The 109,527-nt window shown below is 36.3% G+C and overlaps 1 protein-coding gene and 1 long non-coding RNA gene across 13 annotated transcripts; one reads left to right on the top strand and one right to left on the bottom strand.

Annotated features, from left to right (window-relative positions):
- The first annotated feature begins 479 nt into the window (after positions 1-479).
- Positions 480-108,450, top strand: zbtb7c (zinc finger and BTB domain containing 7C). 12 transcript variants are annotated; one of them, XM_088628956.1, is made up of 5 exons: positions 480-613; positions 10,414-10,503; positions 47,409-47,464; positions 101,172-102,431; positions 103,747-108,450. In XM_088628956.1, exons 4-5 carry the CDS (start codon positions 101,185-101,187, stop codon positions 104,351-104,353), a joined length of 1,854 nt encoding a protein of 617 aa, XP_088485082.1. In that variant the 5' UTR covers positions 480-613; positions 10,414-10,503; positions 47,409-47,464; positions 101,172-101,184; the 3' UTR covers positions 104,354-108,450. The 12 variants fall into 12 exon arrangements, with proteins under 12 accessions (XP_088485082.1, XP_088485079.1, XP_088485087.1 ...); XM_088628961.1 differs by lacking the exon at positions 10,414-10,503 and having other exon boundaries at positions 495-613; XM_088628958.1 differs by lacking the exons at positions 480-613; positions 10,414-10,503 and adding an exon at positions 37,678-37,792.
- Positions 102,868-103,835, bottom strand: LOC148672938 (uncharacterized). The gene is made up of 2 exons (XR_015935897.1): positions 103,708-103,835; positions 102,868-103,652 (listed from the first exon to the last, which is right to left on the bottom strand). It is a non-coding gene; the product is annotated as an uncharacterized LOC148672938 (long non-coding RNA).
- Positions 108,451-109,527: the final 1,077 nt, after the last annotated feature.

Here is a 109,527-nt window from a genome sequence, read left to right as displayed (position 1 = left end):
TAGTACATCGCCTGTGCACGAACACCTGATTGAGAAGTCTCAACTGTAACTTCTGTTTTTTTTTGTCAGGTGTTCGTCTTAAATTAAATATTTTAATAATAAGAGTGTTTTCTGAACATACCGGACAGGAGATATGACCGAAAACATAATTGTCTTTTTAGTAGCAACAAAGTCTTCAATTCTTACACCCTCTTTAAAAAAAACACTTTTCTTACCTTTTGAAGTGACACACAGTAAAGGATACTTTATTGCTACCTGTTTGGGCTTTTTGGAATGCAAGAACTGTTAAAATTCACAAAGTCTTTTGAATCCTCCAATGCTGATATTGCAAATGACGGCGGAGGAGTGAGTAGTCCAGCTTTCAACATGTAATGAGAATTTTCCACGCACTGAATGTTGAGCGTGGGTGATGTCCTCCTCTAGCAACTATGTACTGGCTATTATAAATACATATTAAAATAATGTTTAGGCAAGGAGGGAGGGTGAACACATCCGGCGCCTCTCGTTGGTCTTCACTGTTTTAGCATAACAGAAAGCTTTAGCAACTAAGCATCAATTAGATGGTGCCTGGACTGGATTGCGTGATGGGCAGCGTTAGCGACAGAACAGCCAGGTACGGTACCGCGGAATTCTCTTTCCTCTATCCGACATGTGCGCGAACTGTCGGCGGACTTCAGTAGAGTTTTGTTTCCAGACTGGCAGTAGCAGATAGCAGTATTTGCTCTAAGTGGTAGCAATAATTAAAAAGACAAGCACCACTGTCTTGTGATCAAGAAAACAGCAGGGAATGTGTGAGAGCTGATCGACTGAACTGGGTTTGTTAAAAAGTTTCTTGAGTAATAATCTTTAAACTACAGTCACTAGTAGTACCTGACGGCATAACGATTAATTGATGTATACAAGAAAGCTAGACGTTCGAAGTGTTCGTTACTGTCAGTTTTAAAGAACATCTGCTATTAGAACATAGTATTTAATTAATGCATTTAGTAATTCTGAATAGCATTTTTTTATTTGATGTGAAATGGTTTGAGATTCTCTGGAGGTGTGTGGGAGTGTGCTAAGGGCCACGCAGAGGTGGCTCCAGCTAGCTCGCCCGGTTGTACGGACCGCTTCTACGTTGCGAGACATTGAGGCTGAGAGAAATGGCTTTAAGATGACCAAACAGAGGGTTAGGAACTTTTTACAGATTTTTTATGTCGTGTTCAAAATGACACCTGCTTTTGTATTTATTGTATGAAAAAGTGAAACAATCACGAATTATCTGAACTCGACTGTACAAAATAAAAATGGCCAATTGCTACAGAAAATAGGATTGTAAGATTTAAAGAAATGAGAACGTTTCCAAGATTATTGTCATCATCATGATCTATGGCTGTCAGTTATCTGAGATTCATTGTTTTTGTTGTAAATATAAAGACAATGAAGATATATATATATAAGAAATGTACAATAGCCTGATACATCCTCTGTTTTTCTGAGACTTCTGGAACAGTTGTGTGTGTCGTTAATTATATCTGTTATTATATTATATCTGTTCATTTAATTTTGCTTAGCACCTTAAATCTTTCTATTCTGAAAAGTTCAGGAAGGCTCAAGCTACACAAGGCATTTCCAAATAAGATCCAATTGTGATCTTAAATTACAGGTGCTCTAATTCTTATCCAAATAATTATTCATTTAATTAATACCGATGAGTGGTACAACAAAAAAAAAAGGAAAGCTTATGACTGCATATAGTCCTATGGCCTTTAACAAGAAAAATACCAAATATTGTGCACTTGTCAAAGCACCATTATGGCGCAGCTTTTTAAATAGAATTCTCGTGTAAAAGCAGTAATTATTATCATGAAAAGCTGAGGTAGTAGAAGAAATAATAACAAGAAAAGTTGTGTTATGGAAACAACATTTCTAAACGTAATAATTAAGGCAGCATACTGTATGTTTTTCTGGGGGGCGGCATAGTGGCACAGCGCTTTGTGTTGCTGTCTTGCAGTGTAAGTGCTCAGGGTTAAAACCTGACCCTGGGTTGCTATCTGTGTGGAGTTTGTATGTTGTCCCCGTATTTGCATGGGTTACCTCCCACCATCCAAAAACATGCCGGTAGGTTAATTGGGTCTGGGGACAATTTGGCCCTAGTGTGTGACCTGCGATGGACTGGTATTCCAACCAGGGCATATCCTGTCTTGCACCCTGTATTAGATAAAGCACTTAGAAAATGGATGGATGTACAGATCCTTTTCTGTAAACATAATTTTATTTCAGACGAGGACAGAAACACGCAGTGTTTCTAAGTGCAGCTAAATAATTGTCCTGTGAGAGGAATACAAATTTAGTATCATCAGTATGAGCAGCACAGAAGCGTGGTGTTTAGCAACGTTTTCTCACAGCATTTGGCTCTGATTATTTGTATGAGTTTTTACCAGGTGATCCAGTTTCCTCCCACATTCCAAGCACATGCCGGCAAGGTTAACTGGTGTCTCTGAATTGTCTGTGTGTGATGGCCAGAGGTCCTGTCTTACACCATTTGCTACCCTTACCGGGTCTACTGTACGTGGCTTTCTGATAATACAAGTAGATGGATATTACCAGTATTATTACTGAACAAGTTTTTTTTGTAAGAAATTATATATTTCTTGAGTGAGAGGTTTATTGACCAGAATACACATATACACACCCAGTTAATGGGATCTTAGATTATGTGTACAGCATATTTATAAAGGAAAGGCTTTGACTGTATCTGCAAAAAATATTGAAAATGGAGGAAATGAATGGTCTTCTATAAAAGCAGTCCATTCATCACATTTGGAGGATAGAAAAGGCAAGTTTTCATTTTAATAGGAAGTGGCATCCCAGCTCCCACTACTGAATGAATGGAAACAAGGAAGGAGAGTGTGGTCAGTCGACTGACATGAGTATGTGTGGGCTATTCTTTGACTGAACCCCGTGAAGTTGTTTCAGTTAACTGTTTGTTTCACTCCAATGTGCTGTTTAATTGCCACAAAGGACCAGCTGTCCCACAGAGCAAGATAAAAAATTCATCTGCAGCTGTGTATAATATGTTTCCAAAATAAACAGTTCAGTGAAGTTTGCCTATTTTCTATTTAGATACAAACACAGAACAAATACACATACACACATCACCTTTGTACGTACAAAGTCACAAGCACACACTTTTTATTGTTATAAATGATGGTTCTTCTGGGATAGTCAACCCTGATGCCAACAGTTCAAAATGGGAGCTATGCAAGAGAGACAGGCTTTGACCCCCATTGAAGTAAAAAGAGCAGTGTCAATAATGAGACTAAATTTAAATTTAAATGTTCTGACATCAGCTTGTCTAACAAGAAGATTTTTAAATGTTAAAAAATAAAACACCACATCAGTTAGGAAATGTCAGGCATGGTCAAGTTGTTTCCTTGCTCTTTGTCTTTGTGTGGCCCTAATAAAAAAGAACAGGCTTCAACCTTAAAGATACAAACATCTATTTAACTAGCTGACAAATCACACATCATTATTTTTTCTAAATATTTAGAATACGTTTGAAAGCATAGGCTAAACTTTTTATAATGTCTAGACTTATCTGGGTCTGTGGGTAGCTTTTTTATAACAGGGTACTTTTTAATTCTCGGTAAATGAAATGGGATACAAAAACAGTGAGGCGAAAAACTTGCATATTATGCATATTGCAGTCTCTCATCTTCTGGAAGCTATTTATCTGGTAGCAGTGCACATTTAAATATTAGGCATAAAAAACTGGAAGTGTTGTCTGAAAGTGTGTTTAATTTCACAGCACTGAGTGAAGCACGTAACCTTGGGTGAAGTATGTCAAAATGGAAAATAAGTATTTTGACGAAAAGGCACTATCGTGAGAAGCTCTCGATCTCTTGTGGGTTTTGTTTGCAAACATGAGAATTTCTCAAGCGTGTCAGCAAACGTTTTCTTTGTCATATAGTAACTTGTTTCTACACTCGTCTGGAAGTGGGTTGAAAGTGCTAAGAATGTTCGTAATCCCAGGATATTATGAAAGCCATAGGCTTTTAGCAAGAAAAACCTGTCTCATACAAGAATCTTTCTACTGCTTGAGACATAACTGGAGAGAAATCACCCTCTATCTTACACAATATACAGCTCTTAGACAGGATACCTCGTCTCTGAGGAGTGTGAGACAAAGAAGTCTCATGCCGTCCTTCATATTTGAAGAATATTACTTACATTATTTGCAAGGAGTTGTTTACCTTTTTGTGAACATTAAATGAATTAATAAAAATGTTAATGTACTATAGCTTTCCCTAGCAAAGAAACAAAAAAAAAAAGTTTGCAAATAGTTTAACCATATGCTCTTTGGTTTGAGTTCTAGTTCTGTAAACTGTGGGACTCCATCTGCTGGTTGTTTTATGTACTGCCAGAAGTCCCATGGGATCTCATTGAAACAATTCAGCTGTGTTTCAGCACCAGTTGTGAAGGTGGGCGAGTTGGAAGGAGGATGTGGGAGTGGTGTGAAGAGGACAGATGAACTGAAGGAGGAAGTCTTTGGTTTGTTCATAGAGGATATTGGACAGGATGGGGAAAGTGTCAGGTGTGAGAAAGGGAAAGGGTGGGGGTGGGGGGGTGGGGGTCTGTCCATGCTGATGTCAATTTAAATGATGGAAACACTGATTCATTTAATTACCGTTTATTGTCTTGTGTTTTTTTTCTCCTTCAACATGTACTTCCCATTTCCCATGTAGAATAAATATAGTAACTTTAAAAGTGCTTTATATCTGCTCTATCTTTTTTGACACACATAATCTAATTTTACCACAGAACTGGAGATTTGTATGTATACGCTTGTGTTGGAAGGAGAGGAATGACTGTTCCCCACTATGTGCACATTTACATAGTTTTGAGTGTGTTGTTCTTCCGGATAGCAAATCTTTATTAGGTATTTGGCTCACGGGATGTCTGGACATTTCATTACGGCTTTCATCTTTGGTCCTCGGCCTCAGAATTTAATATTTACAGAATGGTTTTCAAAGCTTTGTTCACCAGAGCTGCCAAATCTCAGTACATGATTGTAATACTTTAAATATAAGATACATTTGGAAGGGTGTGCTTTTTTTAGAACTAGTTTTATTCTGGGGCACAGGAGAAAAAAACATTAGCTTTGAAAAAGCTTCTAACAAGTTGTTTTTAGTAGTTAGAGCAGTGAACAGTAAAGCAGGTTTTTAAATTCACTAAACCTTAAAAACGTAGACTTTATTACAAATATGCTCCATAAATTCATAAACACATGGTGTTGTGTGTTTCAGAACCAACTCTCAGGACACACTGCACTGTCATGAGTTTTGTGGTACCACATTTAACAAAAATAACTTTTAAGACATTTTTACCTGGGTTCCCTCATTTGGAATCTGACTGTCAACAAGGGTGTAATGTATAAAATAAAACATGTCAGTTTCATGATGGAAACATCAAGTATAAATGACCTCCTGTGAGTGGGCAATGCCATCTGGAATCACTTCACTAAAACAGAGACATTACCTCAGTATCTCCTAGTTTGTTATGTATGTTAAGATGTTATTTATTCATTTAAAAGGGAAAGTCTGAAAAGTAATCAAATGCTTACCATCTTGACAGATCATCTCCAGAGAAGTAATAATGATGGAATTCAAATTTTCTGTGTTTTACCTATTTTATAGTTTTTCTGTTTTTTTTAGTGTTCCCCATTCATATGCACAACATATGAATACCAAAGAAAAGGATTATTTTAACAAAACAAGCCTGCTGCCATGCCTATAGTGAGATATTTAAAAAAGCATGTTAAAATCGAAGTAGAAGTCCATACACCATTATCCTTGGTTGTTACTTGTTAAAGTAAACAATACTACCATCTTATCAGTGCATAAGATCCTACAATATGAACAGACAATGTAACAAGATATGGAGTAAAAATAAAGAAAAACACATTGTTTACTTTACAGTTTTTACTTTACATTTTGTGTTATTTTCTCATTTAAGAGGGAACTGCAATGCTATTTTTACATTTCTGTATTGAAAAGAATAAGCATTGATGAGTACATTTCAAACCACAATAAAAGTAAAATGTATACAGTAACTTGTAAAACCTCCAATTTACATCACAAAATAGACTACATTTCCAGGTATGTGCAGTGCCATATTGTACAATTCAGATTGAGGTAAGAAAAAGTCCTTTGATGTGAAGAGGCCCTATTTGTCTTGGTCCACGACTTACAGCTCCCTCTACCACATGTTAATAAAGTTTATTGTATAACCCTGGAGGACGGGGCAGCTCTCAGCCGTGGACTCCCGGAGGTTTCCTGACAGTTAAATGAGGTTTTCCCCCCCGCTGTGCTGTGTAGCTTATTCTTTGTGTGGTATGTTCTCGGTTGACATCCAACCCCTAGAGGGTGCTTCACTTCTTTCCTGTTCCTAGTTCTGTGTGATTATTAATGTACTTCTGGTGTGTCTGGTTTCCGTTTCCTATTTAGTCCCTGTGTCTCCAGTGTTCCTGGCTCAGCATTAGTGTACGGATGTTGCGAGGCCCGCCTAGCACCAGGTCACCCTACGTCCATGTCCTGAGGTCATAGGCCTCATCCCCAACATCACCTGACCCCTGAGCCCAGAGCAAACCTCTGTGTTTGTCCCTTTTTTGCCGCTACGCATAGGGTCTCTCTGTTCTTCTGTTCATTCCACAGCTGGCGTTTCCGGCATCCATGACACTATTACATTGTGAACAAGCAGGCTTTTAATCTAATAGAAATATTGCTCTCGACAGTTTTGCCAACAAGTACTACTTGTGAACTCTGCACAACTCACGTTGGAAAATTTCTATGGTGAAATGTCTGCTGTTCACCCTGTACCTATTCACTTGTACATCACGTTACATTAGTCATTACAGGGACTAGTTAGCAAGAAGGACCACTTCACGTCTCAATTCGTGGGAACTCTGACTCTTGCCCAGAGAGTCACCAGAGGTTTGCAACAACATGGTGACTTACTGTACTTTCCCAATGTTCATGATTTTTTGCTTAATTCAAATTCTGTACAATTTTTCTGTATCATCAATTAATTTATTTTGTTATCGAGATTTAGTAACCGGTCTGAGAAATTGGGACTGCAGTTCCTCTTTAGCATAACAATCCAATGAGACAGTTAGCTGTCAGGTGGATACCTAGAAAAAATGACCTGGGTTCTCCAGCCAGTGACAATTTCTCCAGTGACTGGCTGTTCAGTATATACTGTGCCTTGTAGTATGGTAGTTGGGTTGGAACTCTTTGTCTTGATGACCAAGACCAGAGTACTGCAGTGAGAGCTATTACAAAAAGTAAAATGCCTCTCATCTTGATGTTACAAGATTGTATGAAACTTTTGACCTTTCTAAAGCACAGTAAGCTTTAGAAAATACAGTTTTTTAGAGTGCAGAGTTTGGGCACGATGACGTCATCGCCCTCCCTGCACGTAGCAGGGACCGCAGCCGCCTGGGCTGAGGGAGGTCTCCTTTAGCTCATTCGGCTGGTTCCTTGTTGCGTTACGCCGGAGACCCGGGTTCATGCCCAGGTGCTGCGGGAAGAACTGGCGAGGTGGAGCGGCGAGGGCATGAGCCTGCGCGGAACTGCGACGGTCACACAGTCCAGGTTTGAGTGTAATTATAACATTTACTTAATATGTTGAAATATATATTTTTTTTTTACAAACTCCCAAATGTAGAAATTAAGGTAGGTGAATAAATGTGCAATAAAAAATGTTAGGGTGGACTTGAGGCTTTTCACTATGACTGTCTCTTCATCAAGAATGAACTGCTTCCTTCCATTTCTCCTGACTTTGATCAAAACAGTTTCAGAAAAAGAAGCATAAACAAATCAGAATATGAATTATCAAAGCCTGTGTGATGCATTTGCTTTGAAGTTTGAACACTGTGTCTTGTTCTGTCCCTTCCCGGTGTAGATGGTGCATTTCCTTTTGTTATGTTTTCTGTTGCTTTCTTCTGCTGTATTGGTTTTAGCCATTATGACCTGCCATTCCAAGAAAAGGAGCTGGTGAAGATACCTGCTTCACCTGAATGCTAGTAACACATATACACTATTATGTTGCATTATGTTATGATATATTATGACAGTTATTATGAATATGTTAAAGTGAGGAACAGATAAAGGTTGATCCCTTTTTTTCTAGGGTCCCATGGTCGAAACATTCCTTTTCTTCTTACCTTTCCATGTAGAATTAATTTCTACTTATTCCTACACATATATTATGAATTAATAAGTCAGAATGGAAAAAAAAATGTAGCTTATGGATGACTGCTTTATGTGCCCCAGAAGTAAGAGGTCTGTCATTGTTATTTGTCATCAGTGGGACTGCTTAATCAGCCTTCTTCTTTCCATCCCAACCCATCCACTGAGCACTGAGGCGCACTCCCATAGCCTAGCTCTTTGAAGTCTGTTCGTAATGTGGAGTTTCATAAGTTTTGATTATCTGTGAAAGAGAGCTTTAGAGGAACCACAGCTATCATGGTCATTTTGATAAATGTTATGGAAATACCCTTATAAAGAGTGAAAGAGTTTGAAATAATACATTTGCCGTGTTCCAAAATGGTAATTAAAAGGTTTTGTGGGTCAGTTGTTTCCCCTACGATCTTCACGAGAGGGAGGATGATTCATGATTGGTCAGTGGCTCTCAGAATTAGTCGGCTCAGATCTTTTTTCGTGAGGAACTAAACCATGAGTAGGAGGGAAAATGGACATGGTGCTTGAGTTCAAAACTGCTAATTTTACTCGTCTTTCACTAAACTTGAAACTCCTTTGCAATCCATTGCCACATGCTCTGGTTTCCACTTTGTTTATGTCAAAGACAGATAGAAGATAATAATGAAAACATTTTCCTTGAATAAGTAATCAAAAAAGTCCCACATTTTCCTCTGGGCAAACTGTTAATGATGTTGCAATTAAAGTAACTTAACACGACGTGCAGTTTTCTCATAAAGAGGACCATAAGGTCTGGTTAAAATTCTCTTGTGTTCTCTCTCTTCTTCTTTTTTGGTTGAAGTCATCATTCTAAATAGTAGATGAACTTGTTGGCGAAAAAGGACATTCAATCCCTTCAAAACACAGGTTTAGCTAAAAGCATTCCTTGGCAAATTTGAACAGAGAGCTGCAGTTTTAAGGTACAGTACATGTGAGGAAGAAAGAAAAACAAGACTGCTTACTGCATATATAGGTCCAAGATCTATTTTTTTACAGTTAATCAAAATCTAACAATTGCTTAACAAATGCTGCAAATATTTCCTCCACAAGAGAAAATCAATGTAGTGACCTCTGAAAAGCAAACTTGCTGCCTTTTAATTATGATAGTCCTGTTAGATCTCTGCAGCCACATCAGGTCAGACGATACAGAAAAGACATCCTACCAAAATAAGGGAGGATGGCTTCAGCCCATTAACAGCATTGAAGCACAGCATCAAAGGCCAGAGGTCTGAGAGCATTTCCTGCATATTTTGGCACTGATGGGATATATTTAGAATTGTGTGTGTGTCTCCAAAACAACATAAAACAAGTCTTTCTGGATATGCTCTGTGCATTTCAGGCCAAAGAACTTCCCACAGGGATCCAAGACGTATGGTTGCTGGCTAATGTTTAATTAAACCTTCACTTTCATATCTTAGTGGGTACAGTATAATATCCCCTTTCGTTGCCCTCTTTTTGGTTGAGGCTTGGTTAAAGTATTCACTGTAATCATCATTATATACAGGATATAATATAATATATATGGTAAATTAATTGGTTTTCACTCCTGAAGGCACATTTCTAAACATATATTTCATTATGTCCTGAAGGATTTGTCTGAGAGCTGCGCTAATCAAATACTTTAGAAGGTACGGTATATTCAGGGACTCTGACCATTCTTGTTTACAGTAATTCTGTATGTAGGCATTATTTCTGTTATTTTTGTATTTAAAACTTTACAGAAACTCATACATTTTGCTCAGATCATTATTTCTTTTAATCATGCTTTAGAGTGATATGAAGTCCACAGTGCAATATAGTGCTTGCTACCACCTGAACAATTTAAAGAGTGTTCTAACTTGTGGGTGAAGATCTGTGTTCTGTGTTGCAGTCTGGGCCAAAGTTAGGATATTTTGTGAATTGAAAACTTTGCATTTTGCAAATGCATATCTTTCACATCCTCAGGTTTTTTAAGGTTGCGCGACAGATGCTTTGAGACTGATAACAGTAGCTTCATTTGACAGATTTGACATTCACTTAAAGCTATATGCATCGTCAACATTAAAGTAAATTTATACATACAGTAACTAAAAAAAACTCTTGTTTTTGTAAGCCCTGGAGTTAATGAAGGATGTAGCGGGTTGCATAGAAAACACTTTGTTTATAAATGACTATAATTCTTGTTTCACCCCAGACATATGATAACGATGTAAGATGAATTTATCACGACTGCAGAGGGAACACCAACCATTTTTCTGCCAGGAATCAACTATAAATATTAATGGTAAGCCAAGAACAAAACATTTCTTTAATACAAGGCTATACAATTCCTATCCTGGATGGCTGGAATCTACCAGGTTTACAGCTGCGAAAGAACTAGGAAAGTGTATTAAACTGGATCAGTTAAAACCAATAAATAGAACAATTTCTTAATTTCTCAATTGGAATGGAAGCCTGCAGACAATGTGGCCTTCCAGGAATAGAGTTGTAAACTCCTTATTTAATGTCCTACTTAAAAAAACATATTTTTTATTTTAGTTGAATTAAATAACAAAGTCTTTTATTTTTTTCAATAGGAAATGGAATTAAGCTCACAGTTCCGGTAAAGCTAAAAAGCTAAAAGCAGAGTGTCAAACATTTTATGTGATATTTTATTTTCTGAGGTCTATAGAATGTATGGAAAGTCTAAAATGCCTGTGTACCATTATAGATTTTTATTGTCCTGTGTAAAAAATGTACAGCAAACAGAACAGGTTCTGTATTGCTTCTGTATTGATCATCCATTGGAAATACAGTAAGTAACAGGTTTCTTGGTTTCTCAACTCTGGTCAGTTTTACATGTGGCTTCATAAAGAAGTGTTTCATGTGATTTTATAAAGATCTCCACCCAACTACATTGTCTGAGGTATCAGTGGGAAAGTACTGAGTAGGTGGGGAATTAACTGCTAAAATAAGTCAGTTTTTTCTTGCGGTAGCCACATGTTACTGTCAGCTACTGTCTGGGAACCTAATGCAAGTGAAATTAGTATAAACCAATCATGATAAACATGAACTGAGGAGCATACCATGTTTGTTTTGTCAATGATCAACATATCAACTTCTTTCCTTTTTTTGCGTTAATAGAGATTTTTTGCACATAGTTTGACACACAAGTTTTATAACATTTCAGTTAGCTTGTTCAATACAACGCAAGCCATATGTATACCTAATTAAATATACACCTATAATAATAAACTAATGTAGTACGTAGTCTGTTCTTTAAAACAGGGGTTTTCAAACATTCATTTCAAACATTTCATCACAGTTTGTAAAATGGTGATACAGTATAACCAGGAAAGATGTTCATTCTAAGATATCTTTTGTAGTTGTAAAGCAAGAGGGGTCGATTATATTTGCATATATTAATCCAAACATTGTACAAAATACAGAAGTATTTAAAATCGAAGAAGTAAAGTGAAACTTGTAAACTGTGTACATTATATACATATTACTTCCATTCACCCTCCTCCAAGGTATTGTTAGACAACATATGCCTTTATACATAGTAAACTGAGGCGTGGTATATTAAAGTGGAAACTGCCTGGAAACTCTGGTAGAACTGTAAACATAAATGCAGTTAAAGAACATGGCATCAATTTTAAAAACATGATCAATAATCATAATAATAGTAAAATATTTATGTGATGTACAGTATGTTTTAATATTTTTCTAAAATATGTTTACACAATGACACTTGTGTACTAATAATACTAATAGTCTTTTTCAATAATATGATTATTAATTATCATATACTAATTATAAAATAATATCACATTGATTTATTCAAATTTGGAAAAGTGTAAGCGTGGCCATACTACATAAATCAAATGAAATCATTTTAACTTATGCATATATAGCACCAAACTAACACACTAGCCACTTATCCTGAAAGAGGCCATTCAGGATGCAGAGGATGCAAGGTGGAACTAAGAAGCATAACTGGTCTGACCCTGGATGGGAAGCTAGTGCATCATAGTCCAAAATAGATGGACAATTAAGAATAGCCAATCAAACCTAGCCAGTATGTCTTTGGGAAGAAATTGGAGTTCCTGGTGAAAACCCACACAAACATATACAGAACGTTCAAACTCCACACAAACAAAATCTTGGTTTGAGAATAGAACTCAGGATCCCAGACCAGCAGTACTGCTGTGCCACTCTGCCACTAACTCTTTTTAATTAATTATGGAAAAACAAAGAAAAACCCACCAGCAGGCGGTATGTGTCTGGGAAATGAATTCTAAGAATAAAATGCCTTTGCGACTTGCAAGGAAAGATATTAAAATTGTGGGCAAATTAAATTAATTAATAGAAAACAGAATACCCGACATAGAAATGAGTTGGAGCACTAACAAAAGTACATAACACTATAATAAGAATGAATAGATTAAAAGGCACTAGGTTAGACACAGAGCAAAAAGAAGGGGTTACTGTTGGAACAGGGAAATACTATACGGGATCCAATACAAAATTAGCAATGGTCAAGAAGAAGAAAGCTCAGAAAGCGGTGGATCCCGTTAAAGAAAAAGTGTACAATTTATTCTGCTCTTTTGTTTCAACAGGGTGTAATCAAACTAAAAAGTTCTGAATTCAAATGAAGGGTGCTAATACTTTTCCACTTTGACAGTAATCACAACCGTGTTCCCAGACCGTTGGTACATTTCTCTTCAATGCTTACTAAAATCAAATTTTTAAGTGTTTAAATATGCTCTTATTTGGCTGTTTTTTTCATCACCCATGTGTTATGTGTGCACTGTTGAGGACATGTCTGCCAAAATAGAACTAGCTGCCCACCTTGTTGAAGTTGATACAACTGACAAGAAGTTGCCAACAACCAACAACTAAACACACTAGATGAGGCCTCAATCTTTGATACACATGAATAGAATGCTTCAGAATAACCAGTGAAACTAGATGCCATAAGTGAGACAAAACCAGACCACCTAATGAAAACCAACACAAACAGCATGCTTAAGAAGGAATGAAACTGGTCTTAATACACATCAATATCCTGGAAGTTTTACAATAAAGATACAAAATTTGTTTTGGCTTTATACAACTTTATCCAATAAAATTAGCTAAATTACCTTTTTGATACGAAAACTGCCTGATCAAATGTTCTGTGCAGTTAGGAATCTCCACTTGTCAATTGCCACAGCTCAGTGCTATGACTCTTATTTTTGTACAAGAAAGAAAAGACAACATAAAGTTCACTGTCTGGTCATCTTTTTCACTACATACAGTACAGTATGCCCAGAGCTTGAATAGCTGAGGTAAGGTATCACAGACACCAGGTGTGGCACAGGAGCAGATGTTTCTGGCTCTGGCTGACTATACATCTGTGCAGCCTCCACAGTTGCTCAGCTAGGAATCCTGACAGCTACTGTAGCTCAAGATTTAGATCAGTAATATGTATGAGAATAAACCCAACATGTGCTGTGATATGACCTGTTGTAAAACATGATACTTTAGCCACCTTACATCTTCCCAGTTGCAAAAGCTCACATTAAAACAAAGACTAGGCTGCCCATGTCTGAAGTTATAAACTAACATCTCTAGTCTTACAGTATATGAATGTTGAGAAAGAGACATAAAATGTCTACAAGAAGGAAACACTTCCTAGACTAAAAATATGTTATCTGAGGGAGAAACAAGGGCCATTTTCTGCAAAGGACTCTGTAAACTTTGGTCTCCTTCCCAATGTTTGAATCCCATAAACACATTCCTGCATTACGAAACTAGAAAGGTTTGTTTAATTTTTCCTGCCATTAAGTACTGCTGAAAGACAAGGCTTAAAGACTTAAACACACTTGGAAGGTGAACAGGGATATATTTCTTTAAGATCACTTTATTGGCCATATACAATTTCTTGTATTAGGAATTTGTCTTTTTGCATACCCCAACTTGCTCTCCATGAGACACACAGACGGGGAGAGAAGCTTGGGGTCAGAGTGCAGGGTCAGCCATTTATACAGTGCCCCTGGAGCAATTTGGGTTAAGGGCCTTGCTTAGGGGTTTAACGGAGTAGGATTCCTCTGCCGGCCACAGGATACTTACCAGCAACCTTCCAAATACAGGCGCAGATCCTTAGCCACAGAGCCACCACACCGGCCCAAAAAAGGGTTCTTAACCTGGGGTTCACAGCCCCCTTGGGGGTTGCAACGTAGTCCCAGGGGGGTCGCACAATAGGCAACAGAGACAGAATTATACAACCAGTGTGATCCCTTATGTACCTTTAGTTCTGAATTTTTACAAAATCCATTTTAATTGAATGGACATGTAGATTCTGACTCATAATGAATATTAAAGAAGAAACTGCTAAAAGGGAAACCAACAAAGAAGTGAATTTGAATTTTAACGTTACAAAGTCACATGAAAGAGTTATGGGTTTGTGAGAAAAGTATGCTGGCCACATGATTGGCCAAGGACTTGCACGTTTTTGCTTACAACAGCTTTATTTTAGCATAGTTAGAATGAAGGGTCATGTTAATTCTTTGAAATGTCTGTAAACACGAGTGAACATTGCTTTGTAACTGTGCTCCTGCTGCCTTTTGTGAAGAGTTTTGGATGGAGTGTGAGAGGCTGTCGATGGCATTGAGCACTGGCTGTTTTCTATGATATACCATCGAGCCATAGGCCAGTGAACGTATAATTAGCATGTGCATACACACACTCTCTTAGTTGCCTAGCTTTTACATTTATATATGAGCATGAAAAGAAATCCTTCCTTTTTTTCCACTTATCCTTAGTTGAGCTTGACCCCGGCTGATTTCTACTTGCAACCTGCAATTGTATTCAGAGCCAGAAATAGGAGTCGGAATGCTAGGGTGGGCTGCATGTGTGTCACACAACAAAGCTTTACAGATGGGTGTTGCCTGGTTTTTAACATCCTCCCCCATAACCGCCTATGGTGTTTGCATGGAAACGTAGCGATTGTGCACAGTCCAGCTCCCCACCCACTACTTCAGACCAGATTGTGCCTCCTTTAAAAAGCCAGTCTGATTTAGAGGTTTGTAGCCCTCAGCCCAGTGTAGAATAACTGCACGGTTCACAGAGCAGAGTTTCCCAGACAGGCAAGGGCAAATGTGTTAAAGCCCCATCTTTCAATTACTGGTGATTAAAGGCATGATCTTGCTAGACTTCATCCCCTAGGACGCTACGCCCCTAAGAGCACGTTAGAGGCCACAGTAATCATGTCATGTGTAAAAATAGTCCAAGCTAGTAGGAAAACAAACAAACAAACAAACAAAAAATTGAACTTTGTTTTTTTTCAGTTACATAGTTTGATTTATTTAAGGTGGAGAAATCCCAAGTGCTTGTAATAATTTTTATTTGATCACATTCATTTGTACTGTATACTGTATGTTTCATTAATGACTGAGACTACAATTTTAAACATCGATGGAAATAATTCTTTTTAGATTTTCCCCCACAGGTAGACTTTTTATTTCACAGCAAATGATCCAGCTTCTTTTAATCATTGTGGACAATGATTTTAAAAGTTCATTAAAAAAAAATGAATCCATTACAAGAGCAAGTGTGATTTTCAGATGTGTTATTTAATCAATAAGAAGTCATCAGAAATACCTTTTAGGAGGTAATATCTACATTTACACTATTTTGATCACTATAACTAATGATTTTTAAAATTATTTTCACCAAATGTCTTGTTAATTTAACACAAATACCTGTATTGGAATACTTCTTAAAACTAACATTCCCCATTACTGCTGTTAGGATAGCACATTTACCCGTTATGAACATAAAAGCTGAAAGTGAGCTAGTGTACTTTGCTATTAAACGTGGTATAATGTGTACTGTATTTATGTCTTCATCCATTGATGTAGATTTGTTTGTTTGTTTATAATCATTGTCTTGCTGCATGACCCCGTATTGGCTCAGCTTCAGCTGATGAGTGGATCAGAATGGACATTTACCTCCAGAACCTGCTGTTAAAACATCAAATTCATGATTCCATCAATGATAACAAACCGTCTGGTTCTTGAGGCAGCAAAATTGTAGTGATTGTGAAGGGATTCTAAGGCAAGATTAGTAAGCTTCTGAGGTTGAAAGTAAACGGTAAGTTTTAACACAAAGGTAAAAAAGCACAAACACTAAGTGGAAGCAAAGTAAAAACCCAGGCTAGGGTCAAAACTGTAATTAAAGGTCAAAGTTTAGAGCAAGAGAGGGACAAAGCAAAAGTAAAAAAAGCAAGCAAGGGTCAGAACCGGCGTTAGTAACAACACACAAAGCTGCATGCATGCAAGCCAGCTTCAAGCCTGAGCAGTGAGATAATAGGAAAGCTGGTTTAAATACTGAAGTAGTCTTAATGATAATCGGATGCAGGTGTGGGTGATAATTACTGAAGCAATGTGGTACAGAAAAGTCACAGGGAAACTTGTGAGGCAAGTGAAGTGTTGTAGTTCAGAGAGCAGAGCACTGGTGCCAGAAACTCCATGATTAGGGTTTTGAGGCCCACTGCCTCACAGAGAGCAAAAAATTATAATTATAAACTGCAAAATATTATCGTGCCTCACAAAAATAGCCCCAAACCATGATACACCTACAGTACTACCACTCTTTACGGTTGGGATTAAGTTCTTCTGCTGGAAGGCTGTGTTTGATTTTCTCCACACAAAATGCTTCTCATTGTGGCCAGAAAGTTAAAAATTTGATTCTAGACAGAATTCTTCTTATGGATCATTTAGTTGTTTTTTGGTAAACTTGAGACGGGTCGCAAAGTTCTTTTTTGAGCATAAAAGTAACTTCCTGGCTGTCCTCCCATAAAAAAAAAAAACATTCCCCTTCAGCTTTTCCTGATGGTTGACAGATGAACATTGACATTAGGTGCCGCAAGAGAGACCTGCAGATCGTTAAATATTACTCTGAGGTTCTTTGTGACTTTCTGGATGATTTTTTCATCCAGGATGATTTCTTTCAGGATGGGAAGATCTTAGATGGGCAAGTGGCCCATGGTAGAGTCACTGTGGTCTTGAATATTTTCATTTTATAGATTATTTTCATGACTGTTGATGGATGGAGCACCAAGTGTTTAGAATTGATTTGTCAACCCTCTCCAGACTAATGAGCATTACATACTCTTTCTCTGAGGTGCTCTGAAATGTACTTTGGACATAACATGTTTTCACTAACATGTATGATGAAGACCAATCTCGCAAAGTCTCTGATGTTTATATCAGTTCCGAATAGTCCAGACCTTCTTTACTTCTTATCCACATAGTCACCTGATTCTAATTATCTCCTTAATCATGCTAATTGTACTAAGGGTTCATGTTACAACCCCAAGTGTCTAGGGGTAAAGGGGTGTAACATTTAGGGTAATTCTTTTGGAAGCAGGGGGGTTTTGGTGAGGGACTAGGAAGCGTGATAACAAGGGTAAGGAACTAGAGTGGTGCCAAAGGAAAGAAAATAAACAAAATGGAGCTGGCTAGGACAGTGAGGGAAAGCTAATCTGACTACAAAAGAAAACCCGAAACACACGGTCTTCGGCGTCTTCAACACCCTAGCTAACCTGCACTGACTACCCAAAACCATACAAGACAAATGGCACTCACCCGTACTAAACTAGTGTACTAATACAAAATCAACTAAGTGTGTAAGTGTACCCAACAACCTAAACTAACCTTATATACAAAAGTTCACACAAAAACACAAGTGAACCAGGAACACAAATAAGAGAAAACAAGAGTAATCAACAGGAGCAGGGTACAAAAGAACACAAAAGTTGAACATGTACTGTAACACTGGGGCAAGGTAATGGCAAAACAAGGATGAACACACAAACAAACGAAAGTACAAAGAAACTAACAGAAAACCAACAAAACAACAAAGCCGAAGCTATATGAAAATACACGCACACAAAGCAAAACAAACCAACAAACGAACGAAGCCGAAGCAATAACCAGAAACGAAGCGAAACGAAGCGAAACGAAAACCAAACGGGACCAAAGTCAAACAAAAGGCCTCTCCTTGCTGAAAACCTCCATGTTATATGCTGAATAAGATGTGTTCTGATTGGCTGAGAGCTAATTAATGATGACATCATACTGAAACAGTGGAGTGATGGTGGGCCAATGGGGAAGGGAGAACAATCAAGGGTCAGCAGTGTGGAACACAGAAAAAACACACACAGAACACACACTGGGACGTAATAGTTCACTTATTACTGTATTTCACATACACCGTACCATTGCATCTTAGAAAACATTGAGTTGAAAAATGCAAACTCTTTTGGCTAGGAGAATACCCGTTTTAATTAAACAAGAGTTTTATGGTAGGAATTCCTATAATTATATTGGGGGTTCACAAACTCAGCACTGCAGTATGGATGGTTCAGTGGGTGTCATTTAGTTAGATAAAGGCTGGTGAAATAGTTAACAAGCCTATGGAGTGGATCAACATAATTATTTAAAAAATGGCTTAAAAATAAGACTTTATTGTACCTTTGTAACACCTTCCATGACAGTGTTATTTATAGACTTCATAGAAATTTACAGACTTTGGGGCACCATGTAGCATTGATCACATAATGTAGATGAACAGGGACTCTTAATTTCAAGAAAGTGGATCAATGAAATTTCTTAGTATTTTTCCTGGCCAAAAACCTGCATTGACTGCAAGTTAGGTTAAACACAACATTACTGTTAGGAATAAGCAGATACATTCTGACTTATTAATGGATAGAAAATCCTACTGAATTTTTAAGGCTTCATCAAATATGACTGACCTTTTGCAAATAAATTATGGATACGAAAAAGAAAAGTTACCAAAAAGGCCATCTGAGTCCATCTTGCTCATTTGAAAGTTGGCAGTTCATGTAATGCAGCTGCATAAAACAACGTGGCTGGACAGTTTGTTCCAGGACCCATGATTCGTTGTGTGAGGAATTGGCTCTTATTTGCAGTTCCTGACTGTGCTTCCCTGTAACGCCTCCTTGTGCCTTCATGTCCTTGTTTCCTTGTTGAGCATGAAATTGTTCATTGGGTCCAGTATTATCAGTACTATTCAGGATTTTGAATACATGTACAGTATCAAGTTACCTCATAATTTCCTCTGTAACAAGATTTAGTTCCTTTAACCTGAATATGTGAGTATGGCATTGTTCTTATACTACAGATCTCCTTTGAAAGTTTTCCTGGCCAGCAGTGTTTGTTTTTTGTAATGCAGTGACTACTATTGTACACAATATTCTAAATGAGGTTTTACAGGTGTATTGACCTTAACATTACTTCCTTTGATTTAAATTCTAGACTCTTCATAATCCTGCTATTTGTGTGAGACCTTTTATCACTTCCCTGCATTACCTAGAGGACAATCACAAGTCAAAAAACTCTTAAACCCCTGTCATTGTTTGCGTTTTGATTTCTGGCACTACTGATCTGATATTTGTAATGTCGCTCTACTTAAGTACAGTATATATTACTTTGCACTTACAGTATCTGCAATGAATTTCATGTGTCTATCTGGTCCTGAATAATTTGTCTAAGTCTCTTGGCATTTTCTTTCCTGCTTTTACAGTGTTTATAATCATCTTTACACATTCTAAATGCCACATAACTAATTGACTAATTATATGCAAATGTGCTTAGTCTGTTAATCATCTATTAAGAATTTATAAATGATGTCTTACGACTAAGATTTAATATTGACCTGTTCCAGCAGCAAGTTAATCACAAATGAAAAGCTGAATATTATTCAATTTACATTACCTTACATTTACATCAGACAGGCTTAAATCTTTTTTGCTTCTGACAGTTTTGGGGGGACTCTGAATATGCTCATTACTAGCTCTCATTTTGGAGCAGAATTGTAATTGTACAGTTCTTTTTTTCTTTATTTAAATGAAATAAAAAAATAGTGGCACAATCTACACTATACAGGATGCTGATGTCATTGCATTATCTTAAATGTGTGTGAAACATTCAAAAACATAAATGGCATTAAGCATCTTTTTGATTGCATTTGACAGGCTAGAGTGTAATTTTCGCAGCCATTGAAGGCATAAGATTTTGATAAATATTTAATTTAAGATGAAATCCAATTACATTTATAAAGATGTGAAAAACTGTCAATGTCCAGACATCAATATCCAACACACCCTTGTATAACATCCACATATATTTAATGTGTAAGTTGAAATTTTCAATTTTAAAAACAAATAAATATTAAACAAACAAGGCTTCCTTTAATATTTAAAAAGTGAATATTTGAGTGTGTTTTTTATAATGGACAAATGTAAATATGGATGATTATAGCTTACAGCAGACAGCATCCACATTTGCCAACCGCAGAGGCTAGCTTGAATTATGGAGGTCAGACGAATGTACTGGTAATAGTTATGCGCACTTTCACTAAGAGCAGGAGTTACTTTGCCTTGGAAGGAAACACGCATGGCAAACAACGTACCCCTGCTGGCCTGAAATAGCTGCTGTAAAAAAAAAAATCAAGAAATAATTGAAGGACAGTTAAACCAAACTACTTAGTAGCCTACATAAAATATGTGATTCATCTTTCTTTAATTAAAGCCAATATGACCAGAAAAGCTGCTTGTTTTCTCCTTTCATTGACGTCTGTGTTTCATTATTCTGTATGGAAACAGTTTGCCAATATAAATTGAATAACATTAAGCTTTCAAACCTTTCAAACCTGCCTCAACATCAGGCATTGGTTTGTGGTCATCAGTGTATCACTGTCCAAGATGCATTGCTTCACCTTTGTTTGTTTTCATAGAGGCTTGTGTTCTAGGTCACCTTTTCAAGCCCTTTTTTGCAGTTGTGCATTAATACCTGCATGGGTTGCACATATAAAAAGAAAATTGAACTAATGTGGATTGCCTGCAAAAAGATTGTTAACTGATTGTGGCAACCACAATATTCTGTTAAGCTCTATGTTAGGAGCTGGATTTGGGAGCTACAGTATCTGATGTTTTCACAGTGGACAGTTTATATTTATCAAGTGGTTGCAGACTTTTTTTCTCTAGCCATAAGATTGACCAGTGGTATAACACCTTCCAAAAACCTGCAGGTATTAAAGTATAGGCAAATCATTGAATATAACATAGAAAGAAAATTATTCTTCTATTCCAAAGTTATACATTTCGCTGTAATAATACCTAGTTAAAAAGAGTTTTCTAGCATTGTTTGCTAGAAATGTTTTAGGTCTTATTTAATAAATGTCTGTAAATCTGAAACTTATTGAACCTTGGAAAATACTTCCCCATAACCTACCAGTAGAGGCACTATTCTACAATGATAACTATTGAATATTTTTAGTGTAACAATATTAATTGCCTAGCTGATTCTGCAGAAGTTTAAATTCTGTGGAAGTTTATAGTTAAGTGTCTTCAGTCTAGCTGAACCATGTGAAATCCCTAGAAACCTTCACTGGCTTTACCAATGTTTGTAGATTTTCAAGAATAAAAAATGAAAATCAGAGAACATTTGCAAAGCTCTCACCTGAGTGCCAAATATTGCTCTGCTCTGCTATTGTTGACTCCGTGAACACAATTTACCAATTTTCTAAAACAGTGACTAACTGAACGTGAAGGAGACTTAGCAGTTGCAGGCCGTTCTTAAAATGAACACAGAATCTTGTGTTCATTTTATTGCTCCACTCCATGCTTATGTCTTATCATGCTAGGTTTTCTACCTTTAAACTTTGATAAGATGGTCTTTTATAACATTAGGGGCAAGGCTTTTTTATCAGAAGCAAAAACCTTTGAAAATCAGCTTGCTATTTCAATTCTTCAAACTGACAGCCCTATGATTAAGAGCATGGCCTCTTTCTGTTAGGTGACACTATGGGAATCTAGCGCTATGGAAGACATAAGTGTCAAGCGGGAGGGGGCACATCCCCTCTATTTATGAAGGGATGACTTATCCTGCAGGTGCCTGCATTTTTTATCATCTGGCATGTCCTCAGAGGGCACTCAGGGATGACAGATTCCAGCTAGGTGTTAGACGTTGCCCACCGTATTTAATTATCACATGCTCCACAGTGTCTTCTGTCATTACTGTGGCTGAACACGTCCTCTGAATGTAGATGTGTTTGTCTAGCATTTGAGGAAATTAAAAGCAGAGTCTGCAATCTCACTCTGTGTATATCTAAACTGTATACATATTCAAGACTGCTCAGAGTGAAACATGGCCCTGTAACCTGCAAAGCCAGTTCCATTCTAGGCTATGCAATGAGTGCAGTGTTGTTCAGGCTCGCAGTGGGTGACATGTCATTGACTGTGTCTCACTAGGGGTTAAAGGATAAGTACACAAGGAGAAAAATAACTAAAATAACCAAAAAAGTACAGGTGCTTAAATCTATGGGAACATTGGGCTGTTGCAACCCTGGCAAAACCTGGAGCTGGTTGGTGCAATGGGTATAATATTGTTAAGCCAGTACTCTTCCAATCCACGCCACTGCAACTATAGCTTCCTTGGAATTATTATTGCACTTTTACTTTAGAAACATTAAACATGTATTTTTTTTTTGCAAATATCAATTGCACTATTTTATCATTTAATTGTGGCATTCTGTTACCCAACATGTTACCCAAAAGCCTCTGTTTTGGGTAATGTCATGAATGGGTTAAAACAAAATACTTGCAGGCCACAAGCAGATTCATGATCAATGGAAAACTGAATTGTCGGTATGTACAAAACTTTACCATGTAGCAAAAAAATTAAAACAAAAAAATGTAAGTTCCTTTGAGCATTGTGTAATCTCATGAATTGATTTTAAGATTTGTGTTGAAATGTTCCCTAGTGCTCCTCCTTAAAAAATCAGGATCAACACGAACTATGATGTTAATAGAGTTAAGTGTCTTCGCAGTTCTGTTTAAATAGTATGATTTATTAACAAGGTAGATCTCGAACTCCATACGCATATGCTTAGCTCGTCTCAGCCTGTTGGGATGTTCAGAGATGAGGAAATGGAAATTTATTTGGAAGCTCCTTTAAAAGGGTTTGTTAACCTCAATTGGTGTGTCACGTATCCCCTTTCTGTTATCATCAACTCCTGTGAGAGTAGCAGCTGGGAAGAAACTATCATGTTTCACTGCAGATAACTTTGATTTACTTTTCTCTCAATGTCTTATCTAGGAAGATGTATGGCCCATGTACTTCCCGATGAAAATATCACATAAATGGCCTTTTATTCCAAAAATGACATCTGAATGGAAATTTCCCAGTTTTTGCATTGGTTTCTTTTTGTTTTTAGATAGGCTGTACTGTTGGTGACTGGAATGTGACCCACTTATTGAATTATCCAAAGAAATTGCATACTGGTACATAAAAATATTTATTCTTTTTGGCATCAAAGATGTCATGATAAGGTTTAGAAAAAAACTCAGAAATATTATTTACTTCTGTCAGCTCAGGGTTTCAGACATATAGCTTTAGACAGTGTATAAACATGGCGACATCAAATAGAAAAATAATGCCTTAAAAGGGTTCTTTAATAACTTATTATCATTGACACTTCTCTGCTTGTAGTTTCAAGGAAATGTAAATGACGTAATGTTGGGTTTTTAGATAGTAGCCTGCAGTGTATTTTGCGTACAAGCAAAAGGAAATCGGCTGCAGAAGTGCTTGTTAAGTACCACAAATTACAACTTTTTCCTGCTTGAAAACCACTGCAGAACATAAGAGGTTAAAAAGTGAATACCCTTTAAAAGCAAAAATGCTGGTTATGTTTTTTTCACAACAGAAACTTTTCATGTTTATAATATGGCAAGAAAGAAAGTAGTTGGTTGATTTGAAAACACAATTAAAAGGGAGCATGTCGAATAAGACAATGATGGTTAGACAACTGAAACCAGAAGTGACTTAGTCAGTTATGGTGCTTTTTTGGAGAGTGGAGCTGTAAAGTGGGCTGAGGGTTCTTAGCCTGTTACACAAAAATGAGTGTACAAAACGTACTTGTCAGGTATGGTACTATCGGACATGTTTTATGAAATTCCTTATGTGGACAGGCAAATCTATTTATGCTTATATTCCGTCACTTTTTTTCACTTTCATTTACATCATTGTAAAGGTTGATAGATATAATGGGGGACATGGGATATAAAGCACAGGAGGACAGAGCAGGTCAGAAGGAGTGTTCATATGGACAGAAATTGGAGGAAGTAGTGTGAAAAGGTGATATCTGTAACCGAATGGAGAGGTTCTAAAAAAAACTATCATTGAGAGAAGGGAAGTGATGTGATCCAACTTTAAGGATAACCCTGGTCTCTGATGCTCCCCACTCAAATCTCATCAAGTATAAAGAGCCTTCACCCTCTGTGGCGGTAAAATTACAAGAAATGAAACAGATACTTTGCTTTCATCCTAATGCACTGGGGACATTTTGATTGCTTTTAACCTACTATGTGTCCTCATGCTCTTGGACACTCCTCTGGTCTAATGTTTACCCTTAGGGTAATCATGAAGTCCTTGAACATCTTCATTCTTTTTCGATACCGTGTTCACAAATAAATGGCATCTAGCACCTTATTCCTGAAGAATGGGATACAAACGCACAGTTTGCTTTGTCACTACAATACTAGCTGCTATTGATTGTCATGGTGGCCTTCTGTATTTCTTCATAAAGTCAATGAATTGAAAGGCCACTCAACAAATACAAAGTCTTTCTCTATGTTGTGCCTTAATGCCACCCATGTCATGAAGTACCTATTTCCAGACATAAGTGAAGACTAATCATGTAATACTTCATAACATTAAAATAAAAAAGGACAAATGAAACAAAACGTTTTTGTCATGCTGATGCTATTCTATCCTATAAAAGGACCTGAAAACTACATCACTGATGTGTTTTGCACAAGAACAATTAAAATTAATTATACTTGATCGCAAATGTAGACTTGATCTTAGTATCTTCATGTGTAAAATGAGTTGTCAATCTTGATCGCTGTTTTTCAGTGAACCTTAAGATATTGCTTAAAGGATCCAGGGGAGTGTGAAATGTCACAGAGACTTTGGGTACTTATTCCTGCTTACTAGAGAATGCTGTGGATCCAGGTTTCTTTACCTGTAAATGGACACAGTAGGTTCATCTAATGTGCCCTTTAAGAGCCTGTAGAATGTAATGCTTGTAAATTCAGAGTCCAGTATTTCTATAAGTAAACCAAGGGGAAATGTTATGAAAGTGACAGCAATTTTGTTTCATATGAAGACAAATAGTGAGCACACCTAAAACATGCTAAAACATTTTGAAATAATAATTCTTTACTTTTATGAACTGAGAGTTTCACATTTATTGAATTCAACAAGGTGGCTAATTATATGAAGTCTAAACATGAATACCCCTTCTAATGCTGCTACTGATAACAGTAATGAAGATACAGTAATTATGCTTTTCTGCCAATTATTTTTAAAAACTAAGCAGTACTGACAAAGCTGTGTTAAGATGGTTATTGTAAGTATCAAGAAAAATAAAATAAAATCCAAAGAAGGATTGAATGTTAGAAAAATTGTCACGATTGACAGAAACCAAATTGTTAATGATCTTTTTTAACAAAATAGGTTAATTCAAATCCATGCAGCTGTTCTCCTGTTTGAAGTGCAAATTACTCCAGTCTGCAGTTTTTTCTTCCAACAGTACACATGGTGCAAATAATTGCTTCAAATCCAGCGTGCATCTAATGGGGTTTAACAGAGGAAATACAGCGAAATAAAATAAAAATCCTTCTTTTAGCACAATTAGTGTGGTCCCCCCTCTGGAAAGTAATTGCATGAAAAAAATCGTACTAATCGTTTGAACTAATTGTTTTAAATGCGGTGCACTTTCTGCATTCATGTGACATGGTCTCATCCAGCGCTAAATCACTGAATTAACTAAAGTGTCCAATTAGACATCAGAGTTCTGAGCAAAGACAGAAATGCACTGACACTTCTTTGTGCTCACAAGGCCAGTCAGATAAAGGATTATGACTATAGGTGTACAGTATGTGACTCACCTCAGTTCTACTATGGAGTAATCAGATGACTATTTTCCACATGTGGAATAATTCTAATTACTGTTATTTTGATGTCCAGTATCTGAAACTTCCACACTCTGCATGTTTTCAGTTCTGCCCTTGCCAAAATTTTACATTAAGCTGTAACAACAAATTAAGGTAAGATGTTCTAATTTCTTCTTTTACTGTGGAAGCTTTTGCCCTAGGAAGGTAGACAGTTTGATTGACTAGACAATTAGGAATCCCATTAGTACACCCATTCCTCCATAAATCTTTGTTAGCACAGAGAACATGGAATCTAATTGTAAAATTCCAATTTGCATAGATGAAAGTAGGGTGGGGTTTTTATTGTGTGATGGGTTCCCCATGATCTTGCACCCTTGCCTGTAACATTATGATCATCATTGAAATCCTTTGTGTATTATGCCAAAAGATGACTTCTGTGTAATAGTGGTAGACATTGTACATTATTTGATTCTTTTCTTATTGTTTTTCTTTCTTTATGCCAAAACTAAGTTCTATGGCTGCTACATCTGTCTTTTGCTGAATGTTTAGCTGTGTTATCATAAACAATTACTATTAATCTTGAAAGAGCCGTAATTTGTAGATTTATGATTTCATAGCTTTATGTGTAGAGACAAACAAAAGTCAATGAAGCTAATGAGATTTGTTTTGTAAATGTGTTAATTAGTTACTACAATATGTCATATTGGCTTCTCATGTATTGTTAACCTTAAGTTGTTGTGATCAGGGTGTAGCAGATTGTAATGAATGTGAATTAAATAGTGCTAAATGACAATTCTTACCCAAACCAAGTTATATTTCTGCAATCAAAGTCGTTAGAATTGTAGAAAACACCAGAAGAGTAAATTATAAATACTTTTATATAAATTAATTGTAATCCTTGATTGCATCTAATGTGTCAAAGACCTTTTCACAGTAGAATATTTCCTTTGGATTAAAGACTTTCTGTGAGTTTCTAAATAAATTGTCACTGGGCATGACTTAGATTTTAATTTTGCCATTACTGACACTTATTTGCACCTGTCCAGAGAACATTACTAACTGGCTGGGAGAGGGTTGTGGGATGTTTTTGATTTTCATAAGATTTAGTACCAACTGGAGAGTGGTACAGTATGTCTCTCACTGATGTCATTTGCATGCTCACAGATGCCTGGCACCTCCTAGGAGCTGTTGCTGCACCAAAAGCCAAGAAAAATCTACAACAGTGCTTCAAAAACCTTTCCAGCTTGCAGCATACATGTCCCTTACGTTTCACTGCCTGCACACATAAAAACATGAAAGGTTAGAAGCAAGAGGAAGCCATTTAGCCCGTCAAACATGTTTGGTAGTTAGAAGCTAATTGATCCAAGTATTTCATCCAGCTGTTTCGTGAAAGAAGCCAGGATATTGGGTTCAACACCAATGATGGGCAGCTTGTTCCATACTCCCACATCCCAAATGATTTTACATTAATTAATACTAACATTGCAAGGATAACATATTTTGAACTGAACCAGAGACAACAGTTCTAATTAGAAATATTTTACTCTATTTGACATGAATTTCAATGTGAAAGGCAAGCCTGATTAAATTATCATAACTGCTCAATATTTGATTCGAAGCTTCAACAAACTACACAAAGCTCCCAATCAACAACTCCCTTTATTTGATGTCACACAACTGCTATACGCTGTGTTCAAATTTCATTTTTCAATTTTCATTTTCAACAAGGAAGTCCATGTGGTTTGGGGATTCACTCATTTGTGTAGTAGTTACTGTACATTAATCCTAGTTCAAGCTGGATACCCCTGGAATGATCATATCAGTTAAGGAGAAGTGTCTGCAAAAAAATGAAAAGAAATGAACCAGTTCAAATAATTATGATGGTTTTATTTTTTTTCAAATAAATTATGAATCAACACCAAAATGTATCAAACTATAAGTGCATCCATCATGCTATCATGCATTCGGTGATGTGCAGAGGTAAATGTTACATTTGTATGTTGCATAAAAATTAAATCTGAAGTGAAATTCTTTTAAATGAGTGATAAGTAAAAGTCATAAAGGGTGTGGGATGTAGAAGGATAAATATGCACAGTTCCAAGGCCATATGTGAGGGCGATACTAAGGAGGGATGACTGTACCAAAAGACTAGAATGACTCTGTGCACGTTTAACATGGTCATGGCTGTTCCACAATGAAGGTGATGTAATAAATAACTGGAACATGTTTCAAAGCCCACCAGTCCCCACAACATTTAAATGACTCAGTAATAAATTAACTTCCTATAATAACTTTATTGCTCTTTACAATCAGCTTTTTAAAAACTTTTATGACAGTCTAAGCACCAATTAATTGCTTCAAGCATTCATTACCCTTGTTTTATCAACCATCAGGCACAATTCCCCTTTATTTTGGTAACAGTGGAACGAAGATTGCCTTTTGTAATTTTAAATCATTTTCCCATCTAAAATACATTGAACATGGAAGACTTCTTCTGCTGCAGTTTGAACTTTATAAACAAGCATTATGTTGAGACAGAACATACTGCGAGTACTAAAGAGTTACTTAATCCACTAGCTGGACATATTACTTTTCTCAAACATTTAAATGATTTTTGGAAGCACTCTTTATCATAATGGCAGAAAATGCTTTTGTCATTGCATCTTTATTTTTGTGAAAATATGATGACATTTTTATATATACTGTATATATTTTAAAATAACATCAGGAAGAAAGATTTGCAAGGAATAGGAATTAATTTTGTTGCTGTCTTGGTTTTAAAGGCACACAACTGAAGGTGTCTGTAGTATAATATTTTGTTTGGACTAAGAGTAGTAGATAATTCTAGGTCATTTTATCATGTTCACTCTGTCCAACTGCACAAGGGTATTTCTGGTTTCAGTCCTTGAAAAGCAAGAACTGATAGCAGAAATGCAGCAACTTTTTCAGATGACCTCTATAGATAAGGCTGCACAAAAGACACGATTTGTATCATCACTACAAAGTACTGTATGCTTGGAAGAGAAGATTCTGTGCTAATTCCGATGTCAGCAGTGGCCGGACTAGCCTTGTTTTGCAGACAATGTCTGGTCACATTCTCAGAATATAATGCATTTAACAAGAGCGATTGGAGAACACACCATTATAGAAAGTGCTGTCTTGATTGATATCTAGACACACTTTTTGTATCTGTAGTAAAGTAAATTCTACAGATTTATAAAGTTTTCACTGCAGGGATATGTGCTAGTCCCTGTTGTTGACTGATTTTTGTAATAACATAATCAAGTAAATCCATTGAACCATCATTTCAAAGTAATCTGTATGCATATAAAAATTTTAGGTGTAGAACTGTCAGTTTTTTTATAGTGCTGAAACATTGTTTAGCAACACAAAGACATTTTTTTAATCTTGAATGCCCTTTCAGTAAACCTTCCATTTGTATTGATAAGCATTGCAGGCAGACAATACAAAATACAAAACAAATGTCTTTTAAAGGAAAACACTTTGGTCATAAACAAGACATTCAGGAATATAAACAACAGTGATGAACCATTATCATTGGTAAATATTCCATTTATACAAAAACAATGCTCAATGTAAGCAAAAGAAGTTCCCTGAATAACAATATGCCTTTATGAAATCTGTAACAAATGAATATATAATGTCCTCTCATACTGTATATAGCCCTGCCCTTGAGGTTATTCAAACATGGACTAAGATTTCTAACTAGTTCTAACAACCAGTTTGATTCCTAAAAATAATTGTACAAATTAATTTATTTCTGTCAGGCAAAGGATGATGTTATTAGTACAGCTATGCTTTTCTGCTTTTTCAACAAATATTTATGTATGTATGAATTTCTAGATTACTTTAATAGCTTTCTTACATGAGTCTATATTGCACTGATTACATTGATTAAAATAAATTAAAGACTCAAACAATGACACACCTCCAAATATGTACTAGAATCCTCAGCCATCTGTCTTTCTTTAATCCACAGTGTTAGCACAGTGTTATTAAATTGCAGGACCAAGGTAAGGAAGATTGACAGTGAAAATTCTTTAAAAATACAAGGAGGGTAAGCCAACATATGCTCTAACTGCATAACTTCTAAAATAGTGTTGTCTGATGTCACTTGACGCAGCAAATAAAATGAACAATGTCATGTGTCATATTCATGATGTCTGTTATAAAGAGGTTTGCAGATTTTCATAACATGAAAACACAACAGTCCATTCTGTGCTTATGCCAAAGCTTTAACAAACATGCTAAGAGTAGCACAGTTGTTAATACAGCACTGTAGTTTTCTACATAATCAAACTCCTTCTTCTATCCTGCATATTCTATATTCTTCTATCCTGGGGTAGAGGGGTGGAGTGGTGGCTCTGTGGCTAAGGATCTGTGCCTGTAGCTGGAAGGTTGCTGGTTCAAATCCTACAGCCGGCAGAGGAGTCTGTGTTGGGCCCCTGAGCAAGGCTCTTAACCCCAACTGCTCCAGGGGTGCCATACAATGGCAGACCTTGTGCTCTGACCCCAGGCTCTCTCCCTGTCTGTGTGTCTCATGGAGAGCAAGCTGGGGTATATGAAAACACAATTACTAATGCAAGAAATTGTAAAGGGTTAATAAAGTGATGTTATTATTATAATATATGTACAAAGATGTCAGTTAAGATACTCAACTAGGTCCTGTTGGTACCAGTGGTATGGAATAAAACATGACACTTAGACTTACACAGAGAAGTAAGCGTCTTCTGTAATTATGGAAGTAAATTATTTTTAAAAGCCTCACCCACCACCAAGTTTTAAATTTGACATCACATCATTTCTTGTGGAAGCTGTAGGCAGGGGAGTGAGGTAGGGGTTACTAATTTAATGCTGTTTGTGTGTGTGGAAATGCTTTATAATAACATGCACTCCAGCCAAGCAATGAACAAACAATTTAACAATAACAGAAAAAAGTAAGGTCTCCTTAACATTTCGTGGGCACATGTAGCCATTTCTCAAATTGTTGGTAGATTAAAGATTTTCACTCTAATTTAGGCAGTAAACCCCGATTCCATGTTGTCTTTTGCCCTTTTATGTTCACAACCACCGTATTTCTTAACCCAGTATTGTTTTCATGCACATTCTCATATTAAGCACAGATTAATCACCTGTTAACTGCTTGTTTTGTTTCATGCTAAGTTTTAATCTTTAATCTAACACACTGCTGGAAATATGAAAAATAATGACAGCTCACAGTATGATAGCTGGTGATCTGTGGTGCTTGGCATACAGTTCAAGCAACGTGTGTGTCTTTCTTTGAACTTAACTAACTAGAACATGCCTATCATGTAGGTTATGGTTAAAGCTAAATGTATTTGCTGTTAACACATTTTTCCCATAGTCATCATGATAATTAATCTAAATGGTTATTATCAAGGTGATACAAAAACATTCAAAGAGGAAATTTTTGTACACAAAATGTGTTTTGCCTCTTCAGAGAGGTAGTCAGAAATCAGAAATCAGCCACAAGTGTATGTCCAGAAGGTTGTGGGTTGAAGTCAAAGTCTTCTCAGTCTGTTTTGTGAATACGCTAAAAAACAAATCTTGTTACCAAGAAGGGCTAAGGAATTTTTTGAGCAGACTGGTCTTATGCCACCCACATGAGCATTGCCGATAGATTAGTTAATGCAGCATAAGAAGTGTTACTTATTCCCTTGCATTTACCGTATAGATACTCTAGCAATCGAGAATATGTGACATATTATGTCATCATATGGTGTATACTATAACTCAATGTGACAGAAATCACCACAATTGATTATAACACAGTTCTGCTCATGCTAAAGCACTGTAGGTAACTTATACCTAAAAGACCAAGCCTTTTTCTCATAGAGATAGTTTACAGTATTCCATTTTTGATTTCCCCTTAACTCCTCCTATATAGATCCGTTTTATTCATTCAGATTCCTTTCATAGTAATATAATTCCACAGAGTCCAGGATTTGTGATCAGGCTAAGAACTCAGATTTGCTTTTTAACTTACACTACAGTATTGGCACAGGTCTCTAGAATAGCATTTTTGTCTTAAATTAAGTTCTCTTCCACCTTTGCTTTTGCCCTATCATTTCCCCCCCTTTTGCTTTCACCTGGGTAAATTGTAGATTTCCAAAAGAACACAGTAAGGAGGATTTTTCTCAAGCTCAGGTTCACTCTAAGGATTTCAATTAAAGGTTTGCCATGATTTTTACTGTGACTTCAGGACTTTCTGTTTATGGTTATGTGGATTATCCTGTAGTTGATTCGAATGCACCTTCAAATGTAGTCTTGTTTTTCATACACTGGAGCACAGAGTCCTTTTGACTTGAAGTCTCAAGCTTCTTTGTTTGTACACATTTTTGTTGGTCTGCATCATATTTCAATAATCACACCCTGAGTTTGTGATTGTGGGGGTTTCCCCAATATCAATATCAATTGTTAACAGCATCTCTATATTGTTGTATAATACGTCCATGTGGCCATTTCAAATATTTTCAAGATTTTATAAGTAATTTTCTATTAGAGCTTTCTGTAATAAATTGACAAAATATTATAAAATATAACATTGTTGGAACCATTCACCCAATTCATTTTGGTATGGCTTCCCATGGTTCGGATATAGCAATATAGTGTATCAGTATATCTTTTTATGCTTTACTCTGTTTTTTACAGAGCCCAGGGCTATGTACATATCTAAAGAATACATTTAAATATCTGATTTTTAATTTACAGAGCTATTTGGCAAGGTACCATCTTAAACCTCTCTGAAATGCTCACTCTTGGTGTTCCAGTTCATACCGGCTTTCAAAAGACTGGTCTCTTGCTATAACACCCACTGGCAGATGGGGCCACAAATTTCAGCTGTTGTGTCCCATCTCTCAGGGACACTGTTCCTCTGTCTATTGGGTAGATAGAAACACCAATTTTGATTGTTAACTAAATTAATATTTTATTTATACTTCTCTGGGAGGTGGTTGAAAATGTATTTCTCAAATGAATGGCATATAAAAATGCCAATCATTGAAATATCTAATTTATGAATATTTATTTTAGTATATACAGTATAACACTGCACTGTGGACAACTGTTTAAATATTGTGTTTAAGAGTTACTAAAGTACTTGGCTTTAAAAAGACAGCAGTATGACAATTTATGTGACCATGGCAAGTATCACTGTTCTACTATTTACCAAGCTTAATCCTTCTGTTTACTTAAGAGGTTTCCCTGCTCCTGTCTCATATCTCTTCCCATAAAGCTGTATTAATTAAAAGGGTGGTGCATTATAATGAAAGTCATGCTTGTCTTCCTCATCAGATACGTTGCATTTAAATATTTGTAAAAGGGGCAGAGAAAGTCAGCATGGATTATTTTCATGTCAATAATAAAAACTGACCACCAATTTGAAGAGAACTGCATTACTGTATAGCTAAAACTCTGAAATCCATAGCAAAACATTCCCACTCTACTCCAAAAATTACAGTGCCCAATGAAAGTATTGGGACAGCAAAGTTCAAAGTCATTTTTTCTTTACAGTCAAGCAATTTGTATTTCTTATTATACATGATTGGTATAAAAGATACACTCAAAGTAATAAATATTTTTTGTTTTCTGGTAATTCCATGCATTGATTTGTTCATATCAGAATAAGTGACCATATGTTTTGGGACACTTTCACCTTAAATCCAGGGTATGAACATCAGCATTTGGTTGTACATGATAACTGCATGAAATCTGTGACTCAAGAACAGCTCAAGAATTCCCCAAAAAGATTACCAAAAAACCAAACTCTTTGTTCAAACATTTGAGATGTTTTCCCAAGCCTTTGTTGTAGCAACTTTGGGTTCTTGCCTAATTTTGGGATGCTCTGACTACAGGTTTTTTTTTCATTAACATGAAAAATGTACGCTCAATTGGACTTCAATCTGTCCATTTTAAAACTTTCCACTGTTTTTCTGATGAGTTCCTGGATTTGTTGGCTGTTTGTTTTGGGCCATGGTTGTGCTACATAGTGAAGCACTGCCGATACAGTATGTATGATATAATATTTTTTTTTTGCATAAGCAGACAAAATATCTCTGTAAATTTCAAAATTCATTCTTCTGCTGCATCATGATTTGCATCACGAGTGTTAGCTCTTGAGGTGCAAGCCCAGGCCATGACATTACCTCCACCATGTTTCTCGGGTAGGATGGTGTTCTTTGGAGCATCTGCAGCTCCTTTCTTTTGACATTTATGGACCTTGCCATTACTTTAGAGAATTTTTATCTTGGTCTCATCTATCCATTTTGCTCTAAAGCTCTGCTGGCTCAATTTTCTGCTTTCTACTGAGCAAATTCTAAGCTGGTTTTTCTGTTCTTAGTGCTGATGAGAGGTTTCCACTTTGCGGTGTAGCTTTTGTAACTCTGCTCTCTCAGTCCTCTACGAGCTGTGGATTTTGATACCTTCATTTCTGAGGCTGTTGGCAATTTCACTGACAGTTGTTTTAGGGTTTCCTTGACAGCAGTGATAATATATCTGTCATCGGCTGCAGATGTTTTTCTTTGTCCACCCTGTCTTGGCTTATTGGTAATTATACCTGTGGTTTCTTCTTCTGTATATTCCAAATTGTTAATTTGGGTATGTCCAATTTCTGTGCTATGGTTTTTCATTTTTCCCCGAGCATTTAACAGTTGAATAGTTTAAAAATGAATAGAAACCTACAGGACTGGAATTTGTCACATATGATGTAGCAAGAAATGTGTACATCGATGGAATATATATGCTGCAAAATAAGCAGAATGTGTAGAGAAGGGATACTACTAAGTAGTAGATGTTAGTGGTCACCTGTAGTGTATACATTATTTTATTTGTGAATTATATTTTCTGCTTGAAACACCATCTTAGTATTATAGAGGCCCTGTTATTATGTAGAATCTTCAATGAATCTATTGAATAGTGAGTGAAATCTGATTACTATAACTGCTCCCAGGCAATGGAGGAAATGACTGTCAGCTGTCAAAGTGTTTCAGAATTGTTGACAGATGGCAGAAAGTATATATTAACCCGTTAATATAAAAATAACCAGATGAAAAATGAAAATAAAATAAGATGAAAATAGCACAATAGCTCTCAAACAGAATCCCAAATGGAAGCTTTTATTTGAATTGCTCTGTTCATTATGTACTGTTTAACTACTCTGTTATTTCTCTTGCCTATTGTTATGTTTTGTTATTTTTTATGAGTATAAATAAGGCTTGCCACTAATCATTAATGTGCGGTGTGAAGATAAAGCTTTTGATACAAAACATTAATCATAGAACAGAAAACACCAACAATTCCATTTTTATGTGAGGTATCTCAAAGGTTTCTGACACGTGCTCTTGACACAGGAGAAAGAAAATGGTCTTTACTTGTATGTTTAGGTTTTCCCTGGCATTTAGCTTCATCCATCATTTTAATAGGGCCATCATGGATGTTGCACTCATTAGCACTTCTCAGATCTCCTAGCCAGGTGATAGTTTTACCATGCTCTTTAAGACCTTGATGTAGTCTTTCACCTACATAGTGCCCTTGACACAGTATAGACAAGTAACATCTTGGCCAAAGATACTGTGGCTGCACCGTCTGACATAGAAAAACTCTCACAATTAAGTATTTTTGTCCTAATGAGAATGAGAATTACAGTATGTAGTAAATGTTGGTGAAAAGGCAATCCAGAAAAGCAATGAGTTTGTAATGGATGCAGCCTAAAGATTGTATTCATCTGCTAAAGATTTCTATTTTTTTTTATTACTATCTTTTGTGGTGACAATTGTTTTCTGGACAGACTTGTTTTGGCCAGCTTTGAAATAAAGTGTTTCTTTTGGACCCCACCTCTGTTAAGCCTGTGTTTAAAAGTAAAGCTGTTATGTTATGACATAAAGAAGAGTGCTAGAAATGTACCCTGTGGTGTTTCTCTTTGACACTCCTTGTGGGGGCAGTTAATTTTATGTCTGACATCTTATGAGACACAAATCTTTTGAAAGTCATACCTGTGCTTCTGGTTTTAAGGTATGGATTGCCTACCAACACAACATCTACACTTGACTTTTAAAAAACATTTAAGATGATAAATTCCTTTTTATTGTATTGCTGTAAACAATGACAGAGGCGAGGTGATCAGGTTATTTTAAACCCATCTCCCTCCCCTATCCCCATTACTCATTTAAGACATACAAATGGAGGTCAAAGGTTTAGGAAGTATGGCTTTACAGTTATTACGCTGCACCATGACAACGGAAAACATAAATAAAAACATGTCTCTTATCATCAAGAGACATTTAATCCTCTAACCTTGCCCATACTCAATTCTACTTCCCCATACCATCATTCCCACTACCTATGTGGACCTAAAAAGTCTTATTTCTTGCATTGTTCTGTGTATTGAATAACATATGGAAAAAAAGAAGAACACATGGCAGCACAATCAAAAGTCAATTTGTTCAGATATTCAATAGCTAATCAAGGAAAGATGCTTTTTTAAGTGGTCATGGAATTATTTAACTTATTTAACAGAGTTTTAAAGCACGGTTCAGGAGGAGGTTAAACGTTAACATCACCAACAACTGATCACCTTCTAGGTAGAAGTGTAATGGATCAAGAACTCGCTCGCCCCTCACACATTGCTTCTTATCTCTGCATGTAATCATCACGCCTTTAACAGCTTGCTGGCTCATCACTTGTATGGAGAGGGGGGCATGGGCTCTGACTTGTCCTAATTGTTGTTCTCTCAACCAGGTGAGACCAACCAGTTAAACAATCTAACTCAAAACATCCTCTACTCCAACATTAGAGTTTGGCTGACCTACAAAAGTGAAAAAACATCGAAGGTCTCATGAAGTACTTGCTTTTCCACCACAAAATTGGAGTAGATCATGGTTACACCAGGTATACCTCTCCCTAACTGGTTAGAAATCAGCCCTAGGAACTTGAACTTGGGCTTGAGCCCCCAGACCTACTGTACAGTACTGTACCACACTCATTTCAAATTTGAAATAATGTAAGAGGAATTGGAATCCAGGTCCCTTGAGGATTTGCTTTAAAATCCTTTCCTAAAATCTTTTCCTTCTATCTGTCATGGTGACAATCAAAGGCAAAAGAAAATGTCTTTGTGAAGACTGCAAACAACTGTGTAGGAAATTCAATGTCAGGTGTTGTCGCCTGTAGAAATTACAGCTTGTGATGGTAAGCAGATTGGAATGTCCTAAAAAGACTCTACCATGTTGCACAATGTTACTGCCTCAGGGGTGAAAAAAGCCAGACCTACTGTATTGACCGTTTAGGATGAATTGCACTCTCACAAAATAGTGTCGTGGCTTGTAGCTTTAAGGATTTAAGAAGTAGTAAATATAAAGCTTTAGGTAGCTCCGCCTTAGTGCTTTGTTAAATGGATTTTTGCATCTTAACCACCAACTTTTGAGGTAGTGGCCACAGTCAATGCACACTGTCATTTGCCTACGTGTCATTAAGTTCTCTAAACATCAGGAGGACAAGAAGGCAGACATATCATCTCTGTTCTCAGGTGAGACCTGCCTTATCTCTCTCGTTACTGTTGGTTGTAACTGCATTACCACCAAAGACAATAGCAGAAGGGACATTTTGTATCATGCTACTGTAACAGATACTACTGTATGCTCATAAAACTTTACTGATTCTCATTTTTAGGTCACCTTTTGGAGGATAAATAGATATCATGAACATTTCACTTTGAGAAGGTGTAGCTAAAACAGCCCAAATACTGTATATGTGTATATGTCTTAAGAAATGCAGCTCTTTGTGATGTTGAGAAAGCACATTTGAATTTTCTTTTCTAAGGAGCAATTGCTGCTCCATCAAATCTGAGCATTTCTTTCCAGGTTCTTACATAGTACATTTAACAATCTGCTGAAATGTGTACAACACAGAAGTTGGAGTTATTTTAAAACATAATAGTTTATGACCAGAAGTTTTCTGCAATTGTAAATAAATTGGGTTGTCATTAAAAAGAAACAAACATTTGTTTCTGTTAATAATTCTCTCCACCCAGTGGGATGAGGCATTCTAAAATATTTAAAACAGATGTATTATACAAGATGTAACATTGTAACAGTGTTACTATTGCTAGACAATTACTTTTGTCTACTTTTGTCAGAACCCAGTACACCTTAATTGATCAGCTTTAGAATGTGCATAGGTTGCATGATGTAAACCATCATGTAAATTAACCTCAAGTTAATTATCATGCTAGAAAAAGGACCAGCATGGAAAGGACTATACCTGAAAATGAAGAGCCAGTACACACTACAGCACAACCACATTGGAATTCAGCACAGCATACTTTTAAATGTAATTATTTAACCAGATATATTAACTGAGAGCAAAATCACATTTATATTGACAACCTAGAGTGTGACCCCTCATAGAGCAGGGTTTTGACTAGAGCAGCGCTTGATTGAAGTTCCTGGCTCAAGAATACAACAATAGTGTATAATGCAAGACTTGAACTTACAACTGTTCATCTGGAGTCTGCTACTCCTCGCTACTGATGTATATAGACATACTATGTGCATTTCATCAATTTCCCTACAAGATTAATAAAGTATTATCTATCTATCATTAAAGAGAGAAAACATAAACTTGTTTTCTTAGCAAGGCCTTCACTTCTCAAATGACAAGAGTTCTCCTAAATTTAATCGACTAATACTTTGTTTTGTAAATCACAGTAACAATACTATGCAAGGCAGTATTTCTACCTGGGGATGAACACTTAATTAGCCACATAAATAACTGGTTATTCCAAAGTGGAAGAGGAGAAAATAATATGATTTAATAAATATGAACCGTTTAAATGTGTTTGTATTTGCACATGAAGGATGGATTTTTAAAAACATTTTTTTTAAATTCCCTGGATCCCAGTGATGCATTGAAAAAAAAAGACTGGGACAAAAAAAGTTTTCTTCAAGACGTTTTCCTTGCATGTTTTGTTTTACAAAGGTCACATTCAAGGATATTTTTTTTCTTGCCTATATGGTTGGTAATAAACTTTGATCTTCTTAGCTAATAGCTACACCAACCTTCTGATTCACAATACCAGCCATGTACCCTCATTATTCTGATACATCTACAATATATGCAAACATATAGATGAAAACTTTGTGTAGGCTGATGAACTGATGAACTGCAGTTGCATTGTGACAGCAAAATGAAATCAGATTTAGCTTAATGTAATGTAGTTTAATGTAATGTAATATTTAATGTAATGTAATGGCACTACCTCCTTACAAAGGTTAAGTAACTCTCTCTTATCATCAGTACGCATCAGTCCTGCCATACATCGACCAAGAGGAGTAGGTCTGTGGGGTCTGTGGTGTCTGGCAGTGTGCTTTTTGAAGATGCTGGTTTCACTTTGTAAGATAAAAGGATTCAGAATTTCAGACAGGCAAGGAAACAGAATACAAACTGGTCCAGAGCATTCTAAGGTCAGAAATGTTTTCACTTATTTCTTGTAAAGGACATACTGAGAAGACTGAACAGAAAATAGTAGGTGGAGGTAATGGAGGGGGGAGTAGTCATTTCTTTAGGGTAATATTTATTTAGAGATTAACATTTAGAGTGAAATCTTATGACAAAACAATCATATTACAGAATTTAAACAATTGTCCTTATGGTATTCAAATGATTTGAAGGTTGATCCAAGCTTTGGGGATATATCTAAAATAATCTAACTCTTGATATATAGAGACTTCCTCTCTGCAGATTCACGAGAATCACAGGAAATGAATTGTACTTAGTGTTAGTAAGTAGGCCTTGATAGTTGAAGATGATGTGTAAGCTGAGAGGTGGGCAGCTTCCTGTAATGCCACACATATTAAAGTTGAAAAATGGAAAGGTTTGGTCAGGAAGCTCTGTTTCACTAAAACATTTTTTTTAAAATTTCCACTCCAATATAGGCCAAATTTCTCTAGGTCAGATAGGTGAGATACTGATTTTGGGCTGAGCTTTAGCTGACCCCGTTCTGTCTGCCATTGCTGCTGCAAAACAGTTTTAATCTGAAATTGCCATTAATGGAAATTTATCATACCAGAGTGGATATGTACAGTAGCATGAGAAACACTTGGATGCATCTTAAAGACAACGTGTTTGCAATGTTCATTTATCTCAGGGAGTGACTTCATATCTCCAACGTTTCAAACATTAGTGTCCAGTGGATTGCTGAGCATGTTATGGGATAAGAGATATTTTTAGTCCAGTCAAATCTCCAGTTTGTGGGAACAAGCTGAATAGTCATTCCTCATATTCAGTGTAAAATAATAAAGCTCAAATGGATCTTTAGCTACAGACCTCCACAACATTCACATTTTAAAAACACACCAAAACATAAGTTAAACAACACCAGCCCAAATTTTTTGCAGATCCAATTTTTGAAATACCAGAAATCATACGGTGTAAACTATGCTTACGCAAATTATTTCATGGACGGAATAAGAAACATTTGGTTTCTTTTCCAGAAGACAGGTGTGTTCCCTCTTGCTCAGCATGTCTTTTTGGATCTTTTACAGTGACTTTCAGCAGATGTGAAACAAATGATGTTCTGTAGCAGAAAGGCAGAAGCTAGTAACAACTAGTAATATTTCAATATGTTGTTGAATGAAATTTACTATTCTATAGTTAGACATTAAGGCAGACTAACTACAACCTAGGGAACAATGGAAAAAAACCTTACTTGAGTAATTATGAATCTATGTAAACTGGTCCTTTAGAGGTTAAACTACTTTCAATATATATTTTGTGATTATAACAAAGAGTCTGTGTCATTTAACATGTTGGCAGTGAATTCATGCTCCATGATGATAGACGTTGTTGTTAAAAATATTTCATTCACATGTCTCCATAATTATTTCTTACATTTATTATTACATTTTTTGTAGGCAGGTTTGTGAAGTTAGATTTTTTTAATTGGCAAATGTCGCTGATATGTGTGGGCAACACCCTTAACTCAATAGTCTAGAACAGGCAGCTATTTGTAAACTTGTGGCCTGCAAAGGAGCAAGCTGAGGTTGATTCCATACTGAAAAGTAGAAAAGAATAAACTTTCTTTTTACATTTTAGCATTTAATTAACTTTTCCTTGTACAGTTGATGCAATGTTTGTTGATTAATTTGGGTTTTGATTATGCATTGTACACATCAATGAATTGTCCGTGCAGTGTGAAAGTACTTTTTAAAGAAAATGGCTAAATCACATAGTTTTTGTCGGACAAATGTGGAGCCTGAATTCTATTTATTCCCTGAAGCCAAGTTTACTACTACAATTCAAAATCACCATACATTATTATTAATTATTTTGGCCGACACTTTTTTTCGCAAAGTAGCTTACATTTGTATTTATTTATACAACTGGGCATTTTACTAGAGCAAACCAGAATTGAACCTGCATCCTTCCAACGGTAAGTACAGAGCCCTAAGTTGCAAGACTCCATAGTGCTACCATATAGGAGGTGTGGATGCATGCAAAACCGTTTTATATACTGTACTGTATATCCTGAAGCACATTTGCATGCTCTCAAATTTCATGTGTTTTTGTGAAGTTCACTGTGGCCATTTGGAAGAGGGGTGATAAAAACACCGTATGTCCTACAGAGATGTTTTGATATTGTTTGGCAAAGCAAGACAGTGAGCCTGACTTTCACAGTTACCATACCTTCCCTGACAGAAGAGGGCTTGTGCCCCAAAATCACCTTTCTCGGTGTTGCAGTTTTCTGTGGCTGACTGTGACCTTTGGTACGCGTAAGGTGAGAACAGGCTTTTGGAGCCTCTGAGTGAAAGAGGAGAAGGAAAGTGTGAAGCACTAGGAGCTGCGAGGTTGCCTCAGTGAGAGCAGCTGTGAGGAGGACAGAGTGGGCGGAAGTGGTGCAGTTCGTGGGTAGGTTTCAGAATCCTGCAGCAGATTCCCATCTCTCTTAGTACTGTAAGTCTTCTATCTTTCTGGTTAACCCTCTATGCCACGTCCTTTTATAATATAAAAAAAACAATAATTGTAAAAATTATGTATTTTGTTTTGTTGGCTGATGCTGGCTGTGAAGCCAGGGGCACAGTTCATTTATCTATGCAAAACAAGAATAAGGTCTCTGTGATGAAGCAACAAGGACTATAATATTGTGGGAAAGTACATTTTACACTTTTGGAAACTTCTGTGGGCTTACATTACATTTTTGTAATATTTCTAAAACAAAAGCATTATAATTTGTGTGTGCATAGCTTTCAACAGCAGATAAGATATTAGTTAATAGGGCACACAATTGTTTTTTCCCTTGCAATGAAGAAGAGGACAATTATATTTCTACTAGAATGCTGACAGCAAATTCAGTCAGTTCTCGGCTTTGTCAAAAGCTCTTTAACATCAGATGACCCATCCACTGGTTGCTTCATCTCTGCCTCCTGCTGTGTCTCACAGCTGGGGATGCAGTCATGACTTCCCATTTAATCCTGGTATTTCCAAAAGGTTTGTTTTACTTATTATATTATTATAGGCTATTTCTTGAATTAAAGACAACTGAGTCCATACATCCATTTTCTGACCACTTGATCCAATACGGGGTTGCAGGGGACCTGGAATCTATCCCAGCAAGAAACAGGCACAATGCAGGATACAGCCTGAATGAAGTGCCCATCCATCACAGGGCACACACAGACACAGACACACTCACACCATGGCCAGCTTTCCCAGCAGCCATTTCACCCACCAGTATGTCTTTGAACTATGGGAGCAAACCAGAGCACTTGGAAGAAACCCACACAAATAAGCGGAAAACATATAAACTCCACACAGATAGCACACCCGACCTGGAATTGTATCCAGGGCCCCAAGAGCTACAAGGCAGCACTACTAACTGCTTTGCCACTGTGCCACCCCACAACTGAATCATTTACAAACTTACATACAGTCCATTTTTAAAGACATTACTTCTTTTTACATTTTCGGTTTTGAGACATGTAAAGTACTTAAAATTTCATTTGCAATGAATGATATCAATTTTAGTATTATCTGACAGAAATGCATTAGTCAGGTCTGTGAAGAAATAGTCTACTGACCACTTGTGCACTCTTACCGTTACAGGCAATGATTTTTTGATGCAGTCAGCTGAATCCTTTATGAAAGAACCATACATGTGTCATCTAGGTTTTTTTTAGCATATTTATTCCCTTTACATTTTAGGTTCTTCAAACAAGTATCCTATTTTTGTTAAATTTCAATATGTGACAAAATCTTAACATCTGATCAGTTTGAAAAATAAAAGTATAATAAAAGAAATACAAAATCTGCATTTTGCACTGCAAAAACTGTATTTTGCTGTATATCAGTTTTCCACGGCTGTTTGTGACCTTCATTAGACTTAAGGTGAGAGGAGGATTTGGAGACTCTAAACAAAAGGGGAATAGGAAATTGTAAGGTTGCTTTTTCATCAGTTTAAAGGCAAAGACTTTGAGAGCAATGATTTTCTGAAAAAAAAAGTTTTTGTCAGTGTAAAGTCAGATTGAATAGTAATAAAAATGTGAGTTAATTGTCATTTCAACTTACCTTCAACTTTCAACTTACTTTAAGAAGAAATTTAACTTAATGACTATGACTGTATCTTTTTATTATTAAACAATGCAAATCTTGAATATAAAGTTATCCAAAAAAGGTGAGATGTAAAATAGTAGAGTATGTGAAAACTATTCCAAATACAGGCATTTGGTTCTTTGTCTTATGCAAAGGTCACAGATCTTAACAGTACTGAAATTACGGGTAGGGAAATGTGCATGTTTGGACTGTGAACTGGTTAACGAATGAAAAATAGAGAGTATCGCTAATGAGTGAATACTCAGTTCGCATGAAGTAATTAGTGGAGTACTATAGGTATCTGTATTAGGACCAATGCTCTTCCTAAATTATATAATTGATCTGACTTCTGGTATAGTTAGTAAACAATTCAAGGCTGATTAAACACTTGGCACATTATGCTTAATGTATACAAGTGCAGAGTATTAATGCAGGAATCAAAAATATAAGTAAAAAGATATACAATTGGAAACATTAAGCTAGATAAGAAAAAGACAGGTATTTATCTTGCCACATTATTTACATTTATTAGATAATATGGGCAAACAAATAAAAGGCAAACAAAATTTTGGGTATACAGTATAGTTAAAAGCACAGAATTTAATTCAATTGATTCAATGAATGCTAAAATGGTATTATACACTGGTAAGACCTCATTAAGAATATTGTCTACAATTGTTGTCTAGACATTTCAAAAATGATATTGCTGCTCTGGATGCATTCCACAGATGGGCAACCATCCATTCCCAGGCTTAAAGGAATATCCTACACTGACAGGCTAAAAGAACTGAACCCTTTTAGTCTTGAACAGAGATGACTGTTAGCACAGCTGAATCAAGAAATCAAAATGCCTGAAAGGCAAAGTCAACTCATTGAACTTTCACAATCAGCAGTGCCAAAGGACACAAATAGAAACTACTGTATGCATTCAAAACCAAACTCTTAGAAGGTACTTTTTTCACACAGGGTTGTGGAACTATGGAACAATCTATCCAGCTATTTTGTTGCATCTTCCCCGGTTTCAAGAAATGTCTAGATGAACTCCTTGGATCAATTAGCTGCTAAATACTATACAGGCTAGGCCGGCTGAATGACCTCTTCTATTTTTGACTTTTCTAATGTTCTCATCACAGTCATGGAAAGTACGGGGCTCTGTCTCAGTTTGTAGAGGATGTCAAAGAAATCTGAAGTGTGCTATTCAGTTTGTGCTTAGCCTTTGATGCAGCTTCCTGCAGGTTATTCTCACTTTTAAACCACGCAACATATTTGATCTCCTTGTCTCTCTGCTTTATTCGTAAATTAAAAAGAAACCGCACTGAGCAGCCTGGTTTCCAGCACAATTAACATTTTAATACACAAGAGGCACAGAACACATTGTTATTGGCTTTAGTGTGTCGCTTAAGAGGTGTCAGTGTAGATGATGGTCACACATTTGAACATTAACGCTGAGGGAAATGCCTGCTGACCTAATTAGTTAAGGATTCCCTTTTGGCTATTTTTTCCCATTATGCACCATTATTGTTGTAGAAAATGAAATACATTCCCTCCCATGTATGAAATGCAAATTCTCAGCACCATTTCTCTGGATTAACAGTAAGCATTCTCAGATTCTATGGATAATGTTTCCTACTCAAACTCAGCCTGAGTTTTAGAGACCAAATACAGTGTACTTCTTTTCACTTTTGTCTTAGTTATATTGTTTTTTAATCCCACGTGCCTTTGAATTATTATCTTGCATTTGTTACAGTGTCTTTGATGTGTTGTCATTTAAAGCACATTAAGCTAATTAAACAAAAACTAGGGTCACATATGGAAGATCTGATATGTGACTGACAAACAAATTAAAAAAGACCAACTAAACAGCAGCAGTGAGAACAGATGCTGAAGCCAGGAAATGTCGGGGAGAGAAAATCATAGAAAAGTGGTGATAAAGATCAAAGGACACACAGACACTGATCGGAACAGGTGTACTGTGTTGAAGCCTGACACAGAAAAGTTAAGTATGGAAACTTTCAACATTTTATGATGAAAAGCTGTAGAAGACACTAACTGTGATTCCTGCTAGTCCAGTAAAAAAGCAGTTGATTCTGTGAAACCAAGTATTTATAAATTGTAGAATCCCGCATTAATGGGATAGTTTATGTTTTGTAGATCATTAAAGTATTCCATTTAGGCCTAAATAAGGTATGGCAGTCTTGACTCCTACTTATTTAGAGATAATATGAAATAGAAGTACCCCATGTTGTATCCCTACGGTGTGGAAAGCTCTCATATTTCGATTTAGAAATAATTGTATGGATATGACATGTTTTCTTTGGACAGGTTTCAGAATAAGAAGGGTGAAACACAGAGGTCTCTAAACGTGTGTGCCAACAAATACAGGTTGGCAAAGGGCTCAAGAATGAGCATCTGTCTGTGAATTATAATGTATTCTAATCATCATGTGTTTTCTGCACAATTAAGGATTAGGTTAGACTGCACTTCACTGAGTCCTGCTTCATAAACAATGCAAAAAACTACACTTACTGTATATTCACCAACAGTTTTCAGTGGTGAGGTTTGTTTTGTTTTGTTAAAATGAAATTCTTTTTAAATGTTTAATATTTACAAATATTTTTAAATATTTAAACTAATAAATGTTAGCTTTATGGGTAAGCTGTTAATTACCATAAAATAAAATGTTTTCTTTATGTATAATTCATATGTATCATTCAAAATTGTGCAATCGTTCAAGTCAATGAAGTATGTTCTGTACTATATGTAATAAAAATGAAAGTACAGTTAGTAGCAGCAATAAAAGACCATAATACAGCAGAGGGAAAATGATATTTTGTAGCCTAGATGGAGGCATTATATTTTGTGGTTGATAGAAAACTTAACTGCTATTTTTATATGAATTGCTAGTTATACAAATTCACTTAATTGGCTTTTTTAATATTATGAGGGCTTGCTGTTGAATGGACTAAAAAGTATATGTATGACATTTAAGTTATATTCAGATTCTAACGTAACTGTAACAGTTATACAGTAGATAAAGATTGTTTAGATGCATTTACACAAAACTTCTGTGGCAATCTTTCACAACGATCACTGCGCATTACTAGAACACATTTTTCCCATTTCAGGTTTTAATCTGTTCTCGGACATGAAAACAATTGTACTGTCTTATTTTTGTCTGCATATCTGTGTAGTTTTGCATGTTGTCACAAGCAAGTGTTTCTTAGAGGGGTTTTAAAGTCTGTATACCCTGACGCCCAATTGGGCAAGAGTGAGGTCATGTCAGTGCACTTTGAGATCCACAGAAAAGCTTGTCTGAAGACAGAGGAAGCTGCACTGAAGTTTATTTAAAACTCTTACAGTGTACCTTTATGGAGGTGTTGGAAACAGACAAATGTCATACAATGAACAAAGTCTGAATGCCAAGGTAGCTTACTGTTTGTTTTGATTTCAGTGTCAGGCCTTTTTTAAAAATTATTTACAAACATACTCTGCTAAGATAAGATGGAGATACCTCTTTCTAACAAATAACACAGTATAATTTTTAAAATTATTTACAGCTTGACTCACGGATGAAGAGGGCACATAAGTGAACACATTGTGCAGCCAGCTTCAGGTTATCTGATTGATGGCCTTTATTCTGATTAAAGTTTTCGATAGATTGCCTTGGTGGTGATGATATTGCATCATCTTGGATGTTTACACTATTTTTACATAGTGTGTAATAAATTACAGCAGGAAGCGGCTGGTAGGAAGGATTTCATTCAGTCTTTCTTATTTTACATATTGATTTCAAGCAATACGACATTTTACAAGTCATTTTAATCTAGAGGGACCATATGGTCACACATAACATGCCTTTGTTTTAAACCAGTATGTTAGAGAAGTAGGAGAGAAAAATCCTAATCTTGCTTTCATTACTCACTATTGTAGTTATTATTTCAGGTTAACATGGTTTTAAGAGCCATTTGTCCTCCTTGTGAGATGCTAAATGCAGTAGCAACTAAACACTAACATTGGCGTCTTGCTGTCTTTAACATCTTTCTGCCATCAGCATACCATGTGTTAAAGGCATTGATGGTATTATTAATGTTACTTCTATTTTTTTCTGCATTGCTTGATTAATTTCTGTTGCAACAGTGATGTTAAAACCTCTACTAACCACTACTGTACTTAGCATGTACAGTACGGTATTATTCCAGATGTACACCTGTGCATGTTTAATGATCAATCAAAACTTACATTAGATATAAACATTAATGATAATTGAGATACAAATATTTTTGTATTTTTAGACTTTTGTGTGCTGTGGTGGCAGGGTAATAATAAGACTTTTAGAAGTGTGTCAAAGCTATTTTTTGCTGTTTTCTTTTGCTGTATTTGTGGATTGTCTTATTTGGCAGCTGAGATTTGCTGTCACAGAAACACTTTAAAAATAATTAGTAGAAGAGCTGTGGTAGTCAAACAATATGAATATAACTATTCTTATGAACAATATGAAAAGGATATTCTTGTTGTAGGCAGTGCTCCAAAGGCAAAAACACATCCAAGCTAAGACAGGTTAAAGCTATGTTTTAAAAAAGACCTGTAATACTTTATCGATTAAAAGCAATATATGTTTTCTTAAAGACCACAGCATGGAAAATAATCACAGGTCATGGAAATTTACATACAGCAATTACAATAAAACAGTTATACTTGGGTTTTCAATTTATATATATATATTTTAAAGAATATGATACGTGAACTACAGTACCTATATACTTTACATATCTAACAATGTACACTTTCACAGTTAAGTTTTTTTTTGGAGTGTGAGCATGTTACTGTTAATGGAACGTGTAAAATTAGCTCTGGCTCTTTACAATGCTGGAAGTTAGAACGGGCTACAGAGATTTCAGATTCCACTTTGTGTATGTATACATCTGTAAACTTTAATGGTTTACAGATCTGCATATCTGTAAACAGATCATTTTCAACATCTGTTGTCCATGTTGTCTCATCTGGAAAGCCTGTTTCCAAATATTCTCTTGCCTTGGCGATTATCTTTTACCTGTGATTTACCTGCCCAGTTTGAGTCATAGAATTATGTGCTTATGACAAGACTGAGTTAGGCTACTTTTAAGTTTTTTTTTTACTTTAGTTTTACTTGATACTTTTAATTGAATATCTTAGCATGCATACAGTATATTATATCAGAGTCAGACACAAAATGTCTAAGCACACTGTGACAAGCATTTTATTTCATTTCAGGCTTAGTCACAATACTCCACAGTACAGTTCAACAGGAAACCATGAAAGTATTCACTGTTTTTTTTCCTGGAGTATTCATATTTCAAAGCATTCAAAATCCATAACTTTTCAGCTAGGCCGCTGCAGTCCATATACATGTATTGTCCACAAAACAAAGTAGTGGACAGCATCATGTGGTGCTCATACAACCAAACATATCTTAGCATGGGTTAGCAAGCTTTGAGAGTGAAAAACACATTTTCATGTATACCTACACTGTGCATATGAAAAGTACTGCCATACCTGCTAATACAGCAATTAAAATCTAAGAACACCTAGAGCAAAAATTTGAACCAAAGAGAAGAAATCTACTGGCCCATTTTACCCACAAAATTGGTAAAATGGGGCTCAACAATCCCATATTATCCTAGGTCTTATATGGGTAAATGAACAAGTAGAGGTTAGTTTCATGCTGAGAAGGAAACAGAAAAAAACCAACTAACAATGATCACCCCTTCAGGATTTTCACATTTAGAAGGAAAGTCACCTCTGTCATGGTCTTGGCATTCACTAGACACAAGCTCTTTTGAGAAAGTGTCAGCTGTCCTTCACTAATTCCGAGAACTATGTCCCAGAAAACAAATTCTAAAGACTGTTCTAGGGCTCGGTAAATAAATATTTTACAGTAGGTTTCATCCCCAGTAATTGAAAGCATGTTGCTGGTTTATATAATTCCAAAGATAGCAGCTCTGCAATATGAAAAACACTCACATGCTTCCAGTGCCATGTATGATTCCAGTAAGATATGATTCCTCTATTTACATCTATATCCACATTGTGTTGAAAATCAGTTCTAATGCTACAAAATGTAATAAATTAAAGTAGAGGAAAATTTGGAATATAATATTATATTCCAGCTGGCTTGAATTCCTGTCTTGGACAGAATTTAGTAGCAGACTGTGTTTCTAATTAATCTGCAACTTCAAACTCTGTCATTATGTTGGATTTGGGTGACAATGACACAAACGTGCTAGAGCTCTGAAGTATTTTCACAGAGTAGAGTGATAAGTATTAATACTTTGGCTTTTGATGGTGATTTTCTTTTTTGCACTTCATTCACCCTGCAATGAACAGTTAGAAAACGAATCTAATGGTTTACATATGCACAGGATACAGTACTTGTTGCTATGTTTTGTAGGTCAGAAGACTATAAATTTCATATTGTGTGCTTACTGAATATAAAGTATAGTATATTGGTATGCTGCATGTATATACAGTATAAAGATTAATTTACTTAACGATAACCATACTTGAAATTGTGAAGTATGATTACATTTGTTCTGTGAATAAGTAAAAATGAAAATACAAGGGCTACTACTGCGTAATGTAATATGCAGATTGTATACTAACTGGTGTTAACAGTAACACAAAGCCCTACCTTAACATAAAAACTCAACATTGCTTTTGCAGAGTACTTAATGTATCCAGGTGCACAGCAGTTGCTCCTGCACTGGCAGCCTCCCATTCATTTAGATTCTTCCCATGTCTTCTTGGCTGGCGTTGTCATTGAGATACAGAATAATGAACCTGAGGTCCCTAAGTTAAAACATATCCTTGTCCTTACCAGAATCGGTAAGGCGCATGGTGTGTTTCTGCTCAACCCGATCATGAATGAGGGGAAAAACAGACCTTGCATTCTTTCACCATTTCAGTGGATACAGAGGGATAATTATGTTAACATTTGATTACTCTGAGCAAAGTCTATGAAGACCTAATGGCCCATGTCTACTTCTCAGTACGTGAGAATGTGATCTGTCAAGGAAAAATGTGCTCTTCTGTCTTTAGCCTCTTTTGCTCATATTGCAGTTGGACATTACACATTGGAGAAACAAAAAATGAATAAAAGCAGTTAGATGTTTAACATCTGCTTTTTCCCAAATTAAGTGGAAGCACACCTGGCAGTTTCCTGTGGGTGATGCTGCAGACAGACTAGTGGAGGTGGGAGTTGGTTTAATGATGACTTGGTTACGCAAGCTGTTCAGTTTGTCACGTCACGGAAAGAGAACTGCACCCTACAAGTGTGTCTCAGGTGTGTCTGAAAAAAGATTTACCTTGAAGCATTTTGTCTGGTGACACAAATAACTCAGTTGCTGTTAAAAATATGTACAGTAGGCACTGTACCATTCCATGCTAAAAAGTAGAAGGAAGGAATAAAATATATAAAGTAACAGCTGTATACCCTTCCACACAAAAAAAACATTTTTTAAAAATTTAAAAATGTAAAGAAAGAGTGAGAGGAAATCCAAGGGCAAGTGTGAAAGGCAAAACTTTTTAAAGAAATTTATCTGATCATTTAATACTAAAGGAATGTGTGAACCCAGTCTAATGATGAATATGGCCTATGGTGTCTTCCTTCTGCTCTAGCAATAAACTACTACAGGAATGTCTACATCACCTGAGCAACTTGTAGTTTGTCACAATTGACGTATTCACCTTCCACCACTATATATAGTATGTAATAGTCTTTGTATTAACTACTTTGGAATGAAAACCCTGTTGAATTACATATTACATATCAGCTGAATCAGTTCTCTCCTTTACAGCTCTTTCTATCAAAGATATTTTTAAAAACTCCCTTCCTTTCTTACACTTCTTCATACTTTGTTATTTATGTTGATATGCCTTTATGATGAGCCTTACAGTACTTCCTAAACCAAGCCCTCAGAATACAATCTTTTTTCATTGGCAGGTATCCTTCTCACATCAAGGACAGAGCTCTCACCTGGGTCAAAAGTATCAATCCCAAGAGGAATTATAACACTCAGAGACAATTCCACTCCTCCCTACCCATTCTAGACATTACACCTTAACACCCATGGTCCTCAAACAAAACTTCATTTTATAGAACAGCTCCTCAACCAAACTTTCTTATTCAATCCTCATAACTAAAGTCTTCTTGGCCACAGTTCATTTAATCAACCACAGCCACCATCTACAACAAGCAGTTTTTGTTGCACCAGACACCACTGTATCACCTGCAAATACCTACCCAACAACATATAGTATATACGCATGTTCTTCTTGGCCACTTTGGCATTACCCAGATGGCATTGCAGGTGTCCAGTGATCTCATTTATTATGTTCCTTGCAGAAAGTTCCCTGCCAATCACAATGATTAAATAAAAGTTTCTGAGAGTATATCAGACAATGTGCATGTCAAAGACTCCTCAGTTTGTGCCCTTTTCAAGATTTTAAAGACTCCTGTACAATATAAACATCAGAGGTAAAAATCAGCATTAAATTGGGTTCAGACATTTCTCCAGCACTCCATTTTCAGCTATTCTCATCCATAAAGGTATGGCAAAAGATAAACAAATAGGTTTTGACCTCTATCACATGAAGAAAATGATTAACCTACTGTAATAGCAGTTTACGTCTGACTGCAATTAATTGTTTTTATACTCTGATAAGCTCCCTCTCAGGACCTGTAGGGATATGGAATCTCCATCAAACAGAATTATCCACACAGGTCCAAGGTGCCTGTCAGTGTCTTTTGATATTTTACAGTTGCTGTATGAACATTGATACTGTCCTGGAACATGCAATTACGAATTTCAATTCTAGAATTTGATTCCTCTGAGCTTTGAACATCTATGGCATTGCAACGATACAACAAACATGACACTTTGACTGTTTTCCTGTTTTCACATCTCATACATCACTAATCAAAGAGCAAAAGTTAACCTCAAAGTTCTGTACAACCTCAACTGAGTGAAGACTGCATCATTCCATGTGCTGCACAGTAAGCTGAACTGAGTGACTCATGATATAGTAAACTGCTGCATCCCAGATATTTGTAAGCTGTCTCATCATTTTTTTTAAAATGTGCAACATGTACTTAAGTAACTGTCTTATAGACATGTGAATGTCTGTCTGCATTGTTTCAATCAATGTCATTGATTTGATGTATGATGTAAATCTTTGGTTTTATTTTTTTCCATTGTGATGTGCTGCAGATTTTAAACAGCACCGTAACCCCCCACTTGCAGCTTGTATTAAAATATATATGCTCTGTGGTTGACACTAAGCACACTAAAACAAAGAAAGCAAAGCTAGATATTGTGGGTTGTGTCATTACTTCATAGCCGCTTGTGGGTGGCAGTTTACTGTCACTTATCTCCTGATCAATTTACATTATAATGTACCTACAGACATTTGACCATTATACCGTAGGTCCACACTGAGTGTGAATAAGGACCTTCTTCTTCCACCACAGCTTGCAGAAACACATAACCCATTGGTGGTCTACCTTTGTACTTTTACTTCTGTACGAAGCTCATTCTGCCCGTTTTTAAAGCTGTGCAGTTTGTTTGGTGCTTGCTGTGGGTCTCCCTGCAGAGAGGAGGGAGAGCTGAGCAGACTGCCCATCTGCAGTCAGCGAATTGTAGGTTACTGTTCTGCATGGAGACTGGAACTGTGATAAATAATGAGGGTGGCAGATTCCATAAATAGCCAGGCCCTGTTGCTCTGTGGTCCATTTCTGCAGATCCAGTCCAGTCATGACTTTCCAAGTGATCCCTCCCTTTTGCCTCCTCCTTTTCGGTTAACATCTCTTCTAAAATTGTTTGTTGGGCTCCTGTAATTAAGTCACTGCTGGAGTTGTTTTTTTATTTTCGCTAGTGGACTAGGTAATGGATGTCACTGCTCCTGCTGATTGCTGAGCCACCATTTCATACTCGTTTATTAGTCAGACTACTGATCCCAACAGAAAGTTCTAATTTTTTAAAGGGCTTCTTTTTTAAATTGCTCTGCCCTCAAATGTAAAGCTCACACTGTGAAAAGTTTATTTTTAACTTTTCTGAGATGTTATGCTTGGAAGAACAATTGCTGTGCAATTTAAATACATTAGTATGAGTTTACTCTTATTTGCATAAGATGTGGGTCACCTGTACTGTATAAGAGGCCTCTGTTACATTCCCTACTGCAATGAATCAGAAGTGACATAATATACTCTAAACCTCAGCAGATTTGAGATTTGTTTTAAAAAAGGCAAAGAATATGTTTTGTCATTTAGATTACAGTTGGTATTGCTCTATAGCCGTTTCACGATTTTGCCATTTGCTGTTTCTCTTTTTAGCATCCTACACCTTGACCTAAATACATAGATTACCATTTCTACAAAACTATTTCTCAAAATGATCTTTGCCACTGACAAATGTTCTCATTCAATTGACTGTGCAATGTCCTTTTTATTAACATGCATTTCATGTGAAAACTATCCAGATCCCATGTGTGATTTAATGAAGGTAGAAAACAGTATATGTACAGTATAGATTGATGAAAATGTTAGATTTTAAGAAAGTTAAAACACAGGGCCCATGTAGAGAAATTTAAAACCTTGATCATGTTGGCTTGGCACCCTTGCCTTCATAAAACCTTGAAGCTTAAACCTGTTTATATTTTACTTATCAAAGTAGTGTTTTTATCATAAAGTGCTTTGAGAAGCCACCTTTACAGGTGATACATAAAATGAAGATTATTATGATGATAATGATGATGATGATCATCAGGGCCCAAGTACATCTCTGCCCCCCCTTTCCCTCACTTATATCTGTGACAGCCTGTGAAATTTAAATGAAAATACTGAAAAATGTGATAATGACGTTTTTGTCTTCTGTAATGTCTTAATGTCCTACAAAAGTGCAATTTCATTTTCTATTCTTAGATAAAACTTAAACTAGGAAATAGCAGTGTTTTTGGGGGAGATAATACATCCTGTTTTGGTTAATAGTCCCCATTTTAGTGCAGCCATTCTATTTGGGAGTATTTTTTTCTCATATACACCTTTCACATAAATGTTTTTAGAATTTTACTTTAAAATAAAAATCAATAAAAGTGAAGTGTGTGAAAAGTAGTTAGGTAAGACTGTTAGGTTAGTCCCAACCTAAGTTTGTATGCTCAAAAACATTTGAAGCAGGTATTTGCTAAATCAAATAAAATTCTTATGTATTGCAGAAGTACAGTTTGTGATGGAAGCTTGTTATGTTTAGTATGGATGCATTAAGCAAAAGGAACAAAACCACTTTATTTCCTGCATGATATACTAAGTGTCAAATAGAACAGTTATCTTAGAACTCTTATCTTAAGATAACTTACTTACAGTTTATAAATTATCTTAACTTAGTATCTTAGGTTAAAATGACAAAATCTTTTTTTGAACAGGTGAACTGATTCTATTGAACCTGTATTAAGGGCAGCATATGAAGTCCCAGATCTTGATTAATATACAATAACTCTTTGCAGTGGAATTCTTTACAGTCTGCCGGGCATTGCTGTCTTGATATGTCAAGCATAATAGGATTCTTCTTATGTTTTTCTTTCTTGATTTTCTTCAAGCTTGACATGCAACATTTAGTGTTAATGCAACAGCCAAAGTCATGTTTGTTCATTTTTTCAGTCATGAATGAACAATTCATGAAAATGGCATATTTAATCCATATCCAAAATCTGTATATTTTATTAAAAAAACATGCATGCATTAATGCTATTAATTTAAGTTAACACTGTGTTTATCTATTGCAGGTTATAAAGAATGAATATGTGGAATTTGCAATCCCTAATCTAAAGTTTTCCTCACCAACCAAAATTGCAATACAGTGAAAATGCTCATGATAACACAGTATTTGTATTGACTACATTGTTATGTACTACAGTCCAGAAACAAGTAAACAAGGAGATTAATAAAAGGCATCAATTAGAACCACCGGTTTACATCTCCTCAGCCTTAGCAATTTCTGTTTATATCAATATAAACACACAAAATAGTTGTTAATAGTGAATTTAAAAAGATTAATAGTCTTTGACCCTGCAACTATGAAATTTTACAGATTATTCACTTTAATACATGTTTGTCAGAAGTATGGTTACACAGGAAACTACAGAAAAAGGCACCTGCCGTATATTACGCAATTAAGTGGATTGTGCAGTTATTTGCTTAAAATTGTAAGTGGCTTTGAAAGCATTTTCTTCTACTGGGGGATTTTTACACAAACAATTATCACCTCTAGTTGGAAGAACATTTTATGTGTAATGTGCATTCCTCTGGCGGGAGATTAAGGAGCACTTTCTAAGTGCCAGGATTGTGAGAAAGTGTGTAGATAACACCAACACTAGTTTTGACAGGGCTAAATGTTATGGGAAAAACTTTTGAGGGTAACTTCAGACCTTCTTTGGAAAAGTGATGCTTGCTGTTGAGTATGAAACATATCCTGTAATTGATTGGTTTCCTCTACACATACAGACAGCTTTGCTGTAAAGGCCTACAAATTCTTTCATATCTGTAAGATGTATCTTCAAGTGTTAAAAGAATTATCAGTTTTTGTGAAACCCAGGCTATTTCAAGTTACTACATGGCAGCACCCAGTTTTGATGATTTCCGATGGGCATACAGCGTACATTCTTTCTCAAGAGGAACGCCTGACACTTCAAAAAAGGCTCTTAAATGATCCTGGAACTTAGCTGTGGCTTCAGTGTGACAGAAAATAGACTGTTGCATTCCAAAAGTTGAAAGAAATAATCAGGAAAAGCAATTTGTGGGTGACATTAAATGCAATGAGACATGTTCCCTGTGTGATCAATACCAGAGAGGCTCATAATAAACCATTTGTTAATCTGTATTTTTTTATGTTATGCTTCAGTAATCAGAGAAACATAATGTAGCAATTCATCAGTCAAGCATGAGTTTCTAGGACATGGTTCAGGAACAACAGTTATCTTATAACCTAGCTGTACTGTACAGATCCCAAATACAGAAAAATGCCAAGCCAATTCATAGATGGGGATTATTAGGAGACCATGATTGGTAAAGACCAGTGGGAAATTTGGCTGGACACTGGGTTATAGTGTTCCCATCACTCTACTGGGGCATTAGGACCCACACAAACTGCAGTGTGAGCACCCCCTACTGATCCCACTAACACCACTTCCAGCAGCAACCTTAGCTTTCCCAGGAGGAGTCCTATACAGGTACTGACCAGGCTCACACTCGCTTAGCTTCAGTGGGTTGCCAGTTGTGAGTTGCAGGGTGATATAGCTGCTGGCTAATGAACACAGAAGCCTACAGTATATCTTCTGGAATTATTCAATGCATAAAAAATAAAATAAGACATTTTACCTTCATGGACACAGACAACATTTAACTTAATTCATTCTTTTTTTTTTAATATCAACTGGGGAGTTTATAAACATTCATCCGTGCATGGGACTATTGACTCTAGTGCTTCACATAAACAATCAGGGGTCATACTGTGAGTAGCAAGGCTCAGCACTGTGGCTCAGTTTCCAGTGTTACAGAATAGTTCTGTGCAAAGGTATTACGGTATTTCATATCTTTGAGATCATCTGATGTGCAATCTTCCAAAATGGCAGGGGATAATGAGGGACTCCACAGATTTTGCATATTGAAATAGTAAAGGCCCATTAATCAAGTAGTCCATTAGGCTGACTTGTTGTCAATACCATTAAGGATAAATACGAATCAGCACAGTCTTCTATATACAAAACTAAGAAAGATCTATTTCTTTAACTTGTTTATTTAGAAAAGTGGTGAATAAGTCTGCAAACAGTATTACCAAACGAGATCTTCCTAGTAAATTGTACATTTTTAATAGAACTCTCCTTTGTTTTAATTTTATGCTTTTTACTCTATCATAACATTTTTGTTTGCCTTTTTACTGTAGAAGGATTATACTGTATGTCAATGTACAGTAAGCACCTAAGACGTTTTCATAGGTGGCTTCTTCAAGGTCGGAGTTTCCAATCTTAGATTTATAGTTCACGATTTTGCTACCTTAGTGATAACACTCTGCATTTACCTACATTATGTGTCATTTGTGGTGAAACAATCTGGAAAATTGAATGCTTTTCTCCCTTTAAATTTAGAACTTGTGTTTATTTTTTCGCCATGCTGGTGCAGGGTAAATGAAGACAGTGTCTTCCACACAGTGCACTTATCATACTTCCAACCAACAGCACCTATATCATAACTAGAGCTTTAGAGGGATGACAGATGCAGCCCTTATTAATATCACTACATGCTCATAAGTTCCTGGCCCACCACAGCAGTTGTTTTTGCACAGCGACTCAAGGATGCGCTGCCGACTCAAACCTACCCTACCAATTGCCTGTGGACTCCTGGTGACAAAAAGCTAATAATACAGGCCAGGTTACAACCAGCCATGGACTCTGCCTGCCTAGCTGGTAGAAAGAAAATGGTTGAAATCCGTTGAAAGTCTCAGTTGAAAGTTAAAATGACCTTGAAAGTATTCTAAGTAGCTGTGTGTATAAATTGTATTAGATACTGTCCAACTGAAACAGTTTTTCAATGACTTCAACAAACCTAGGCCATGTTGAAGTGGAGATAAAGTATTTAACTTCCTGTGGGAGTGTTAATTGTATGAAACCTTTACTGTCAATGCAAAAGGCATTGTTCACATAGGAAATGTGCAAAAGCTTTATTGAGAAGTCATTATATACTGTGCTAAAAAGGAAAAGTCCCTGCAAACTGGTAGGCTATCAAGTGTATTAACACTTCAGACCTCTGTTCAGAAATTCATGCAAATGTCATCTGGAATCTCTAAGGAGAAATTATGCATTTTTAAAAAATTAATCAGAGATTTAATTATTCTCCACTGTAAGTCAAATCAAATATAAACTGTTTTCAATATCATTTAAAACTCCTACATTTTCACACTGGACTGCAAGTTTATAATTTTTCTTGATTTTGGTCGTCAGTGTTATATAAATTACAATTTTGGATTCAAACAGGGAATTATACGTTGGTGGAAGAAAATGAACATTGTTTATTTGGTTCAAATCTTAGGTGAATAGAAGCAAGTATCTTTGTCATTGCTTAGTTCAACGTATTGTTCTATCCAGTTATTAATTCTGGATTGAAATGAATTGTATAATTTAAACCTGCAGTATTTCTATTAAAATAGCTATTAAAATCAAGAAATAAATGCATACTTAAGTCAGTGCTCATTTTGTATTGCATACCCACCTAATTTGCAATAGTCAGTATTTCTGACAGACTTTAATGTGTTAGAAACTTTGTAATGCACAGGACCTGCAAATATGCATCTCTAACAGGCACATCTACAGTATCAGATCTATGCAACTAATGTCTTACTGCAAGCTTGCAAGTGTTCATTAGATTGGAAGACTTGCTGTTGTACCTAAAGCTGAAGTTAACCTACAATTTGAGTAAATATCTTAAATGATTGAGGAGCTCTTGGTGGTTTTAAAATGTCCTTCTAGAAGCTACAGCTCATGGTGTGCTATACACGAACTGCATACTAACAAAGTAGGACACTTTGGTAAAACTGAATGATTTCCACTAACATATGAGGAAACAATTCTCAGAGTCACATCACCTAATTTATGAAAACGTTCTCAAAATACACTTGCAAGCATGATGAAACACTTTTTTGTGCAAATTCTGAAAATGAAGATGACAATGCTGCAAGGTGCCCTAATACTGGGCATCAGGGCATGGCAAAATGTCATTGGGATTCGGGCACCAACATTGTAATTACTGATTCTGCTGAGGAAGGATAAATCAATTCAACAAATGATTGTTAGCACGATCTGGTCATGTCCTATAATATTTTAATTGAGATAAGAAAATATACTGTATGCTGGACTATAGAACATTCTGTATGGAATCAGCATGATCACTTCATATCTGTAGGGACTTTTGCCAGATACTTTTCTCCCTTGTTCCCAATGCATGATGGCTATGTTAACTGCTGTCTCCAAACTGAACCTCTGCATTAGTGTGTGTGCCAAACAATGGACTGGCATGCTATCCAGGGTGTAGTCCTGTTTTGCGTTACCACTTCTGGAATAGGCTCTGGGTTGCTGTGGCTCTTACCAGGAATAAGACGCTTTCCAATAATGGATGGGAGAATGAATATTTTAAAAATAGCATTTTCTTGATATTTGAAGGATCACATTTAAACTGTGGTACTATTTGTGGTTGATTTAAAAAAATGCATTGCAGAGAATTTGAGCCAAAGTTGAGAAATATTCCCTTGCATAGTACAGTAGAATTCAGGTTTACTTTACTGTACATTTCCTTGTTTTTTGAAATATTAATACATAGAGTGCATTTAGCATGCCTTACAAATTTCTTACTGGAAATTGGCTCAAAAACCACAAAATATACATGGATATGTACTTCATCCATGTATGTTTTTTGCTTTTAGAGGGAGAAACAGCTAATAAAAGTGGATATTACCAAAAATATACAGTAGGTTCAACTTTCCCTGTTGTTCAAAGTACAGTTCCAGTTCTCTGGAGCCTTCCCTTGTAATTTCTAGTACCTTAGGCCGTGTGGTTATTTTAGTCTTTTTGTTTCCCAAGTTCAACCTGGCAGTGACAGTGGCTACTCTTTCTACCTCACTAATGTAGATTTTATTATTTCTCTAATTATTATGAGGCCGTAGGTTAAAGGCTTCTGAAAATGTTTGGAGATTTCTTTCCACATTTATCTGAGGTGGCATTGATTTATGGTCTTGTCGGCTGAGAATAAATACACAACTGCTGTTTATGTTTCCTCTTTGGTATTGTGGTGTACAAACCATTATTTCTTCAGGAAATCACTGGCATCTGTAAATGATCTTTTTGTAACTTTTAGCATGAGTTAGGACAGTGAGCAGCAGAGTTCTGCAAAACACAGTTTAAAACCTCCCCATGTCTTTGTACTGTAGTGTACTGTATGTACACACTTGTCATTTTCCTTTTCATAGTAAAGGTTTTTATTTTTTTGTGTTAAAAGTCTGAAGTTTCTGATTTCAAGATCTATTTTATCATGGAGTCTGTTAGGCATAGGGAATGTGGGGTTCAGTAGTTTGCCCTCTTGATAAACATCCATGATGCCAGAAAAGTAAAAGCTAGTCTTGTTTCTGTTTTTTTTAAACACACCTCAGTGTAGTCTTACTGTATATGAAGTGGACTTCCGGTTTTCACTGTAAAACAGAGATTAGGGTGTCAAGTTGGAGAAATATTAGACACATATTGCAGTTCTCTCTCTCTCTCACTGTGCTTCTTGTACAGTAAAAGTACTTTTGCAATATGAAACAAATGACACTTCAGATTAGTTTTTCATTCCCTGCTTCAAGAGCACAGTTAGTGTTATTTTCTTAATTTATGCACAAACCTCATGTACAATTCTAATAAGAGTGTTCTGGTTGATGAAGTGTTGGTGATGAATATCACTCCTACTTCAACCTGTCAGCAGTTTGTTATTCTGCCGATACCAGTAAATGGTGTCATAATCAGACAGAGAAACTTCGTAAAATAGCACCAAGTGCATCTATTGTTACTACTGAATAGAAATGGGATTTATTACAGTGAAATGAAACCTGAATGGCTCATCTCCACACCTCCTGCTTACAGGCAAATTGTTTAATTGTAAAGCTCTCCAGCACTGTGTTCACACAGGGTTGTACTTCCTCTGTAGAAAAGGAAAGTCATTTAATTTGGTGCACCTTTCACATGCATGCAAGAAATTACTAGAATAAATGCATTATTAAAAACAGGCTAGCATAATGTGGACTTCATCATTTGCAGCCATCTTACCAATACTATTAGAATTTTTCTAATGCATTAAAATTCTTATGCATACGAACTATAAATTTAAAGACATTGTATGAAATGAAGATTAATGCGTATTTTCACATATGTAACAGCTGTCACAGTATAACACTCTGGTGGATTGGATGAGGGATGAAGATGAGGGAAAAATGTTAGTCGCTCCGTAGTTTGGTAAGGATTTGTCCATGTCAGTAAGGTCTGTGAATTTGACACATTCTCACTGCAGGAAACTAAACAAAAGTTGAATTCCTGAGCTGCACTTTTTGAAATTTTTTGAAGTAACTCTAAAGTGTGAAATTTAAGGGGGATTGAAAGAAACCGTGAGAAAAAAAAACCCTATTTAACTGCTGCTCTTTCACAAAAACCACAGTCGGGATTTTTTGTCACGAAAGCAGAGATAACGGCTACTGTAACCTTTAAACAGTTTTAATGTCAAAGAAATCTTTGCCTAACTTCCTGAGTCAAAGAAAACCCCCAAACTCACCTTAAAAAGAAATCAAAACAAGAACCATTTAAAATATCCATGTCTTGGCAAGCTGGGATTTCAAAAGTCACTTTATCAGTTTACAAACTATATAAAAAGTGAATCATAAATATATAAAAACTATATACTGTATGAATTTTACACTTTAAGACCAAAATATTCACTTTTCACTTTTTTGCAGTGCAGTCTCAACAGTATTGGTCCTAGAAATAATGGCTTCCTGGTACAGTTCTTGGAATTAAAAAGTTGTGTAGCTCCAGAAGCAGTTGGATGGACTCTACTACAGTGTGTTCCTCATTAAAGGACCAAAAAGACTATGGTATGCAAACAAACAGAACATTCAAGCAATACTGTTCTCCTGTTTCTGCAAGAGATGCCCTAAAGTAAACATTTACCTGGATAGCACTGTACAATATTTTAATTTAAGGGAAGCAATCAAAAGGGTTAACAAAATGTTAGGCTATATATACAGTATTTTGTTAAAATTGTAGAATCCTCTAGTCAGGCCTCATGTAGAATATGATGTACAATTTTGATCATCACATTATAACAATATATTGCCGCACTTGAATCAGACTAGAGAACAGTAAACAAATGCGTTCTGGGGTTTAAGTTAATGACCCACACTGACAAACTGACGGAACTGAACCCTTTTAGTCTTGAACAGAGAAGATTAGAAGGGCAGCTGATAAATGTGTTCAAAATCCTTGAGGCATTGACAAAGTCAACCCAGTGGACGTCTTCAGAATGAAGAACACAAACACGAGGACACAAGTGGAAACAACATGGAAGTGCTTTAAAATGGAGAACAAGAGGGACCTCTTTACCCTCCTCTTTTTTTAGGTCATGTGAGAATGGAAGACGCCTTAATATCCTTCAGTGAACAGCTAAATGAGATCCTTGGTATTAGCAATAAGCTGCTAACTTCCAAATAGGCAAGATGGGCTAAATGGCCACCTCCAAACTCTTGGAAAAAAAAACTGGATTTACTACCACTTACTTCTTTAAGGAGATAATTCCTTAAGGCAAAACTCATGTAAATTGATATTGGTCTTAAAGGAGCAATTGTTTAATGTTTTTTATCTTGGTACCAAAACCTGTTTAACTTGTTCAATTCTAGAACTCAGGATTCATATTTTGTTATCTTCTGTTTTTATATCTGCAGATCATCACATCCATCACAAGAAGCAAAAATTGAAGTATTTTCTTAAAATATCATGCATTTTAGTTGAAAACCAGTAAGTCATATCTTAAAATATCAAAAGCAAAAACAAGTTATTCACATTTTCCAACTTTAAATAGGAATAAACCTGTTGACTTATTTGTTCCATAATTTGTTGATGTGGAAGGGGAACTGGATGTAGACAGTGATATTGCTGTTTATGGTAATGTATTGTAAAAATATAGAAAGAGGTTCATTCACAGAGGCTTTAGACTTGTTTTCTATTTTAACTATTATTTTGAATTCTATAGTTGTTAAAAGTATTGTCTGTTTCTGCATTTTTAAACATTTTTAGTTCATATTCTCCTTTTTTTTCTATTTGTCCCCTGTTAATTACAAAAAATAACAAAATGATTTTCTTTAATTGTTTTTAGTTTAGTAATCTGTCTCTCCATTTTAAGTGTGAACCTTGTATTATAAAGGTCATTATATAAATATACAGTAGTATTTTGTATTAATTTTGCCCATTATTCAGTTTCATTCAGATCAAGTTTAAGAACTACGGATATCCCTGGATGAGCTCCTGAGTACTATAAAAAACGCAATTAAAACTGCAGGCCAATGGAACTGAAAGAGTTAACTTAATAACAGTGATAAAGAAGCTGCCCACCTCCTATAACCACCACCCTCCCCTTCTGTAACCTGGGTGGGTAGGATGTTGAGCTAGAGCTGTGTGAAACTGTGTAGGAGAGGCTAAGAAAAACATTCCGGCCCAGGCAGAGAGATTGTTAGAGGGGAGGAGGGGGCAGGGAGGGAGAGAGGTGAGGTAATATCTCTTGCGGAGGGAGTGCGGTTAGATCACATTCCTCATTCTGTCTTCTCATGCAATAGCCCATAGGGGCTGGGAAAGACATGGGAGGTGGGGAGAGCTAGTGTGAACCGGCCTGGCAACTCAGGGGGCGTTTCCCTGGCACTGTTTCATTCTGATCCCCCCCACCCTCCGCACACAGAGGCACACAAACACATATAGTCAGAACCCGCAATAACATTCCCAGGAACAGCTTTAACCCACTCCTAGACTGGCCTCCTCTTCCAGAAAACATTGTAGGAAAATTGCACCATAACAATGGGATTTTTAATTTTAAGTAAGAGGTCTCCACCCATAAAAGACATATAAATACAAAAAACTATTGTTTATTATTATTTTTAATTAATTTCCTTCATATCATTCTTGGGAAATCTAGAACTAATTAATGCTCCATCTAAACGGTAGTTTGCTGGTACTCATCACTAACGACTACTTCTATACTACTAATACTTTTTAAAGAATAAGGAATCCCTGCATTTTCCTTGGATATTCTAATTATTAATTTAATTGATTGTTCTTGAAATCCTTAGGGTTCAAAGTAAAAAAAGATTATTTCAAACAGTAATTTGAAGAGAAATACTGTACAAAGATTGGAGCTGGAATAAGATGGAAACATTGAAGGGCAAGTGAAACAAGTTAAAATTTCCATACTGAGAAATTATGCAGGTGCTTTGAATAAAGTAGGTCTTTGGGACAGTGTTGTCATCATGCACCCTGGTTTGACCTAATACTGTATGTTCTTAGAATCTTTGAATTATGGATTCTGAGAAGAGAAGAAAATTCCATCTTATCAGGAAAATAATTTTATTCACCATCAGCGTGGCACATTATAAAGTACTGTACATGATACAGTGTTTGCAAATTACTTGAGTAACTTTGTATCATTTCTGTTCTTTAGTTACAAGACTGGAAAACATGCCTTTATTTTTGCTTAACATATATAACACTTCACTATGAACACTGCATTCCATCAAATTTAGATCTCCCTGACAGAATACTAATGTATATACCATATGGATAATATGTTCCCTTCCTTCACCATTCTCATCTGAAAGTGCTGATACAGCAATTCCTGGGCAAATTTTTTTCTTCATGATAAATACCTCAATTTCAGTGATTTGCATAACTTATTTGCCAACTTATCTGCCACAGGTTTAGCTTTCCTGTGACCTCTGCATTCCCATGGCAACATATCTCTTCACCTGGGTTCTGCCAGCCAAGTGTGAAAAGTGTGACTAACAGTGAAAAGGGAAACACTCTCCAGTTATAAAGAAACAAAACTAAACAAAAAACACATATACAAACTAGATGGCTGTGAGGAACATTTAGGTCCTGCGAAGTCGTAAGGTGGTAGGAGAGAGACAGAGGGGGGTGATGTTGACCTTATAGATTTGACAAAAGCTCTGCACATGGCAAAGGTCTAACCTACTCCTGTTTCGTGTGCCTGCAGTCTTCAAGTTGGATCAGGGAGTGCACTGTGGCTTTGGAACAGTGTGAGTGGCAGTCGGGATGTTGTCCTAAAACGAAGACTGCATTTCTAATATTAGTCACTTTCATTCTGTGGGTGTGGCACACCAGGGTCTGACCCAAAAACCGTGGTTTCCATGTGCTTTGGGAGCAGTGCTGATTTGGAGATACTCAGTTACAGAGGCCGAAATTGAAACTGGGAATCATCTGGTTTTGGAGATCAAGGGGACGAGCTGACGTGTCGGTGTAAATCCTGGTGTTTTTTTTTAACTAGGCTAGAAAAAACAAAAGCTGGTCTCGTCGTTCGTTGCTGTCCAGCCCAGGCCTGGATGCAAGTGACCTTAGCAAAAACAACTTTAAAATTGTTTTAATACAGGAGCTCCAATAGGAGCAGAAATGTGTACGCATGCTCATGGAGCAAAGTAGTGAGGCTGCAGACTGCAGAAGGAGGAGGACAAAGCATTTCTTGTGCTTACTCAGTCACTCCTCTCATTTTTGCTTGTATTCTGAAGGGTGGGGGGGACCAACAGGGAGATACCAGGGGAATTCTTTACCACAGAGTTCTTGACATCTGTCTGCTACTGCCTGCCCTTTGAGCAAGAAGTGGAGACATAGGAGAAATAGTATATTTTTTGTCTATCTGATTGTCGTGCCACTGTTCTTTAGTCTGCAGAGAGTTTCTTGCTATATTTTGTTTAATCCACTTTACTTATTTGTAAACATTTTATTATGCTTATGCACATTAAACACAATAAAAAAGCACTTTGCATATTTCTACTGGAAATATACGGTACAATTTCTTTTAACTACATGACCTAGGGTGGACCGATGCAGTATTCCTATTCTATGTGAGTGAGTGGAGTGGGTGTCTTAAGCAGAATAAATTGAGCAAACAATGGCACAGAGGGATGTACAATATGAGTGGCAAATGCAAGATGTACAAATATATAAGAGCATAAACAGGTTACAAATGAGAAGAGGCCATTGAGCCCATCGTGCATGTTTGGTTGCTAAAAGCTTATTGATCTGAAGATTATAGCTCTCTGTTGAAAGGTCCACAGGATTTAGTTTTAAAAACAAAAACAGTGAACAGCATAAATTGTAGTACAAAATAGCCATTGTTAGAAAATAGGAAAGGACCCTTTGTTAATTTAAACATTTGTGATGTTACTAGAAGTAAGAAAAAAAAAATCAACCCAGCAATTTTGCCATTTAACAGAAAAGTTTAAAATGCTCATCCATGAACACCTTTCTAGTGTTATTTCTATTTTCAAGGAAATGTTCAATGTTTCACATGATGCAGTTATGATCTACAAACGTTTGTTAGAATTTATTAGAAACCTGATTAAGGTGAAACACCCAGGTTATCATGCAGCAGCTTAAAAGAATTTAACACACTTTGGATTAAAGATGTAACTCTCGTCGACTGAAATACAATATTTAAAACATTAGCATTTGGCACAACCCTAGTATAAAAGTATACATGCACTTATTGAACAGTAGTTAATGACAAGTGTCTCATGTGAATCACATCTTTGTTTCAAGCCTAATTTGGTTGCTTAGACTACAAAGGGAGATGGTATTCATCATTCCTAAAAAGTTTGCACGTTTGCACTGTACATCCATTACAGCTGAACATGTAAAGAACCATGTGGGTTTCGTACAGAATAAAGATGTTTAGTTGTTTATTCAGATCATAGACTGTTTAGCCCTATTTTAAACTCAGAAAATTTCTAAATATCCCAAAACATCAATTGCTGTAAGTTAAAATGACGAATTTGCAATCTGTTTTAATGTGGGTACCTAGTGTAGCTCTGAATTCTACAGAAACATGGTAATCATTTCCTCATGTTGCTGATGTTGAGCATCATTGCAATGTACAGTATGCACATGTACTCAAGGATGCAATGTGAAAGCTGTAAAGACAAAGAAACTTTGTGCTTGCCCGACAACAGAACTAAAACTTCACCTTTTAAAACATCAAGGTTGCTACATTCTACATTTGATCTCCAAAGATTTATAAAGTAAGGCTGGGCCTTATTATTATTACTGCAGTGAGAGACCTCCAAGAAAAAACAGGTTGCTGCTGTAAGTGGTATTTGTGGTCCAGTAGGAGGCACTCTAACATCTGGACTATGATTTCCAAACCAATGCTTGGGTATGGTAGACTGCGGGTTAGGAGGTGTTGTCATTCAGAGAAGGTGTTAAATTGATCACCACTATATGACTTGGTAATTAAATATTCCATCACATCACACTGTAAAAATAGGAATTTTAACACCAAAGTCTTGACTTAATTCTACTCAGGCTTGTGCAATTTGTATAGCTTTAGTATGATTTGTATACCTTTTCCTTTTACTTAAATTTGTGAAGTAAGTAAGCGTGGAGCGGTGGCTAAGAATCTGTGCCAGTGGCTGGAAGGTTGCTGGTTCAAATCCCGTGGCCGGCAGAGGAATCTTACTCCGTTGGGCCCCTGAGTAAGGCCCTTAACCCCAGCTGCTCTAGGGGTGCCATATAAATGGCTGACCCTATGCTCTGACCCTAAGCTTCTCTCTCCCCATCTGTATGCTTGTGTGTCTCATGGAGAGCAAACTGGGGTATGTGAAAAGAAATTCCTAATGCAAGATATTGTATATGGCTAACAAGTGATCTTACTTCTCCATCTGATTTGCTGTGGGGCTGCTGGTGCATAATGGCTGCCGCATATCCCCCAGGTGTGTGCTCCAATTCAGTGGATGAAGTGGTTTCACTCCTATAGTATATATTAAGTGTTTTTGATTTCATTCATGTACAGTACTAGTTAAGCAAACCGCATCTATGGTTGTGATAAATAATCACAATGGAGGATTCACAGAAGGACTGATGGAGCTACTGATGACACCACCCAGTCACATAGACTACAGAAAATGAAGTAATGTTTTGTTACAAAAAAAGTTACTATTTGCATCTGAATTTTAATGTGAAGTAATAACCCAATTAAGAGGCTGATCATTTAAAAAACTTGAAATATCAGAAGAACAATGTTGTCATCTTAATAAAAAAATTGTGGTGTAAAATACTTGACACATCTGACTCATTGTTAATAATATCTCTGACTTTTATTTTTAATGACATCTGCTGACTATTTCCCTATGAGTCAAATTTTAATTGAACTATTGTAAATCCTACACCCCAAAACAAGTCATATCCAACTGGGCAGTCTAAAGAACTTTATGAAAGAATTCGGGCAGTAATGAAAATCAACAGTAATATTAAACCAAGAGCACAAACACACAAGTATGTGTAGTATGTACAGAGAAAACATGCTCACATGTCTAGATATTTAAAAAAAGGAATCCTAACCTTTAACTGTTCACAACGGTATTACAAAGAAAGCCTTCAATTTTATAGCAAAAATAATTCAATTTACTGTTTAAATTAATACTGTTTAATGATATTCACCACTTCCTTGCACTCATCCAACACATTTTTAAATTGACTTCATTCTGTAATAAAATACAATTGGATTTTAATGGATAAAAAAAACTGACTTGCAGAGGGATTTTATGTACCTGCTTGCAGGTAGTGTACTGCAGGGCCTGTGCTCACACCCACTCACCCACACACTCAAACAAATATCCTGTTAAGCTTTTCTCTTTTTTTTTCTCTTCACTGTCTCTGAAGTCTTGGCCTGAGCCCCCACACTCTTCCCACATTTCAGCACAGCCCAGCCAGCCTGGGAGCAGGTCTGAAACCTCGCTGCTAGGAGTGTTATTATCTTCTCAGCAGCACAGGTGGACGTGTGGGGATCAGTGCCAAATAGTTTTGGTTTGGAGGGAGGGGTGGGTGTGCATTTTTATAACCGTCTCGAGGAAGGGTTCATTTTCCTCTCGTGAATCAGTGACAGTGCAGCAGCACCTCAAGCACAAAGTTGAGCTTTTCTCTCTCATGCCTAAAAGGATACAACACTGTTTCCTGGCAGGGACTGGGGGAGAGAGGAACTGAAACTGAGCAACCTGTGACAGAAGGTCAGCATTGCCTATTCTTACAAAAATTAGTATCTGTGCAATTGGGGTGTTAGAAAGATGACTGTTGGTTTGGGCTTTTATTCATGTTTAATTTCTTCATGAAAACTGAGAGTGTTATGTCTTAAAATCTCTGAAGAGTGGCATACAGCATTTAGCTCTGCCAAGATCACCAGGCTGTAAGTGCTGGAGGATTAACTACTATACCTCTAAAGTTATCTTAACAGCTTGCATGCTTTTCGAATTCCTAAAAAAATATAATAAATCTTGTTCAGTGCTAATCCAGTAAAAGACGTATAAGATATTGATGAAGCTCTGTTAACTAACATAGCTTCTTTGGGCTGACGTTTTTTTAAAAACATTTGCTTGTTGTTTCTTAATATGTGGCAAAATAATTTGCTTTGTGCTTTCAAATATTGCATTGTGACTATGAATGATAAAAGGTTTCTGAAGAAATTTAGTAGGCCAGTTTGCTGAATTCCTACAAGTTTAATTATGTAGCAGTCTATTTTATTATAAATCATTTAAGAAAAATATCCAGTTAGTTGTTTTAATGTTTAAATAAAATTTTGAACATAATGTTCAAATCACATTGTTATTTCTTATCAGGTGTGTGCAGTACAATATTAGTAGAGCTGCACTGGATAGACTAGAGAATTGGTCTTAACAGCCTTCTTCATCTCCTTTCATGGTGGAATGGGCTGTTTCGAACTCTGTAGTAGAACTGTTACGAGGTCAAAAAACTCTTAGAATTCTGTGAAGTGTAATTTGTATAATTTGGCAACTTGTTTTATTGAAATCGGTGAACCTTCGTTTACACTCGGCTGCGACATCACAGTTTCCATTTTCCCTTTCATCAAAATTGCATTTCCACAATTTCATATCAAACTTGCAGCTAGGATGATTTTTTTTAAAAAAAGGCAAATTAGTTAAGCTCAAAAAAAGCAAAGGGAGTAGGAGAAATACATGAAAGGCCAATTAAGAAAAAAACTGTCTGATACAATAAAGTAATATGCGTACATTTTATGAAAATAAAATAATGTTCTGTCTTCTTTTTGATAATACCGTACCATTTTTGAATTTTGAAGAAAGCATTCTCCACAAATTCTAACAAATACTGCACTACTGTTATACTTAAAAATAATAATGTACATTTCCTTGGTTTGTTGCTATACTTTTTCTATTGCCATTTTAATTTGAATGTTCAGAGCATTAAGCTTCTTATGGAGACTAAAAGGTTCCTTTATTCTTTTTTAAAACTGTTAAACACAGGACTGCTTTGTGAAGTATACTTACAGTAGATTGTATATGCATACAGTCTATCAAGGGGCATTGTATGCATGTGGCTATGCATTAAACATTGATGTTACTGTCAGTCTGAGCAGGGCTGTTACATTCTAAACTGGAGTTTTGCCATCAATACTTCAATAAATGGAACCTAATCGAAATGGCTCCTCTGCTGTTGGGGTTCGAATTGGGAATTCTCAAAGAAAAACCAGGAAAGAAAAAGATAAAATAAGTACAAGTTCTGTGCTGTTCAGCTTAATGTACTGTAAGATCCCAGGCAGTCTTGATGTTTGGCATTTGGTCAAGGTCAATTCAAAATCTGTTTTCTATGATAGTGAAGAGATGGCTAAATCTGATGACTTGTTTTATTTGTCCTCCTGGCACAAACCCATGATTCATATGTAAGGGATTGTATTAAGTGACCTTTTTCGTACGTCAAATTCAAATGAGCTAGTTTAAACAAAAGCTTGTGTTTACGTGGTCAGTGTTTAAGTAAGTGTTCAGCAGCTTAGCGGTGTTATACTTTTCTCCAGAGGAAAGGCAAACCCTCCCTGAATGGAAGGGTCATGTAGGGATAAAGACCACACCCCCTTTCTGCGTGTCTCACTGCTTCATGTCTTTTCATTACTCAGGGGCTGGGGTTATCTGGTGTTAAACCTGTTCCTGGGAGTTCCTTGGTTACAAGAGGGTTGCATTTGTACTGGTGCGTTCACAAACATTATTACTAAGGTGGATTTGTTTTTATCTGTACTCTGTGTGGCAATACCACAATCTGCCCGAGGGTCAACTGCAGTCGTTTCCTCATTAATTTGAAATCCTAATGCACAAGTTATTCTTCCCCTGCGTTTTCTGCTGTTATTCCCAACTGAAATCCCTTGGCATTTGGCAAACCTAGAGATGGCTGTGGAACATTTAAGATCATGTTTATGAGTTGTGATCTATACAGGTGTCAGACAGGTGGACAGTTTAGCTAAAGGGAGTGGTCATCTTAACAGGTATGTGTGTCACTGTGATGTGCAATAAATTACTGCAAAGCACACAATAAAAAAAAGAGTTCTGCTACTATAAAAGAAGCTAAAGGATAGTCATAAAAAATAATACATCTTTTTTTACATAACATCTTTATGCTATATTTTTTAGGTGACCTTGAATTTCCTAAATAGTAAAATTTAATTCATATTTTTGCAATATATAAAAATAGGGGTTTATCCACAGACCTAGCTAATATTTGCAATCTCCTGAAGAATATGACCCCTAAAGCTAACCAGGAATTTCCGGGTTTCTTTTTGTTTCTGTCCAGGTAATTTATGGGCACATGTACATACATATGTTAATACTTTAATTAAATGCCAAACCAGCAACTAATGCTGGTTCATGCTATGTTTGACAACCATTATGTTCGACTACTGTACAAAAGGGACTTTATCTGGAGTGTGACAAACAGTACAGGTGGTGTGTGGTTGACAAGCCAGTGAGAATCACTGATGCAGCAAAAATTTGGGATTCAAAAACCATCCGTTTCCTTTGTCCACTCTTCAAAAAACAGCAAAAATACATTTTGGGGTGAAAGTCAACATTCCCATTAGGCTTGCCTAAATATGCCATGTGGTTTCCTTAGTTCCTCTACGTGTTTGTCAGTGATCCTCCTCTGTAACTGCAGCAGTACAGGTTGAGTGAGTAAGACTGGATCCCGATACTGGAGAGGAGATGAATAGAGGGTGGGAGGCAGTTTAAAAAGGGGGTTGGGGGTGGGAGGGGTTCTTCGTGCCAGTAGCTTGTCTGAGAAAATGTATTTGTGTGTTACTCACAAAAGCATTTTCAAATGGTCATGTATACACACCCATGAGGTCTTTCAACATAATCTAAGCGTTTAAAGAAAACAGAAACAGCATCTGTTCTCAGGTCTTCTGACTATCTTTAAGCTAGGTATGGCGGTATTAGTCACAAAGCAAAATTACCTGTAGCTCCCCACCTTCCCATGTAGTCTGACCACACAGATCTGGAGGAACCACCCAGTTCTGGAGTGAATGAGTGGTTCTAAGTCTCTGAGTCCTTCAGACATTATGGAGACAAACAATATGGAGGGAACCAAGACCAAAAACCAGCAACGAGGTTTTCTTGTCACCTCATGTATTAAGGGTGGAATTGATAGATCACCCCTGATAGTCATGATGGTGATCAGTCATTTCAGTAATGTGAATGCTATCAGTAGGGCTTGGGGTTCCCAGGCAGTTCAGCTAGTGACACCACTCTTTCAGAGTGCAGTTTGAGTTCTACGATCTAGATTCCATTAGTTGGAGCCTAGGTCATGTCACTAGCTAACTGCGATTATTGGGATTATTCCAAGCAGTGGTGCAATTGGAATAGCCTGGGAATTAGTCAGCAAGGGCACTCTTTACTTTTGGACAAAGAACTTTAGCTATCTCGGATTGCAGTCAAGTCAGTTAAAGATATGCCGTTTTGCCAATATAGGTGCTAACTAACCTGATCAAGTGCAGGGAGTGAATAGCTTTGCATGTTGTTGCCAGAAAGCTGCCTGTTTAAAACAATTTATGATTCCGTAGCTAGATCAATATATAATACTAAATATATGGAATTAATACATTCTAGAATAAATGTCCTTACTTTTGCAAACTTCTTGCAAAGACAAAGAGCAGTTACGGTATGAGCAGTTATGATTATGAAAAAAAGTATTTTGATTATTTCTGTGGCCTGATGTCCTACAATGACAGTCCTCAACATACTGAAGATGTCTGTTTGGTAAATAAGTCCACTGCAATCAAAAAAATATATTTGATACACTATGATGAATGTAGGATGGTAAGCGACATTTAATTGCCAGTGAATGATTAATTATAGGATTAATACTGTAGGTCTGTTTCTCTTTTTATTGCACAGTACCAACTGAAAACACTATTCAGATTTTCTGCAGTAAACCTTCATAACAGTATGGAGAAAACACATTACTTTTCTTATTTGTGCTAATAAAGTGTTGTGAGATATGCCTGTCTTAACACATGCTAATGATGCCCATTAGCTCTCTAAATCGTGCTAGCACTAATGTGCTAACTAATGTGTGAATACATTTTTTACATGTGCATGTTAGATATGTCTGTACATTCATCTATATAACATACTATTTTGTAAGTAAATCTTAATGGCTGTTCCTTCCAATTAGAATGGCCAATTTGACTGAATATGTAAATTATACATTACAGTAATGATCTAATAAACTGATCGACTGATCGGAAATAGTGAATTTAGACCTAATGTCATTAGCCACAGTATTAAAGTAGGCCTGTTTACGTAGGCGTTTCCTTCCTGTGGAGTGGTGCTGTCTCAACAGAAAAAGCCCTCAAAACCATTGGCAATCCCCTGATTGCAATTGTTTCTTTTCTCTGGAGTGTTGTAGATATAGCCTTCTGCCACTATGAGCTTGAACTGCGTAGTGGCAACTATGAGTTATACCTCAGAATGTGTACATTGACAGATCGGGCCAGAGGTTTGCATGTGAAAAAAATCTCACCATCTCTTGGGGGGAAAAGCATTTTGTCTGCAAAATACCCGATAGAGGAACAGTATATGATGTTCACATAAACCCCAATAGAAGGTTTTTATGTGCAGTGTACTAAGACTGTAATGTAAGATTTATTTTAATGTACTGTATAACTGCATGCTTTGAATGCCCTTCATAACATTCCTGATTCTTTCTATATCCGAAAGGAATATAAACCTGGGAGAAATATTAAAAACACAAAATGTTAAGAACATCTGTTATTTTCAATAGCTGCAGTCCGCAATGCATAGTTCCTGAAACACCGGGTACTGTATATTTCCACATTCATACTTTCAGTTAAAGACTCTGTATTGAAATATGGGATTAAAAAAAGTACCTAACATTGCTGGCATTTCTTCACCGTACTTACTAGTGTCATGTATTTGAAGAAAAACTAAATTCTAAAATACATGGGATTTTGTATGATCATTAATAAAGGTGATATTGCCATTAAATATTTTGCCAGTGTGTGTCATAAAATATGTTCTCCATCTACTGAACAAATTGAAAGTGAATTTTGATTTTTATTTATTCTAACAAGCTCCACTTCAATAAAACTCTACTTGGGCTTCAAATGACCAACACTTTTCACACTTTCAGATTTCAAAGAATGTGCCATTTGCTTATAAAAAATATCACATCACATTACCTGTTTGTCAGGAATTGTCTTTGTAGGGACGTTTTTAGAAATTCTGTTGCCCACACTGATAGTAATACATGCCCACACACATATATACAAAGCTCTGTCACAACACAACTAGACATTGAAACTGTTAAATTCATTTAGATAACTAAAGAAAATAATTTCTAAAGCATCAGTTCCACAGCCTATGTCCAGGCAGAGCTGTTAACTTGTTTGCAAGGGATATAGAAAGATGAAGGCTACAAGCAGTGGACTGGAAGATGTAAGATGTACAGTACACAGCACAACAGTAGCATACAGCATTTCTTCCATACATACTGTATATGATCATTTATATGGTTCAGCCTATACAAAACTGAAACAAATGAATCATATGTTTTGAGTTTCATCATTAGGATTGATTTCATAAGATGACACAATGCTTATAACTTATTGTAGTATTCCACAAAGAACTGGTGTTTAAATAATTACCCTGAATCTAAGCAGACTTCACACATTCCAAACAAACTAAGAACATGTTTCCCCCCCCCACCCCCCCAATACTTAAACTTGAACTGTGTCCCACCTAGAATAACAACATGATAAACCACAGTGCACAATTTACAGTCTATTTGTGTCAAGGAAAACTCAATCATCTGCAAATGACTCAATTTTGCAGGTGTGAGTATGAAAAGTATGGGAGTGCAGTTTAAGGAAAGAGAATAAAAGCCTAAATCACCTAATGAGGAAATTTGTTTATAAGTACTGCAGAAATGGCAGCATCGTTAATAGTGGGGCTGGAGACTGTGGCAGTTAGAAGAACATGTAAAATCTGGAGCCTTTTCTGTGTCACTCAGTGCTGGTGTCTCTGGTGACTCGTAGTGGGGAGCTGATTGACAGGCACATAGCTCCCCTGCCCTGAAGCCTGACTGGTATTAATTAGAAGGTGCTAGAATGCCTGAAGGCAGTGAGTGGTGGTGAGCGACTGAATCACTGCCCTAGCTGTCAGCTGCTTTCTCAGTATTATCACAGGAAAAGGTGTGCTTGCTTAGTCTGTGGTCTTGATGGACATACAGTAAACATTAAATCATGCTGAAGGTTTTTATATTAAAAAGGCCAGCAGACTGGCCACAAAAATAGCATTACTGCAAAGCTTTTTATTTATGTACCTATCAAAAAGCTTAGTTAAATAATACTGAGGATAACTGATGTACAGTAGTTCCTGATTTTTATGATTATGACAAGAGTAGTTCATTCCAAGGACAGACATTTTGTTATTTAAATAAAGAAATAAATGTCTAGTAGGACATAAAGTAAGGGCATTAAATTAATTTTACTATGTCACTGTAGCTGGAATTGGAGAGTCCTGAAATTAGTTGAAAATCAGAGGAAGCCACACTTTATAGACTTTTGTGAATTAATATTGAGAGGTTAACTCATGAAAACAGGAGTAGTTGCACAGGCATTTAAGACGATATTTCAAACTAGCAACAATGCACAGGCTGCAGACCCTGGCACGAGGTATTATTTATGGCACTGGTTAATCAATTGGCTAATAAAATAGAAAACACTAACCTTTAATTGAAAATGATAATTCATATATAAAAAAGTATAAACAGAAAATAATTAAAATGTATCAGTCTGCAGTCCTGAAACAAAAAATACTGATGTAGCGTAATTAAAGGAGATGGTTTCCTCCCACTTGAAGCCTGCCCTGTAGTGCTTTATAAAGTTTTAACTTGAACAAAAAAAAACAAAGCAACTAAAAATACTTTTGCTGGCATAAATAAGGCTGCTTTGACTCCCTTCCTTCATTAGCCCTGGCAAATGTGTGTTGAAGTACTTTAATTACATCTCAGTAGTTTTAGGTAGGAGCTGTGGGGGTGGGTGGGTAGGTGTGGGGGGGAGATGCCTGTTGTCCTTGAAGGAGCTGAAGGCAAGGCTTCCCACTTGAGTGGAGCTGGAGTGGGAGGTCTGTGAAAACCGAGGTTGTTTGTCTATCCAGAGTGGGGCATTGATAGCCAGCAGCCATGGGGGTGCCCAGAGCATTCCCACAACCCCAGCCTCCTGATAGAACAGGAGGCGTGAAGGTAGAGCGAGACCCTCCAATGCAGGAAATGGAGAAGGTTACAACTGCAGAAGTAAGGGATTGTATTGTAGTGCATTGGCAGTGGTAACAAGCACATCCTTTACAGTAGATTGACAAAGGGCATGATGTGAGAGTACAAGGCCTATTGCAATTAAAGCCAAAAAACAAAACCCAACACAACATGTCACACATCTTCTTGATCTGTTTTGGTAGTACAGAGTAGTTAAAGTGAAGCGCCCAATTTCTATTAAAAATCAGAATAACCAAAACAATTAAAAGTGAACAGCATGATTTGTTGAATGGTAAGTGGAAAAGTGAACTTCTTGACATTTTGTAGGAAACTTCTTTTTTTAAAAACTGATTTCAAGAGGTGCTATTTCCAGCTGGATTATTTCCACTTGAAGGAAACTTTCAGGCAAACTGAATAAACACTTTTCACATTAGTTGGTCAACAGTTCATTATGATAAGTTTGACTACTGTGGAACAGGACTAGCATGTACAAGAAGAGGTTTCTGTGGTAGCTGGCAAAGTTAGTTTCAATGAGTTACACTTACTTTGGTACAGTATGAATATCAAATTAATAAACAATCTGTCAGATGTTTCCCTAGTTTTATATTTTGTCTAGAATAATTTGAACTTTATTCTATGGTATAGCTTCTGTAGTTTGCCAATTCTTTTATTTTGGTATAATTTACAAATTTGACTAGATTCTTTGAGCATATCAGAATAGAGTTCATTGATACAGTATATAATTTAGGAGGAGTATTACTCCAAGTATGGAATACTAATTTGAGCATTTTCCCCTTTTCTGTTCTGTTTTAGATCCTTTAATTAGTGGATAATATATAAGCTGTATACAGTACAATTTCTTGAATACCTATTGTTTGCATTTTGAAAGCTATGAGTTTAATTAGACCTACTTTGCTTTGGAGACAAGCAAGTTACCCCATCACCAAATGTTCTAAGCTCTTGGCAAGATAGAAGCATAATGATATCCTTACACTTATATAGGGCTTTCTGGACACTCCACTCAAAGCACTTTACAGGTAATGGGGACTCCCCTCCACCACCACCAATGTGCAGCATCCACCTGGATGATGTGACGGCAGCCATAGTGCACACAGTATGCCCTCACACATCAGCTATCAGTGGGAAGGAGAACAGAGTGATGAAGCCAATGCATAGATGGGGATTATAAGGAGGCCATGACTGGTAAAGGCCAGGAGGAAAATTTGGCCGGACACCCCAACTTTTTTTGAGAAACGCTCTGGGATTTTTAATGACCACAGTCAGGACTCAGTTTTACGACCCATCTGAAGGATGGCGCCATTTGTACAGTATAGTATACCCATCACTATACATGGGCATTAGGACCACAGTTAGACCCATAGAATCCATTACAGCTCTGGGCGAGTGCCCCCTACTGGTCATACTAACATCTTCAGGCAGCAACCTTAGCTTTCCCAAGAGGCCTCCCTTCCAGGTACTGGCTGGGCTCAACTCACTCCCTTAGCACTTTTGACCTAAGGGGTGTGCCCATTACAACACTAACTTAAAGTTATAAATGTTACATTATTTTCCTCATATTGCATGCAGAAAATGCCAAGATGTTTTCCACTATAATTAAATTAAAACGTTGTTTGGTTAATTATAATAACATGACAGGGTATTATTCACTAGTAAATAAACATGACTACACTATCTGGCATATTGAAAGCTTAAACATTAACATCATCTATCCTCCCAAAAGCTGGACATGCTCTCTTAGCGGGTGTGGCCTAGTTATTGATTAAGTGCCTGAAGTAACACATGGGCAGGCAAATAAGATCTGCGAAAACAGCACTTGTGACTATCCTGTGACATATTCACTTCTCTAGAGGAAGTATGTACTGTATCACTGATCTCTGTGCTCTGCCTTGTTGAAGACATTATTTCCCCATTGCCCAGTGATCAGGATCTTATCAGATACATGACTTGGCCTGTTTTCCATTATCTTCATGTATGCTTCTCAGAAAAAGTTATCTTTCAGTAGATCTCTGATGTTGTCTGCAATGCTTCTGAGCTCATCATAACAATTTATCAGATCAGATTTTTATAGAAAAAGGGGGAAAACACGCAACATATTACTATGCTTTATCTTTTGTTTTTTCTGATAGTGACCAGATGTACAGTGGTTATATATCTGCACTTATTGTTACATATTATTTACTCACAATTTTAATTCACATAATCATACATACTTTATCATACAATTATCATACATACTTAAGTCTCATAACACGAAATTCACAGATGCCAACTATTCATACTGCAATAGTCATGATCAATACGAGAAAAAAGTAAGGCAGATAATACATGGCTGATTAAATAAAATTTCAAATTGCAGTCACCCTCAGGCAACTCTAGAAACCTTAAGACTTCTTTGATTCAAGATCTAAATTTGTGTGCATTAACTAAACCTGAATTTTCTATAGCAAAAAGTAATAACCTTATTATAACATGATCCAATGATGATTTGCATGTAGTTTGGCTTTCTGACTTGGACTATGATAAACTGAAATAGAGATTGATTAAATGTTTCTATTTCCTTTGAGACACTATGATATGAGATGGAACTCATGTGTGAATGTGTTTAAGCTATGGTGATCTATGTCTGTGAAATGAAATGTGATTTAGGTTTTGTAGCAACTAATGCAGCGTCATTGAATTAACATGGAGGGAAATTAAGTTTTGAGAAGGATTATTGTGTGTGATAATACTGGTGTCAACTCAAAGCTGTAGCTTTGTTGAACAAAACATTAATTTAAAATGCTTTCATCACTTGATCTACTGTATATGGTTTCTTATATTTTTTCTTTCAATTCCTTTTATATTCTAAATAAGACACTCCAGTGCTTTTATGACCAGAGTTTTCTGGTCATCCCATGTTCTGGTTTGAAGAAACATAGCAATGCACCATTAGGAGATTGCATGAATTATTTTATTAATGAGATAGAATCTGATCAGCTCTAAAGTCAAGATCAATACTATCAAATCAAAGCAGCCAATTTACTGTATTCAGCATATTGAAATATAATAAAATATGGCTGAATGTGTCTTCTCTTATAACTTCTCCCAGATATATATTTAAAGAGTAAATTAATCAAATACCCGATTTACAAGTGTAATGTGAGTCACAGGTCTCAGCTGTACTGCAAGCTCACAAAGTTGGTGTCACAGGCAAAAAAGTTTATAGAAATGAATTCTGTCACGTGGAGTTCACCAGCATTAAGAAACATCCCTGGCTACAGTTCCAACCTAAAGATTCCCATAGGTTTGAGCAACTGAAATAAAGGATGACCATTACTGTGCCCTTTCTTTCCTGATACTGTACAAAATACACTGACCATGTTGACTGCAAAAACGTCAATGCTTGTTCCATCTTCCCTGATCCTCCGATTCAATGTGGTGTTATAATCATCTTATTATTTTAACAAAGCTCATCAGTGCTTTGTTTCAAGACGCACTATTCCATTTCAAAATCACACTGTAGTATAACCGTATCATCTCTCAGTTCTCACATGTAAACACCCACTTACAGATATATGCGCAGTATCGCTGTGTCCAGTTGGTGCAGGTGACTGGAAAACAGAAAGGAGAAGGACAAAGTGGTCCTTATTCTGAAAGCATGTAAACATGAACCAGATCAAATAGCAGCCATGAAGAAACACTTGAAACTTTGTCTTGGTAGAGGTGTAAAATACTAGAGTGCAACCTGGAATGCTCTGCTAACCTGTTCAAACTATTACTGTAGGTGACTTTGGAAGCTATGTTCCACTTTGATTTAATTTTAAATTGATTTGAAAAATACAACATACATCTACAGTATATTTAACTGAGAATAAAATATCAGTCATTCAGCGTGATTTTAAGTAGTTAGAAGTGAAATTTTCAGTCTTTTAACATTAAAGGATAAGGTGGTAAAATAGAGGATAGACAAAACTCAAGAGCAATACAGGTAGTCTAGGTTTGTCTCAATGTCCTCACCCATGATGCAATTCATGGGCACACATTGGAAAATGTTTTATATTTGTTTTGTACAACTTTTATAAATTCGTCTGCACATAACGTATTTTACAAGCATGTATCTTCACATTCCTGAATTTTTTGTTAATTTTTTTACCAGCTGTCCCCACCATTTTTCAGATTTTATAATGTTGGTGATCTTATTATTTCAAACTTAAGGTCATAGTATTCAGTTTTTGTGTGACTAGCATTATGAAGAAAACCAGTGAGGATTTTTTCCTTACTTAGTTTTCTAAATGGGCATATGGTACAAAGCTCCATCTACAGGCTAAGTATTGTAATGTAAAGGAAAAAGTGCTGGTGTGGTGGTCTTTTTTTCCCCAAAAAAATGGGTGACATGATATTGACACTTTCAGACAAAGGTACTTTCAAAGATCCTACTTTACAGCATTACTGACACCTGCCCTTGAAAAGATTTTCTTTTCCTATTATTCCTCAAATTCATTTCTGATTGAGGTTTAAAACTGTGCGGAAGCTCTATAATTGATACTTTTACAGAAAAGTCTCATTAAGGTTAGTGGTTATGGACTCAGATTATACCTAATTGTGGACATTGTAATAGAAGATTTCTATATTTCTATGTTAAAAAAGTGAAAATCTGCAGAACAAACGTGCCGTTTAAGTCAAGCACAGAATTCAGACATTGTACACCAAACTATAAGAGGTCATGTCCGACCACTGCTTTTTAATTGCCACTCATGTTGTGTATAATGAGTAGGTTCTGGTCCTGAGGGGACTTAAGAAGCAGGGAGACTGAAATCCTTGAGTCTGAGTAGACAGTGGTCTCCTGGTCTGGCTTCAGGCAAAACAAGACCATTAATATACACCTTTCTGGCCTTAGATGACTCAAAATCAGCAGCCCGTGTCTAAGGTCTAAGGCAATCATTTATGATGTTTTTTTCCTGTTTGTCTTCTCACTTTTTTTCAGGTCTTATATTTAAAAAACAAATTTGTTTCTTAAATGTCAATTAAATTTTGGATTGATGAATAACAGCCACACGTGAGGGCAAAACATCTTTTCACGTAATCATTTTTCCTTGCAAGATGAAACACCTTCTCCTTTTTCCTTTTTTAGAGGCTTAGAATCATCTTTTCTTTTCTCCTAAAGGCTCCTCACTTTGGAATCACCAATTATTTACCCGGCTGAATGCTTTCAAACTGGCAGTGTTGAGATGCAGACAATGCACATGTCTGGTAAGACGTGCTGTCATGCCATCTGCCCTTCCTCACACCGTGAGCCCTTAATGCCAACGTCAGAGCAAAGGCATCCGAGGGAGCCTTTAGGCACCACCATTAGGGAGCTTGTAACTGTTGTGCTTTTTCTTTTTAATTGAAATTTGTCTGTATCTCCATTAAATCTTCAATCTTCACTTCTTCAACCAATAGGATCACAATATGTAGTTTGTGTACAGTGAAATAATAATCCTGTAAAATGTAGTGTTTTGGGTTTGTTCTGAACTTCTGTGAGTTCTATGGTTAGTTATAATTATTAGTTCTAATTATGTGGCATGATTCTTTTAACCAGCAGGGCGCAAACATGTAAAAGAAAGGAAGACATTTTAGTTGGTGGCTCTCAAGTCTGTGGTCCCTAGAAGCCTTCATTCTCATTTGCCACCTTTGATGTAAATTGGATGACAAAGAACATCAGAATAAATGTGCAAGTAAAGGGAATAATAATTTAGACAATTTAGCCAATCAAACTGAAGAAAATCATACAATAAGCCCTCTGCACTTGTCTACACACAGCCCTTTATTATGAAACAACAGTTTCATAATAAAGCTCTAGTCCTTGCTGAGATAAGTGACAATGATATACAGTAATATGTTTTCTCTAAGCTAGTCTGAAGTAAATTTGAATATTCATACGTAGCTTGCTTAAAAGGTCACGACTGTGTTTAAATGGCTGTATTATGAAGTGCACTATTGAGCAATGACTTGGTACTGGTACAGTTGGAAACATGGGAAACACTCACACTAACAGCAAGTGGAGAGCTGTCACAGACATGATGCTCAGAATGAGCTGATGTAGCACCCTCTGGTGTGCACTGTCAACGCCCATGAGAACCTAACACGTCGTTTCCATGTCAAAGATGACTGCAATGTCAAATATTATCATAAGCACCCAATTTTTATGGATAACCTAGTAAATGTATTCAAAATATATAGCATAAACATAGATGACTGAAACATATGAACCATCTAAAAAACAACAAGTTATGAATTCAAATGTTTCTTACAAAAATGAGTATGAAAAAACTGATAGATACATGGTTGACCTAATGTAGTTGACCAAAAATGGCAGCATCCAACCACTTAAAAAAGGCTTCCAGTTCCAAAAGAAACAAAAGAATATTCCTATTTATTTGTGTTTTACTCTTTCACAATAGTATTTCCAAATGTCAATGAAGTACAATAAAATACCACAAATCTACGTATTCCAATGTATCTTTCATTAATATTAAAAATCATGTTTTTCATATGCAAGTCTTGTTGCTCTATCTTTCCTGGATGGATGAAAGAACCCAAAAAGCATTCTTCAAAGGAGAAAATTATGAATGAAATAACTGTCAGTAAATGAATATTTCAAAACCAGCTTAAGACACAGAAATACAAATGAACAAACAATATTTTGTTAATGTACTGTAGTGTTTTCAGTGTTAAGGGTGACTCAAGAAAAGCAGTTGATATGTTCAGGGTATTAGTCATTTAGAGAATGTGATTTATTTATTTCCATGTTCATAACTAAACTATTAGCGATAACCTTCACTTAATTAACCCATCCATTCCCACCCACATTATAACAGCTGGGGAACAGGAGTCTAATCTGGCACATGGCAGCAAACACCATGGATGGGATGCCAGTCCATTGCAGTGAGCACATGGACACAGACATATTTCACACCTGGGCCAGTTTTTGCAGAAGCCAGCTGACCTACCAATATGTTGTTGAACTGTGAGAGGAAACACAGAGAAACCATTCAAACTCCACACAGATAGCACCACAGATCCAGAATTGAACCCAGGTCCTAAGCACTGCAAGGCACTGTGCCATTGGCCACCTGCCCCTCTGCAACCCACTAGAATCAATTTAGACAGTTAAATAACAGCGACAGACAGACACAGGTCTGAGGGTTAAAGTGGGAAAAATACTTTTGCAACGACATGAAAAAGTCTCCCAACCCATCCTTTGATCCTCTGAAACAATGACATAATTTTAGCTTTTTGTAATTGCCCACCTCCTCAAAAAAAAGGCTCTTTATTCCTTCAGCATTATTAAGTGTGCTTAGTTGGTGAGCCTTGTTTTGATTTTGAGTACAAGGGCAGGGGCAAATGCTGCCTGTTTTTAACCATGTTTTTTTTTTCACCTCCCCTCACATTTTCTCCTGCTTCCCAAAGCCGTTTTAACAGAAAACTAAAAATTCATTTTGTCTGACCTAAATCAAAGGGTGTCTGAGCCATGAGCTTATTACATACTGTGCTTAACTTGTGTTGTGGAGGAGGATGGGGTATTATTATCTTTCAGCTACCCACCCTGCTATAAAACTAGTGGTGCGACATCTCGACATTGCAGTGTTGCAGCTTTCTCCCTGACATGGTGTACCCAGCCAGGCTTCTCCACTCTGTTTTCCCTCACAAGTCTGTTCTTGAAGGGGAGACCAGCCATCATTTATTACCTTCTTTTTTCTTAGTTTTTATTGGATATTCCTACTCTTTTTTTCCCCTCTGTCGGCATCTCCTTCTCTGAATTGTTGACGGGTACATTTCGGAGGCAAATGGAAAGCTGGCTTTCCTTTGGCATGAAGTGGAGATGAGAAAGGTCACATTGTGCCACCTTCTACCCTCTGGGAAATACGTGAGGAATTAAAAGGTGGGTGGCATTTATCGAATAGCCAATTAACCAGACTGCTGTGGGCAGGTAGATAGCTGCATGTGTCTGTTTTCTTTTTCAGGAATTCTAATGTAAAATAATAGCAGCAGGTTATGTTATCATCTCAAGGTAATTTGATGACTCACAAAAGTATTTGGGCAGTAGTGCAGACTGCCTCTTCTGAAAATTAGGGTGCAGAGTCAATTTAAGACCACAAAAATACAGGGAGAAGCTGCAATGCTGAGGGGCACTGTGTTTAAGTTTCTGAGCTGTAATGAAAACGAACATGTTGAGGGTATTTTATTTCACTCACTGCTTGTGTTGCCGTTTTTTTGGGGAAATGCGCTAATACATGTTTATCGAACTTGTGGTAAATCTTGGGAATTTGTAGAGCTTATTGATAACTTCTCATATGTACTGTATATACTATTTGGCACATTGTATCTTTGCGTATGTTTATTTTTTATTTGGGGAACATGAAAGTGACCAACAGTATTGAAAAAGTTTGTCATTTTAGAGCGGATTCCCTGAACAACTTGGTTCTGAATCAATCACAATCAAGTTTTAGAGTAAAGAAAAATGTAATGATTAAATTAGGCAAAAGCACTATTTGTTTAATATCATACACACAATTTATATTAATTTGAAAACTACAGAAAAAGATATGTAGCTGTACAGTATTTACTAACCAGAAAGTCTTTCAGTTGGTATATTTCAGTAATTCGCCAAAAAGTAGCTCTGTTGTTAAATATGAAGTAACCAAAACAAACTATTGTTAGTTCTCTTTAAAATGTGGTGATATTTTTTTCTATCAGACTTGCACTTGAGTAAGGTTTCTCAGAGACCTTTTCTTTTGTTTTCTAGAAACAAAAACAAAGAAGCATGACCCTGATTGGAACAGCACATTTTACACATTGAATGCTTCCTTGTTTTGCATTGAGGTCACACTGATCCAGAAATCTGGCAAGTGGCAAGACACCTAAACAATTAGGTCTTTGGAAAAAGGTGATGAATGCACATATTGAAGAAATCTGACCTTTTCAGTCAGAGTAATGAAGTATGATAATCAGTGAATTGACCACATCTTTACTATTTAGAGTACTAAAATAAAAGCCCAGTTTTTAGCTACTGTTTTTTTTTCTTTTCAAAAGTTTTGATATCTTAACATAGAAAACATGGGCCAGCCCCAATTTGTGATAACTAACTGAAGTAAAGTGCTTCAATGTGAGTAGTAATTGCGTGTCACATATTTCAACTTTATACTGTACCTTCAGTGACAGAAGATCCAAGTTTGATGCTGTATACATGATACAGTCTAGATGATTAGGTACAGTTGCAAAGTATTGTACTGTTTTCTAGAAGATTTGTGTGTTTGAAATTGAAAGTTCTTAATTTTGCACTGAAATAGAGACTCCAGTTGCACCAAGCAATCGACAAGTAGAGAAACCACTTGTTAATTGCTTCAGATGAAGTAACTGAAAAAAGCATGGCAAAATCTACTAAAAAGAGTATGAAAAGTTAGTGAAGAGCTCTTATGGCTATCTACCATTAATAACTGCTTTTCTGTCCTCACTGTACAAAGCAGTACATGCAGTTTTTAATGATTTAATGATACGTTAAACACATACAGCAGTGGATATTTTAACGTTACAACATTTTTCAAATAAATGTACCATGTCACGGTGCTGTAGTTCTTATTTAATTGTATTTCACTAAAGATTGTTTTTCTGGTATAGAGTACATAAGGATACTGGAGTAACACAATCTTACTCAATGTTGTTCTCATCCTCTCATCACATGTTGAGTTGGTATTTCCTCTAGTATGGTTGTAATTGTGGAGCTTGTGGAGATTCCTGGAAATACAAGTACCTGGAATTTTTAAGAGAAATACAAATAAGGAGAGAAGCATTGGCAAATACTGTGGATTTATGATGAAGGATTTAATGGATTTATAAGGATTCATAAGAAAACATTACCTTTTTCAATAATCAATGCAGGAGGGGATATGTTTTCTAATCATGCATATTGTTTTTCCATCAAAAGCCCCATTTGAGCACCATAATAACTTAACATTTTATAGCACAACTTCAGCAGTACATCAATGTCTATTTTTGCCATTCAGTACTAAGTATTTCCAGGTGTGTGTATACTGTAAATGTCATTGCACACTTATTTTCTCCCCTTAAACATGTCCTATCAGTTCAATAGAGAGAATACGAGATGACAAAGGAGGTTGGTGCCTAGATTTTAAAAATCTGTTGCGTTTTTTGTAGTTGATGAGCATTCCAACTTTGTGTTAAGGGCTACTTTCAAGTTCACAAACAAATGCAAGACCCACATGTTATCTTTCTGATATAGAAATATTAATATAATAATGGTTATAATAATAATAAGAATAATATTCAGTAGGCTAATATTGCCTTTACAACGTACTCTTTCTTCCCTTTGTAAACAGGCAAAATTTGTTACAGTCTTCCACAGTTTTAAAGACTACCTGTTTAAAACCTCAGCGATTTGCTACATAACATTTGGTCATCCAGTCTATTCTTTTTATTTAATATGGCTTCTTGTTGAAATTTAAAAGTCTTAAAATGTTTCATCTGTACTTGATGTACTCCATTGCTTGATTTCTTACACAACAGAATAAATCACTATGCACTGTCACATCTTCCCTCAGGCTTTTATGTTGATGAACACTGAAAGTCTGATTTCAGTTGAGTTCAATCAGGAGGGGCAAACACTAAGGCAGGGATTTGACTCAGAAAAATCTGGTGTTTGTTTGTTCCCACTTTTTTCCTTTTTGCTTCTAAATTTCTGACCAGTAGAGTGTCTATTTTTGTATTTATTTCTGGTGCATCTGTTTGAGGTATGATGATGACATAGGCAAAGAGTCATGGACTTGGATTGAGCTTGAAATTTCAAATAGTCATGTAAAAAGGAGAAGGTTGTGGTTCTGGGAAATTATCGTCAATTCATAGCTGAAATTCATTCCTTTCTCTATTCATGCAAGACCTCTGTATGTAACAATTTTTATTATAATACACATGTTAAGTAAAGACATTATTCTAAGACTCAGGCAGATTGTTACACAATGCTGGAGGAGGTAGAGTATTATTAAACAGTTTCACCTTGTTTTTCCAGTGGTCCAGAACAAGCTTAAGGTAAAGTGGGTCATTTAAATATGCTGGTATAAAGTTCTTGGTTAAAAAGAGGTAGTTAGAAATTAGCAGCTAGATGATGCCCACCCCCCCCTAAATCAATGTTTAATTTGTGAGACATCTGAAGCACTAGACAGCTTTGTCACAAATCTTGTAAACGGTTGTTCCATTTTGCACTAATATCAGACATGTTCATACCAGCTATATTATCATGGCAACCTGAGCAGAATGTCTCATTCTAGCTTTACTTTCTGTTGAACCAGAGAGACTTGCTGTAGACTTATCTGCCCAATGAACTACTGAATGTTCACAGTTTAAGCTAGATGTTAATAATTGTAATTACTATCTCATTTTTTGTGTTTTGAAGTTTTCTGCCAACTATCATTCAAATACCCTTTCTTTTAAAGAAATGATTCCATACTGGACTTGCCTACAAGCTGACTTTGAGATTCTGTACTGCATGCAATTCAACTTGGGAGAATGTTGGTTCTGTAGTACTATTCCTGTTGTTTCTATCCCATTTCCATGTTCTCGTTAATGAATTAAAGAAACTTCCAATTTAAAAAAGAAATACTTAAAGTTCTGAAAATGGCTGATAAATGTTTAATTACATGTCAGGAATTAACTGGAATGATTAGAATGAAAAATGTTTATTTTGTAGTTTGAAAACATGAAATGCTTTGTGGATTGACAAACATTTTTAAAAGGATGACTGTTCCTGTAAACAGGGCTAATTCTGCTATCAGGTGTTGTTGGCTATCCAAACAGAACTCCTGTAAAATATTTGGAATTCTCAATATTATAACTGTATGATTTTCCAGGACTGGGAACACTCCAATTTAAATGTTAGTGTTTTATATTATAGTTAATAATAATAATAATAATAATTACTACCTGTAATTAGTTCCTCTTGCATAACAGGGTAATTGTGTCCCTAATTAATTTGAAAAGTAATGTATTTTCAATTATGCTGGATATTTGTGGCTCACAAATTCCTATATTCCAAAATAGGTTTTAACCTTCTTTAACATTTTTCTTAGGAGCTTGGCATTCTGTAGGATTATCACAGGTTTAGTCATATGAGTTCAGTGTATTATAGACAGTGATGCTTTAATGATGATGGTTGTTTTTTTTATAAGATCTGGATGCTCCATAAATTTAGCTAAAAACCTTGTGTCAATCTGTGCTTGTGTTTCCATATGGTTGTGAACAACATAAAGTGTCTTTTTCCATATATCCATTGCTTTCTGGATATTCTTGGCTCCTTAACCAAATTGCCATAGTCAACTTTTGGGAAGCAAAAAGTCTTACATTTCCAGACACAGAGTCTGAGCTGAATTAATCCCCTTACTCGGTTGTGACAAGACACACCCTACCACTCAAGTCTTGTAATTCGATAGTGATCAATGGCAAAAGCACTATTTGGTTGTATACAACAGTGCATTAGCCTAGAGTGCATAATGAATGGTATGTGGCAGAGGGATTTGCACTAGCACAGCTCTTATGTGGGCGTGAAATGAGTAGTGACTGGGCTGAGAGGTCTGGAGAGCTGAGCAGTGGAACAGCACAGTATGTCCCCCCATTGTACCATAGTTTACAGTCCTCGATTCTGGTTTAGTTCAGAAAAGCCTTAGCTGATACAATTAAAGTAAGCCGTTAAATGATGTGGGGGCATCCAATTTGTTCCCCTCCCAAATAGTTCTCCTGAGCAAACTTTACTCTGACTTGTCTAAAGTACAGTACTTATAAAAGTAGAAGACACATTCCAGCAGAAAGAAACAAATGTATGTTTAATAAAAATTAGATTGGGAAAAATGGTGAAACACCACAGGCACTTAATGAAAAAATGGTGTCTCCCATATCTGGACTATTATGTACAGTATATACATAAATACTAACTAATCTAGTGAGCCACATTAATTTTTTAATTTTTATTTCTTCAAGATGTCTTCCTTAACAATACCTGTTACCTAAGGTTTCAGCAGAGCAGGTTATCATTTGTAGGCGGTGGTGGTTTGATTGTTCTGCTACACACAGTGAATGGGAGTGAAAAAGGATTATATTGAATTGATATACCCATAGTAGTGTTGCTACGGAACCACAGGTAATCAAATATATTGTTCTCTAAATAACGGCTACATTGTAGATGAGACTTTTAAGAATCTCATGGAGGAAAGATTTATTTCAAATCGATATGAGTATCATTACTTTTCACAGCAAAACATACTATTTGGAGAAAGAATCGGTCAATCATAAAAGTAGCAGTTTAATTTAAAATGGTGAAGTAAAACCTCAAGTGACTACCTTATACCAATAATTCCAGAGCACAAAACTTACATTTCAAAGTCATAAAAAGTTTTAGGACTATCAAATGTATTTTTTTCCATAGCTGCCTTGATTAAGTCAGTTGGTTTTATCTTCTCTGAATTGCCCTGAAATTCTAGAATTTTTCCAAGTGACTTCCTGCCGTTCTCTCCAACTATCTGCATACCACAAGGGTGCCAATAGTCCTGCATTTGCTTGGAATTCCTATATTTCAGCAGCCAAAAATGTTCTTCCTGTAAAAGATTTGTTCCATAGTTTTATGTGTTCTGAAAAACACTAACAGTGGTCAATGATTTGCTAATTTACCATTCTTCATGTCTCAGTATTGTACTGAAAGTCATTAAAGTGATTCTTTTTACAACATCCCCTGGATGGGGCGCATGCCTGATGCTTATCATTAAGGGCTAACAACACTTCTCTTTTTAGAAAAAGAAATTACATCAAGGGTAGTTTGGCCAACCTAAGTCAGAATACAATAGGAGTGTTAACAATTTACCTCACAAGCGAGACAGATTGGGGACAGCCCTGTTGAGCCTAAAATAAGATTTTACATAACATTATGATACATACAAACGCTGTGGTCATGACGTTAATGTTAGTCCCAAGAAAGCATCTTTCCAGTTTTCAGAATCAATAAGGAATGTCACTATGAAAATCAATAGATGCAATGATTGTATCAATATGCAGAGGAGAAGCAGTCCAGGATGTATAGTAACTAGTATGTTAAGTGTTTAGTGTTAGTGTATGGTTAAAACACCATACAGAATTACTATTCAGGGTCCGAATTACTCACGCATATTCCCCCCACTCACTCCTTGCACCCCTGACTTGTGTTCCCTATTCGGGCAATGAAATGTTGGCACCCCATTTGTACCATGTGGGGAATCTGTGCCATTACATCATATACATACGTAGTTATGGAGAAAAGATTACTTTTTTGTCTGTGAAGAAAAATAATAAGGGGACAGGTTTGTGTGCATAAGAAAAACTGATGTATTTGTTCCAAAAAATACATTCTTGGTCTTAATAATCTCCGGTTAAGTATTGATTGGATTGGAATGCTATGAAAATGAGAGATTTGAGAAGGACTTGTAAGACTGCTGTAAATGCATCAGCTTCTAAGGAAAAATAAATGGGTAAAAATAATATTTTCCTGATAAATGAGTGGACTCGGCCTTATACATCATCTTTTTCTAATCACATGTAAGTTCAACAATACCCTCAAGCCTCTCTCAAAAGTTCTTATTTTCAGTTTTAGTTGCATTTTGACAGGCTTGCTTGATTTTCTGTGCACTGTCTTTCCACACTCTATAGGCAGAATTCTTAATCAGTCTGGAGTCTACCAGTTGAAGTCTAAAGTATCCATTTGGTTACTAGAAGCTTACAAGTCTACATATTTAAGACAATTGTTTTTAATTCATTTTAGTTTAGGTCAGAAGCAATAACATTACCCATTAATAAAATGTTTGTAGGAATACTTATTGAGGAGTCAGGCTAAGCCACAGAGCTGATGGACCACCTGGCCATAGGACAAGGAAGTTAGGAGACCAACACAGAAAGAAATTAACCAAGGGGCAGCTGCCAAGTGAAGATGGGTGGAGGAAAGACTCAGAAGGACAAATGTGAGCAACAGAGAGATGCTTACTACACTATTTATAGATTTCCAGGAAGTGACGTCATGGAGAATTACGACTTGGAGTAGCCAGGGGAGGGGTAACTTGGCGGCACTTCATCCCTCCTGAACTTTCCTTAAAAACGGTTTTATTTGTGTGTAGCGGCAGATGTGTGAAAAGCCCAGCAAGGAAAGAGTTAAAGCCCTTAATGAATCACAAACCAGAACTCTTTGGTGGGAAATCGGTGCCCTCCTCCCCCTCTGTCTATGTGGCACATCCTCTTCAGATCCTCTTCACATTATAATTAAGAAGAAGTGTGTTTAAGCAAATACACCAGTGTGACCTCCCAGAGTGGGCTGGAGACCTCTGCACTGCGGGGCCCCTCTTATAGGCATTGTTGTTCAAGCCCTGCAGCTGTTTGACTTGGCTGGATTTTCCCAAGGGTGTATCAGTGCTTTGAGTGCTCTAAGCCTCATGTTTACTCAACCTGTGTTAAAAGGGAAACTTCAGCCTCACCAACTACATTTATGAATGTAATTCAAAATTTTACTGAATTTTTGTATCTTTTTAAATACAGTGTTGTCTATTATAGTCTATCCTGTGTCATGTCTTTCTTTTTTGTTAGTTTTTCTACATTAGCCTTAATATATTTGTTAGAATGTCCAGTTATAGAATATGTAACAGCTTATTATTACAACTCAGTACCACTATGGTAAAATGTGGTTTCGTCTTTAAAAAAAAAAAGATTTCTGTAGTTCCTTCCTCCCTTATAGAACTGTGAGAAACCCGAGTTGATTATCGCAAGTTCCCCCTACTGTGAAGTGAAGAGAGATTACATAAAATAAATTCAAAAATAAAAGCTTGTGGCTTTACGTCTTCTACTTGAGTCAAAGGTAACTGAAACATTGGAAGGTGGAAATGACAGGTTTCCAAGGAATCCACTGGGATTGTGCTAGCTATTTTTTTCAGTCTGGAATATCTTCAAGTGTGCAGTCATTGTTTCAAGGTGCTGCAGCTTGAATGCATGTTTATCATTAGAATTTGAACTTATCTAATGTTATTGCCACTCCATCTCTGGAGTGCTTAATTACATAGTGCTGTATATTTTAGTGCTGGGTCATGTTGCTCATCCTTGAATTGAGCTGGGAAGAGAGTTCAAAGTGACTTGTGCTTTTCAGAACGGTATTGAGAAAAATGTTATTCTTATACCTTAAGTATAGGAGAAACTGTAGTCACTGGATACCATTAAGAGCAGCATAGGGTAATGAAAGTGAAATAGTGCTTTTCTGTGCATTTAAACACTCATATGTATTACTAACATTTCTGTACCTAACAAGTTTATTTAAACATTCATTTGAAGAATCAAAAACCTTGATTTATTGCTTGAAAGGGAGGCTATGCGGTGAAGCTAATTATTTCTATTATTTTTTTTAATAAATGCTAATCATTAATGGTTATTTTACTTATTATCTGCAGGGAATGACTTGATGAAAAGTAAGTTTGCTCTTCCCATTCTATGATAATTGGCTCCATGTCAGACAGACGTTTTATACTACAAATTAAGTTGTTTTCTACAAGAACAAAGTGTTATTTATCTTATATGAATCCTACTGCATCAGATGCTACTTACAAAATGATTAAACATTCTTCAATTTACTATGGACTGTTATTTTAAAGACACATAGATAATTTGTGATATCCAAACAGCTAAATTTAAGAACAAAAGCTATAACTGATGATTAACAGAAACCACTGGACATCACCTTCAAAATGTAAGGGAGTAAAGTAAGTATAGTATAACAATTTCTACATCAGTTTTCCAAACTTCTTCTCTGGCACTCTGATACTATTTAGGTAAGTGGTCTTCAGAAACATCTTTATAAAGCCACCAATGATTGATCAGGAATACCATTTATGTTAAGGTTTACTATTTACCATTTATGTTTCTATGTGGTTTAATACACACCAGCACCATGTTTCACTATTATTTTAAAGTGGCTTTATAAAGGTGTCTGTGAAGACCATTTATCAAAATATTATCAGCGTACTAGAGAAGGAGTTTGGAACTTTGCCATACTGTAACAGTTAAACCTATTGTAATAAGATAGTAAAATGATGTGATCTGATCTTGTGAGATTTGAGAAGCTAAGCAAGGCTGGTTCTGGTAAGATTTGGAATAGGTGATCTCAGGGGAAAAAAACAGGTTGCTGCTGTAAACGTTGTTGGTGGACCAGTACGTGGTGCTCTTCCTCCAGGACAAGAAATTCCAAACTTACATCTAAGTACAGTGATAGGGGAAAACATCCTTCTTATCCTGATTAATTTAGTTTTTAAACATCCCATGACATTGTAAGAATACAGGTAATAACCTTGGTATCCTGCTTTAATTCCACTCTGGGCTTGCCTATTCTTGTTTACCTAAAGTACTCCTTTCATGAAATTGGTGAAGTAACGTCTTACTTCGCCACCAGGCCTACTCTGTAATGGTGCTGCTGAGGCAAAGCAGAAATTCCACATCATCTAGGTGGGCTTCGTACTGTACTTCATTTATGAATGTAAAAAAAAAATCAGATGAAAAGCTATGAATAATTTAATGATGGAATTAAATCTACTCTTAAAGTAAATGCTAATCCATGAGTGACTTTTTTTCCAAGGTAGACACCACCTACAGTACATCAGAGCTCAGTGCTATTCTGTCTGCATTTTAAGTGCAAATAAAAGCTCCTGAAGGTTACTTTTTTACTGTTGCAGTCCAGATAATTACAATTCTTAAAGAGAATACTTAAGAAATCCTTCCTGCATCTAACCTTCCTTCTGTATGAGGAAAACGTCAGATATTACATATCTTTTCTTATCAGTCTACTGTACAGCCTTGTAATAACTGCTATTAGTATTACACAATTCTAAAACAGTTACATTTGTGTGAATACTTAAAAATACAATATAGAAGCTCAATCAAAAGTAAAATTGATTTCTTTGTGATCGCTCGCATACATTAAATCTGTATAATAAAGGACTTCAAAAAGAATAAGAGTTTGCACACTGCCACATACAATCTGTTGTACAATCTGGAGATGTACAGTATGTACTTTAATGGCTTTGTGCTCGTGAGATGAGTACCGTTTAGTACATCCTCAACTTATTATTTTCTGGCAAGAGTCATTTTTATTATCATGTATTTGACTGATGATTTTAGCTAGACAACTTACATTTGTACCTATTTACATAGCTCTTTGCACACACACAATGTGAGTGCAGTACAGTGCTTAATGTTACAACAGCTATGTCCCTCTCAGGATTTGAGCCCATAACAGCTCATTTCAAAGCCCAAAGTTTTAAATTCTAATTTTTTAAAAAATTGTTGGTATTAGAAAACATGGAGCAATCAGTATTGTAAGTTGTTCTGATCATCTCTAATGTATTTCCTGAAGAAATCAAATGAGGATAGACTAAGCATAACCAGGTTCAATGGCTCTGAGCCTGTCAAACGGAAAATGTCATCCCTTAAAATCCACACAATGTCAAAACCTAGTCTTTTGGCACAACGGAGTTCCCTGCTGTCTAAGGAGTTGTGTTATACACTGACTGTACCATAAGCAGCTGTGATCAAATCCCAGCAGAGGCACAACAAAGCTAGACCTGTACATTGGTGCAATGTCTTGGATTGCATAAACAAATAGCTATTTGTTGCTGCAAAAGAGAAGGGGAGCCTAGACTGCGAGATGTAAAGGCCACAAAGCTTGTTACAGAAGGTGATATCAGCTCTTGAGACCTAGACTTTTCCAGTGGTGCAGGGCACTGGGCTATCTAAAGAGGAGTGCAGCATACCGCTCTGAAGCCATAAGTGTCCATGATTGAGTCCAGGGTTTCAAAGCATGTATGGCCTCTTCAGTTTTCTTTTGCATTGTTACTTTTTAATTCAAGATTTATTTTCTAGTGAATAATAGGAGGTAAATTGTAGAATACTAGGATTCTATTTTTTATTTTCCAGAACAATTGTGTTCAAAATTAATCCTCAATCCTGGCTCATTCTCACCTTGATTATAAAACCCATTAATGATCACGGGTATGTCTATCTCCCATTCTAAATGGGAACTATTTTCAGTGTTTTGTGAACACTCTTGTGGCTCAAGCTAGAAAGATTAACTGGGACAATTTTTTTTAATGAAAGAGATGATATTGCTTTCATTTGAGGGAACTACTCCTTGAAATACCATGATTGTCCACAAGCTTCTCTGCAAACAAGCAATGACAGTAAAACCCAAAGTGCAACTGCAAGGAAACTAACCCTAAAAGGCACAGTGAACAAGAATTAGTCTGTTCTTCTGGTAGAGGAGCCGCAATATGAAACAAGCACGTGCTGCGATGTTTTCATTTTCTTACCTTATGGTGTTTGTGTGGTCTATTACACTTTTGCTAAACTTGAAGTACTACTATGTACTGTATTTATAGTTTATAATTTAAATGTTGCGTTTTAGTTGTGTAGTATGCTCCATAAGATACCAGGGAACCTAAAAAAAAAAATCTTGGATTGAATGGTTACCATTCCTCCTGGGTCAAAGAAAACTATTCTTATTGCTCATATTTGCATTGCTATAGCCTGGATGTTATAAAACCCACCAGTCAATTGTAGATTCCAAATCTGTCACTTGATGGTAGGTTTATGTTTGCCAGAGGTTTCTTGTGCCTACCCAATGGAAATACACCATAAAGTATTGGGTTTGGAATTTGCCATTGGTGAGTGGGATGAACTTTCATTTTAACCCATGCCTTTGTAACATTTCAAGTTAAGGCAAAATGTAAAAAAATCAAATTTGAATGACAAATAAAAAACATACCCCTATAAAACAAAGCTGAACCAATACTGGAAAACCTATTTATGACCGATCCTACCTTAAGCAAGCACGGTCTGAAGTATCTGGACACATAAAAATGTTCAAGTGGCTGAGGTTTTGAGGTTTTTAACAAAAGAAAAACATTGAAAACAACCATCCCCAGCACCAGGCATATATCCTTTTTATACCATGGTAAATCCTACATAAACCCATGTGAGAATGTGCAGGTACACCCTTTACCTTTAATCTTACCAATTAACTTATTATCGTCTATTTACAAGCATTAGAGGCTGTTTGGTGGCCTCTAGTGGTAGGTGTCCTACAACTGCAGTCGCTTCATCTACTGCCACAGTATTTCAGTAAGGTCTAAACTGACCAAAATCGATGGGTGCTAGTTAATGACTAAATGCTATTGCTATTCCAATCAATTCTGATTAAAAGACAAAGAAATTTTCATGAATTCCTCAAATGAATACACATAGTTGAATTAATCATTATAGAATACAGAAATGAAGTGTTCATTTTCACATTTTTATATCAAATCTGATGTGAAAAAATTATCTTTCTTGAATCTTAAAATTCCAGTTGCTTGTTCCTCATATACTTGATCTTTTTTGCAGTTTTGTTAACTGTTACACACCATAAATGTACATCTAGCTGACTTTTAGTATGTTTTATTGTACATGTACAATAGTTTGGAAGAGTTGTGTAAAACATATGCAGATGTGTAAACATTTCAGATCTGTGGTAATCCTTGAAATCAGGTTGTTAAACAAAAATACCACAATCATTTACCTTCAAGTACTCCTATTATCATTGTGTATTATTTGAATCATCAGCAAGAACTACTAACAGTCTGTGATTACTAGAGTAGAAATATGTTAAATCCTTTTATGAGTTCTACAGTTCTACAAACTGTACCTTTCAGAGAAATGCACTAAGCTTTTTTTCATATCCTTTTCACAAATGTGTAGGACTCACTCTTTTTGTAATTATTCTTATAACCTTTTAATATTTTATTAACTATCCAAGATGAAATACCACTTTACTGAAGAAATGTGTGTAAATGTACTTTGCTCAAGAGGTAAAATACAATAGCACCTGAGATTTACTCAGGTACTGTACAAACATCCAGTTACAAAAAGCTATTGAATGTTTTATATCCTGTTATAACATTTGCTGTTTAATAACTTATGCAAAAACTGAATATTCACATCTGATAGGTTGAATATTGTTAGTGAATCAGAAATGTGGGCATAGGAGTTGCATACAGATTAAAAGAAGCATGATTTGGGGGTGCAGCACAGGCATACAGTACATAAGATTTTCTGGTAGTTGGCAAAAGAGAATTGGGGCATGGGTCATTAAGCTAAGATAAGAGTCTTGAATGCTGTTCATCTGATATGAAAGGCAGTTTCTACAGCATTAGCCAGATTTGGCATAGATGGCTCAGACCACTTCAAACCAACTAGAGTCAGATGAAGGAACAGAGTGGCCTCTCAGTGAGATGTGTTTTGCAGTTATCCAAGCTGAGAGAAAATAAAGATACAACGGGGAGCTTTTTCATATATTGAAAGGATGAAAATTTAAGGGCTTAATTTTCTTATTGAACACAAATACGTGCTGGGATTATATCCTGTCATAGATACTTTGGTATCTATTTTATTGAAATCTAAATAATTACAATGTCAGCTACATACCTCAGAGTTAAACAGTTTCTGGGCCAGGTAAGAACGTGAGCTGGCAGGTTGGTTATCTTCTTTTTGGACCAGAAATTTCAGGCCGATGTCCAAACTCAGCAATAGAAGCCCCCTACCATAGATAGGATTTATTATGTATTCAGTGGAAATGTAAAATTGAGTTGATTGTTAGACAGTTTACCTAAAAGATCCTGGAAACTATATTAGGCACTATATTGCAGTAACACCAAATGTGACAGAATGCAAAGTTAGAACAAAACAAATACCCTTAAAGTGTTCTTGTCACTTAAATATTAAGTGACCTTTTATCCTTGTCATAGCACCCTATCCACTGCTTTAATGTTACTGTCTAATAATGCTCTCTCTACATAACACTGAAGATGTGGATCACCTTGAAATTAAACTGTGTGACTGGCATTTATTTTTTTGGTTTTTCAAAATATGAACACTAGATTAAAAGCACATTAGACTGTAACAAGCTCATACCAGACAACTAAGTTATTCCGGTCGTAAGCTTTACAGTAGCTCTGGATTTAAATTGCTGACCGGCAGTCTACTCGGTCATACAAGAAGGAACCTCAGTGTACTGTCAGTGTCTAGATAGTTAAAATTATAGGAGGTGGACAAATGTGAATGCAAAAAAATAAATAACTTCTGTGAAATGACATGTTATCTTTTTATGGAAACTTGGGCCTGACCCCATTTGTCTTCCTGTGATTTTTTTCTTGCTCTGTTTCAACACCACATAGGAAATCAAACACTGTTTGATATTTCTCTACAAAATTCAATTAAAAAAAGAATACTGCTTTGATTTTGTGCTTTTCTTCTATAGATTTGCTGATGTTTTCCACAGTAATAATTTTTATTGTAAATGTCTTGGTACTTCTTTCACTCTTGAATGGCACATTTGCTAATCAAAATACACAATTGCACAAATTTAATCCAATAGAACAATGCTTAAACTTTTAATACACATAAAAACGTGATAGTGTTTAAACAGTAGATTTTTCTACTTTGAATACAATGGTTGATGTTTTATAAATGTATTAGAATTTTATAAAGAGACAATTATGTATTGTCAATGCATACTTTTATCTGGTTTCCATTTTTTGTCTTAAATACCAGATATGCAATACGTTATTTAAAATTCAGAGTTTTTTCTTTCTCAAGAGTTGCTAGATCCCTCTAGGGATGTGAATCCGCGTCAAACACACCTTAAAGTTAATAGCTTGTTTTAAATGTTTCAGATGAAACCAGGATGCAGCTAAGCATGACATATTTACATTTATGGCACATCAGTTTCATTATGACTGGAAGTTTAACTGAAGTTTGTACTAATGCTGCAATCACGAAGAGCATACATGTAAACGTTACAGTTCTACACAGCCGTTGCTGAAAACTGATGTTCTCTTTGGTTTCTAGAGCAGGTTGGGCTGATTTTTATTTGTCTTAAATAATTTCGTGGAAGATTGTTTCCTTGAGTCAGTCTCATATACTGTAGCATCTAAGCAAATTAGTCTGTATGTGAGGGATCATACAAGTCAGTGTAGTAAAAAACTTCAGGTGAATTTTAATTTTAATGTAACTGGCTTTATGCCAGTCAGAAGTCTTTCTAGGAAATAGGAATTATATTGAATTTGTGCTATTCAATTAGATTTAATGGCATTAAATGTTTACTGAAATAAGATGACGGAACTGATATGACAATAAGGTCACTTTTTAACTGCTAAAGATTTCCATTACATTTAAAAAAGAAAAATGTCATAAATATTTTTTGGCAAATATATAACTATTCCTGTATATGATCACAATATTTCTCACATGAAGATGCACATGAGGTTTTCCTTCTTTATAGACAATAGGAGATGCACCCAGTCCATCTTTCTCTATTGCTACTGTACACTCATGAACTAATTATACATTAGGGGAAGCTGTACAGTATGTTTATGAAAGACTAATCTTTGGAAACATATTTTATACAATAAATCAAAGATATCAGTTATGAAACATGACAACAACATACATTTGGAAGATATAAAGTCCGTCTGACTCCACAATCCATATAAATTCATGTTATTTCTGAGTACACATTTCTATTAGCACTTTTGCTAAGATGTATCAGTGTACACTGTAGTTGCAAAACTGACATGATACTTTCTGTATGATTAGCTGCTTCTGAGGTTTAACAAAAGTTATTTTTACTCTTTTCCTTTAATGCTTGTACTGTATATTTGATGTCCGAGTAGAATATTACAACCTCTCCTATGTGATATACCTGTGCTACTATGTTACGATTTGCTCACTGAGGACCTTGTGCTTCATTTTTGCAGATTATTTGACGAGATGATGGCGAGTGGAGATGATGACCTGATAGGGATCCCTTTTCCCAACCACAGCAGTGAGGTGCTCTGCAGCCTGAATGAGCAACGCCGCGATGGGCTGCTTTGCGATGTAGTGCTCATTGTCCGCGACCAGGAGTATCGTACCCACCGTTCTGTCCTGGCTGCTTGCAGTCAGTACTTCAAGAAACTTTTCACAGTGGGAGTTGACGGTGAGGTGCACAGCGTCTACGAAATTGACTTTGTCGCCCCAGAGTCTTTGGCTGCCATCTTGGAGTTTGCCTACACCTCCACTCTCACCATCACTGCCTCCAACGTGAAAGACATCCTCAGCGCAGCCCAGATGCTGGAGATCCCATGCATCATTAATGTGTGCCTTGAGATCATGGAGACAGGTGGAGAAGAGGAACCAGAAGAAGAAGACGAAGAAGAAGACGATGGAGAAGACCAAGAAGCAAGGGGGGAAGAACACAAAGAACAAGGAGATGAAGACATTGACAACACAATTGAGGCGTCAGAGATTCAGGAAAAAGTAGTGAACAAAAGGATTCAGGAATCTCCTCCAAGGACCTTGCAGCAAGAAGGCCTCTCCTTTCTGCAGAGACAGAAAGACTCTGAAAGCACAGAGCTGCTTATGGAGAAACCCAGAGACTCTGAGAGCTTAGAAAGCAGAGCATTGAGAGACTTTTCCATTGAGTCCTTGTTGCAGGAAGGGCTGTATCCAAAGATGTCTGCCACTGACCAAAGGCAGAGTTTTTCCCCACTCCTACCTGGATTTTTTCCTCCAATATGGGCAGCAGATTTCCCAGGGTTTCCTCAAATCTTAGACCACCACCCTACTCCTCATCCCTTTCTCCAAGAGGTGGATAACAGCCCACTGGATTTGGTGGTCAAGAAGGAAGCAATTAAAGAGGAGCTGAAGGAGGAGATACCTGCTGGTCTCTTCTCTGGTGACTTCCTGAAGGACTTTATGAGCACAAGCATGGGCATGGCGGCTGATGCCCATCTGGGGTCTATTAAGGAGGAGAGGGACTTCAACTCTTACCTGAGCTTCCTCAGTGCCTCCCACCTGGGGAGTCTCTTCCCACCATGGCAACTGGAGGAGGAGAGGAAGATGAAGCCAAAGGCTTCCCAGCAGTGTCCCATCTGCCACAAGGTCATCCAGGGAGCAGGCAAGCTGCCTCGGCACATGAGGACCCACACTGGAGAGAAACCATATATGTGCACTATCTGCGAGGTCCGCTTCACCAGGTGGGTGAAAAGCCTCATTTACAGATGGGGAAAAACACTTTTTAACGCATGAGTGAGGGAAGTATTACACAACACAAGACTTCACCAAAACGTACAGTTGTGTACAAATGCAAAAGAGAAAATAACACATCAGTGAAGTCATCTGTAAGCACTTTCAGTTTTAAGAACAATATGTTTTATGTGTTTCTAAACTGAATATAAAAATTATTTTTCATCCAAAAATGTACAGCAGGCCCAATTATTAATATTCTTTTCTTGGTTAGAATTAAAAGAATGAGAGTTCATGCTTCCATGAAAGAATTTGACATGAAGAAAATAATTTTAAGCAAAACGTGAACATAGCATGCTGTTACGGACAGGGTCTGCAGTCAGTGTTGGGTTTTGTAGTAGACACTATGCGATGCAGTAAGAGCTGGAGGAAACAGGAGGCATGGTATGGGAAAACACACAGGGGTTTAATGGTGCACAAAATAATAGTGACAGTCCGTGAAACAGTGAGTGGGGGAGACAAATAGTGGCATCCAAATCCGAGCAGGTCCGAAGGGGGGTCAAGGCACAGTCCAAGAGTCCATTAACAATAGATCCACCCTGAGATGTGACGAGGTTAAAATCTCCGGGAATAGGGAAAACACAAACAGACAACCGACATGGAGATCCTAGGATAACCGGGCGAAGTCCTCCAGACTCCAGGCTCAGAACATGGGAGGAGTCGGGATGAAACCTATGCTCTCAGGAGACGGACGCAGGGTATCCTGGTGCTAGGCGGACCTTGTGACATCAGTACCCTAATGTTGAATCCCGAGGACTGGAGGTGCTGGACTTTAAATAGCGGTTAACACATAACAGGCCAGACCTGGGGAACATACAGTAGCAACAATCACGGAACTAATGAAAGGAGTAGTGGAGTGCCCTCTAGGGAGCAATTTCAGCCGTAACACATGCATTTAGTTTAAAATACTCCCACAACTTGAAGCAAGTTTAGACAAATTCGACAATTTGAAATAGGATTCTTGATTTTCAAAAAGGTATCAGAAGGGTTGGAGGGTTCCTATACCTGTCAGTTCTTGGTAATTGCCTTCAGCAGCATAGCAAGGTGGGATTGTGAAAAGAATTAATGACACAATTTTATACCAGCAAATTTCTTTTTTTTGGACGGGCAGAGTTTACCACACACAAGGCCCTACTATGCAGTATCTCATGATCTATACCCAGTGTGTTTATCTCATCCTTTTGTTACTCTGATCTCGTTTAAAAAACGAATGTCACCGATGTCCACTTGAACCTCTCTGGTGTTGCTGCCTTGTCTCTTTTTCAGACAGGACAAGCTCAAGATCCACATGCGGAAGCACACAGGAGAGCGCCCATATATCTGTCTCCACTGCAACTCCAAATTTGTGCACAATTACGACCTGAAGAACCACCTTCGCATCCACACAGGCGTGCGGCCCTACCAGTGCGAGCACTGCTACAAAAGCTTCACGCGCTCCGACCACCTGCATCGCCACATCAAGAGGCAGAGTTGTCGCACCTCCCGGCCACGCCGGGGCCGAAAACCTGCAGCCTGGCGCTCCTCCAATCTCCTCTACCCTCCCACCGCTCACCATGACGACAAGGGGCTCTCCATGGGCGGCAGGCTCCTGGCTCCTGGTCTCAGTGTTCCAGGAGCCGGCTTCCTGGAGCGACGCCATCTCGGCGGAAGGAATTTGAACGTGGAAGACTTGGACAACAACAGCACAGAAAGTTTGGAGGCCAAGCTGTCAGACAGAAACCCTGTAGGGGACAGGGAGAGAAACAGGGGGGTGTTCGCTTTCGCTCTGGCCCGTGACGACGGGCTTCCCCATCGGTCATTCTATTCAAACAACTCTGACCCCTGGGGAATGAGATTGGACCACATTGCACCCATTCCAGAGGCCAGAAACTAATGATATTCCTATGGACAAATGGATATCCCATAATCCTTCAGGACATTTATGCCAGAGAGGTTTCATCAGAGACACAGCTGTGTTTTTTTTTCTCAGTCTTCAAAATATGGAATCAATTCATTTCTATTTGCTTGTTTCAAATTTTGGAAACACAATAGAATCCTTTTGCAATACTATATGATTTACATTGGATAGAACAGATCCTGAATAAATCCTGTTTATCCCTTTATGATTATGTTAAGCTGGAGTTCAGAAGAGTTCCTTCATATTATTTTCTAGAGGGTATTTACAAATCCACCAACTTTATAGTCTACTGGTCATTATTACTGTCAGAATTACTGTATTTCATATCAATGTTTCAATGTATTTAAACAAAAACTTTGAGAACTTTTAACATTAGAGAACTTGATTGAAATATATATATATATCTTAGTTCATGAATCATTTGAGTCAAACTTCTTCTAGCCCACCCTCAACGGAACTACTTGCTGGTGCAAATTCATTGTAAAATTTAAGAACAAATAAATTTGTGTTATATGAGACTGGACTTTAAGCACAGGTATAACTTTATGTCAAAGGTAATGCAAATCTGTATGGTTCCTTTAAGTACATGTTGTGCATATATTCCACAGGAGGTGCAGTGCATCATTTAATTAAATTTCTTGTTCTTGATAAGCTCACTTCAATTGATTGTGACCTGCAACATCTCAGATAGAGTTAGAAAGCAGCAAAAGAGACTCAGATGTTGTAAAATTATGAAGTTTTTTACAGTGATGCTGAATGACATTTTACAAATTCATGGATATATGACATTGGCTGATGCTAATGCTGTTAGACTTTTTTCCTTAACAGTGTCTAATTTGACAGAAGTCTCCATGTAATGGAAAATAAGAAAAATAATAATAACAAATAACAAAACCAAATAGCGGACCTCATTAATTTAACAAATTTTCATAAATCATAGATTCTTAAGCCTTGTAACTTTCTGTGTAATTAAGATGGATTTCATTTGCATCTCAGAAAGAATATCTCACTTCTAATTGGAGTTTTGCCTTGCCCTAAATACAGGTTTGCCAAACTCATGTTTACCAAATGATGTCAAAATGAGAGAAGGTTAAGAAGGTTATACAGTATAATGGGTATTCATAGCTACTGTTGGCACAGTTGAAACCACAAAGAATAATTTTCAAGTCTCAGTGCTAGCAAGACAAGATGCTGTAGTTCAAAAGGTTAAAAGTCTTGTTAATGGACATTCTTTTTTGTTGAATATGATGAATTTAGCTTTCATCCTGTTTGTCACACTTGTAATATATGTATTGTAAAGGACTAAAAAATAATGACATTTTCTTCTTGGGATTTTGTTAATCTTTTTATAAAGAAAACCTTTTAATGATGTACAAAGCTGAATCCTTCAGAAAAAGAGTACAACTTTGTTTTTAGCAACACTTTTAGCTTTTGCTTTTATTGGTATCATTAAAGAATATGTATACCTAATAAATGTCTCTAAAAATTGGATGAAATCTCTATACATACAGGTTATACATACTTAGATTTAATCCACCCTCTTATATTTCACAGACATGCTAGTAAGTAGATGTTGGTAAAGCATTCTATTAAGACTATCACATTTAACTAAGTACAATTTCCCCATTTCAATTACATATACCAATTTCTGGATGTAGAGGTCAAATTCTAAATAACACATTGAGACAACAAATATAAAGGGATAGAATACTTAATACTTTAGTGTTTGGCATTGACTCACCTGATTAAGGAATTAACAGCCCTGCCCATAAGGTCAAGGCTGCCTAATCCCCTCTCATTTTGGAGGAATGAACCGGGGAGGCAGCTGTATGTGTGAAGATGGGGTGGAGGGAGAAGCACATTAAAAGGTGCAGGTTTTATTACTGTATAGAAGAGGGTAATGTGAGATTGCAATTTAACCTCCTCCTGAACTTCTGTATAACAACTCTGTATTTTAAAATAGGGTACAAATAAAGAAGATAGCAATAGGTTATGTACTGGAAAACAAGAAACACTGTAATAGTGTTAGTTCTAAATGATGATAAACACTTAAGTGTGGGTTGCATCTTTTTATATTAAAACCTGGAGCATACTAAAGCCCCTCGAGTTTGCCAGCAGACAGCAGTTCATTTTTATATAAATCACATACCAATCAGATATGATTTATCATGCAGTGACAAACTGCATTTGGGTGTTATCAGCCAGTTCAAAATATCACTGGGCAAATTATCTTTTTCCCCTCTGATATCCTATTGCTAGAATACTTATTTTATTGTGATGCTTTTATTTATATATATATATATTCACTTATATATTAAAAAAATATAAAAATAAAATCTGAAATGCACAGTAAAATACTGGATGTGCAGTTTGAAACTCCTCAACAAATTAAGTATAACCAAGACCTTTACTCCAACCCTTTAGAATACAAACCCAACTGCAGTTGAGAGAATTGTTGCTTTCACTATGCATTCTGAAAATCAACATAGAAGTACACATCAGTTTTGCACCATGTGTCATTGAGAAGCCATCCTACTGTAGTTTTACATTAAGCTCACAGTTCTCAAAGTTTTCAATAGTAGCACTACCTCCTGTATACATTTGCTACTTTATTGTAAAGTAAGGAAATGTAGTCAGAAAAAATTCAAATCTGAGAAAGGGTAAAATTAGTACGAGAGTTAAATGAGCAGGTAGAAGGATTATATCAGTTAAAATTCACATTTGGGAAGTTTCATTTTGGTGTTTAACCTTCTTAAGAACATTTCAATGCAGTTCAGTCAATGGATGACAAAAATGCAATCCTCCCACAATAGATAATACAAACCCAACAAAACAAGAAGCTACTGGAGACTGGGTGAAAGTAATTAAAATGCTGAGGGGGCTAGCAATGTCTAAATCCAAACACTAACTCAGAAAAAAAAACAGCAGCACAAAGGCTTCTGGAATTAAATGATATCATGCAGAAATTGATTCAGGGTGGAAATTTTAATTAATGTCCCGGAAGCAGGCAGTTTAACATACAAAACTTTTTTCATGAAACTGGAATTATTTGTATTGTATATTTTATCCTGCAGCAAAACATTTTATTTCTGTTGAAGGAAAAAAATATGGAGTTCTGGAGCGGGTACATTACAAAAGTGTGCTGGTCATTTAGTAGTTTTATAAGGGTGCATATTGATCATTTTATCCTATTTGCACAAATATGTACAGTAATGTGAAAATATTTAATGATGATGTCTTTTTCATGAATGGAATAGTTCCCCTTTTTATAACAGCAAATCATCCAAAGATGTTGAAATTTGTAAATTAAATTAAACAGGTTTTTTCTGCTTTTTGGGAGCAGATTTGGAATTTATTTTTTTCTATTTATGTGTATTCTAAGGTGTTTTAAAGCAGTCATTGCTTTTGATTTTGAATGACTGAAAATTTTGCCTTAGTAACAAATGAGAAAAGAAAAAAGGGGATTTATGGACCTTTAATTACATATAATATTCTTTTTATTGTGTTATCGATGTGCATTTGGATTAAGATGACAGAATTTTCTAGCTATTTATGCATATTTAAATTTGCCTTGACTATATTTTATTAAGAGATTTTATAAAGTCTTTCCCAAACACTAGAAAGTTGTATTCTTATGAGTCTGGGACTCTTTTTTTAGATTAACTTTTATTCTTACTGGGTTTGAAGAACTCGACACAAGTTTGTTTTTTAGACAGTCTCAAATACTTTTCAAACTTGCAGCGAGTTGCATGCATTGCATTACTGAAGATGGATCGAACTATTTATGTTTATTCTTACATGTATTAGGTTTACAAAGTTAAATGAGAAAAATGAAAACATAATGATACTGGTGGTAGGTGTTTATGTTTAATAGGGTTCATTTTGCTGTGGCAATTTATTCACAGGTCGAATTCATTTTGTAACTGAGTGATGAACCTTGTGCTTTTTGGAAGACTGCAAGAGGTGTTATTGAAATAATTACAGATATTGCATATCTTAGTGGGAATCTTGTGTGTTTTTTTCTCTATAAGCTGAAAGCCTTGTGCTTTTATTAAAACCATGATTTAAGAAAATGTTTTTGTTTGTTTGCCTTTTATTCACATAGATTCTTAATTTTTACATGAGCATTTGTAAATAGAAACACTGTGTGCACACACATACAGTTTATGCATTTGTATTGGTACAGTATATTTCTGGGGATTTCCCATTGGCTCATATTCTGTTATTAGCTACTATTCCAACATAAACTCCACACAGAGTGAAAACAGACACAAAACAAATCATTCTGGAACTTTCAGATTTTAAAGAGGCTGTGTGGGTTATAATATTATTATATTATAAAAGTTATTTATATTGTGAACATTATAAATGGGAACATTGTAAGAATTTACTGTACAACATTTAACCAGACTTTGAATGAAATACATTTTACATTGTTAAAAGTAACCTAGTGACAGTTTTTTATATATACTGTAGATAGACCTATGCCTTGTTTTAATCTCATTCACTCCTAAATATTAACCTTTAAGATATCAATATTTTTTTAGAATTTATTTCTGTGTTTATTTTGATTGCTATATTTTTTCTTAAGGCTCAGACAGCAGTTTTTTATGTTTTCACTCTTACTGTCTAATTAATGAGAGCATTTACATGCTGAAAACAACTGAACAAACTGACTCTGTGTGGCAAATGTGGTTGGCTGGAACTCTTGCTGAGTAGATGGAAAAACTGCATTACTTACTTAACTTAAATGCTTCTTTTCTATTCATCCAAGCTTGTATAGCTTTTGCACAATCCATTTTTCAAAGCAATTGCCTGAAACAGATGCTCAAGTTTATCAAAGAAGGTGTAACTTGAAAACGCCTTTAGTTTTAATGCTTTGAAAATTACACATGAATGTGTGCCTACGTATTTAACAAGTTATACCAATATTAAAGAGAAATAACTACAGCCATCTACATTATTTAAAGTCTAAATGAACTTCATTTCTCCTCAGAAGGCTTTTTGGTACTTTAGAAATAAATTTACATTGTGCTTCAATCAGCACAATCTCAGCTATTTCCAAGACCTGAGACCTGAGACTGAGAATTTAAGATCTGTCGCCAAGGAATTTCTCAAACTACCCTCTTAATTTAATAACATGTATTTAT

Source organism: Lepisosteus platostomus, chromosome 4 (assembly GCF_059453375.1).
Source record: "Lepisosteus platostomus isolate fLepPlt1 chromosome 4, fLepPlt1.hap1, whole genome shotgun sequence".
In the NCBI taxonomy this organism is placed as follows: Eukaryota; Metazoa; Chordata; class Actinopteri; order Semionotiformes; family Lepisosteidae; genus Lepisosteus; species Lepisosteus platostomus.
The sequence above is the reverse complement of the archived record's forward strand: the minus strand, read 5'-3'. Positions and strand labels throughout refer to the sequence as shown.

Excerpts from the sequence above, each read along its gene's own strand:
- zbtb7c (XM_088628953.1), top strand. The coding sequence starts at position 561 with ATGGTGCCTGGACTGGATTGCGTGATGGGCAGCGTTAGCGACAGAACA. Across the intron at positions 614-101,171 it reads GTTAGCGACAGAACAGCCAG|ATTATTTGACGAGATGATGG; the intron begins GTACGGTACCGC and ends TCATTTTTGCAG. Across the intron at positions 102,432-103,746 it reads TGCGAGGTCCGCTTCACCAG|ACAGGACAAGCTCAAGATCC; the intron begins GTGGGTGAAAAG and ends TCTCTTTTTCAG.